Source organism: Leptinotarsa decemlineata, unplaced genomic scaffold, assembly GCF_025532065.1.
Source record: "Leptinotarsa decemlineata unplaced genomic scaffold, Ldec_3_MD MMD2_P_RNA_scaffold_10, whole genome shotgun sequence".
Taxonomy (NCBI): domain Eukaryota; kingdom Metazoa; phylum Arthropoda; class Insecta; order Coleoptera; family Chrysomelidae; genus Leptinotarsa; species Leptinotarsa decemlineata.
In genome coordinates, this window is record NW_027412524.1 from 430,222 (window position 1) to 574,400 (window position 144,179).

Genomic DNA, 144,179 nt, shown 5'->3' on the forward strand with positions numbered 1-144,179 from the left:
TCAATATTTTCGAAGTGCAGATATACATAAAGTTTATTTTATTTTCTATGAAGAAACCGAAAAAGCGATAAAAAATATAGGTTGCCATTTAAAAAGACACAGTTGGGATCCGCCCAGAAAAAATCGAACACCCTGTGTGACCGCCAATATTTTTATTTTGTCGAGCTCGAGCAATAAGGTAATATTATAGAAAATTAGATTCCTATCTGCTTCCTATATAGAGATATGGAACACCGCGCCACTGTTGCAGGACCCTGTATATAAAGATATATAGATAAAGATATTATTAAGTGTGTACGATATAAATCAAAAAGAGGAAATTTGTGGACAGAACACTCAAAAAAGGGGCAAACCGCCGACACGTGGCTATTGGACTCATCAGCGCGGTGCAGCCAATTGCAAAGATGGACAACAACTGATTACCAAAAATGAAAAATTTCACATATGCACGGTGTCACCAACTGGAGCTAACCGCACATTTGTGGTTTCAATTAGAAGACCTAGCATTCCCAGGCATCATCTAATATCACCACGTAGGCAGCTATAGCTACCTGCGTAACTATATATATATATATATATATATATATATATATATATATATATATATATATATATATATATATATATATATATCTTCTCAAGATCTCTGACATTTCCTTTCACAAAAAAAACCTAGATCTCCTTTACAAACTTTTTTGGCAAAACTCATACCCACACAGTTCCTAAAAAAATTATTGTACAGCACTTTATCCATAGACAATTTAAATACAAACAATTTCAGATTATCAAATAATAACAATATCAACGATACTTTAACCAATGTGAATAATCATTCACATGTTTCATTGAATGCAGAAACTGCAGGTCCCACTGAGTTGAGTCGAATTTTCAATTTTTATGCATCTCTTCCATACATTAAAGATATCAACCCAGGATTATCCAGAATCCTGAAGTCTGCCAATAACAATATCAAAATTGCAAACAAAAATGTTTTAACAATCGATAGGATTTTTTCAAAATTAAAAGACAAAACTCCCTATAACAACTGTTCGGATGTAGTTTACTGTATACCATGTAGAAACTGTGACAAAGAATATATAGGACAGACATCTAGATTATTAAAAGATCGAATCACAGCACACAAAAATAACAGTAGGTTACACCCGGAAAGATGTGCTTTGAGTGAACATGTCTCTAAACAAGGACACTGTATGGATTATAATTCAATTAAAATTTTATCAACCAAAAAAAACACTAACAAGAGGCTTTTCCTAGAAATGGTACATATAGCACACTCACAAAACTCCATGAATAAAAAAACTGACTTAAATCACCTAAGTGAAATTTACTCTTATTTAATTTATATGGATAATCACAAAACAAGAAATCATCAAATCTCATCTAATGGTATTCTTCTCACAGATTAAATCGTCCATATACAATACATCATCATCCTTTCTCATTACTACTGTTTAATATAAAATCCATTAGGATAAGTTTTACTCAAAAATTTTTCCAGATATTGTTTAAATAAAAAATTACTTGATTTTAAAATGTAATGGAATCTAAACATGCGATGTCTACAGCCAAACATTGCCCGAAAATCAATTTGCAACAATGTTAAGGTTTTATGCCACAGATCAAACAATTTTGTTGATGTCGAATGTCAATTCGTTTTGAACCCCGTAATTGGCGTATACAGCGCTACAGCGCATGCTGATTTGGATTACATGTCAAATCCCATTTTTTTGAAGCATGCACGTGGTTTCCTCTTCAAGGAACAGGTGGTTTTTTAAATTTGATAATACAATGATATATCATTAAATCTACTATATATTGTTTGTCTGTAACGTCATGAAGTCCGCATCAAATGGGATTTTTTTTGTTCATCTCTTCAAGCAACTTTTGATATCTCCATTAGGTTGTGCTTCAAAAATGATGCCAAATGACATGCATATGACCGATCAAGTGATTTTTCTTCCCTGTCCAATTTGACATTTTTTCCAAAAAATGTTCAGAAAAGCAGTTATTGCACGAAATTTCGAAAATCGGTAAGGAGAAAAGATGATTGTTTTTTCATTTTTACCCATATACCAATTTTTAGCTCTCTAGTACAAATTTAGTTTTTTTACAGTTTTTCGAAAATTTGACATTTGCCGATTTCTCAAATTCAGCCAAACCTCAACAAAGTTAGTGCTTTATGCCTAATTTATCTTTCCTACGCATTTTTATTACCAAGTGCAATTCTAAATACAACTTATTTCGCAAAAATTTAAAACACCAGAAAAAATGATGCAAAGTTGATACAGTTTTTAAAAACAGATAAATATTTCACTTTATTTCTACTTTTTGCGAAATACCTTGATACATAAGCATAATTAAAAAACATTATCAATGAAAAGTTGATAATTTATTCTTTACTACACTTTTCAAACAGTTAAACTTTGATTTACTAATTACGAAAAATTACAACGAAATTAAACTAAGAGTACTGTGAAAACAATTGAACTGAACTGAATAAGCAAAATATTTTATTGTCATATGACATTTTTTGAATAACTCAAAATAGTGTTTATCAGTTTTAGATTTAAAATAGTTTATTCGTTGTCTGGTGTGTTGTTGAAAATGCAGAATCTTCAAAAGAAAATTGAAATCGTTTTAATATGCGGCGAGAATACCGGTCACCAACAAGTAGCTGATATTTTCAATGCCAGACATCCTGCAAGAAATATTCATCAGTCAACAGTAAGTAGGATAATAGCTAAGTTTAAATCTACTGGCTCGGTTGAGAGTAATTTTAGAAAAGCACATCAGCCTTCTAGACATACTGAAGAAGTGGAATTTGAAATATGTTTGGATGTCGTAGAACATAAAAAAACAAGTATTCCAGATATTGCAGATAGAACAGATGTTAACCGACGTATTTTACACAAAAATAAATTCACGCCTTATAAACCGAAAGAAAGGGACTTCAATATGCGCTTATATTTTTCTTTTTGGTTTCAAGGGGAAAAAGAAGAAAATTGTCATTTTCCTTATCAAATTTTATGGACAGATGAAGCGACCTTCTCTTCAAATGGCGTTGTGAGCTCGCAAAACTGCAGGTGGTGGGCAAAAGAAAACCCACACTTCGTAATCGAATTTCGAGATCAATATTCGTTCAAGAAGAATGTATGGTGTGGCATATTAAACGATCAAATTATAGGACCATACTTTTTTAGACATACTTTAAATTCTGCGGACTACCTACACTTTGTGAATACTGTCTGGAGTTTCGGATAATATGCCCCTTCAAATAAGAAATGTTGTGTGGTATCAGTGTGATGGTGCACCTATTCATACTACAAGAGTGGTTAAAGAGCGTCTTTTGGAAATATTTAGGGGCAAAGTAATCAGTCGCAATATGGAACACTTCTGGCCGCCTAGATCTCCTGATATAACCCCACTAAATTTCTTCTTGTGGGGTTACTTAAAACAGAAGGTGTATAAGCAAAGACCTTTTCGAGATATAAACCATTTAGAGGCAGTTATTTGAAAATGTGTTGTAAGCACGAAACCCCGTAGTATAAAGAATGCAGTTAAAGATGTTTTAAAAAGGACAATTGATTGCATTGAACGTGGTGGAAGGCACACCAAAATGTGACTTTTTATTTTGTATTTCTATTGGTATTTACATGGTTTAGGCATGTTTCGATTCAATTAAGTGTTCTTAATTTGGATTATAACTTCATTTTAAAAGATGTTCGTTAGAATTTTTTACGGTTTAGTTTTCCAGGCAACAAAATCTAAATTGATTTCAGTAGATGAACAAGGCGGATTCTGGACCAAAATCCCATGTATTTTCTCATGGAGCTGAACTTTCTGCAATTTTTGGTTCAAACAGGAGTGGGGGAAACGTGTGACGTCATCGACGCAGGATGGAACGAGTTTCGTAGCGATTCAAACATTCACGGCCCCCTTAGTACTCCACATCACCGCTCAGGCCCTCTTGCAACTCTTCCTCACCCCTCGGCCCCCTTGGGATTCCGCATCAGCGCTCAGACCTCCTTGTCACGTGATTTTAATTAAAAAAAGTTTATAGTTATGAGATTCGAACCTGGGTCGTCCGCGCCGTAGACATTGTCCTTAGCCTCTACACCATCGTAAGATATTGAAGTTAACTGCGAATGTTGGGTATTAATAGCGTTAGTTCTGTCGGGACCGAAATTGACTCATTCATTATACTTGACAGCATTTTTATTTTTGATTTCCGTAGAATGTAATCGTCATTATCATATTGAAGATAGGAAAATATACTTAGATTTGGAAAATAATTATTATTTCATGTAAAAATGTGTATGTGTGTGTGAGAGCGAGAGGCGCGTGTGACGTAATCGATGCAAAGAGAGATGGAGATCGAGGTTTTACCGGTTGCTAGTGCAAGCAGGTGTTGCCAGTTGTACAATAAATCAATGTTTATGGAGTAACGTAGCGTTGCCGGTTTGAAAATTAAGTTATAGAACACACAGAGTCATCTGTGAGTCACTAGCTGAACTATCTATTGGTTGAAGAAGGACACTGTAAACACTAGACTCATAAGACTATACTTGGATTTGAGAAATAATTAATATTTCATGTAAAGATGTGTATGTGTGTGTAAGAGCGAGAGGCGCGTGTGACGTAATCGATGCACAAATTTACGTGGCTTTCCGTATATTGAGAGATTCATTTGAATAATTTATCGTACAGAATTGTTTCATGTCCTGTTATCAGTAACCGCACAAAAATAAGCGCTCGATTCATCGATACAAAAATATATGGAAACAACAAAAGTTATAGAACACACAGAGTCATCTATGAGTCACTAGCTAAACTATCTATTGGTTGAAGAAGGACACTGTAAACACTAGACTCATAAGACGGCATCTGTCAAATGTGAATACATGCCAGCATGGCAGGTTCGGCGTTGCCAGTTGTAAAATAAATCATTGTTTATGGGGCAATGTGGCGTTGCCGGTTTGGGAATTAATCGTGAACTACTCGACGAAAATTGGAAGCGCGAAAATGATATCTTGATAATAATGAATCAGATTTAATAAAAAACATTACAGATTAATGAGGCTGTATCATTTCAAAGTGTGATCCCTCAATCTTACAAGGTATCTCAAAATACATCATTGAAAACAAACATGGCGTCGAAGTGTACAGGGTGCGTCAAAATACATCATTTAAGAAAAAACATAACAGTTCCACGAGGCTGTGAGTTTTCAACGTGCGATCCTTCAATGTGTACAAGGTATCTCAAAATACATCATTGAAAAACGAATATGACGTCGAAGTGTACAGGGTGCGTCAAAATATATCATTTAAGGAAAAAAATGTCGATTTGAAATATGATATTAATGTGTATACAGGGCGTTTCAAAATACATCATTTAAGGAAAAACATGTCGATTCGATGGAAGTCTAGCGTTCCAACATGTCGGAAGCCTCGTATCTTTGTTAACCAAGTTAACATCATCAGGAGAAAGAGGAGATCCAAAAGTGTCGAGAGGTTGAGCTTTGTGGACTCAACGTGAGGGCGCGAATGGGGGAGCGAAGTATTCGACAACGACATTTCAAAATACGGTGTTTTCCATGAGTTTTTGAACGTTTTTCGTGCGTTTACGACCGTTTTCCGTGCGTTCATTCGTTATCGTTTCATCGTTATTGTCGTAACGGTTTTTCGTGTTTCAATATGACAGTCATTTATCATTTAACGCATTTCGCTAACCAAGTTAGCATCATCAGGAAATGACTAAAGTCCATGCTTTGTCATATGAAGATTCATTTTGCGAATTTTCAGACTCTTGAACGGAACCTTGTGGAACACCCAACCTAACTTCTGTTGTTACAGAGTAGTGTAGGTCAGCCAATCAGAATGGAGACATCAAATATTGCTCGATTGATTGTGCTAGATGAAATTGAACTGGAGAACATTAAAAGTTTTAAAGTGGCGTAGTCAGCGTGGGAGGTGGTGGCGTGTGTGAGGATTTGTGGAAATAAATGAGTTATTACAAAAAATAATAGCGCAACTGTCAGAAGGGCACTGAGTTGTATATTCACTAATAATGATCGGATCGTCGTACACAGCACGTCAAATGAAAGGATAAGAAATGGAGAAAGAATTGCAAATTCAACAAACTTGTAATTAAAAAATGTTGGGTTATGAACAACTATAAGTTTATTCCAATTGCAGAAGCTTGATTCAAAACGCAGAATTTATTGACAAAGAAAATGAAAAAATCATTGGATACTGAAACATATGATATATTTGGATTCCTTAGGGTGAGAAGATTTCGAATCCATCAAAAAACGACCATTTCCGGTTTCCACTTTCGGTCCTCCGATTTCGATGACTTCAACATCAATGGATTCGTTTAGATGTCATGAAACATAATTAATCATTTGTCGAAGCCAAAAGGGCCTTATAACCTATTTTCATTATACTAGCAGCAACAGACCGATGTGGGTACTCATTTCAAATAATTTCATTTGTAGATTATGAAAAGTATGATACACAGTGCCCAATGTGAAACAGCATAGAAAGAATTGCACATTTAAAGAAAATCATTGAACATATTTGAAATTAAAAGTTGTTGGGTTATGAACAACTACGAGTGTAATGTAATTGCACGTACATCATGTCAAATGGAAGAAGAAAAATTGCAGAATTCATCAACAACGAAAAAACAAATATGGTGCAACATGTCAGAAGGGCACTAACCCACATCTTCATTGATGATAACTGAATTTCAACGTGCAGCACATCAAATGAAAGGAAAACGAATGCAGAATTCATCGACAGAGAAAAAGCAAATCTGACGCAACATGTCAGAAGGGCACAAAGCCACATTTTCGTTAATAATTGTCGAATCGACACGTACAGCACGCCAAATGAAAGGAAAAGAAATGCAAAATTTTTCGATAGAGGAAAAACAAATATGGCGCAGTATGTCAGAGTGACACCAAACAACATCTTTGTTAATGATAGTTGGATCTCAACGTACAGTACATCAAATGAAAGGGAAACGAATGCAGAATTCATCGTCAGAAAAAAAAACCGAGACGATGCCAAGAGGGCACAAAGTCGCATCATCACATGTAGTACTTCAAATAAAATGGGAAAAAAAAGCAGAATTCATGTGTTTGTCGCGCTATTCAAATCCAAGGTGACATGGATCAATGTCAACGCTGAATAGGCATCTAACAAAGACTCTTTGATTTGCTTTTGTTTCATTTCAGAATATGTCATCACTAATTTTTTATATTCATACCCAAGGTAACATTGATCACTGTCAATGTCGAATCTACATCCGGAGATACGCAGTTCTCAAAGCGACGAAACGAAGGCTCTTTGTTTCATTTTGAAATATGTCATCACTTATTTTACTATAAATACGTCATGCATGGCGAAATGAGTTAATTGCATCCGTTGAAAGTGATACCAGTGACAAGTGTACCGATTCTATTAGAAAGTAAGTGTTTTAGGTTTGACTTTTTCCTCAGATGAATTTATTCAAATGTAATTCAATTGAAAATTGGTGAGAATTGTTGAATCATTTGATTTCCAAAATTTTTCTCGATATATATATATATATATATGTTGGATGATTTCAGTCAAATGTTTTACATGTCTTGGTTTGTTTGAGATGGTATTCACATATATTGTGAATCAAAACATAAAGCTCCCATTTTGTATTTTTCACAGATGGATTTACAAAAGTTGAATGCAATTTCAGTCGTGAAGAGAAAGCCAAGTATCAAAGTAGCAGATTTGCCTGTGGAGATGCCGCAGAGGATATTCACTGCCAGAATCGTGAAAGGAAAATTTGGTGAGGCGGTCTTGTTAGATTTGGGAAATAAAGTATCATTTCTGCCCCACCGAGTGACGGAGGCGTATCGTCCTCACTTAGAAGAATTTTCATCAGGAAAATACGCTATTGTGTTCAAAGGGTTGATGGACATTGAAAAACCGAATCGTGTCGTTTCATTTGAAATTGTACGAAATCAAGGTTAGTACTGTATCCAATTTTTTCTCCATTTGATATGCAAAGAGTTTGTGGTTGTATACAGTATTTTTCTTTCGGCTTTAAAATTCTCATTCATAGATATGATCTGCATAAAGTAGTGTTTTCAATATTTTTTGTTCATTTAGTACGTGCAGAATATGTGTTTAAAATTCATTATTTTGAATGAAACTTGATTTTTTTATTATAACTGTAGCTCGCTCATTTTTCGCAATCACTTCATGAAAGACATAACCCTCTCTGTTGACAAAAGTATTTTTTTAGTGTATGTTTGTACTGAAAATCGAATTTATTTCAGAATGATACATCATCAACGTGTACAGTATCAGTCAGAGTCATCTCAACAACAACATTCAAAACCGTCATAGCAACATTTCCAGAACGAGTTTCAAATCTCAGCAGTTTCCATTTTTGTCAGTCTATAGTTGCACATTATGAGGCTAGAATTTGTCGATATTCAGTGATTTGTTGGAAAAACTGCACCTATTCAATATATATACAACCATAGTGAATTTGGAAGACTTTGAAGATTCATCGTGGTGTGTTCCAAAATTCAAGTAAAACACGCCATTCTGTATGGGTCACTCCAAAGGAAATTTGTTCAGCTGCAGTCTCAATAACGTTGATATTTTATATGAATGGCTTTATAATATACTACCAAAATAAATAAAATACATATCACACACATCTTTTTTTGAAAATGAAAACTTATCTTATACAGGGAAAGTTGTCAAAAATATGCAATAACAAAAAATTATATACCAGATTTTATAGAGATGAAGAAACATCATATTGAAAGATACTAGGTTGACAAAAACAGGACATTTTAGAAATAAAGAAAATAAGTTTGTCTGTCATTTTAAATTCTGATTCGTTGGGTCGATATAACAAAAAGTGGCATTTTATATCTTGAATTTTATTCAGGACATTATCATAGATGATTGACATTTGACATTAAATTTCAAGTGTGATATTTGGAAATTCATTTCGTATTGTAGTTTTTTCGAAATTCCCATTCAAAATAGCATCCTCTGATATAGATACCGGACGAGTCTATTATGTGTAGATAAACTGAGTTTCAATTGTTCGGAGTTCTGAGTTCTTGTACATATAAACATAACAAAGTAACGATACAGACAAATATGAAAAATCGTCATAAAATAATTCAAATCCATTCAAGTGAATTCATGAATTGGAAGATATTTTAACCTCAACTTCGATATTCTGAAACAAAAACACACAGTATTCACAATTCCATCTTTCGTTATTCCAAGTTCATAGTCATCAAAATTGATACGATTTCAATATATATAGGAATATAAAACTATCTTCAAATACAGTTGCATGAATGCACATCAAGCATTTTGTCGTAGTAAGGTGACCGGGGCAAAGTTACAACTTCAGCATAATATGAATGTTTATAAATATTAGGGAAGATCAAGATCATCAACAGGTATTAAGAAATTCATTCGGTGTCCAAAGCTTTCGGAATACAATGCAAATAATTTTCTTTATGACTATTCGTTCGATATTAAATATTATTACCTCAAAATATATCGAAATCATAACACGTTTGCGATTCATTTTTTCAGTTACATTTGAAAAGTGAGTTTCAGTTTGCAGAAATAATAGCCCACACATGTTGGAAATTTTGCCATAGTGTGGTGAAAATCGTATTGAAAATTCTACGAAATATAAGCGCATACATACAGAGTGAATCAATATTTGAAATACGTCGTTTGGAACCCCCCATAACCCTTCTCTATCGAATTTTGGCAGAAATAATGCTGAGTCGTATTGTAGAGTTAACGTTCGAAATTGGGGAAATTGAAGTATTCAACAGTTTTGCGTCCGACGGTTTTGCGTGCGTTTTCGAACAGTTTACGTGCCTTTATTCGTTATCGTTTCGTCGTTATGGTCGTTTTTTTTCCTATTTCAATATGACAGTCATTTAACACTTAACGCGTTTCGCTTACCAAGTAAACATCATCAGGAGATGACTAAAGTCCACGCTTTGTCGTATGAAGGTTCGTTTTGCGAATTTTCAGACTCCTGAACCGAACCTTGAGGAACAATCAGCCTAACTTCTGGTACAGAGTGGTGTCGTAAGCCAATCAGACTGGAGAAATCAAATATCAGTAGAATGATGGTTTTAGATGAAATTGAACTGAGGAATGTGGGTCGAATAATAATAATAATAGTGATAAAACATCAAAACACAACTTGTGTTACAGAGTGGTGTCGGTCAGCCAATCAGAATGGAGGAATCAAATATCGGTCTAATAATTGTGTTAGGTGATATTGAACTGGGGAATGTGGGTCGAAAAATAATAATAATAAAGATAAAATATTAAAACTTTGAAAGTGACGTAGTCAGCGTAGGAGGTGGTGGCGTGGTAGAAAATGTGTGAGGATTTGTGGAAATGAATGAGTTATTAGAAAAAAAAATGGAGCAACTGTCAGAATGGCACTAAGTTGTATATTCGCTGATAATAATCGAATCTTCGCTTACAGCACGTCAAATGAAAGGACAAAAAATCCAGAATTCATTGACGAGAGAATAAAAAGATGGCGCAACATGTCAGAAAGACATTAAGTCACAATTTCACTCATGATATTTGGATCTTAACGTGCAGCACATCAAATGAAAGAGAAACGAATGCAGAATGTTATCGACGAAGAAAAAACAAAGATGACGCAACATGTCAGAAAGGAACGAAGCCACATCTCCGTTAATGACAATTGAATCTCAACGTGCAGTACATTGACTGAAAAAGAAAAAACAATGCAGAATTCATCAACAGAGAAAAAAAAACAAAGACAACGTAACATGTCAGAAGGGCAATGAGCCGTATTTCCGTTAATAAATATTTGTTCTCAACGTACAGCACATCAAATGAAATGGAAACGAATGCAGAATTCATCGACAGAGAAAAAACAAAGATGGCGCAACATGTCAGAAGTACACTAACCTGCTTCTTCGTTAATAAAAGTCCCATCGTCACGTGCAGCATATCAAAAAAAAAACAAAAGAGGCAACCAAAAGGGTACTGAACCATATTTTCGTCAATAATAGTCGGATCGTCGCATTTGACATGATTCATTCACTCAAAACTGAAATATTTAGAAGATACCAAAGGAGATCTCACGGTGACTATAAGTTCTGGTATGCTTTGTTAGGTATCGAATGATGCGTGCAATTTCGTTAATTCCAGCGACATGATTATTCCAAGACATATTGGTGTCCATTTGAACCTCAAAAAACTTATCGAAGCAGAAGGTGGAACCCCAAAAAATAGGAGATATAGTACACCAAGTCAGTGAAGAGCGGCATTTTTCTGCAGAAAAATGTTTGAATTTCTTCAAATTTTCCATATATCTGTAACAGAAAGACTAAACTCAGCTGCGGAACGCTTCTATCTACTAAAGTTGAGTATGTGTCGGTAGTGTGTAATGAAGGTTTCCATTAAATTCACTGGTTGCGCCCTCTGGAGGATGTTTGTTGCGATACACCATAGATGACAATATTTTTTGTTCATCATTTCGAATCCATTGAATACAAGGGGTCTGGAAATAGAAAAAAACAACGTTTTAACGCTTTGTAGACGTGTTTGATGCTCCATGACCAACACCCCTTATCCATATTATCATTATTATCCCGATTGTATGACCACCAAACATTCAATATTATCGGGATTGAAGGGAGCTGATAGGTTAGGTGGAGTACCAAGGGGGCCGATAGGTTAGGTGGAGTACCAAGGGGGCCGAGGGGCGGAGTTCCACGCTTAAATCTCTACGTAACTCGTTCCATCCAGCGGCCCCCTTGGTACTCCACCCAACCTATCGGCCACCTTGCTACTCCACCTAACCTATCAGCTCCCTTCAATCCCAATAATATTGAATGTTTGGTGGTCATACAATCGGGATAAAAATGAAAATATGGATAACGGGTGTTGGTCATAGAGCATCAAACACGTCTACAAAGCGTTAAAACGTTGTTTTTTTCTATTTCCAAACCCCTTGTATTCAACGGATTCGAAATGATAAACAATAAAGATTGTCATCTATGGTGTATCGCAACAAACATCCTCCAGAAGGCGCAACCAGTGAATTTAATGAAAACCTTCGTTACACACTACCGACACATACTTAACTTTAGTAGATAGAAGCGTTCCGCAGCTGAGTTTTGTCTTTCTGTTACAGATATTTGGAAAATTTGAAGAAATTCAAACATTTTTCTGCAGAAAAATGCCGCTCTTCACTGACTTGGTGTACTATATCTCCTATTTTTTGGTGTTCCACCTTCTGCTTCGATAAGTTTTTTGAGGTTCAAATGGACACCAATATGTCTTGGAATAATCATGTCGCTGGAATTAACGAAATTGCACGCATCATTCGATACCTAACAAAGCATACCAGAACTTATAGTCACCGTGAGATCTCCTTTGGTATCTTCTAAATATTTCAGTTTTGAGTGAATGATTCATGTCAAATGCGACGATCCGACTATTATTGACGAAAATATGGTTCAGTGCCCTTTTGGTTGCCTCTTTTGTTTTTTCTTTGATATGCTGCACGTGACGAGGCGACTTTTATTAACGAAGAAGCAGGTTAGTGCACTTCTGACATGTTGCGCCATCTTTGTTTTTTTTCTGTCGATGAATTCTGCATTCGTTTCCATTTCATTTGATGTGCTGTACGTTGAGAACAACTCATTATTAACGAAAATACGGCTCATTGCCTTTCTGACATGTTACGTTGTCTTTGTTTTTTTTTCTCTGTCGATGAATTCTGCATTTTTTTTCTTTTTCAGTCAATGTTGCACGTTGAGATTCAATTGTCATTAACGGAGATGTGGCTTCGTTCCTTTCTGACATGTTGCGTCATCTTTGTTTTTTCTTCGTCGATAACATTCTGCATTCGTTTCTCTTTCACGCAAAACCGTCGCACGCAAAACTGTTGAATACTTCACTTTCCCCAATTTCGAACGTTAACTCTACAATACGACTCAGCATTATTTCTGCCAAAATTCGATAGAGAAGGGTTATGGGGGGTTCCAAACGACGTATTTCAAATATTGATCCACTCTGTATGTATGCGCTTATATTTCGTAGAATTTTCAATACGATTTTCACCACACTATGGCAAAATTTCCAACATGTGTGGGCTATTATTTCTGCAAACTGAAACTAACTTTTCAAATGTAACTGAAAAAATGAATCGCGAACGTGTTATGATTTCGATATATTTTGAGGTAATAATATTTAATATCGAACGAATAGTCATAAAGAAAATTATTTGCATTGTATTCCGAAAGCTTTGGACACCGAATGAATTTCTTAATACCTGTTGATGATCTTGATCTTCCCTAATATTTATAAACATTCATATTATGCTGAAGTTGTAACTTTGCCCCGGTCACCTTACTACGACAAAATGCTTGATGTGCATTCATGCAACTGTATTTGAAGATAGTTTTATATTCCTATATATATTGAAATCGTATCAATTTTGATGACTATGAACTTGGAATAACGAAAGATGGAATTGTGAATACTGTGTGTTTTTGTTTCAGAATATCGAAGTTGAGGTTAAAATATCTTCCAATTCATGAATTCACTTGAATGGATTTGAATTATTTTATGACGATTTTTCATATTTGTCTGTATCGTTACTTTGTTATGTTTATATGTACAAGAACTCAGAACTCCGAACAATTGAAACTCAGTTTATCTACACATAATAGACTCGTCCGGTATCTATATCAGAGGATGCTATTTTGAATGGGAATTTCGAAAAAACTACAATACGGAATGAATTTCCAAATATCACACTTGAAATTTAATGTCAAATGTCAATCAACTATGATAATGTCCTGAATAAAATCCAAGATATAAAATGCCACTTTTTGTTATATCGACCCAACGAATCAGAATTTAAAATGACAGACAAACTTATTTTCTTTATTTCTAAAATGTCCTGTTTTTGTCAACCTAGTATCTTTCAATATGATGTTTCTTCATCTCTATAAAATCTGGTATATAATTTTTTGTTATTGCATATTTTTGACAACTTTCCCTGTATAAGATAAGTTTTCATTTTCAAAAAAAGGTGTGTGTGATATGTATTTTATTTATTTTGGTAGTATATTATAAAGCCATTTATATAAAATATCAACGTTATTGACACTGCAGCTGAACAAATTTCCTTTGGAATGACCCATACAGAACGGCGTGTTTTTCTTGAATTTTGGAACACACCACGATGAATCTTCAAAGTCTTCCAAATTCACTATGGTTGTATATATATTGAATAGGTGCAGTTTGTCCAACAAATCACTGAATATCGACAAATTCTAGCCTCATAATGTGCAACTATCGACTGACAAAAATGGAAACTGCTGAGATTTGAAACTCGTTCTGGAAAGGTTGCTATGACGGTTTTGATTGTTGTTGTTGAGATGACTCTGACTGATACTGCACACGTTAATAATGTATCATTCTGAAATAAATTCGATTTTCAGTACAAACATACACTAAAAAAATACTTTTGTCAACAGAGAGGGTAATGTCTTTCATGAAGTGATTGCGAAAAATGAGCGAGCTACAGTTATAATAAAAAAATCAAGTTTCATTCAAAATAATGAATTTTAAACACACATTCTGCACGTACTAAATGAACAAAAAATATTGAAAACACTACTTTATGCAGATCATATCTATGAATGAGAATTTCAAAGCCGAAAGAAAAATACTGTATACAACCACAAACTCTTTGCATATCAAATAGAGAAAAAATTGGAAACAGTACTAACCTTAATTTCGTACAATTTCAAATGAAACGACACGATTCGGTTTTCCAATGTCCATCAACCCTTTGAACACAATAGCGTATTTTCCTGATGAAAATTCTTCTAAGTGAGGACGATACGCCTCCGTCACTCGGTGGGGCAGAAATGATACTTTATTTCCCAAATCTAACAAGACCGCCTCACCAAATTTTCCTTTCACGATTTTGGCAGTCAATATCCTCTGCGGCATCTCCACAGGCAAATCTGCTACTTTGATACTTGGCTTTCTCTTCACGACTGAAATTGCATTCAACTTTTGTAAATCCATCTGTGAAAAATAAAAAATGAAAGCTTTATGTTTTGATTCACAATATATGCGAATACTATCTCAAACAAACCTCGACATGTAAAACATTTGACTGAAATCATCCAACATATATATATCGAGAAAAATTTTGGAAATCAAATGATTCAACAATTCTCACCAATTTTCAATTGAATTACATTTGAATAAATTCATCTGAGGAAAAAGTCAAACCTAAAACACTTACACATAGAATCGGTACACTTGTCACTGGTATCACTTTCAACGGATGCAACTAACTCATTTCGCCATGCATGACGTATTTATAGTAAAATAAGTGATGACATATTATAAAATGGAACTAAGAGCTTTTGTTTCGTCGCTTTGAGAACTGCGTATCTCCGGATGTAGATTCGACATTGACAGTGATCAATGTTACCTTGGGTATGAATATAAAAATTAGTGATGACATATTCTGAAATCAAACAAAAGAAAATCAAAGAGTCTTTGTTAGATGCCTATTCAGCGTTGACATTGATCCATGTCACTTTGGATTTGAATAGCGCAACAAACACATGAATTCTGCTTTTTTTCCCCATTTTATTTGAAGTACTACATATGATGATGCGACTATTATCAGTGAAGATACAACTTTGTGCCCTCTTGGCATCGTTTCGGTTTTTTTTTTTCTGTTGATGAATTCTGCATTCGTTTTCCTCCATTTGATGTGCTGCATGTTGAGATTCAATTATCATTAATGAAGATGTGGGTTAGTGCCCTTCTGACATATTGCACCATATTTGTTTTTTCGTTGTTGATGAATTCTGCAATTTTTCTTCTTTCATTTGACATGATGTACGTGGCGATCCGAAGTTTTTTCAATGATTCTCTTTGCAATTCTTCCTATGCTGTTCCACATTAGGCGCTCGATATTATATTTTTCATAGTCTACACATTAAATCATTTGAAATGAGTACCCACATCGACCTGTTGCAACTAGTATAGCGAAAATAGGTTATGAGGTCCTTTTGGCTTCGTGAAATGATCAACTATGTTTTTTGGCTTCGACAAATGATTAATTATGTTTCATGACATCTAAACGAATCCATTGATGTTGAAGTCATCGAAATCGGAGGACCGGAAGTGGAAACCGGAAGTGATCGTTTTTTGATGCTTTCGAAATCTTCTCACCCTAAGGAATCCAAATATATCATATGTTTCAGTATCCAATGATTTTTTCATTTTCTTTGTCAATGAATTCAGCGTTTTGAATCAAGCTTCTGCAATTGGAATAAACTTATAGTTGTTCATAACCCAACATTTTTCAATTACAAGTTTGTTGAATTTGCAATTTTTCCTCCATTTCTTATCCTTTCATTTGACGTGCTGTGTGCGACGATCCGATCATTATTGGTGAATATACAACTCAGTGCACTATTATTTTTTGGATTAACTCATTTATTTCCACAAATCCTCACACACGCCACCACCTCCCACGCTGACTACGTCACTTTCAAGCTTTTAATGTTTTATCACTATTATTATTATTATTCGACCCTCATTCTCCAGTTCAATTTCATCTAGCACAATCAATCGAGCAATATTTAATGTCTCCATTCTGATTGGCTGACCTACACTACTCTGTAACAACAGAAGTTAGGTTGGGTGTTCCACAAGGTTCCGTTCAAGAGTCTGAAAATTCGCAAAATGAATCTTCATATGACAAAGCATGGACTTTAGTCATTTCCTGATGATGCTAACTTGGTTAGCGAAACGCGTTAAATGATAAATGACTGTCATATTGAAACACGAAAAACCGTTACGACAATAACGATGAAACGATAACGAATGAACGCACGGAAAACGGTCGAAAACGCACAAAAAACGATCGAAAACGCACGAAAAATGATCGTAAACGCACGAAAAACGATCGTAAACGCACGTTGGAAAACAACGTATTTTGAAATGTCATTGTCGAATACTTCGCTTCCCCATTCGCGCTCTCACGTTGAGTCCACAAAGCTCAACCTCTCGACACTTTTGGATCTTCTCTTCCTCCTGATGATGCTAACTTGGTTAACAAAGATACGAGACTTCCGACATGTTGAAACGCTAGACTTCTGTTGAATCGACATGTTTTTTTTCTTAAATGATGTATTTTGAAACGCCCTGTATACACATTAATATCATATTTCAAATCGACATGTTTTTTTCCTTAAATGATATATTTTGACGCACCCTGTACACTTCGACGTCATATTTGTTTTTCAATGATGTATTTTGAGATACCTTGTGTACATTGAAGGATCGCACGTTGAAAACTTACAGCCTCGTGGAACTGTTATGCTTTTTCTTAAATGATTTATTTTGACGCACCCTGTACACTTCGACGCCATGTTTGTTTTCAATGATGTATTTTGAGATACCTTGTAAGATTGAGGGATCACACTTTGAAACGATACAGCCTCATTAATCTGTAATGTTTTTTATTAAATCTGATTCATTATTATTAATATATCATTTTCGCGCTTCCAATTTTCGTCGAGTAGTTCACGATTAATTCCCAAACCGGCAACGCCACATTGCCCCATAAACAATGATTTATTGTACAACTGGCAACGCCGAACCTGCCATGCTGGCATGTTTTCACATTTGACAGATGCCGTTTCTTGAGTCTAGTGTTCACAGTGTCCTTCTTCAACCAATAGATAGTTCAGCTAGTGACTCATAGATGACTCTGTGTGTTCTATAACTTTTGTTGTTTCCATATATTTTTGTATCGATGAATCGAGCGCTTATTTTTGTGCGGTTACTGATAACAGGACATGAAACAACTCTGTACGATAAATTATTCAAATGAATCTCTCAATATACGGAAAGCCACGTAAATTTGTGCATCGATTACGTCACACGCGCCTCTCGCTCTTACACACACATACACATCTTTACATGAAATATTAATTATTTCCCAAATCCAAGTATAGTCTTATGAGTCTAGTGTTTACAGTGTCCTTCTTCAACCAATAGACAGTTCAGCTAGTGACTCACAGATGACTCTGTGTGTTCTATAACTTAATTTTCAAACCGGCAACGCTACATTACTGCATAAACATTGATTTATTGTACAACTGGCAACACCTGCTTGCACTAGCAACCGGTAAAACCTCGATCTCCATCTCTCTTTGCATCGATTATGTCACACGCGCCTCTCGCTCTTTCACACACATACACATCTTTACATGAAATAATAATTATTTTCCAAATCTAAGTATATTTTCCTATCTTCAATATGATAATGACGATTACATTCTACGGAAATCAAAAATAAAAATGCTGTCAAGTATAATGAATGAGTCAATTTCGGTCCCGACAGAACTAACGCTATTAATACCCAACATTCGCAGTTAACTTCAATATCTTACGATGGTGTAGAGGCTAAGGACAATGTCTACGGCGCGGACGACCCAGGTTCGAATCTCATAACTATAAACTTTTTTTAATTAAAATCACGTGACAAGGAGGTCTGAGCGCTGATGCGGAATCCCAAGGGGGCCGAGGGGTGAGGAAGAGTCGCAAGAGGGCCTGAGCGGTGATGTGGAGTACTGAGGGGGCCGTGAATTCTTGAATCGCTACAAAACTCGTTCCATCCTGCGTCGATGACGTCACACGTTTCCCCCACTCCTGTTTGAACCAAAAATTGCAGAAAGTTTAGCTCCATAAGAAAATACATGGGATTTTGGTCCAGAATCCGCCTTGTTCATCTACTGGTTTCTGAAGTAATTTTGTTCATTCATACCTCATAAAAGATATTTAGTAAATGTGAAATTACTTTCGTTTGATTCCTTCCCTTAGTTTAATTGCGTTGTAATGTTTCGTAATTAGTAAATCAAAGTTTAACTGTTTGAAAAGTGCAGTAAAGAATAAATTATGGACTTCTCATTGATATTGTTTTTCAATTATGTTTATGTATCAAGCTATTTCGTAAAAAGTAGGAATGAAGTGGAATATTCATCTGTTTTTAAAAACTGTATCAACTTTGCATCATTTTTGGCATCATTTTTTCTGGTGTTTCAAATTTTTGCGAAATAAGTTGTATTTAGAATTGCAATTGGTAAATGAAAATGCATTGGAAAGATAAGTTAGGCATAAAGCACTAACTTTGTTGAGGTTTGGCTAAATTTGAGAAATCGGCAAATGTCAAATTTTCGAAAAACTGTAAAAAAACTAAATTTGTACTAGAGAGCTAAAAATTGGTATATGAGTGGAAAATGAAAAAACAATCATCTTTTCTCTTTACCGATTTTCGAAATTTCGAGCAATAACTGCTTTTCTGAAAATGTTTTGGAAAAAATGTCAAATTTGACAGGGAAGAAAAATCACTTGATCGGTCATATGCATGTCATTTGGCATCATTTTTAAAGCACAACCTAATGGAGGTATCGAAAGTTGCTTGAAGAGATGAAAAAAAAAATCCCATTTGATGCGGACTTTATGTGTGACACTGTATATAAATATATATATATATATATATATATATATATATATATATATATATATATATATATATATATATATATATATATATATATATATATATATATACCAGAAAAAAATTACGGTCTCTCGACGCGCATTTCGCTAACAAAGTTAGCGTCTTCAGGAGATCATTATGACTAAGTCATAGATTGACTTCTCAGAGAAATATATTTTCATGTGTCGGCCAAAGGTCTTTCACATCCACGGTACGGCGAATAGCAGTCAAAGTATTACGTGTACATCACACTATAAGTAAGAAATGCTGCTGACATCCACACATTGTTTTGATAAGACACGAAGCATCACGAAAGACACAAGTTCCGCGAAAATCCTTCTTTCTTATTTCTAAAGCCTTCAGCCAAGTGGCCGGTTGAGCAACCGAGACATAGTGGCCCTAGCACAGTTCTCAGATTTCTGTAAAGATCGTCGACAGCCTGAGCATGATGAACTGCATAGCCCCCAAGCACAATCTAAGTTTGAAGAGCCCTCGTGAGTTCAAAGAATTTTGTTGCTCTTAGCCCAGACGGGCTAAATTTACTAAGCACCCACCCTTATTTCGCCATAGTTTTCAACTCATGGCTAGAGAGAAAGCAATCATTTTTTCAATATATTTTCAATAACTTGTGATGCAGTTTGGAATCTTTAGTGTAGTAATGAATATTACTGCAGTTTCATCCCAACACCAAACCATTATTTTCAACACCTCGACACGTGCTTCAATCACTAAGTGATCATCTTCAAGAGGAAGATTAAACTCTTGATGATGATCGGTTGTGTGGAGGATGAAACACCAGTGTTTATATGAAAACTTGAAGAACCATTCTGAAATTATATTTAGAAAAATAACTGGAATTTATTTCCAATAGGAACATGAAATATAACAATATAATAATAACTAAACGTAATTCAACTCGATGCCGACTAACAGACTATGCTTTTTTTTGTGATTAGTGTGAAGTTATTCATAATTTTTTATCCACAACTTCTGATGTAGAAACAACTTATGGTGGAATAGAACTACATTATTGTGCAGTGTTGCTAAGTCTCTAAGAGTTCAACTTGCATAAGAACTCCAATATAAAAAAAAATTGCTGAATAATTTCAATTCAGTGAGTTCATCAATTCTAACTAGAGTAAAAAAATCAATTTCTTGAAAATTCCGTGAAAATTGAAATAACTGATGATACTATGATTGGTGGGTCCATTATTCATAAGTGTTTCAAGCTGTTTTTTTCTCGACATCCAGTGCAAAATAATAATCAATATATACATAGTTGGAAAAAAAACAATGTTTTGAAAACACAAATTTGTAGAGAACAATTTCTCATCGGAAACCGTCAGCTCTGGCGAGGTGACAAGAGATCTATATGTTGATCGAAAGAAGCATATCTCGTATAGGCAAAATATTCAAGCTACTCTATTATGTCTTGAATGGAAGCATATTCACAAATTTACTTTTTTGATTTTTTCCTAAAGAATCAGACTAAAAACAAATTGAAAGAACTGTATTGAAATTCAGTCACAAGATTTGTGTGTTTTTTCATTCGGAACTTGCATCCTGATTTGTTTCAGTTTTCACTGTAGAAGTTACCTTGTATCATATAATCATATATCATATAGTCTATGAAATAGCATTAATTGAATTTATATTTCACTTTTTTGTTATGTTACAAATGGACAAATGATCAGTAGGTTGACGAAATTGGTTGATTGGGAAAAGTTTAATATATGTCATTTCCATCCATTTACCCACTTCTGCAAAACTTTTCATAAATAAAATTGTTCTCCTTTTTGGGTAATATCAAGATGATATACCAAATTACAATAGACATTTTATAGCTGTTTATCTGAGTAATAAAAATCCTGAACAAATAAACATCAATAGGTATTTTTGAACGTACTTTTGATATGGTACTCAATTCAGTTGTTACTGATAAGATTTTTCATGGAATCTGTTGCTGATAAATATTATTTTGTTATCGAAATTTCGCCTATTTATTAGTGTCTGAGTATTCTGTTAACATGCCATACCTTTTTTTAATTTCAGGTAAGAGAATGTATTCAGTTTGTTTGATATTATGATTTATTCGAATGTGTTTTTCAAAATCAACTGTTGAAAGGAAGTATAACTGTTGTTTTTTCCGTTGGGTATCTGCCAAACGTGCCTACAAAGTCGTAGGTCTGCATGAGAGGAAAGGGGCAACCTTGAGCATGTCGTAATGAACCTCTCCGGATTATTATTCATTGGTCGGATCGACCAAACGAAATTAATTTCTGCTTTTCTTTCAAGTCGAAAACATTGCACATGTGCCTGATGGTGTTACTTCAATCTTTCTGCGCGGCATTAGCTGGGTTGATTGTTTTTTTTTTCCGTTGGGTACCTGCCACACGTACCTACAAAGTCGTAGGTCTGCATAGTTTTTCTTGTGGAACACCCTATATTCCTTTATATTTTTAGACACTATAGACAAAATGAAGGTGAGTTACTATTATATTTCCCGTTTCTGAGAAATTTTTAGAAATTTAAAAACAAAGATCATAATTTGAAAATTGTTTCCATCCTGTAACATGCAACGAGCTACTCGTGATCGAATGTACTGCTCAGCTCAAAGGTTGAAGTTAACCACATGAAATTTTTAATGTAATATTATTCAGAGTGGCAAAAAAAATGCCTCAAAATTTGGACACAGATTCAATTAAATAACTTCTTGAAGTTGAATGGAAAACCCTGTATTTTGTGGCGTAAGTTGACGCAGAATAAGAATCTCTTTGAAACTATATTAGGGTTTCCTATACCTATCTCTTTTGCTATTTACACAAAAGGCATTTTTATATTCTACTTATGAGTAATTTTTTTCATCTCAAAAAGGGAACACCCTGTATTGTAATGGAAAGCAAAGAAGCATTTCTGATGTTATTTCATCGAAAAATTAAGAATCTTATAGAGTTTATTATTTTAATAAATGCTCAAAATGTTGTCCATTATTAGACGAAGTATTTCTTGAAATGAATGCTGAACTCTGGATAACATATTTTGCGATATGGAACGAAACGCTCTTCTTATCCATACTTTCATATCCTGAGGTGTCGTTGGCAGTGTATCGTGAACAATACTTTGATATATCCCCATAAAAAATAGTCGGGTCTTGAAAGGTCCAGAGACCTGGCTGGCCAGTTCTGTGGACCTCCTCGTCCTATCCATCTATTTGGATATTACTTATGATGCACGGGTGGAATTTGTAATTTTCAATAATTCTTTGGATACTCTGCTTATTCCAGTTGTTTCACATATTTTTCGTTGACTTTTGTGAGGGTTCAATTAGAGATAACATCACTTAATATTCATTTTCCTCATTTCCAGTAACCGTTTTTGCTGTTCTTGCATATTATAAGATAACTGCCCGTTCTTCGGAAAAGCTGCAACAACTTTTTCAATGAACGCATGTTAGGATGAATCCTGTTAGGATACTTTTGGGCATATACTCTAGGCGCTAATAAACAGTTTTCTTCACACTCACCGATTATCAAAATCATATGAATTCGTTCTTCCTGGGGATAAGTTCTCATTTCACAATATTTCATAATGACAATAATTTTAAATTGTTAAAACAATGATAATGGTTTGATTAACAAGTTGTGTCACTGTCAATTACTTTTTGTTTCATAATAATGATTAACGTCATCTAGGCCAGAGACTAGTATTATTGAAAAAATAGTAGAATAGGTTTAACAGGATATCGTAAATGTATGTTTTTATTGGCCCCATATTGTAATTTTGGTATTTATTTCACTATGAAGTCTAAGGACAAGCGAATTTAACATATTTTGCCTCAATGATTAAGACACATACATCTTCTTATTTTGAAGAATGCTTTTTAATATTTCAGAAATGGCAATAAATTTGAGTGTCATGTCATGTCAAAGTGGTATATCAAGATTTTGCACTCCGTTAAAAATAAATTTGCTCCGATTCCCGAGTCCGTGTTTCTCCAATTTTCTATTGATAGTCAAAAATGCAAATCCCATCAGCAAACAACACACATCTTTTGTGTGAGATTCACTGATGCTGTAAAAACCTTTGAAGAAATGTGTTGAACATTGTATAGAGGACGGAGAAGCAATGAAAATGTACTACACCTGAATTTGTGACAGCCTGGCCACGGGACATTCGCCGATGCGAATATTCGCGGGGTGCGAAAGGCGAAGCGTCTAGCGACTGATATAAACGCAGAGCAATGTACTTATGAAGCCAGCGCAACGGCGACCGGTGAAGCGACCGGTGAAATGTACCGAGCGAACCGCGTAGCCGACTTGCGACGCAACTGGCGAGCAAAACAAAGGCATGAATCAGTACGGAACGAGCCACGGTGTCGAGCGGCAGTCGCGGCGAATAGTGAAGTGATCAAATGAGTTTAGTTGTTTTCGTCAAGAAAAATGAACACCGAGACTGTTATTGCTGTTATTTCCATAAATTTAAACATGTAGTAAAGAGCTTGTGGGAAGAAATAAAAATAAATATAATTTAGTTCTTGCAATAAATAACATAATTCATTTCATGAAATATCAATATACAGGGTAACATTTAATTAGCTGACAATATTTTGGGCAGATAGTTCCAAATTAATTTAGTAATAAAAAATCAGTTTGCGACCATTACTTTCTTGAAAAAAGTTATTCATACAGATGGATATCATAAGTAATTCTCCAAAATATGATCAGCTAATCAAATATTTACTTTATACATAGGTATTTATCTATATTTATCATCTATATTACGTAATATAGATTAATATAGATGGGTATGCATAGATAGGTAAGTACATACCTTAATGTCAAAAACAAATTTTCAGCGGTACTTGAAATTCTATTTACATTAACTTTTTCTCCAATTCTGGTTAAATATTCATAAAAATATATTTGAAGGTTTCAATACTCATTCCGGTATACTCAAAAAATGTTTCTCGTACTCCCTGTTGAATTCTCCAGGCCGTAAGGCCTGCTGTAGAGAAACATTTTCAGGATAGAATTCTCAAAGATGAAAAGTATACTTTATCTAGCAGTCATGATGTGCAGACCAAGAATCCACACCAAACGAAAGAACCCCTCCACAGAGGAACTATTTTCTACAACTGAAAACAATGCAAGTATAAAATATAAGCTTTGTTAATCTTGTAATAGGAAATTCAAAACTTCAAAAGGTTTGAGAATCCACTCTTCAAAAATTCATAAATCTGAGTCAACAACTTTTTCCCCTTTCATCCAAACCTGTGCACTGAGTCCGAATGTTGAATCCAAATCTGGTGCAAGTTTTACCAAAGCTATCAATGACAGACTTTCTCTATACAAACTCCATTCTCACATATTGAAGAGAATTTCCAAGTGCCGAAGAAGCTTTGAGCAAAGCTACTGATAAATGCATTCAGAGCAATCAGTTACATCACTGGGAATATTTACTTTGTTTTGCTTACAGATGCTTTTGTCTTCCACCACATAAAGGAAATCGTAAAAAGTATTTCACTTCACTCATCGAAAATAACATTCCAATACTTGTCCAGAAAGGTTCATTCACAAATTTTAGAGTCGATCTAAAAATAAAACAAATTTCTCAAAATCTGTAATAAATAAAAGTTTCGGATGGCGATCTAATCCGTATTTTGACTTCAACAGAGAGTTTTGCAGATTTCGATGAACTTACCTCAACTGAACTTCAAGCTAAACATCCTGCTGACGTCTGTCAAAAACCTATACCTGACACAAACTGTACTCCACTCCAAATTGATGAGAAACAAGTCTTGAAAGCAATCAGATCATTTCGTAGTGGTTCAGCAGAAGACTTTACAAGACTTGACATCAAAAAGTTCTGGTTGTAAAGGTGAAAAGCGTCTGTCTTCTTTGACTTCCCTATGTAACTTTTTGCTGAGCGGTCGACTAAATCCCGATATTTGTCCTATTTTGTATGGTGCCTATTTGATAGCATTAAAAAAAAAAGATGGTGGCATTCGCCCCATTGCTATTGGTACCATTTTCCGTCGCCATGTGGCGAAATTATCATGTATTGATATTCCTCGCCTTTTTCCAGTCATCAACCAATGTTATCGAAATTCATAATTGTTGAACTTTGGAAAAAATACTATCTTATCTCAAAGAGGGGTTCAACAAGGCGATCCTCTAAGTCCTGCTCTTTTCTGCATCACTTTGAATAAACTGACAAAATCTATCAACACCAATTTCAATTGTTGGTACCCAGATGATGGTTCAATTGGTGGTTATATAGATTCTGTTCTCCAGGAATTTGAAAAAATAATTTATCTCTCTATTGAGGTTGGACTTGCTTACAAATCCTTTCAAAATGATTTCTCCACAAATTGAAATTGTTCCCAAAACACACCTCTCTCTGTACACTCTTTATCACGTTCACTCACACAGTCTCTAATTCTATTGTCATCTCGTCCCAATAGTCTTCCTTCCTATATAGGATATAGATATTTTCTATTGAAATACTGTTTGGAATTCGATTCCACCTTACGTCAATCTTTACAAAAAATTACCAATAATGAATTCGAAGATATCAAGCTACTCTGGAGACAAGCTACTCTCCCAGTTAACTCTGGTGATTTAGGTATTCGATTAGCCTCGTCTCTCTTACTGCCAGCATTTCTTTTCTCTTATAACAGTTCTCGTCATTTGATCAAATCCATTCTTTCCAAATCTTTGTCTGAAATTTCTGATGCGTATTACTTGAATGGTAAAAATAAATGGTTATCTCAAACAAAAAATACTCTTTCCGAAAATAAAAAGTGTCAGAAATCCTGGAATCATCCAATGATCAATTTGGTTCATAATCAACTTCTTGAGTCAGCTGAACGTTTCGATATTCAAATGGCTAGACTCAAAGCTGTTATATCCAAAGAATCTGGTGCCTGGCTGAATGCTTTTCCCGTGGCTTCTTTGAGTACCCTCTTGACATCTTTTAGAATTTCGAAAAGTCTTTTCGGTTGGGTTATTCAATTTGTTTCAGTAATGAATGCAGATGTGGATCCACTGTAGAAGAAAATGGTTACCATGGCCTCAGTTGTAAATTTAGTTCTGGCAGATTTTCAAGACATCATTCCATTAATGATCTTATAAAAAGAGCTCTAAGCACCGCAGAGGTTCCTTCAGTTCTTGAATCCCTTGGTGATGTCGAGATGATGGAAAGCCTCCAGACGGGATGAGTCTAATTCCTTGGAAATTTGGGAAAAGTCTGGTTTGGGACATGACCTGCGTAGATACAGTTGCAGGTTGACACCTTGCTGCTACGTCTAATTCCAGTAGTGCAGCTGCTATGATTGCAGAAAAATCGAAATTTTGTAAATACTCCACTTTGCTAAGTTCCACTGTTTCTTTCCTGTTGCAATTGTTGCAACACCTTTGGTGTTTTTGGATCTCATGCTCCTGAATTGTTTGAAGAAATTGGTAGAAGAATGATGAATTCCACCGATGACAACCGAGTCTATTCATTTTTAATTCAAAGAATCAGTATCACCATTCAAAGGGATAATGCCACATCGATATTGGGTACTCTTCCGTCTATTCAAAAATTATATGAAATATTCCTGAACCCACAAATCAAAATTTTCTATGAACAACGCAAGACGGAGTAAGCAGATTGATTGATCATTTCCCGATTTTCTCAGAAATAAACAAATTCTAGAAATATCATTCTCTCACAAATTCGAAAAAACTACCATGAATCTATCTAATTCAGTTTCAAGCAACTTAACTTCAAATTCCTCATTCCATTGATCCAATGATGGGGGGAATCATCGCGTCCATATGTATGTGGGCCCGGAAAAGAGTTAAATTATTCAATGAGCGTAAAATGACCAGCGCCATTGTCCTAGCTCAATTAGCTTGATTAGGCGAGAGCCCCGATGCTTTCTCCGATGATCAAGATAAGAATGGTCGGCATCTGTATTAATCGTATAATTGTCACCGCTAATTGGCTATCGATAATAAATGGGGTCAGAACCTCGCGACACGTGAAGACAGTCACGTAGGCATGCGCGTGTTCAAATTATTGCGTCATATTTGCGCTATAAAAACAAAGAAAATTAAGGAAGTTCAGTTTGGGCCATCGCGTGGAAACTCTCTCCGTCAGTGAAAGTGTTAATAATAGTGAAAATGTAATAAGTTCACTTTGAGTCATCAAGTGGAAACCATCGGTGGAAGTCTACGCGAAAATAATAATAGTGAAATGTAATCAGATCAAAGTGAATTTCCGATTAGTACCACTGATACAATCCGAAGTAAATAACGAGAAATATAAATTATCCAGCACGTCTGTTGATTTGAAAATGAACCGATTTATAAATCACGGAAAATAAATGCAAAAACCGACCAGTCTCCGGTGCCCAAGAAACGCAAATAGGTAATGAGTCTGAATTCAAAGAAGTAAAAGGTATAGCGATTTATTATCGAACCAGAAAGATGAAGCATTATATTTTGAATTTATCTTCACGTGAGTAAAATCCAGAGTGGATAACAGAACTTTTTTCTCGATAATCAAGGGGTAATGAATTTGAATTTCGGCAATAACAATCTCAGAAGCTTAACAAAGGATTAATCATCTCCATCTCAAAAATCTGTTCAAAAAATGTCTGTTTGTTCATCGTTCATCTGCGTCTTTACTAATTATCAAATGTATATTATGTTTTCGTTTATCAGATGATTTAAGATTATATCTTTATAAGTTGCTGAATATTTGTGCTCATGGTTTTGTGTATTATGCCTATACTATGTTTTTTTGTGAAACGATTTATAGGATGGTTATTTGGTTTTGGCCATGTTAATGGTGTTATGTTCGTACTATGATTTTTTGTGAAGATTTATAGGTTGGTTATTGGGTCATGTCCGTATTAATTGTACTATGTGTTAGTTACTAGTTGCGTTTGATTTTGTTGGTAATCGAGAACAAGTAATCAGAGCCCTGATACACTAATAACGATGGTATCTAGCGATTTATGCATATTATATTAGCATGATTCTTGCGATAAAGTTGTGTAGTTATACACTGATATTGATATGTCTAGGCGTTGATAACTTATTTGTATCATGGTCTCTGATGATTACCTTGATATTTTAAAAATTTTGACAAGTGTATTGAATACTTGAAAATGACCGGTCAACCTGTCAAAATATTTCTTTTATTCATATAGAGTTGTGTTGGAGAACAATGATTATATATTGGTACCATTTCTGCCTTGAGTTATCAGATTTAAGTAAAATGGCGTACTTATTATTTGTAGTAAAATTTGTCGAAGCTAATATTAGAGTAAACATTTTTCATTTTGGCAGATAATTATTTCGACAGTACACGTTTAGATAATAACGAAACACCTACTGTCCTTTGTCTCAGTTATTTTGTCATTGTAGTTTTAAGTTTTATTCTTATTAAATAAATGTTCAAAATGTATGTTGACTCGTCATTCAGTTGGTTTATAACAAACATCTAGTCAACCAAAACAATTTTGTACCTGTTTGGGAACAGCCGCTCGATTCCAAACAGGAATTTTATTATTATGACATACTTAAGGCGTTTAGGATTTTTCCCAAACATCTTCTTCGATATACAGCTCCCTTACCGTAGAGAGGGTAAATACGCGAGCTCCGAGAGTGTGAAGTACGGCTGGTTTGGGCCATTGCATAAAATCAGGACGACGAGGTGGCTCATTCTCCGCCAAGGTTAGGTGCCTGAGACACCAAGCCATAGGTGAACAGCCACTCACAAAAGAAAACAGCAGTAGCGAACAGCTACAACAGCTACAACACAGTTAGTTCAGTGATACATTCCTCAGTCAAAACCTTCGGGCTTAATGGGTTGAAAAATATTGGCAACACCTGTTTCATGAACAGTGTAATCCAATGTTTATTAAATACAAGATGGTTACTGGTATATTTAAGAAAAGGATGAGTACATGAGAGATATTAATACTAATATTTCTAGTATGAAGGGTGCTTTAATCAAAGCTTTCGCAGAAGTTATCGAGGAATTGTGGTCAGGAGATTCATCTGATAGAGCAGTGAACACAGTCTCCTTAAAAATTCAGATTCAGAGTTTTGCCTCTCGATTCATGGGTCATGCGCATCAAGATGCCCAGGAGTTCTTTCGTTATCTTTTAGAAGGTGTACATGATGACGTTCATAGAATTAATGAGAAACCTGAACCGACCATAACAGAGATTAACGGAATATTGAGCGACAGCGGAAAAGCACAAGAGTCGTGGCTGATTTATTTGAGTACATATAACTAATCTAATCTATGATTGTAGATAATTTCGTTGTCAATAAAAATTTCCGATAAACTGCACACATTGTGGACACTCATGTGTAACTTTCGACCTTTTCTGGGATTTGTCACTCCGCATACCACAAAGAACTGGCCAATTGAGTTCATCACAATGCTTGAATTTCTTCACGAGAGAGGAACTTTTGGATGGACAAGAAAAAAACGACGTGTTCGAGTTGCAAGGAAAGAAGAAAATGCACAAAGTCTCTATCAATCCATAAGTTTCCCTGACTTTTAGTTATTTCATTTCAAAAGATTCTCTAGATCGAAAAGATTTAGAGGCAAGTTGAATGTTGCCATCGAATTTCCTCTAGATGGATTTATTAACAATTATACAGCAGACAATATGTGTCCTTGCTGTTATAATCTATAGGCACTTTCGAAGCACAGTAGGTCTACCTACAGCGGACATTATACAGCATTCTGCAGACATCTCTACACTGGCCGTGGAACGAATACAATAATTCACACGTGTCACCAATTTCACCAAAATCGCTTGTGAGTGGAGATGCATCCTCTTTCATGAAAATAAGGAACGAGTTCGCATCTTTGAGCATTTTGAAAAGTTTTTCTTGAACTGTTAATTTTAATGTTATTATGAATTTTGCCTATATTATTATGTATATATCATAAATTTGAGTTTTTACATTTGCCTGCATAGATACACCTTATTTCCAAAAATATAAACGCTTTTTAGGCTTTTCATTACAATACAGCGTGTTTCATTTCAAAGATAAAAAAATTACTCATAAGTAAAATATAAAACGCCTTTTTTGTAAAAAGCAGAAGAGATAGGTATAGGTAGAGTTGATATAATTTTGAAGAGAATCTACTTCTGCATCAATTTACGCCACTAAATACGGAATGTTCTATTCAACTTTGAGAAGTTATTACATTAAATGTTTGTCCAAATTTTGAGGCAATTCTTTTCGCCACTCTGAATAGTATTGCATCAAAAATTCCATGTGGAAGTTAACTTTAATCTTTGAGCTATGCAGTACATTCAATCACGACCAGCTCGTTACACGTTACAGGGTGAAAACTATTATGGTCTGTATTTTTAAATTTTTCAAAATTTCTCAGAAACGGTCAGTTTTAAGTATGGTAAATATAATAGTAAGTCACCTTTATTTTGTCTATAATATCTAAAAATATAAAAAAATAAAGGGTGCTCCATTAGAAAAAATATAACTTTGGTATTTAACTTTTTTGGGAGTCACCCTACATATGTCAAAATAATTTTGGAATATGCTCCTCATGGACCCACATATGACTATATACATATATTCTGCTAAAATGTTTATAATGAGAGGCGCATACATGTATGTTATATCTCACTTTGGAAATATAAGTTTTTGAAAAATTTTATTTTGAAAAAGGAAACAGTACTGTGTTCCCTTGAGCTACAGAATACAAAATATTATATAAGTGACAAACGTGTACTTGAATGCAATTCTAATAACTTGAATGTGAGTATAATAACTTGTAACTTGTAACTAAATATTTTCGTCATGCATGACGGTATTTATAGTAAAATAATTGTTTACATAAGCTGAACTTAAAACAAAAAAATAAAGAGTCTTTGAAGAACTAACTGCGTATTAGCAAGTGTGAGCCATAATAAACCCTTGTGGGTTGCGGTTGAGAGTCGAATAGACCCACTCATTTCAGACCTAACCTAACCCAGCAGGTGTTGATTCTGCAGCATCAGCATTGACATTCGATCTTGTTCACTCTATGTCACCTTGGCTATCAATGGAGAAGTACAATAAACAACATATAACAACTCCCTTCTTATTGAAAAAGTTGGTGCCATGCAAAAACTCTTTATGACTGGGAATGAAATGGAAAATTACGGGATGTATCCACATCTTGTTGAGGTCGATCTCTTCTTCCTTGGGAATTTCGTCTCTGAGACTGGGTCTTCGTCTTGGGAAAATACTGGCTAGGGTTTTCAGCGGCCTGAAAGTATAGGTGGTGGCGACGGAGGTTGGCTTGCTTGAATCTTCAATAACTAGGTTTCTTCTGCATATTTTTCTTCACTTACAGAGAATGTACAATATTATCAATACAATAATGAGTGTGATAGTCAGATAGGTAAACCATGAGATGTGTTTGGTTACATGAGGTTGATTTATCATATCGTCAAGAATTTTGGAATAAGAATTCAATTTATGCTTGGCGACATCCAAATCTTCGACTTTTAAGTCACTTAGTTTCAGCGGCTTCAGCTTCGGGAGGCTCGATTTGTCCAATCGCATTACAATTATCTTATGGAAGTAGAACTGGATGTGATCTATACGAAACATTTGACAATTTTAAAAATCTGGAATCCGCTTGAATTTTCGTGATTCCGATAAATGCACTGAATGCACTATACAATCGGATTCGAAAATCAATATGGAATTTTTGTTCATTAATTCCGTTTTCTGGTTCTTTTCGAGATAGTTCACAGTCACTGTAATGGTTCGGAAAGTATTATAAGCCATAAATTTGTTTCAAACACTGATGTCTGTACTTGGTACGAACATCAAAGAATCATCGTCTATCGATGACAAAATATGATACAATCTTGTTCATTTTGGGAATAAAAGTTTTTGGCTACTACTAGGAAGCCAAAAACTTTCTTTCCCAAAAATTAATCACTCCTGAAAATATAACCCTTTCAATATAAATCTTGTTCTGTTAAATTTGCTCTAATTTTGAAGAAAATGGAAGGGATTGATTTGAAAATCCTCCCTTTGCCATCAATGAGACCTCTTTTGTATAGAAGTAAACACAAGTAACTTCACTCTCCGCCATAGTGTGGTGGGATGGGATGGGGAATCTTGAGATTCCCCACCTCAAATTTTATGCGCGGCCAACCTACAGCGCAATGACTGAATCAGAGGCGTTTACCAAGCGAGCCAAATTGAGGCATGGAAAATTATTACAGAGTGAGTCGATGCAAGTGATGGTTTTGTATTTGTGAAAAATTTGTGTCTAGTTTCGAAATGAACAAGTGTCGAGTTGTGTGTTGCTGTAATTTGTAATGTAGTGTCGGCAATAATTTTTTTCGATTTCCAACTGACGAAAAAAAGTATGTTTTTTCTAGTATTCATTATGTAAGGCTGAAGGAATGAACATATAACAAAAATCATAAAATAAATTGTTATAGACCATAACAGTGGAGGCATTAATATTCAAAAATGTTTTATGAAATTAATTTAATGAAATTTAACTTTACGAATAGTATATGCCTCACAAGTTATAATATAAAATGACAAAATAATGGGATGTTTGAAGGTGGTTAACAATGTTTCGTGAGGTGGTTGACAATGTTTCGTGGTGTATTTCATCAGTTCGGACTTTCATTGTCTAATATAATATAAATTGATTTGAAATCCCTAGAAAAAAATTTAAAAGATTAACTGAAAATAACAATTTTATTAAACAAAAAACTGAAATTACAAATGAAAAATAACATACAAGTAACAACCAAAAAATGAAAAAATGAAATATTAATGAAAGCTTAAAATTAAAATATTAAAAAATATTATTAACAAAAAATGAAAAATATAAATTGAAAATTGGAAGATTCCAAACCAAGTTACGTCACGTCGTTTCGATTGTTAGTATCCACAATCGTCTTCGGATGATAACTGATTTGGAATCTTTTAATTTTCAATTTTTATTTTTCATTTTCTGTTTTAATAATATTTCTTCAATTTCAATTTTCAGCCTCGGGGCTAGTACTAGAGTGTCGCCAATATTTAGCTAAAGCCTCGGTAGGTAATAACATCATCCTGAGGTGGGTAAAAGGGCACGACAGCAGTAAAGGTAATCTTATTGCCGACTCTTTAGCCATGGAAGCGGCTAGACTAAGAATTTTAGGACCCAGTGGCACCTACGGCCTGATGACTTCGATAATGGTGGAACTAGCCAAATGCTCAATGCTCAACCTATGCTCAATCCTTAAAGAGATGGGATGGAATCAAAGGATGCAATCTTACGAGGATAACCTTGGGCGACCCTGGGAAGCTGGCGCCGAAAAAATATCTGGCGATGACCAGGAAAAATCTACGATTTCTGACTGGCCACTGTAAACTAAGGAAACACCTCATAATATGGGGCTAGTGGACACACGTCTACGCAGGATGTGTGAACAGGAAGATGAGACTGTCAGGCATGTCCTATGCGAGTGCCCGGAGTTATCGTCAATAAGAGAGTGTGTGTTCGGCGAGTGGCCTACACCTTGGCCTATACCTTGGCCTATACCTTGGCCTTGGCCAATATAAAGGAGATGTCTCTCAGTGACCTGTCCACCTAGGAAGGTGGAGGAAAGCACACGATGGACGATAACCTAGGAGGACAACTCCTCGGGAGGATGTACAATGGGTCACATGTGGCCTAAGTGCTGTGGGCACCAGTTATCACCCGAAGACGGTTGTGGATACTAACAATCGAAACGTCGTGACGTAACTTGGTTTGGAATCTTTTAATTTTTATTTTTCATTTTTTCTTAATATTTTTTATTTTTCAGCTTGTATTAATATTTCAATTTTTTATTTTATGGTTGTTGCTTGTATGTTATATCTTTGTAATTTCAGTTTTTTGTTTAATGAAATTGTTATTTTCGGTAGTTTTTTTTCAGGGATTTCAAATCAATTTATATTATATTAGACAATGGAAGACCGAACTGATGAAATACAAAACAATAGGAGTTCCACTGGAAATCCATTATAGAAAATATTTGTTGAACCACATCAAGTTTTTGATTTGGCTAGTATGTATCTGTAGAAAAAGAATTACTTCCATTGAAATCTCTGCAAAACCAAAGTATCAAATGTATATTCAATAAAAGCTTTTTTGGTGCCTACTTTCCATTTACATGTTACATATAATCTAGTATGAATAGCAAATATGTCTATTCTTACATTCTGTCATCAATAACAAAAAGCATTAGAATTTCATTCGATTGACACACTTCATAATTAGCAAACTAGGCAACCCAAAACTGAAAAATCTGTATTTTATACTGAAGTTTATATTTAAAACAACCAACCCAATAATATAAACAAGTTATTCCTGAAAAACGATTCGAAACCAAGCTAAATAAACGTTTGCTAAACTACATATTTTTTGTCTGTCATCAAATTCTGATTCAATTTATTCAATTACATTTGTTTCGATGAAATGAGCATCAAATCACAACTATTCTACAATATAGCAACGATTAGAATAGTTGGTTTTGAGGAATTATAGAACAAGAAAGCGGCTTCTATAGCAGAATATATCTTGGTAATCATGGCAAAAGGTATACATTTGAACTGGAAACAGCCTGTTGCATACTTTTTAACAATTGATCCCCATCAATACTGGGTATAAAAAGTATTGTGATTGAAGCTGTTAGCAATTATCAAAAATTGGATTGAGACTTAGGGGTATCATTTCAGATTTAGGTTCTAATTTTCATAAACTTGCCAGAAAAGATTTGAAGTGACTGTAGAGCAGCCATATTCCTTTGTTTCTGAGCATTTTTTACTTTTTTAATACTCTTCATCTGCTGAAATGTAGCCGAAACCATTTTTTCGACGATTTTTTGAAATTTGATAAATATACATCGAACAAAATGATTATAGAACTCTAGTCACTCCCGATGGCAACAGCTTGGGCTATGTTTGTGGATATCTTTTGGGAAAATATACAAATTTTTCCACGGCGGCTAGTACCACACTGGATGAAACAAATTTATATAGTTATTTCGAAACATACGGTAATACAGAAACCAGATTTGTCTACTATTTTGTCTACCGCCCACTTCGAGAATTAATTATTTTCTAGCGACCGCCGTTTTTTTTTGCTTTACTACATCTTAAGAATCACAATCCAGTCATTATTTTCATAATTGAATTATGTGTGTCATGTGAAAATAAGACTTTTTGATGAGGGTAATGTAAAACACCATTTTGTAATATTAGGAAAACTTTCATTCATGTTATCAAAACAAACATTTCCATTTGAATTTTAAAATTAATTTAATGTGAAGGATGAATTTGGTGACTTTTAATTCGTTTGTTGATATCAGTCTCGAATTTCACCGCGTTCGATAATTTACAACCGATTTCTCTTTTTAGTTAGCAACGTTGCCACATCACTAAATCCACGTTCACACAAATACGATGATGGGAATGCTATCAAAAATCGTTGAACGATGGACCATAATCCAGGGTACAATTGCGTGATTGGCTTTTGTAGCCAAAATTCTTGGTATCCATTTTTTAATTTTATTTTCATTTCCTCGTTCGTTAACAGTTCTATGAGTTTTTCTTCCAGCTGGATTGACATTTCAAAAAGGATCCAACACCTATTCCGGTATTTCTAATTTTTAAATGTTCTGGAATCGTTCTGTGAAATCAATGTGGACGTTCTCCAAAAGTTGGCAATGAACAAGCAAGTCGTCCTTGTTGAAGGATACTGCTGACAAATTAGGAAAATTGCAAAACTCACGTCTGCCGATATTATTCTTGTATAAAAGCAATTTGGCTACAAAAGCAGCAATGACATTTTTTGTTTTAATCAAATTCAAGTCGTCACCTTGAAGTTGGAGATTGTATCATCAAATAATTTATACAGGTCTGTCAAGTGCGCAATATCATTCTGTGAAGTGATGAGGTTGTCGTGCAATTGTTTGTTTTTGTTTTCAAAAAGAAAGAGTCAGATAGATTGTGAAATTGAGTCAGACAGTAACCTCTTGATAACCAACGCACTTCTGTGTGAACTAGCATATTGTATAGTTTGACAACTATCACACAGGAAATAGTTACTATCTAGTTCCCTAGATGGTGTTACACGAGGAAACGCGCTTTAAGTATAAAGGAGCGATAAAGTTTATGTTAAAAGCAAAAAAACATTTTCAAATTAGCCATCGTCCCCCTTAACCGCTTTAACGCCCCCCCAATCTGCTCTGTGCCCTTCACTGCCCTATAGGTCTCCAGCACCCACAAGGGGGCATTATCATCCACTTTAAGAAAGACCAGTCTAGAGACAGAATTTTTTAATCATTTTAATAATTGATTGCATAGGCAACCAGCTCAATACAATGTTTTCAAAAATTAACATTTCTCACCTTGTTTATAAACAAATTCAAAAACTCTCAATATCTTATGAACGATCAAACTGAATTGAATAATTCAAAATTATTGAATCTGTTCATTTACCGGTAAAAATAGTTGGGTATATTTACTTTCGAATTTTTTTTTGATATAGTTAATGAATTTAGGTTGGAAAATAATATGGTTGTAATTTGGAGGTAACTTTTAGTTCATGCTTGGATAGCTATTGTAAAGCGAAACACGTGTCGCGGGTTTTGTAAAAACCTCTATAGTGAAAATCATACAAAAAACTGTATTTATTAGTTTCAATACTTTGAAATTTGACAATAGAAATTTGAAAACAAATGTTAAAAAAAACTCATCATTCTGAAAAACCTTTAGAATAGATTAGCATAAATTTGTGACCTAAATTGTATAATCTTACTTTACGAAATATACGTTTATTTCACCACCTTCTCTAATTTTTATCAATTCCTAAACAGTTATATAATAGCAATGATGAAGTCAGATAGAGGTTCAGGTAAATTTTTTAGAGGTAGTCTCAATTATAGTTACCTGTAGTATAAATATTAATGTAAGAACAACTGGAAGTATAAATCACTTGAAAAAGCTAATGTCTAAGCGAAACGCTATACTGTGAGATATTTTTTCAAATGAAGTTTGTGGAAATCAAATCGTGAGGTGTAGTTTTTGAAATGTAGTGTCTGCATTATGCCATTAAAACTGGGAGGTCTAGTTGGATTCCCTTTGGAATTTACCATCTTCACATTTTTTAAAAAAATTACAGGCAGTGTTGAGTGCAGTCAACACTTCTGGATTTTCAAAACTCAAAACCCGATTACACGGTTTCTTCCAATGATATTTGGTACTAATCAAAGCATCAAACATCTCGTCCACTGTATTCACAAAGAATGCTGTTATGGAAACCAGCTGGCCCGTACGCGATGCTGTTTTGATTGTCGAGTACACACAATGGCTAAGTAATTGCACAGCCAATTTAACACTCATCTTTTGAAAATTGTTCGGATTCAAATGAGTGATCGTTAATTTAATTAAGGCTTTGCCTGTGGAACTCTGATTATCCAATTCATAAACTTTTTTATATCTGAAAATCTGATAAACTTGCCATACAGTAGAAAATCATGGGCAATAAAATTTTTTCACATTTTAATAAATGAAAAGCATCAAAAAAAGCATAATATTTTTGAGTATCCAAAAAAAAGGACCTTTCAGCTGATACCCCTAACATATCATAAAACTGTTTATTCCTAGTCGAAAGGTCACATGTCATTCCCATTGGTTCCAATCCAGACTCCATCACTTTTATCAAAGTTTCTGTCAAAATATCTTTTGAATTATTGACACTCACGCCATCATCTCACATAAAATATGCAATAGGCAATTTCCAAGCTGAATAAATGCCTCTTATCGTTACTGCCAATGCCTGATTTGCAGGTACAGTCATTCTTCCAAATTAACGAAGATTTTGGAAACCCTCAATGATGTCTAACTTTTCGTTGTATTCACGATTTCTGTTGATGGCCATTTCATCAAACAATATGATACATTTTCTTTGACAAGGCAATATTGTGTCAGCTTTCAAAGCCAACCGTGAAAAAATCTTTTTGTTGAATCCGGTTTGCAGATATAGTTTTTAACTCAGCTTTTCACAGTTGACACAGATGGTAACACGAGACCTTTTCTACTGAGGTACCTGTAAGTTGAAGGCCCTTCATAATAGGAGAGTGCAATTCTTTTTTCGGAAAGTAACCAAGATGACCTTTTTTTGTGTCTTAGTTGTATATTGACCGATGCTTTGGAAAACTGGGAAATATTATTTCTTACAAATATTGTGGCCGAGGATTGAGCCTTCGATAATTGTTTTTTCACATTGAAAAGTTTTGTTGGAAGATTATTATTTTGCTTTTAGGAATATTTCAGTTGCTCTTTCAAACATGCAATTTATTCCTGATCTGATGGATGTTGTATCTCAAGCGACATGCCGATGAAACTTTTGAATAAATCACACAGCAAAATTTCAACATCAACACTTTATTTCTCTACCAGACTTCGACCTTTCACAAGAATGACGAATGACATTTTTCCACCAACATAATCAATGTTGCCAACCTTAGCCTAAGAAATATTCAATATGCTACATATTCCTCTCACAAATCTAACCGCACAGGGGGTTTGATTTGTCTTTTTTGGCGCTCGTTAATATTCAATCTTATACCCTTAGGACTAATAGTTTTTACAGGAGTTGATTTTGAAGATGTTACATTTTCTTCAAGAAACCCTTATTAGTCATATCATTATTTTCTATACTACTACTATCAGTCAGTAACATTTCACTTTCACTCGATTTCACCACTTTGTTTTCACCTAGAGAAAGATTGCCTAAATCTTCCTCTGACTTATGTGCTACAGGTAAAGATTCCTCCGATGAAAGATGAACAACGTTTTCATCCAATTCACCCCATCCAGGCAGGGGTACATCGTGAAGGGCGGTACTGATGTCTGAGGACATTCTTGCCGCCATACCAACAACACCCATTCAGTTATGACCCGTTTGTCCTTCTGACAAACATCAGTTAAAAGGGTAAGGGAGCAGGTCTCCAATCCTGAACGAAACCAAGATGATCGTCAGGTAAAGATTCATCAACAACTTTACGAAGGACAAGAACATCTGTATCAGATTCGCATCTATCCCTCAAAAATCTGATTCAGGTGTCTCTTCCACACTAAATTTCAATTTTTCAATACACATGAATGGATTATATCTCGGGTACTTCATCAATAGTAGCTTCCGCCCAGATTTTCTTATTTGCATTTCTATAGTCCCTATAGTCCCTATTACCTTCTACGAATGATTCTTCTCTATTTCCTCTATAATGAGTAACATTCTTATCAAATCTCTCATTACAGTTAGACTTTAATAAATCCAATCTATTTCTCGTTTTTATGCTTGAATACCTAGCTCGCTCGTGTCACTTCAGTACTACAATGAACCATATTTCGATAATGAAATAGGTATCGAAGTTTCCAAGAAACTTTTTATTGATTTCATCTTTCAAACCTTTTTGCAATGCTATTTTGAGAGATTTCACAAAATTATCAGCAAATCCATTCGTAGATGGGTAATAGGGTGGAGAAGTATTATTTCAATTCTGTTCAAAGATAGAAATTTAGAAGAATATTCAGAACAAAATGGGGAACCATTATCGGTTACTACTACCGGTAGACCAAATCTACCAAAACACTCTCTGAATCTCTCAATAGTTGGAGTAGAGTTAGTTGAGTTCAATATAAAAACCTCTGGCTACTTAAGAGTAAGTGTCCACAATTATTAGAATCATTTTGCCCTGAAATGGGCCAAGAAAATCAGAATGAACTCTTCATAAAAATATGATGACCGATTACAAGTTATTAACGCTGCTTTAGCTGGCTCTGCTCTAGATGAAGCGCAAATCCTACAATTTTTCACAAAAGTTTCTATATCTCTATCTAAAAAAGGCCACCAAAAATAATCCCTGGCACTAGCCTTCATTTTGCTAATACCTTGATGAGTCATATGCAACGTAATTTTGTTGGTATTACCTATCGATACCCCCACATAACTAGACCATTATCAATTGATAACTCCTCTTTACGGCTATAAAAAGGTTTCATCAATTCATCAGATTATTAGGAAACCCATACCTAACATAATCATAAAGTCTTCCCACAACTGGGTCACGTCAAATCTCAGAGCGTACTACATTTACATCAATCGAATAGTAAGGGCATAATTTTTTGTTGGAATTTCAATTATGTCCATATTTATTCTTTCAAATGAGGTTTTTGGGGTTTCAGTTGTAACTGGTTATAACCAAAGGATTGTTCAAATTTTTTCTACAAATTTCGATTTTTTGACAAATGTTGCAGCTTTTTATAAAGTGTTGGACGTCTTTATTGAGTCCTTCTTTTTTGGTCTTGAATTATTTCAAGGTCTGAATCTTCGTTTGTGGGTTCTTACCCACTTTCATCTTAGTACCTTTTCGGATTGTTTTCAAGTTGAAAATAAGGCATGCTTTCGAAAGATCAATTTTGATTCGTGAAAGTACCGTCTCTGTTGATTTTTCCGGGTTTGTATATGACTTTGTAATCATATTTCTTGAGTTTTAGGCGCCTTCCAGCAAGTCTGCTGCCAGGGTCTCTTATTGAAAATAACCAAGTGATCTGAAGAAATTAACTTTAAACGTTCACGCCAGTCTCGGATATCCTACACAGTAGGTTGAATGGACTGACGCCTATCAGAAAACAACTACTCCTCTGGCTAACACCACGAACGGCATTGGATTATATCCGACATGCGTCAGTGCAGGAATCTTTACAGAAAATTTCCTACATATGCAATTGGCAATACAACTGAAAGAGTCGACTCCCAATTTTGGAACGGGCACACTTGCAGACCGGTTTTGGGCTCATTAGCCACTCGTCAGTGCAAGATAGTGGCCATCATTGACCTAAAGTCAATGATATTCCATATTTGAAAATCGGAATACTTTCAGAGTATTTCATTCCTCTTCCTAAGTTGGAGGGAACAACAAAATGCCACTCCATCTAGTGGACGAGGTACTAACCAACTACATATCCGAAATTCCACTAATAAAAATCGGAATTCTTTCTGAGTATTTCATTCCTTTTCCTTTGCATATGCAGAAAATTTTCTGTGAAGATTCCTGCACTGACGCCTGTCGGATATAATCCAACATCCTTCGTGGTATTAGCCAGAGGAGTAGTTGTTTTCTGATAGGCGTCAGTCCATTCAACCTCCTACACAGTAGGTAGAGATTGGCTAGAAGGTTTAAAGTTTATTTCTTTAGATTTGTTTACAGCCAGTCTTCAAGCATAGCCCACTGACTAATAAGAAAAAAAATGCTCAAAATAGATTTTGTGGAGCGTATGCAATGTGTAAATATTTTTCAGGTGTCTGTTGTTAATAGAAAAGTGTATTTCATCAGTTCGGACTTCCATTATAATATAATATAAATTGATTTGAAATCCTTGAAAGATTCTGTAAAAAAATTTATAAGATTAACGGAAAAATGAAAAGTTTTATTAAACAAAAAACTGGAATTACAAAGAAATGACACACAAGCAACAACCAAAAAAATGAAAAAAATTAATAGTAATACAAGCTGAAAATTAAAAAATATTATTAACAAGAAACGAAAATTGAAAATTAAAAGATTCCAAACCAAGTTACGTCACGACGTTTCGATTGTTAGTATCCACAATCGTTTTTGGGTGACAACTGAACTCATTCCTCAGAGATCTGACTATTTATAGGTCATGCGAGTGCTTCCTCATACCCTCTTCCCTCTCTCCGCTTCATTGGTTTTAGCGGGAGATGACTGTTTGGCGGGAGTTGGTCGTTATCCGCTTGATTAGAAGTTTCCATATGTTACGTATCTGTACGCTAACTTGGCTAAATGCGTTGTTAGACAACATATACGCGGCTTCTTTGAATTTTCTCCTAAACCAGTGTTCCTCCTTGTGGATGATTTCAGCTTGAGCCCGCTCACTTGATATTATGGTGATGAGTCAAAACATGCTCTGCTATTCCGGATTTGCTGGTTTCTCCTCGCTGTGTGTGTTTCTTGTGCTCAGCAATGCGAACTTTTAATGACCTCTTAGTTTCACCGATGTATGATTCTCTGTATTTTTGTTTATTAAAAATTATTATTTTTCGGTTAATCTTTTGAATTTTTTTTTAATTTTTTACATATTCTTTCAGGGATTTCAAATCAATATATAGAAACTCCATAGAAAATAGAGAAAATGATATATTTTTAGAGAAATTGTCTCAAAATGTAAAACGCTTCATCGAATGAAAGAGAAAAAAGCAAAATCACAATTACCAATTGACCAATTTGTAACACACAAATACTTTCAGTAATATATTTTCAATATATTAATAAAACTGCAGGTTTTTCCGGGTTTTCATGCGACATAAATCAATGAAGTCGTCCCGGAACGCCAATTAATTTTTATTGTTGTTTTTATTATATTGTTATCGTTGTTTTAATAAAATGTTCTTCTATGTTATATATAAATATAATATGAAATTATTCATTGCTTTGACAAAAAGAACACTTTTCAAACAGGCCGAGTGTAAACATCCTTACATATTTCAACTGAAACAACACTGGTAACACCACCGTTGTCAGGTTGAATGAATACTATTCTGTTACGATTCTATTTCAAAGGAGATGTGGAATCATCTTTCAAAATATCAAGTTCCATTGTAATCCATTCGCTCCTCTACTATAAAGTATGAAGATAGTCTCTGTGACATGTTTTTCGAAATGACTGATACATGTTTCGCAATAACTGCCAGCCTGACAAACTATTTGATTTTATGTTTGGTATTTCTGGATCAGGGTATCAGGTGGTTCCAAGATCATGAAATGAGCTGGAGCCTGCAGGTTCCGCGGATCTGAACTCAATTAGCAAAGTTTAATACAAGAACTGTATACAGCTCTTCGAACATATCAGCTGATTTTCTATTGCTCTATTCAGGTGAGATTTGAAAGACTTCTTTCCGGATTCCCAAAGTCCACCAGAATTGTGAGTTTTTGGAAGTTTATATTGAATTTGATGTACTCCTCAAGAGCGACAGATTCAATAATAGAAGACAGATACCTTGAAGCACCAATGAAATTTGACCCGGAATCACAGTAAATATCTGAGTACCTTCCCTTTCGGGTAATCATGGACCGCAATGCAGCGGGATATTCGATATTACTTTTTCAATAGTTCGCTTCGGAGAAAATATACAATAGCGTTGAAGGAGCAAATTCTGTAGATGTAAAAAATGAGAATGCGTGTATTCAACAACGAATTGGGCGAAACGATGATCACTGGAAAGCGTCGAATTCACAAGCCCACCCTAATAATACCTACGGAATCGACAAATAGTGTGGGTTTTCTGAATAATTTGAGTAGATGTTGGGGTAAACATCGCCCGAAGTTGGGTCTGTTTGATCAAGAGGTTCAAAGAAGAGTTCATTTCGGATGAAGTAGCGGTCTCACCAGGAGGGTTTACGTAATACTTTGATTTGCCCAAAAATCTAAGTATGTAAACAATTGATCGTTGAATTTCTGCCTAAGACAGTCTTTTGACTTTCAAATTTTATTTCGGAAAATTCAATCATTCCTAGGGACCAATCACCATAACTCGCCGAACATGACTCATTATGTATTGAATTATCTGGTGACAGACTTCGAGAAGCTGGATCAGATGGATTATTTCCAAATTTTATGTGATACCAATGAGCGGGAGTGACTTTATCCAAGAAAGGGCGACAGATGAATCAACTCAAATATGAACTCAGTGCATCAACATCTGCAAACAAATAGTCCTTATTCTTGCTCTCACAGAAACCAAGTTAGTGCTTCAACAAACCCCGTCAATTTTCTATATCTGATTTCCACTCTCGATTTAGACGTGATTTTGGAATATGAATTTTTATCTGAAGCGATTTTTCCTATCAACGAGAGGAAATGCTGGAACCTCAAAACTTTCATTTATTGTGGTTTAAAATAATATCACAGAAGATCACTGAATTCATATGCTGCGTTTACCGACCACCAAACGATACACAATATAGCGTATACACCATTGACTTTCTGCAAATCAATTAATCCAGTGCTGAAATATCCTCAATATCCACGATATCGAATGGTTACAATTTTTGAATATCAACGACGAGCAAGTTCGTGAAACTAAGACTTTTGCAATAAGCAGCGGACTTACTTAGATTATAAGTAAGCCAACCAGGATTCCTGCCCGTGATGGAGAATACGCTAGTCTTCTGAATCTATACCTAACAACCTATCTAGAAATTTACAGCCGCCGTAGGAATGGGGATATGGGGGATATTTCGACTAAAACTAATTTCATAGTTGAGTGAATTACCGATGAATGTGGGACACAATCTAAGCCACGGAAAGTTTGGCAATACAGATCTGGTGAATGGGAGGATCTTCAAGATCATTTCTGAAATTTCCCCTGGGTAGATGTTTGTTTCATCCCTAATGATACATCAAATTTTGCTTTTGAAGTTATCCTATCATCCATAGATGCATATATTCCTTTTTCAATGAAACGATCCTCTACGGAAAACCTTGGTTCAACAACGATTGCGAACAAGCTACCTCTAGAAATCTCGTCTCGAAAACCGAACGAGGTTTTAATGCTCGCACCAGCTGCAAACTTAGAATAAATGCAAGCAAATAACTTCACGATCAGATAATTAGGAATAAACTGCTTGCAACGGGTCTAGATTCTTCTGGTCGGTAGCTAAAGCACAATTCCACCACTATAACAATTGGATGGTTCAATTGCAACAGCAGTTATAGAAAAAATCAACTAGCTGATTCATTTGCATCCCATTTCACAGTCAATTTTCTGGGAACGACGCCACTCACTATTCCCAAACGAGAATCCACAATGCCGGAAATTACTTTTCGACGTCTCGTAAGGCGAATTTTCCAATTAACCAGCCGGTTTTTTATCAGTGATATAAAAAAATCATACAGAAAGCCTCATATTCTCAAGTAATTGGAAAGCTTTAACATTTCGAGCAATCAAATATGACTTTTGGAATTCGGAAACAAAAACAAACAGGCGACCTTCTATCGTCACCAATATTTGGAATGATGCCATCGAGGAACATGGAAAGTCAAGAGCTGTTCTTAAGCCTTTAACCGTGTGTGGCATGAGGGTTTGCTGGCCAAACTTCGATGCTATAACATGTCGAATCATTTATGTGTATGGCTCTCCAGCTTCCTGAAGGAACGTTTCCTTGATATCTCTCGAATACTTTTACTGTCAACGCTGTTGTTTCTCAGGGATCCGTATTGTCTCCAACCCTCTTTTTTGTATATAAATAACTTCCATGTAGATTCCAGGACATCGACTGCGGATGCACATCTTCACCGGCAGCAGGAGATTGCATATCTTAATGAGGATCGAATTGAAGTGGAAGTAACCACGTTCAATTCAATGACACGAAAACCCAACATCGGTTTTCTCCAAAAAGATCAATGACTCCGAACCGGATATAATGATGTCAGGACAGACAATTCCCCTTTCTGTTTCTATGGGCACCAATATGTTTTGGACAATCAAGTTGCTGGAATTGCAATGATTGCTCCTCAAAAGCTTGGAACAGTGTTCCGAACTAGAAAACTGTTCATACCTCAGAAACTTTTGATGCTTCATAAAGGTCAAATCAGACCTTCTTTGAAGTATTGTTTTCATGTATGTAGCTCCACTCCTATGCATATTCTAGAGCTGCTGGATTCCATTCAGAACAAAGCCATCCACCTGATTGGAGACATGAACATCACTTGTAATATAGAAAAAAGGTTGGAGATTTGTCACTATTTCATAGATACTTTCACGGAAGGTTTTTAAGTGATTTGGCTCTTTTTGGAATCAAATGTGCTAAATCTGATATATATATATATATATATATATATATATATATATATATATATATATATATATATATATATATATATATATATATATATATATATATATATATATACATATATATATATATATATATATATATAAATCAAAAATGAAACAATTAGTGGACATAACACTCCAAAAAGGGGGGCAAACCGCGGACACGTGTTTCTGGCTATTGGCCTCATCAGCGCGGTGCAGCCAAGTGTAAAGGTGGGCAACACTTGTTTGCCGAAAGCAGGAAACAACACATATGCACGGAGTCAACAACAGGAGCCAACCGCACATTTGTGGTTCCAGTTAGAATACCTAGAATTCCCAGGCTACATCTAACATGACCACGTAGGCAGCTATAGCTACCTGCGTGACATCCGGGTCCAAGATATAAATACATACAAAGATTTTATCGAGTGTGTATGATGTACAAATCAAAAATGAAACAATTAGTGGACATAACACTCCAAAAAGGGGGGCAAACCGCGGACACGTGTTTCTGGCTATTGGCCTCATCAGCGCGGTGCAGCCAAGTGTAAAGGTGGGCAACACTTGTTTGCCGAAAGCAGGAAACAACACATATGCACGGAGTCAACAACAGGAGCCAACCGCACATTTGTGGTTCCAGTTAGAAGACCTAGAATTCCCAGGCTACATCTAACATGACCACGTAGGCAGCTATAGCTACCTGCGTGACATCCGGGTCCAAGATATAAATACATACAAAGATTTTATCGAGTGTGTATGATGTACAAATCAAAAATGAAACATGTCACGCAGGTAGCTATAGCTGCCTACGTGGTCATGTTAGATGTAGCCTGGGAATTCTAGGTCTTCTAACTGGAACCACAAATGTGCGGTTGGCTCCTGTTGTTGACTCCGTGCATATGTGTTGTTTTCCTGCTTTCGGCAAACAAGTGTTGCCCACCTTTACACTTGGCTGCACCGCGCTGATGAGGCCAATAGCCAGAAACACGTGTCCGCGGTTTGCCCCCCTTTTTGGAGTGTTATGTCCACTAATTGTTTCATTTTTGAAAGCCATTGTTCGAGAAAAAAAATCTTTTTAGTCTCGAGAATTTTCAAATTGAGAATTTGAAATCTTGAAAGTAAAAATACCAGAAACCTTCCAGAATTCGAATTGCGTCAATCACAACAGGATTATCCACTGTACTATTCATAATATATCATCTTGGAATGGAACCGAATGTATCACCTCCCAAAATCATATTAACGGGCTGTGAAATATTGAAAAGAGGATCTGCCATCTCTAAATTCTAGAATTTCTAGAATTTATCTTTCGAAATGTCGACAACGGTATGCCTTTTTTCAAAGAGGGCATCAAAGGTGAATTTTGAAGCAGATTGTTTCGAACCCAAACAATCAGAACACCATTTGTTTTCTTTTTAAGAATAAATCGTTCATTCGGAGATAAGGATAGAAACTTCTGACAATGAATGATATGTTCAGCTATGCCGGACAAATGTTTGGATAACGAGGTCCAAGGTAAAACTGAGTTGTGGTTTATTTATTGGTTTTATAGTAAAGGAAATTACTTGATTGAATTGAGGATTGATATTTCCAATTCCAAGACATAAACTACAAATTTACTAGATATGAAAGTGAATTGACCAACTACTGGGGATGACTCTAGCAATTAGACATTTGCCACTTTCAGCCGATACATTGACGAGGGTTGTGGAGAGAAAACTTGTATGAGTGAGAGGATTAGTGGCAGATTGTTCTAATGAGGAAGAGGGTAAAGATATATCGTTTGCATAAATTTGACTTTGTTTGGGTTTATCAAAGTGCAGTAAGTTATGATGCCTCAAAGAGGCTTTTTTGTGTGCCCTAAGGGGAATCAAAGCTGCATTTCGAGATAGAATAATCACAACTACATTTGTTCTTATATAAGGGCGAATCATTCATTCAAAGATCAGGAAGAACTTCTGACAGTGAATCATATTTCCCCGATACTTATTCCATCTTTTCCTGCATCAATTCTCTCTCCCAGTCGCCAAAGTCTCTCCGAAACACTTACCAACGACGCGCCACCTTGAAGTGTTCTCGTACCGGCCTTTTCTCTCTACTGTGCTCTACGCGCGGTAGCTTCTGATTGGTCTACTGGATGACGGTAAAAGTGGATGAGTAGTGGGGACGACTACGTCACACCTACCTCGAGTTGGGTATTCTACCAGATTCAGATCGGAAGTCGTAAAATCGCCAGAATGAATCGCCATAAGAAAAAGCATGGGACTTACAGCTAGCTATATTACTTCACGGTGTTATATTCACATTCATCAATTGTATTATTGTCTACAGAAACTGATGAAAGAAGTTTAGATTGATTTGACAGCAATAGTAACACCACAATACTAAAAAATACAAAAAAGTTTGATATTCTCTGATTTAAACGGAAATGTCTATGAACTCACATGTAAAATCATATCAATTGCGGAATTCACTACAATAATACATGACTTTGATAGGCAGTTTACCTACTCTAAGGTTAGTTTTGAATTGTTCAGTCATTTTCGTATCTTCTAGAATTGGGGATTTTAAAGGTGATGCAAACTAATTTCACAATGGGTGAAAAACAACAAATATTTGAAAGTTTGAGGCTACGTTTTCTGAGTATGACATTTGAATTATCACTAAATATTATGGAACAATTTTTTTCTGTTGTCCTTTTGAATGTTGAATAGAAAATGTGAAATTATATCTATGGTGCCACAAAATTTAAATGACATGATTTGTAAATTTTTTTTTCATCTTACAAAATACATATTTTTGAATTTTACAATTCAAAGTATGCCTTCAGGTAAATTTAACTCAAACGAATTTTTTTTTGTTTTTCAATTTCAGTGCTTTTGCCATGTGTCAAATCCTACACAATTACTGATGTGGATCCAATTTTACCAACAGAAATTATTTTAAACGACCATACTTTCTGTCGAACGATTCCTTACAAAACACCATTGTTGATTACATGTCCGCCTGATACGTTTCTGAATAAAAACACATCAACATGTGATTTCATACAGAATAAAGAAGTAAAATCGGATAGTAACACATTAGGTAACACATGTCAATCGGGTGGTGGAACGGTCCAGATAGCGGACAATTGTAGGTGAGTAATAACTTACAAATTTCAGGAAACGTATCAAGTATTAAAATTCAGAATTTTTCACAAGCACAAGTATAAATATTCGAAACAAGTGACCTTTTTACAAGTTTTTTTGTATATATATTAATTCGGGTCAAATCTTGAAACTTCATTTTGGAGCGGTTAACCTTTGCCAATTGAGCTAGAATTCTGCATATGTTTGGATGATAATGCATGTTAGGAATCACACGTTAAAAGGTAAGACCTCGTTAGTCCTTAGCTCGCACAAGTTTCTCAACTTTTGGGAGTTGTCGTTCATATGGGGGCGACAGCTGATTAACGGAAAAACAGATTTAAACAGATTCTCTGAGTGACGCCATTTTACATCCAATATGGTGGACCGCCCAAGATAACACAGCAGTTTATTAAGCATTGTAATATGTAATGCACAAGTGAAGAATACGAAAAATAACATGACTCTAAATGCAACAGGGCGTACTACCACTCAACATAGTATTATTTTATGCCCTTCCAGGGTTTGCCGAAAAAAATACGAAAAACAACATGACATCACTATAAATTCAATATGGCGGAAAACCCGAAATAGCGTACTATAAAAATATGGGTATGGATTTGCTAAAAACGATCCGAACAAATATACCGTCTCTCAATACAAAATGGCGGACAACTCGAAATAACGTACTGATTTTTCATACATCGATTTTACGATTGACAATAAAATAATCAAAAGACACTATGGGCACTATGGGTTTGTTGAAAATTTCTTTTCATCGAATTCAAATCAACACCGAAGTGGGCGCCACCCAGCTTTGCAAAAATACAAAAAAATACAAGGACCCAACCATTGATAAAGCTGGGAAAATAAATTTGTCGAATTGATGAGAACAAACTCTGCGGAGTTTTTTGTGTATATTTAATTTATATAGTTCGAACAAATTCCAAGAATCACTTGGAGTCTCAAGTTACTTCCCCAGTTAACTCAGTTATTCGATTAGTTTCGTCCCTCTCACTGCCAACTTTTATTTCCTCTTATTACAGTTCTCGTCATTTGATCAACTCCATTCTTTCCAAATCTTTGTCTGAAATATCTATTACCTATTGGATAGGGAAAATAAATGGTTACTTCGAACGAAAAACACCCTTCCTGAAAATAGAACGTATCAGAAAGCCTGGGATTATCCAATGATAGATTTGGTTCATATTCAACTTCTTGAATTAGCTGAATGTTTCGATATTTAAATGGCTGGACTCAAAGCTTTGCCTGGTGCCTGGCTAAATGCTCTTTCCCTGGTTACCACGGCATAAGTTGTAAATTTAGTTCTGGCAGATTTTCAAGATATCATTCCATTAATGATCTTACAAAGAGAGCTTTAGCCACTGTAGCTCATAAATCCCTTGGTGTCTGTTAAGATGATGGAAAGCGTTCAGACGAGATAAGTCTCATTCCATGAAAATTTGGGAAACCTCTGGTTTGGAACTTCACCTACATAGACACAGTTGCAAGTTCACACCTCGCCGCAACGTCTGATTCCAGCAGTGCAACTGCTATTTTTATCGATTCTTAAGTTTTTCCGAATTATAGTAATTAATTTCAAAAAATTCTCTCCAACGGAAAGAAAAGGCAAATTGAATGTTACCATCGAATTTCCACTAGATGGATTAGATATGACCGATTATGCAGCAGATAATATGACTTTTTATCGTTATAATCTATATGCACTTTCGAATCATAATGGCTCTACATACAACGGACTTTCCACAGCATACTGCAAACATCACTACACTAGCACGAATACAATGGTTCACACGTGTCACCAATTTGCATGATCTACACATCCATGTTAAGAGTTATTCATTTTCAAATTGATTACTTTTTTCCTTCCTTTGGAAGATTCCCTCATCCTTTATTTGTATCAAGATGGAGTAGTAGAAAGCCAAAAACTTTCTTTCCCAAAAATTAATCACTCCTAAAAATATAACCCCTTCAATTTTCTGTTATATTTAGGGGTTCTATTAATGGTTTAGAGTGTTTGTATCTTTGGCAATCATAGCAGATTTTTACAAAAATGTTTCTACGTCATTATACAGTCCCTTCCAATTGTAATACCTTTTGATGTTGTTACATTCTATTGATACCTGCGTGACCTCCTGTATGTAGAATGTGGAAATCATTTAAAATTAATTGTCTAGTTGTTGAATCGTTAATGATTTGGCAGTTATTTATGAATGTAATTTTTGTTTTCGACTTCATGAAGATTTTTGAAATATATTTACTTATATCTGCAGATGAATTTTTATTTTTATCGATTATTATTTCTGGAATATTTTCTTGCTCGGACAATTTTTGACAGTCTTTTAACATCTCTCGAAGATATAATTCTGAGCAAGAATCTGTCTCATTTAAATATAAAAAGTATGGTTTTTTATATACGGGGGTTGTGTTTTCTTTGAGTTGAATTGAATGTTTATATAAATGTTAGTTACTGAAAGTATATCACTGGTCCGTATTTACAAATTGATTTAAAAACTTCTTCCACTCGTTGAACGTATGAGATATTCATATCCTTGTAAGAAATGATTTTGAACAATTTAGCGTCAGCAATTTTCGGTGAAAAATTCATAATTTCTACTGGTTCTTCTCGGGCGTTCAGAATTTTTACAGGAATCTCATTTCCGTTTACCGGTTTTGAAGTAGATCCAGCAACAAAGAACTGGCTATTTCTTGTGGAAATACTATGCATTCGAAATTTTTGTTTATCTTGAAGTACTTAATTATTTTACAGTGCGGGAGAATAGTAGTATTTTTACTGAAGTTGGACTCTATTGGAACTGTTAATTTATTCCCATGTACTGTGAAAGAAAATTGAAAATTTTCATTATCTATGATTGCCGAGTATTTTTTTGAAAATCTCTATACCTAAAATTCCTTGTAAGATAGTGTCAAATGATTCTATTATAAAAAATTTAATAATATTAATACTAGGTCTCTATTTATATGTGAACTCATTTTTACCGACTTGTCAAGGTAAGTATAATGACCCAAGCGTATTTGTTGACCCTGAAATTCCTTCGATTTTTATTGTGTCTGAATAATCCATTGTAGACAAGTGTCTGTTTACATGTTTGTGGAAAAGTGCGCTAATCGATGCACCTGAGTCGAGAAGTAAATAAATTTCCTGATTATTGTAATTGAATCTAATATAGTTTAATCCGTGTATATTAAAATTAGTATAATTTTTCAGACTATTGGCTTCGAAAAAATATTTGCTCTTGTGAGCTGTTTGGTTTGATTCCTCGTTTTCTACACTGTTTACTAAAAATATATTTTGTCTTCTGTTGTCTCTCATAGTATTTTGATTTTGTTGAGGATGGTGATTTGGTGAGTTTTGAGAGAAACGATTTCTATTCATAGAGTTGTTCATAGAGTAACAGACATGTTAACACAATTAAATCTCCCTCGGAATTTGTTGTTTTGGATGTACCTTGTATTGTTATGTCTGTTCGAATTGTTACGATACCTATTTTGCTCCCTATACCTATTGTTAAAATTTTCAAAATGATGGTTTTGTTTATTTCGAATGTGAAACATAGTCGTTGGTTGATGGTTATCTTGTGTGAACTCGTCTTTTGCTCCATAATATGCATCTGTCAGTGTGTTGTAATTGCGAGCTTTTATAATAATTCCAAGATCTATATTTTGTATACCTTTTGAGAAAACGTCAATTACTAGTTTTTCATTCTCTTTCCTGAAAATTTCAATGGAATCTGTGTTGTCACTTACCTGAGCTAAAGTAAGATCTGACATTAGTGTTTCTATTGATCTTCCGTATTCATCGATACTTGAGTTACCTTGTTTTATATTTTGTAATTTAGCCGAAAGTGTTGGAGCTGATTGCTTTGGCAAAAAGTTAGTTTTCAAATCTTATAATTAATTTGCGTGGGTGGTATAATTGTTTTTCATTCGAATTTTATCTCTGTGAGACATGCAAGCTTAAAGAACATAATTTACTAAAGACTGTTTGCCTAACGTATCCAACGTAGGTTCATATTAATCAATTCCCTCTATTGTGCCATTTAATTTTGGCAGTAAGTTAGCTGCTGTTTTGAAATCGAATTTGTCTTCACTCATGATTATCTCTTTGATTATATCTATATCTATATTAGTGCTAATACCTATTTTTCTAACTGAACTGATCCTATCATCCAAAATATTCTTTTGTCTAGTTGATACTCTTTCTAACCTATGTAATTGAGTGATTTCGTCCTTAGTTGGCCCACTACTATTAAACTTATGAACTGATTCATTAATAAGTGAATTAACATTTTCTAACCTCTGACACCGTCTTTGTGAAGATTGTCTTCAACTTTCACCAGTTATTCTTCAGCTCCTGTGAATTCCTTCAGAATATCTTTGCTATTCATGGGCCCTGGATACTACCGTATTCTGATATTCTCCTTTTCAGTTGAAATTAATACCTCACGAGACCTTCGGAGTTCGCTTAACGCGATTTGTCGTTCCATTGATTTTTTCATACCATCTCGCATTTCCCTCCATATAAAATAAATAATAACAATTGCAATGAATATTGAAATTGGAATTATTATTCTCTCGGTGTGTATGAATTCGTTGGAACTGGATTGATTTGCATTATTTGATACTGTGCCAGTAGTTTGTATCTGCAGTCTTTCCTCGTTTGTAACTTTTGATCCACACATTTTTAACTATTTGATTTTTTCTCTTCACACTAGTCGGACTGGACTGGCAGAATCGCCATGAAATGTTGGTTCTTTCAGGTAGTTCAATTGAAACCAGTCATTACCAAGAGTTTCGTTTTATTCGTATTCAAGTTGACATCTTACATCGGAGAGTACATGCACACTAATAAACTCGTCATAATCGGGGTTATACAAAATTGGTTGCTCATCACTTATTATATAATTGTTATATATTTGAACTGCAAACAGTTCAATGTACTGAAAAGGTTGCAGTGATACATAATTAGGATTAGCGTGAAGTTATCCACAGATTTCTGGCCACACATGCTGACGTAGAGAAAAATAAAAATATGTGGTTGGGATACGAAATTATTAGCACCCGTACTAAAATCTGTGGCTGGAAATACTTATTCACTATAGGTTGAACGTGGAATTATTAAAACTATTTGGTGTTTAACTTTTTAATTGAATCTTGAGTAGATTGACGCGTTGATAATCGTTTTCTTATCAACAATACAGATTTAGGGAAAAATTAAATTGGAAATATTAGACTTACTTTCCAATACCCCATATAGAAATAATATCCGATGATATGCGCCCATCAAAATCACACAATTTCCATAGTTTCTTGAGTAGATTAACTTGGTGATAACAGATTTCTTGTCATCCGAACAGATTTCGAAAAAGAAATTGTTGAAACAATCAGACTCATTTTTTGAGATTCCTTGTATTCATGGAAATCACACAACTCCTATAGAATCTTGGGTAGATCAACACAGTGAAAACCGTTTTCTTGTCACCCATACAGATTTCGAAAATAAAATTGTTGAAACGATCAGACTAATCTTTTTGAAACCCCTTGTAGAATTGAAACCAGATGATGTGCGTGCATGAAAATCGAACAAGTCTTATGGAATCTTGGGTAGATTGACGTATTGATAACAATTTTCTTGTCACCCGAACTGATTTGGAAAACAAAAATATTGAAACAATCAGACTCATTTTTTGAGATTCTTTGTAGAATTGAAACCAGAAGATGTGCGTTCAGGAAAATCACACAACTCTCATAGAATCTTGGATAGATAACACGGTGAAAACCGTTTTCTTGTCACCCATACAGATTTCGAGAATAAAATTTATGAAACGATCAGACTAATCTTTTTGAAACCCCTTGTAGAATTGAAACCAGATGATGTGCATGCATAAAAATCGAAAAAATCATATGAAATCTCGGGTAGATTGACGTAGTGATAACAATTTTTATGTCACCCAAACAGATTGCTGAAACAAAAATGTTGAAAAAATCAGATTCATTTTTTGAGATTCCTTGTAGAATTGGAATCAGAAGATGTGCGTCCATGAAAATTACATAACTCTCATAGAATCTTAGGTGAATCGATATGGTGAGAACAGTTTTCTTGTCACCCATACAGATTTTGAGAAAAAAATTGTTGCAACAATCAGACTCATTTTTTGAGATTCCTTGTAGAATTGGAACCAGAAGATGTGCGTTAATGAAAATTACACAACTGATATAGAATCATGGGTAAATCGATATAGTGAAAACCGTTTTTTTGTCACCCATACAGATTTCCAGAAAAAAATTGTTGCAACAATCAGAGTCACTTTCTAAAACACCTTGTAGAATTGGAACCGTATTATGTGCGTTCATGAAAATCACACAACTCTTATAGAATCTCAGGTAAATTGATACAGTGAAAACCATTTTCTTGTCACCCATACAGATTTTCAGAAAAAAATATTGAAATAATCAGACTCACTTTTAAAAACACCTTGTAGATTTGGAACCGGATTATGTGCGTTCATGAAAATTACACAACTCTTATAGAATCTTGGGTAGATCGATATGGTGAGAACCATTTTTTTGTCACCCATACAGATTTCCAGAAAAAAATATTGAAACAATCAGACCCACTTTTAAAAACACCCTGTAGAATTGGAACCGGACGATGTGCGTTCATGAAAATTACACAACTCTTATAGAATCTCAGGTGGATCGATATAATGGAAAACGTTTTCTTGTCACCCATACAGATTTTGAGGAAAAAATTGTTGCAACAATCAGATTCATTTTATGAGATTCCTTGTAGAATTGGAACCAGACAATGTGCGTTCATAAAAATCAAACAACTCTGATAGAAACTTGAGTACATCAATATAATGTAAACCTTTTTCTTGTCACCTATACAGATTTCGAGAAAAAAATTGTTGCAACAATCAGACTCACTTTTTAAGCCCCTTGTAGAATTGAAACCAGATGATATGCGTGCATAAAAATCGAACAAGTCTCATAGGATCTCGGATAGATTGACGTAGTGATATCAGTTATCTTGTCACCCATACAGATTTCCAAGAAAAAATGTTGTAACAATCAGACACATTTTTTCAGATTCCTTTGAGAATTGTAACCAGAAGATGTGCATTCATAAAAATTACAGAACTCTTGTAGAATCTTTGGTAGATCGATATAGAGAACACCGTTTTCTTGTCACCCATACAGAATTCCAGAAAAAAATATTGAAACAATCAAATTCAAAAATTGTTGCCACAATCACACTCATTTATTGAGATTCCTTGTAGAATTGGAACCAGAAGATGTGCTTGTTTGAAGGTGATTGACAATGTTTCGTGATGAGTTTCACTAGTTCGGACTTCCATTGTCTACTATATAAAATGATTTGAAATCCCTGAAACAAGTAAAAAAGAATAATTAAAAAAGAATAGTTGAAAATAACAATTATATTAAGCAACAATAAACCTGAAATGAAATGATAGTGAAATAACCTACAAGTAAAAATATAATAATTGAATAAATAAAATTAAAGGAATGAAAAAAGAAAATAATAAAAAATAAAAAGTGTAGAGATTCCAAGTCACGTTAGTTCACGACGTTTCGATTGTTGGTATCTACAATCGTCTTCGGGTGATGTCAGTCAGTCACCTATCACAGACTTAACCTATGCGAAATGAACATAGAATGAACAGCTGAAATATTCATAAATAAGCAATTAAACGTGAAATGGAAATACGATAAAATGAAATAATCAAGATAAAAATGAAAATACCCACACATTGAAGATTAATGGAAATGAATGCAAAAATGAGCAAAAAACTGAAAAATAATATAAAAAATACAAAGAAATATAAATAAATGTGAAAAATATATAAAAAAATTCAAAAAGATTTCAAATCTGGTTACTTCACGATGTTTCGTCTTCGGGTGATGACTGATCATTCGAGCGCTTTCAGCTGTGTCCTCTCACCTCACTTCGCTCTTCGTTTGGCGAGAGTTGACCGTTTGGTGGTAGTTGACCGTCTTCCGCTTGATTACGGGTTTCCATATGTTGTGTATCTCTACGCTAGCTTGACTGAGTGCTTCATTGGACAACATATATGCAGCTTCTTTGAACTTCCTCTCAAACCACCCTGTGGATGATCTTAGCTTGGAACCACTTGATGTTATGTTGATAACTCCAAACATGCTCTGCTATTTCCGATTTGCTGGTTTCTCCTCGTGATGTCTTTCTCTTGTGTTTGACAATACCGACTCTCAATGACCTTCAGTTTCACTGATATAGAATTTTCCTCAGTCATAGGGTATTCGGTAAATGGAAATCCTGGAAACGCAATCCGCGTTTAGTGGCCTGGTTTCCGTGAGGCTACTATGATAGTGTTTCCGGATCTGAGGCAGGTTCTTATGATGTATTTGGACTCGATTCTTCTTATATTTTTCAACAATCCTCTGACATAGGGAAGTGGAAGCACTGGTTGTGACGGCTCTCTTCCTTGCGAGGCTCTTGCTGTCTTCCATCTGAATGTTTTACCATCACTCTGGAGTAACTATTTCGTTGAAGATCTTTTCTGATGATGCCTGGTTCCTTCTCGAGACCTTCTTTTGTATTACAGAGCCTGAAATACGATCCACTAGAGTCATGAGGAATCAAAATAAGAAACATCAAGTGGTCTCAAGTTGTGATCATCCACAGGGAGGAACACTAGTTAGGAAGAAGTTCAAAGAAGCTGAATTTTTGTTGTCCAACTACGCATTCAACTAAGCTAGCTTAGATATACGCAACATATGGAAGTCTTGATATGACGAGAATCTATCACGCACTTCCTCTATGTCGTTAAGCCTCCTTCAAGGTTGAGAAGTTTGAATAAAGTAAAGAACGTTTGGTACCCGCACCGATCAAAGCTTTTTTGTTTTTATTAATCGGACATTTTTATACTCAAGAAATGCAATTAAACAAATTGACTTCATCAATACAAAAAATACAGACAAATTATGAATCAGAAGGTAATTAGATATATAGGGAATAAAGGGGCAAAAAATTGACTTGATGATACCGAGTGGAAGAACAGTACGTATTCGTGGCGACGGAATCTGAAAACTGGATGCCTTACGGGAACAGCAGCTTCTTCAATGGAAAATGGCGATCGAATAGGAACGGCTAATTCCATTGGATGGGCTGATATCCGGACCGCAAATAGGAAGAGTGGATGAATTCTTGAATCTCCATTTATATCTTACAGAACCCGCACTGACTAGAGTCAGTGACCGATTGCGATGCATCAAACAAAAAACACTAGCACTGAAAATCTTCGCAATTTTGATATATCCGGCTCGAAGAACCAATGTTTAACTCACGATCGGTGTACCGACTGAAATTAATGATTATATTTTATTCCAAAACCAACAATTTCGCATGATAATTGTGAGTTACTTTATAGGACGGATAGTCATAAGGAAATAATTAGGCGGAGTCAAGGCTGTACAAAATTAAGAGTGGCAGGAGGAACCGAGCGTTTGGCTGGGCCTGCTCTTTTCATAGATTATAAATGGGTATTTGAAAAAACCCACTACCACACTATAGAAAATGCATTAGTACCGTTTTATGACATACAGTTAGGAGACCCAGACCGTATACTTTCAAGAAAAATATTGAAATTTCACAAGACAAAAATGTTTCCCTTATCGTTTGAATGGCTGTTAAGGCCCGCCTCAACTCGCCTACACGGAAGGTTAATGAACTGACAACTATCAGAAAGCAAGTACCAAGACGACGAATGCGTTAGTTTATATCCGACAGGTGTCATCAGGATTCTTCAGAAGTAATTCCTGCATATGCTGTGAGCGATACACTGCCGGAATCGATTTTCAATTATTGAAACGGGCACACTTGCAGACCGGTTTCGAGATATGTGATCTCTCGTCCGTGCAAGTTAGTGTCCATCATCAACATGAAGTCAATGATTTCCCATATTTGGAAAATCGAGTTTTTTTCATATTTTTCATCGCCCCATTTGCCCATAGTTCCTCGTGTAAGGAAACAACTTCACATATGGTAAGGGGGCATACTTGAAGACTGTAAATCAAATCATCTAAGAAGCAATTTGTTCAAGCCAGTCTGAACTCACGTACAATGTAGGTTAATGGACTGACATCTATCAGGAAACAACTCCTTCTCTGGCTAATACCACGAATGGCGTTAAATTATATTCGAAAGGTGTCAGTGCAGAATCATTCACAGAAGTAATTACAGCCAATCTTCAAGTATGCTCTTTTACTATATGTGAAGTTTTTTATTTGGGGAAATCATCAACTTCATGTTGATGATGAACACTACCTTGCACTGACGAGAGGCCAAATAGCCCTAAATCAAGTGTACTCGTTTTAATAATTGAAAATTGATTCCGGCAGTTGTACCGCCAACAGCATATTCAGAAATTACTTCTCTTAAAAATCCTCACTGACACCTGTCAGCTATAATTCAACGCCCTTCGTGGTATCAGCCAGGGTAGTTATTGTTTTCTGATAGGTGTCAGTGTCAGTACAGTGTATGTGAGTTGAGACTGGCCTGAACGAATTGATCTTCAAAATTATTTGATTTCCAGCTAGTCTTCAAGTATGCCCCCTTACTATATGTGAAACAGGATACTGAAAGAGATAAAGAGAAGATATATTGCCAGAAGTAGAGATATGCCGCTTGTGAGTATATTATTTAACCTACGTTACGGCAAGGTATAATATGATGTCTTGTTCCACAGAATTGTTGTGGAATTGGCAGCGGTGGTAGTGCGCCCGACTCACGATCGGAAGACCGTGGATTCGATTCCTGCCTCGAGCAGATATTTTTCTCGAGAGAATTCATCTGGTTGAAGCTGGGATGATTCTGCAACCATGTTAGGAATCACACGTTAAAAGGCAAGACCTCGTTATTCCTTAGCTCGCACAAGTTTCTCAACTTCTGAGAGTTGTCGTTCGTACGGGAGCGACAGCTGATTAACGGAAAAACAGATTTTAAACAGATTATTTTTTAAACAGAGGTAGTAGATATGTATTTTCGTTCTGGATTAAGTAATCAGAATGAAAGAAACGGTCAGCTTAAGCTAACCCAAGCAGTGTGTGTTTGACAGTTCATAGTTAAAAGAAAAATAACGTGGTTGTTTAAAGGGGTCTAACAAACACAGTTCAGCGTTAAAAAAAACATAGTGCAGTAACTCAAACTCATACAGGTGTCTCAAAATACGTCGTTCAAAAAAACATGGTGGTTTAATTTAAATTGCAAGAAATTCGTTTCAGAGAGGTTTGAACACAGGTCGACTGGTTGTTGAGCGAAATCCTATTCGCTAATCTATGAAACCTACATTACGGCAAGGGGGGCCTATAGTATGATGTCTATTCTGAGTTGATAGTTTCGAATATTCTTCAATGAGATTACCAAGATTTGGTAACAATTTTTTTTGATTCAAAGTAATTTTGAAGTGTACCCTGTATATCGTATTTCAGAAATCTTATATTTGATATAATAACACATCTTGTATGATTTAAAGTAATTTGAAAAGAATACTTCTCATAATTTTAATATTAGCTCTGTTTGATTATTTTTGTTATCTGAAATTGGTGCGATGAATGATTGAATTATTAACAGGGACGCGCCGTCCATATGGGCAAGGTCGTGCGGCGCACGACGGCGCCAAGGCGTTAAAGGCGCCCTTTGAGTTGGTAAAATTGAATAAATATTCAATCCAAAACTAAGGATTTTTTGAAACTTTACAAAAAATCAACATAAAAAATGTTTCTACCAATACCGATGGTGAAATTTTATTACTCACCAATGCTGACCGGTGGTGAAATTTGAAATTAATGCTATTTAAACTACCTACTTACTTGTCTTCTCTAGAAGTGTAGGCGCCGCGCATTCCCGGCAAGAGTTTTCTTGTTTAAACTTGTAAAACGTTATCGGAAAGGCGAAGTGGCGAAGGAAGGCTTCAGTGAGATGCTGGTAGATGCCAAAGAATTGGCAACTGCCTTGGACGTAGATGCGAAATTCAAAAGTGCAGAAACCTTACGGCCACGAAGAATAAAAAAACAATTTTCCTATGAAAGTGAAGATCAGCCAATTGAAAACCAAGAATTAAAATTCAAAGTCAACTGTTTTTTTGGAATGCTAGATATTACTCTTCCATCTGTAAATGAGAGATTTGAGCTGTTGTACTCCCATGCCAATGTTTTCAAATTTTTGTGGAATACTGAGGATTTCGGCAAGTATTCTGATGAAGATCAATTTAATTTTTTGTAAAAAACTTGAAGAAGCGTTAACTGACAAATATCGAAACGAGAGAGACATAGACGGAACGGAACTTTTAACCGAATTACAATTTCTACAAATTTGCGACGGAAAGGTAACATCTGTAGTAGAAACACTTAATTACATTGCAAAAAATAACTTGGCCCACTCATTCCCAAACATTACTATTGCGTTACGTATATTATTAACTATACCGATTTCTGTAGCTTCAGCCTAGAGATCATTTTCTGAACTTAAACTAATTAAGAATTACTTAAGATCTAGAATGGGTCAGGAGCGGCTAGAAAATCTTGCTATTATTTCTATAGAATCTGAGTTGTTAAAGGAGCTGAATATTGAAAATCTAATTAATGAATTTGCCAAAGGTAAAGCAAGAAAAGTTCAATTTCTATAAGAAATTTCCGTTGGTTTTCATCATAATAAGTGTATTTGTTTAGAAAAGAATCGCAATCTAAATATGTTTTATTTGATCTTCAGTTTTTTAATAATTTTAAGTAATGTTTTATAACTTTAACATAGTTTTTATTCTGTTCTGTTTTATTGTGCAATATAGCCAATATAGTGTTCAATATATTATTTTTTATAAGTGTACTGTGTACTTATTGTTTTCTTCAAAAAAAATCTAGGTAGATGTAGAAAAAAATTTCATAGTTTTCCACGCTGAAATGTGAAGGAGTGATTGATTATAATATTTCTACCCTGATAATTTTGATAAAGGCGCTTATCAATATTTCGCACGACGGCGCCGAAGTTACTTGGCGCGTCCCTGATTATTAATATGTTGCATCATCCATATGAGGCGAAGAATCTCAGTACTTTCAATGAACATAGGATTTGAAATTTGCAAGAGGTACTGTAATGTAATATGAACAGTACATATAGAAGGAAAATTCATTCAGAGATCAAAACTTCCTCAATATTTATCAGAGTAACCTGTGCTGTTCTCAAATAAATGAAAGGTGAGTTTTTATTGCTATATACATGTTTTTTATTGGTTCATTCATTCCCCCGCCTCCTCATTAACGCCAACAGCACAACCACCGCTCCACAAAAAAAGAAAACTTTAAAATATATGTTTTTTGTTTCTATTTTATTTCAGATGGATCTGAAATCATTGTATGTGTTATCTATCTATATCTCTTGTAGAAATAAATATATCAAAATCAGTTATCAAATTATAAGATTTTTTGGTGGGTAATAGTCAGAAAACCTTAATAGCTAATGGTATGAACAGGGTTGGTGAAATAGTTTTTCTAGAATGAAAGAAAAACTTAATTTTCATGCCAAAGAGCATAAACCACACATATCACTCTTCTCAGAGGGAAAGTAGGCAATCATTTTCAGAGGAAACAAGGACGTTGGCAAACCTTTACCTGCTACATCGTTTGAAATTATTGAATTGTGAAGGCGAGTTACTTTTTTAGGTGATAAATTATGGATGAATTTAGGAAAAAATTAATCTAAAATTGATGAAACGTTGGAATTCAACTGAAAAACATGCAATCAAAGCAATGAATCAACATATCATAGTTACTAATAAAGCTTTGAAAAAATAAGTAGGTGAGAAAAGTAGAATCATAACTAAAATTGGTCAATTGAAACGATTGAGATATTTACTTATGATAAAAAATAAAAATGTATGTATGTGAGGTTTGCTGAATATATGTTCATTTCTGTTTTGATATCAGAGTGTTATCTTCATGTGGAACATATCACATTTAGTTTGTTCAAAAAAATCATTACCAAAATTCTTGGTAGGCTATGTTGAAATATAAAAAATGTAAATTACAAATTTTTAAAGATGTTGATAATTGAATAGAACTGGCCGATACTTGATGAAAATCCAAATTGAAAAACTAATAAATACAGTTTATTGTATGATTTTCACTATAAAAGGGTTTTACAAAAACCGCGACACGTGTTTCACCATACAAAAGCTTCTTTGTATAGCTTTGTATAGCCATTGTATAGCGAAACACGTGTCGCAGTTTTTGTAAAACCTTTTTATAGTGAAAATCATACAAAAAACTGTATTCATTAGTTTTTTTTTAAAGATGTTGATATGATTATGTTTGTTGAAAAAGCAATTAAAGGTGGGATTTGGGTTGGTAGAAATCCATTTTCAGAGGCTAACATGCCCAACATGGTACATGCACTATGATCCATCAAAGCCTAGCAAACACGTAAAGATCTAAACAACTAATATGGAGCTATGGGGTTTTTTATATTCAGATTCCTATGAATCTGAGACTCTATAGTCTCTATAGACTCTATAGTCTCTCATGTGTTCTGAAACTCGTGTTTCAAGATACCGTCCGGTTGTGATAGCTTCCACAGTTCAATTTGTACACCATATTGGATTGTGGTGTTTTTGTTTTTTGTTTCGAGAAAAAATTCTTTCCAAATATATTTTCATTCGAAGAGGCCACTTAATTTTTTTCGGTACTGAGTAGCATTCCAAATTTATCAGATAAATTTTCTACATATGGAATTTTGTGATATTTGGGTTTCACCCCTGTATTTTGGGAGAAGAAACTTTTTTTCTAATAAGGAATTACCTAGAAAAATAATTCTCTTTGAGCCCTTATTAGAAAAAGGAATTACCTAGAAACTAATAATTTTCCTAGAGCCCTTATTGGAAAAATAATTGAAGAAAAAACTTTTTCCTCCTAAAATATAGGGGTGAAACCCAAATATCACAAAATTCCATTTGTAGAAATTTCATTTAATACACTTGGAATGGTACTCAGTACCGAACATATTAAAGTGGCCTTCTCATATGAAAATACAGTTGGAAAGCATTTTTTCTCGAAACAAAAACACTACAAAAAATACAATCCAATATAGTGTACAAATTGAACTGTGGAAGCTGTCACAAATGCTATGTTGGTCAAACCGGACGGTATCTCAAAACACGAGTTTCAGCTAACATGAGAGACTCGAAACATCGGCAAGAAAACAATTTTTAAGAATAAATTGATCCTCTTACCCAACCCACCTTTTTTTACTAAACTAGTTAACAGTCAAAAAGAACAAAATAAATTTTGAAGATTATGTTGTTTGTCTGAAAGAGTTTAAAAACAAAAATATATCACAAACAATATATCATATGCCTATGCCCACAACGTGATCAGTATACAATATCGAATATTGCTCTAAGTCTAAATAACACAAATTCGTTTGATACACTTCCATGGGGACATTATACCTACTCTGAAAGGGTATTGTTTTTTTCTGAATTTTCAGATGAAATCATTACGCCAACTGAGTATAAAAACGATTTGAGAAAACGTTTCCTGTGAAGCTGATTTTCTCTGTGAATAACCTTTATCTTGAAATGTACACAACTGAATAACATATAATCCATTATAACATTGAAATCAACAGTTCAAAAATAACTTTTCAAAACGCTCAAAGGTGCGAACTCGTTTCCTCCTTTTCATGAAAGGGGATGTATGCATTTCCACTCACAAACAATTTTGGTGAAATTGGTGATACGTGTGAATCATTGTATTCGTGTCACGTGCCAGTATAAGGATGTCTGCAGAATGCTGTATAATGTCCGCTGTATGGAGACCCATTGTGATTCGAATCACCCATTCGAATTCTAATCTATCTAGAGGAAATTCCATGGCAACATTTAACTTGCCTCTAAATCTTTCTGTCAGGGAAAATATTTCAAAATGAATAACCAAAATAAGGGGAAACTTATGAGAAGATACGTAAATTAGAAATGGCATACCAAATGTCGAAAAGCTGAGGATGAATATGGTGAACATATTTCTTAAGATATTGAATATCTTCTCAAAAATTCATAATTCAGCTCAAAACTACGTAATCGAAGATCAATATAAATACTACGTATGGACGAATATAGGATCGATGATGTCACATCACCCAAAAAGTGGGTACTAACTAACAATCGAAAGGTCGTGAAGTAACTTGGCAGATATTGATCTGCCAATATCCTCTCTTCCATAAAACAAAATGTAGGGTGTCTCCAGAGGCTCCAATAAATTCAAAACATTGCCAGAACACTTCGTCGCACGACCATCGACAAACTTAAATCAGTCCGTTGACCAGGGCGTAATAATGACCAGATTCAACGCCAGAACCACAGTGAACAATATGACTGCATGAAGATAATAATAGATTGATCTGTTAGAATGGTCTGCTAGATTGAAGTGTTCATCTATTTCGAATCTTCGTAAGAGTTTGGTGCTTCCGTCATAGGTTGAGTCATGTTTGAAGTTCATCAGTGTTATTGTTAGATTGACTGGTTCTCAGCTATACTCATTTCCTCATAACAGTCAGTTAGTTTGTCGCATGTTCGGCAATACAGTCGATTATCACCTATTAAAATATCCATTTTCAGATGATTTAACAATAAGCTTTGAATAGATTGGTTATTATTCATATTAGGAAACGCTAGTTGAAGTTCCAGAAATTCACATACGTGTTTGCTACCTCTTGAACATTTAGTACACAGTAAACAGGTGAGTATTTTTCCAGCAAAATATTCACAAATACAAGACGAGATAGACTGTACGGAATCATTCAATCCAGAGCAATCAGGAGTATTGATTCTGCTATTTTTTTGCTCACGAAGAGTATTCAACAAGAACCCCAAGAATTCAGAAACTTCCCCTTGTTGTCCTTACGAGTATCTAGTGGACTTCAAAGACTCCAGGAAATCGGTTGGTGAGAAAGATGATACATCCTTACGAAACTGCAGCTGCATGAACAGGTGTTTGAATTTGGTTCATCGTTAAAACCTCGTTCTTGAATTTCTTCGTCATGAACAACACTTGTAAAATGCTATGCATGTAGCAATTGTTTCCTAATTCATCTAAATTCTCTTCTCAACATTTTCAGGACATCCCTCTAGTGATTCGTAAGAAAGAATATGTTTCACAGAATGTGCATAAGAACGATTTCTTGAACTGCAATTCATCCTTCCAAGTGATGAAGATTCGTAGAGGGATCGATTCGGCTCTTGCTTCATGAAGCTCTTCCACTGGAAGGGAACCAGAACTAAGAGCACTGCAACTCATATTTGGGGGGGCAAGAATGACCTGAGTCTATTGACCGCACTGAAAAAGAAGAAGGTGGATCAAGCATTTGCGAATTAACTTTGATAAGAGACTGATAAATATCCACATATCTCAGCTCGTTTCGAAATGAGGGCAATGCATGATCTCATCAAAATTATGTGAAAGAGGAATAGATCCAAGGACCAAAGCAGCATTACCACGTTGAATAACAATACTTATTCTTTCTATCAAAAAAAGAGGTAGAACGGTAATCTTTCGTTGCTTCATTCGAGTTCATAAAGGAATAACAGAGACTCCTGGCGATAAACACCAAAAGTTTCAACCGCTACTGGATGGAACAGGTAGTTGTTATTAAAATTTTAGTATTTATTTCGTTTCAATTTTTCACCAGACAAATGCTGCGATTCCAGCAGACTTCGAACATTCGGCTAGATGGGAAGCCGCGATCGTGTCAACGCAAGTGAAGTCCCATACCATAGGTTTACCGTATTTCCGTTTACCATCTGGTCGTTTCCCATCATCTCGACTGGTATCTAGGGTTTAAGAATTGCAGGAACATCCGCTGAGACCATAGCTCCTTTCAATATGTCGTTCGCCTGGTGATGTCGATATGTACGCCCTGCACTTCTCCTGCAACTCAAATCATGTCTACCTTTCTCATCAACTATACTACCGCAAACACAAGTATGAGGCACACAAATAGATAAACTGCTATTCTGAAAGATTCATCGTCAAATAGTGTTCCAAGAGATGCAACAGGTAAAGCATTCCGATTCCTTGATCATTGCTGCTTCCAAATGAGCCTTATCGTATATTCTTGAAGATTTCAGAAGTTTATCATTCATTATGTTCAGAAGAGGTCGGTCTCATGCACTTTGTATGCCAAAGTGATTCACCTTCAGCATAAAAAACGACTTTGATATTGATAAATATGAAAGGAAGAATGGAATCGATAAGATCAGAAACACTATTGACTAACGACAGAAAATCTGATAAAGCTAAGGAAGAAGTCGAACGTAGTCGTCGTGTTAGGGAGTAAATTATCAAATTCGTCAAGCTCTAACTCACTTGACCAAGTGGGGGATAGGGCGTACATGAGTTTTGGAATCGCCAAACAATTTTTCAAAAGAGCAACGTGTTAAAGAAGTTCATTCAATCTGGTGATCAGCAATTTAAGTGATTCCCGTTTTTCTCGAAGATGTTCTGAAAGTGAATCTTTATAAAGAGAAGCACCCAGAAGACTTCATTTAGACTTTTCCAAAATTCTTATACCAGGAGCTAATTTCAAAATGATGGATTCGGAAATATTATTCAGTTCAAGTCCAAGATATTCTGAAAAATCAATAATTTTTTTTAAATCGTTTGAAACAATGTTTTCATCGCCAGCGATTGAGCAATCGTCCAAATACCAACAATTAAATTCGGATGATAAGCTTCTAGTGAGTTCGTTGATGGTCAACAAAAAAGAACAGTTCCTAAGGAATCACCTTGTTGAACACCTCTCTCAGACAGAATCAGATATTCACCAAAACTCAGAAAGCTGATTTATAACACTGACTTAAGAAGGGATATAATCCTGGAAACGAATCTTTTACCTTACGGAGCATGACGTTTTCATCAATCATGTTGAAGGCATTTTTAAAGTCTATTTTCAGGAAAATTTTTGAATCGAGATATGGATGAAGATTAATATATCTACGAGCAGCATGAGCAACAGCTTCACATCCACCTGCAGTACCGAAACCAAATTGTAGTGGACGTAGCGTCGATTCTACCTCTACCTCGTAATTATATGCTGGTAGAAAAGAAATAACATCAAACACAGTATACTGATTTCATCGATATATTTTCATGTTTTTTATATAATCAAAATGTTTTGTGTTATGGGGTGGTGGGGAGAAGACGAAAAAGAAAAAGTAGAATATCCTATTTCCTAAACAAGTATAAACTTATATTAAAAAAATTAAAAAATCATTTTGGTTCCATTATATATTTATTCATCATCATTCATATACAAAAAAAATTCATTTGCTAGAGCGCATGTGTGCCTACTATGATAAAAATACATAGGGTCTTGCTTTTCCAGTTCAGAATGTCCATCAAATTCATAAACCGTACAATTACCAGATTTCTTGATGAAGTTGGATTTTTTCTTTACTTTTTAAGTAGCAGATTACAGACGTTTCTGGGCTTCCCCCACCACTATGACGTATTAACTGCTTTTTTTGTTGTTGTTTAGTAACATCAAGGCGATGTGACCTTGAAGGGTCTGGTGAAGGGATCGTTCAGAATTTTTTTTATATGAATTTTCGGGTGTGTGTGTGTGTGTGTGTGTGTGTGTGAGACATAGTAACGTAATTACATCTGATTGGGGTGTAAGTGTGTGTGTGTGTGTGTGGGAATGCACGGTACAGGGTTTCATCATGTGCTTGTTTATGCACAAACATACGTCTGCATACTTCGAAGATCCTTCAAGTAATGAATGTTCCATCGGTGTGAGCCCACCAAGTTAGTAGTGGTGTGACGTCACAGCAACATTCGTTCAGCAGTAAGAGAGCAAGATGTTCACTCCACGACGTGTGGTTGAGTAATGCGTATTCATCGGTGTGCCCTCACCTCTCTCAATACAGTGAAGGCTGTGACGTAACGCATCGCTCTAGCCTCGGTATCGATGGTGACACGCAGGTGGCCGAGGACTGTCTGCCTAACGTCTACCCTCTACGAGAGCGCAACGACCACTGCCTGTTCGTATCGACATCTGTTATCGCATCCAGTTGGGTGGTGGGCTTGGCTGTGACGTCAGGCATCTCTAGTTGGTAGCAGCTAGCAATATGAACCTTTCACGATTTCATGGTGGGGGTGACTCGCACTGTTTAATATAAAAAAAATGCCTAGCACACGTTGAAATCAGTAGACGAATATATCTGCAGCAGTTAGCAATTGGTAGAGTGTTATTCAGTTTGTAATAGAAGGAAGACGGTGAGTGTATTTGTCTGTTGGAAATTGTTTATATTTTCATACATATTTTCATCATGTCCGTTTCAAAAGTAGATTTGAATAAAATTTATAATTTGATTGTACAGGAGGTTGAAATACTACTTGCAAAAGGCCTTATCATCATTGCCAATTGATGAAGTGTACATAATTAAAAATATGTCAACTTATTCTACACGATTTGGTAAATCAATTTTATTAACTTTGGAAGATGAGAGCAATGATAAATTATTTAAAACATGGCTACCAAAACGTATTTCGTTGCAATTCAGTGATGATGATATAACTTGTATCAATTCATCAGGTAGTAAATATAGGATGACGTATTTTGGACAGAGCCCACAAAGTTTTGCTGGCATGAAAACGCGTCTCTAGTCAAATGCAATATGATTGAATAATAATTGTAATTATTCATAGTGAATTTCTTTAGGTCATAGCCCACAAAGTTTTGCTGGTATGAAAACGTGAACTCTAGTCAAATTTATTAAGATTGAATAAAAATAGTAATTATAGTGAATTTCTTTTCGTTTCAATAATATTAGATGATAATTATATTCGATTTCAGTTCCACCATTCAAAGATGTGGATGCAGTATGCAAGTCAAGATTGGAGTGAAATGTTGAACCGATGATTTTAAATCATCGGTTCAACATTTGTCGTCTAAATTGAAGGTGTTCGGTGACAGAGCCGAACATGCGAGCGTTTATGATATGAGTGTATGCTATGATGAAAAACAAATTGAATTATGTCTTCGTGGTGCTGAGAACTATCGGAGTGGTTCAGAAGTTTGTAACAAATTTTTTGATAGTGAATTGGAACTGTGGCAACTTTGTGAGGTTATGATTGAACTGAACCTGAGAAGATTCCTGTATAGCCTCCAACCATACTTGCCAGAATGGATTATTCATTACTTTGAATTGAATGATGAAAAACGAGAAGAAATTGAAGATTGTCGCGAAAATGATGACTATGAGGAAGAAGTTATTTTAGATAGTCTGTATGTTCCTGTAAATCATAAATAATGACGAATAAAAAAATTTGTATTATTTTCATGTTTTATTTATTTAAATTCCATTATATACAATAGAAAATGATTACAAAACAATAAATATGATATATATGAATTAGGAAAAATTACAATACATGATATAAGTCAGTTACAAATGAAAGGAAAAAAAAAACGTGAAACAGTACATGATAGAGTGAGAAAATTAAATAGTATCAATGATTCAAAGAGTGTCAATATCTGCTGTGAACTGAACCATCCAATGCATTGTATGTTAAAACTGTATCATGCAAAATTAATGCATATACTTTAGTGCTGTCTGGAAACTTGGTCTTCCTTGTCTCAAACTCAATCTTTATATCAATAGTTGATGATTTTGTTGTATTCGGTTGATGGGAACAATCGATGACGAATAGTGGATTCTCTCTGAATTGTCCAATGTCCATCAGAAGTTCACTCATATCTTTATCATGATAACTTCGCTGAAAACTCTCAAAAGCATAATAAGCGGGAGCATCAAGTTTTTTATCGAAATTTAAATATCAACGCTCATATGGTAAACTTCAGAATTCAAGTATACTCGAATACTATTGATATCAGCAGTTGTGAATTTTGTAATATCCTGTGTTCTATCTTCAGATGTGGTAGTACTTTGGAATGCGATGATGACAGAATGAGGAGTTTTCAGAGCGTTAGTTGTTTTGATGGCCCATATGTCTGAAGTCCCACGTAATGATGGTAGTTCATAGAAGTTCCACATACGATAAGCCAACTTGATTTTGGCATTCAGGCCGCTTTTGTTTATTCTACTCAAAAGTTTGAGCTTGTGTTTATCATCTGGTACAATGTATCTTATTTTCCATTCGATTTCATTTATTTCCAAATCAGCATCAACCTCACCTATATATGAGTTTTTGAATGATCGAGCGATAATCAAAATCAATTCCTGTTTAGCATTCAAGATACTTCTGTTGTAATCTTCAGCAAAACTCATCAAATATTTCAGTGGTAGTTTTCCACTAAAAACATGACTGTTTGTATCCAAGATATCTTTTTTCAATGGTGAAAGTCCCCAGCCAGATGTCAATAATGTGTTAACATGTGATTCTCCAAATGATATCATGGTTTTCATTGTAGATGTTATCCCAGGTTTTCTAACAACAGCCACTTGTTCAACACACATTTCGTAACGACTTTCATCAAAGAGAAATGCAATTGCATTATTTGAGAGATAGCATGTTTTCGCTACATCTTTGGGGGTGAATTTACCGTCTATGTAAATGAAGCTTTCGGCAATATCTAGTATAACATCTTCATTATTGATTGTAATTCTAATTTCATCCGAATTCCTGAATAGCGGTGATCCGTAGGGCTTATATGTGTGCTCATGTAAACTTATGAGAGAATGATTGAGCACTGGTTCATCGAATATATTCAACGTTTCACTGTTTGTTTCGAGCACCATTCTTATTTTCTCACTTTCAATCGATTTCAAAAATTTAGGATCACTCACAGACAGAGCGTTATGTGCTAACTGTTTAGCATACACTTTTGGAATGAGCTTCTTTTTATGCACAATTTTCTTTTTGATAGTGCAGCTCGTTTTGGTTTGGGATTGTTCAATACGATTTTGTCTATTGTAAATGAAACCCATAACAATAGTTATTCGATTTTCTTCAATTCCAAAATAATGAAAATCTCTTCTTCACTTACAAAATCGATAAGGTTATTTCTTTCATCCAAAATACGAACTGTAATGATGTGAATCAATTGATGAGATTCTGGACTGATAGGCATATATATAATACTGTGTGTTTCTTTAGTAAGATTGTAGCCAGGTTCAACATCAATATCGAATGAGAAAAGAATGTGGGATTCTTCACCATTTATATATGAACCAGATATTATATTGCAATCTAAGTGGATAAGTCTCACAGTTGTAATGTTTATTGGTAATGAGGTTTCATGTATCTGATTAGGTGAAAATATGTCATGAGCGAACCCCATCATTTCTGCTATAGAATTTGGATGTGTCAGATCAATTTCATATTTGGATCGCATTCCACATTTGAATGTATTATTATTGGCGTGTATATGGAAAATATCATCTTCAACGACATCATTTGATTTTTCATCATGAAACAATCTGAACATGATATGTTTCTGTGTGACGGCATTGATCTCTTCTATTTCGTAAGCACCACATGGAATTTCAATTGTAAACTTTTGGGGTATTGATGAGTTGTCATTACTGATTCTGAAACTCACTGAATAATTAGTTTCAGTTATATTATTGATTGTATTGCATCCATAGAATCCCAAAAGTCCTAATCCATAACGACTGTTCCCATCCAATCCAATTGGTGGAAAAAAATCCACACTCAAGGCACTTGTTCCGACAGCTTGTAGCTTGTAGCTTGAACTTCCGTGACATGACTGATGAATATTTTGAAACATATTTCAATTTATTGTTGTACATAGCAACAGCACGTTTGAGACAATTTACACTTTTTGGAAGGTGTTGTATTGTAATAAGTATCATTTTTATTGATACCAATATTCACATCCTCTATATTACAAATACAACACATAGATTTTCGAGGTATAGGACCATCATCAACATCCGAATCTGAATTTTGATCGAGGTGGTGTTCATAACAATATCTATGTTTCATTATATCGATGTCATCTTGTAGATGCTCAGGTAACTTTTACCAAACATATGCGATCTCATGTGCAACACATGCATATTTGCAAGCATCACTTAATCCATTTTTTAAGGTACCTTATTTTGAAAACATTCTAAGTGAAAACACCATTCCTTTGATAGCCTCCCGATCCAGTTTCGGTGTTGTATCCATTTCATTTGAAAAATTATTCAGAGAGAAATTGTAAGCACAAGTGACCACAGAGAATTGTATTAAATTTCTGTTGACGATCATAGTTATATTTGATTTTTACATTCGAACATTTTCGAAAAATTCGAGTCAATTTCAATGGATCTCCAAAACTATCGAAATATGCGACTTCTTTCCCACATTTTTTATATGCCACCCAATGTGTTCCTGGTCCACTTATTCCATCTAAATTAACAATAGCTGTCTCGTTTTGTTTTGGACCTGAAGAGGGTAATCTGTTACGCATAATTTCATTTTTTGTGCATAATAACTGAGATCGAGATCAGTAAGAGGCGTCTGAAGTAGGGGTTCAATTAGTTTTTTGTTTTTTTTGTGGCTTTGTATGATTTTAAATATAGTCCTATACCTTTACGGTATGGTTTGGGATATATTCCACTTCCGCGTTTGCCCAATGCTACAGCCTCCATGGTTTTATTGTGACGATTGGCTTCCATTAAAGCCGTTCTGCTGGCTTTTGTTGAATTCACGGCCTTGGTAATACCAGCAGCGGCTCCCACTGAACTCCCTAGTGCGGATAGTCCAGCAAAAATTGGTATCAATGTTAAAAGTCCACCGATCTTGGGAACAAGAATTATGAGTGGTGTGCGGATTTTTTTCTTTCCACCGGCAGCTTTGAGGTACTTACGTGCTGCCTGCAATGCGACAGTGATAGCCTCTTTGCTATTATTCGTCACAAATTGATCCCCACCAGCTTTCTTCAATAAATTTCGCACTTTATGGACTATCCCAACACCAAATGCAACTTTTCTATTTTTATTTTTCTTCGTTTGTTTCCTCTTACTTTTTTTCTTATTGCTGCTACAACCCATGCCCATATGTCATTTCGTTTTCATAATGTTGATGACAAGTAATGCAGCTGCTCTTTCCCCAATACTCGCGTCCTTCGATTTAACCCTATCCCAAGCGCTGTATTCAAGTTCTTTGTCGGCTAAATGTCTTGCTGCAAGATCAGATGGATGCTTAGAATATTGAATATCGTGTTTTTTGCATTCAATATCTAATTTATTGATTCCAGGATCGTTGCGAGCTAAACGGAGTTTCAGTTGTGTACCCGGTCCACAGTATTGATAACCTCCTGATAGATGTAATTCGAAAGGAAGTGTGTTTATTAAATCATTATCAAAACCACAACCTCTTTTAATTTTATGATCACTTTCAATACGTCCGTATTGTTTGATGGTACACATTGAAATTAAGAAGCTAATAACATTCATATAGTCTCCAACCACGGCACGATGCGCATTGTAAAACAGAAAGAAAAGTTTGCTATGGATAATCTTGATGAGAAATTCAGGTGTGGATTGAATGGACAAAGGGTATTCAGTCATGGTTCACTACTTCCATCATCAGTTCGAGGACTCATTATAGGACCTTCAAATTGTGGAAAGACGAATGCAATGATATCGCTATTAACACATTCACAAGAACTAAGATTTAGAAAAGTGTATCTATATTCAAAATCACTCAATCAACCTAAATATCAGTACTTGCGAAATGTTTTGGAACCTATAAAAGGATTAGGTTTTTATACATTCAGCAATAATGCAGAAATAGTGGAACCCTCCGATGCTAAGCCTAATTCTGTTTTCATTTTCGATGATGTGATATGTGAAAAGCAGGATATTATTAGATCATATTCCGGTATGGGACGTCATAAGGATGTTGATTGTTTTTATCTCGCACAGACATATTCACGGGTACCCAAACAATTAGTGCGTGACAATACCAATTTCATTATAATGTTCAAACAAGATGAGACGAATTTACATCATATTTATTCAGATCATGTATCACCCGATGTAACATTCAAACAATTCCAGTTGATGTGTTAATGCTGGGAGGACCAATATGGATGTCTAGACATTGATAAGGACAGAAAAATAGATGATATATCCATGATCTTGTTATTCAAACTTATTCGATCACCGAATATTGTAGAGGTCACTTCATCGGCGAATTGAGGTATAATTTAAAAAGAGCAATATGGATACAAAAAAATGATTCTGAAAATGAAAACAGTGAAATGAATTTGAAACGTCAACTAGTAGAGACAACAGAAGCTGTCAGGCAGAAATTCAACTCTATCAAGAATGATAATATTGAAAATCGTACGACACTTGAAAAATTGTATGAGCCCATAACGAAACCATCGAATGTTTTATCATCAAACGCTACTTCGAAATCATCAATGTTATCGTCAAACCATGGAAATGTTTAATCTACTTCAAATTATCCCATGAGTACTCCAATAGGAAAAAAACAATCTTTTGGTAGTGTATTATCTATTATTAGTGACACGAGCACACTTCAAGACGATATGAGAACAACTCTATTCGAAACACCAGCATCGTCCCACATCGATTCCTCAGATCAAGAATCCTCACCTAATGTGAATGAAAGTCGTGATGATATTTTGGCGAAACATTTGAATAATGTAAAATCTAGAAATCCAGCATATGATGGAACCTTTGGTGTACGTATGGATCCTATTACACGAAAGCTGAAAATTGAAAGTCTAGTGGTTCAAAGATGGAAACATTTCAAGATGCTGATAAAGTGAAAAAATATGAATGCGCAGGTAGTCCAGACTTGAATGATATGATCTTTTTGAAGAATCCACAAGATGTTGATAATGAAGAAACTCGTCAAGTATATTTCAAAATAATGAAAATAAAGAATGCTCCATATAAACAATATCATCTGAAGAATAGTTTTAAAAACACAAATTCTAAAAAAATTCGTGAAGTTATCAAACCTCTATTAGACTCACGACAATATCCAATAAGAAGTAGAAGTAAAATTGGTGGAGCACTCAAACGAAAGAAAATGGAGAAAACATATAATTCTGAACCTGTGAGATATGTGTACTGGAATTCACCGAAAGAGTTAGTTGCTCGTCTATGACTATTGATAGCTTCAAAGTCAGCTGGGCCTACTGGACATGACAATGAAATAATTTCAATAATTGAAGAATTACGTGAAGAAGGTATAATATATTGATATATCCACAAGTAATGATCACTATCATATCATCATTCAATGCAGTAACATTATCAACTTTTCCCTTTAATCATTTTGAAATAGACTGACTAATGAAATAAGTGATGTCAAACGACAAGTTGTTAATGAATAACATAGACCTGCAAGACGTAATTTTCGTAGGAGAATAACCACAATCAAAGTTTTTGCAGATCTATGGCAAATAGATCTAGCTGAACTACAACCTTATGCAAAAAGTAATAAAGGATAACGATATATACTTGTAGTGATAAAAGTTAATACAGTTGAAGACAAAACAAGTAGTACAATAACTAATGCAATGAAACATGCACTAAAGAAAGCCAAATTTTCCTCCAAACATATACAAAGCGATCAAGGAAAAGAATTTTATAATAGAAGCTTCTCATCTCTCATGCGAGAATATAATATCAATCATTATTCAACATTCAGCACAAAGAAGGCAGCTATAGCGGAAAGAGTGATTCGTACAATAAAGGCATGGCTCTACAAGGAATTTCCGATGAGAGGTCACCACAAATGGCTTGATATTCTTCCAATTATAACTAGTAGATATAACAATGAAGTTCATCGTATAATAGGTATGGCAGCCATCAATGTTGATTCAACAACAAAATTGAAATTCAAAGGTATCAAAGGAATTGGAGGAAAACAAAGTAAACCCAAATTCCAATTGAATGATATTAATCCAGTCATTTAAGCTTAAATTAGGTAAGACTCTCGGAATTCGAGATACCCAGCTGTAAGTCTGTGAATACTTGTATATTAACACCCCAAAAGTTGTCTCAAAACCTACATATGGTAGGGTATAAGCAACTATTAAATTTCAAGGTCAAAGGTCACAAAAACCGGTTTTTTGCGCTTTTTTCGGAAATATCTCATTCATCATGAATATTGTAGAATACAAAATTCTCTACAAATTTTGTTTGAAAAAATTTTTTATACAGTGAACCGTTTTCGAGATAGAGGGCGGAGAGCGCGCGGTCACAGCATCACTTCAGGTCAACCGGTGCCTCCGGTCGAAAACGCGCCATATATAGTTGATGAACTATCGATAAATCAATGATTATAAATAATTGTCAATTTTTATTATTAACTATTATATTATATTTTATCATTTTCTTCATGCATTAAATCTATATCTATTCAATAATACTGATAACCGTTTACTAAAATTAAAAAATAATTAAGAGAAAAACTTAAATCATAATATAATTACATTCCCATTTACACTAATGACATTTTAAATAGAAAATAATTTAGTGCCTCTTTAAAATCTGTAATCACCGACTTATCATTTAATGAAATAAAGTTTAAACGCTCCGAAAAAGTAATGCCGCTTTCCAGTGTTAACAAATCTATAAAAATAAATGATTGTAAAGTTGCAGTGGATCCATTATTACTCTTCCAAAGAATTACTGTCAGCAAACAATTTGAAAGTAATCTTGAAGAATATCTTCAATATGAATTGAGTCCGTATCCAACAGCTGTATTTGATAATGATGGCATGAGAAAAAACAACAAAATCGTCATTGTATGACAACATGAGCCCAATTGATTTCGTTCTCAATGAAAATAATGTGACGTTCATTATTGATGACGGATTTCTTCTTCATCATGTTGTATGGAGCAGAGAAGATACTTTTTCTATTATTTTTGATAAATACATGAATTATTTACAAAGGCATTACAGTTCCAAAATAATTGTTGTATTTGACGGATATTCAGACTACACTAAGAACGTAAGCAGAGAAGACCTGCTGCACTTTCAAAAACGTATGAAATTTGTTTCGATGAAACAATGGTTGTACCAGTTACTCAAGAAAAATTCTTATCAAATCGAAACAACAAAGATAAGTTCATCAATATGTTAATTGAAAAATTACAAGCTGCAAATATTAGTATTAAAAAAGCCAGAGATGATGCGGATGTTCTTATTGTTGAAACTGCAATTGAAGAATCAAAGTCTAAAAAAACTGCAGTTATAATAGGACAAGATATTGATTTACTTGTCATTTTAATTGGGCGTTGGGAAAGGTAATGTAAAAACGAAGATATACTCGACTAAAGTTTTGATAATTATCCTCATTCTAAACAACATATTTTATTTCTGCACGCATTAAGTGGCTGTGACACAACTTCTGCGCTTTTTGAAAAGGGAAAAAATCATTTTTAAAAGTTTTTGAGAAACTGACAAATTTGGATGAACTAGCTGCAGCATTTGAGGAAGAAAATTGTTCGGCCCAGAGATTATTAGAGAGTGGAACTCAAACCTTATTGGCAGTCTATAATGCTCCGAAATCTGTGGAAAGTCTCGATCATCTTCGTTATATGCATTACGTCAAGTCTACAAAACTTAATAAACCTGTGCAGCTTTCAAATATTCCACCAACAAGTGCAGCTGCTCATCAACATTTCAACCGTGTATATTATCAAGTTCAAACTTGGTTAGGACATGATTTGGAACCCCAGGTATGGGGTTGAGCAATGCGAAACGATTTTCTGGAGCCTACCATGACAATTTTACCACCTGCTCCAGAAGATTTGCTGAATACAATTTTCTGCAACTGCAAGAGTGGTTGTGGTTTGCGATGCGGATGCAAGGAAGCGGGCTTGCAATGCTCTTTAGCTTGTGGCCAATGTAATGGGCAAGCTTGTCTCAATGTTCTACCATATCAGAGCGACATTAACGAAGATGGAAACTTTGACCCCGAAATCATGAAAGAACTTGGGACAATGTCGTTGAAGACGATAATGAAGACCAGTTTGAAATTTACCAGCAGCCAGAAGACGACGATGAAGAAGAAGAAGGTGATTAAAATTATAAATTGTAGTTTTTGTATCCTTTATTTCATTTCTTTACTTTCAATAAAAATAAATGTATTCGATGATATTTTTTGATAAAAAGATTAATTCATAATTTATTTGTTTTTTTTTTCATCATGTAAGAAGTTATAAATAATAATAATTAGGTTAAAATTCAAATATAATTCCTATATTTTCATTAACAATTCTGCAGTTACATGGGCAGGTAAGTGTTGTTAAATAAATTAATACTGGATAAAAAGTGGATAAGTTAGGAAAAAAATGATAAAATATAATATAATAGTTAATAAAGATTGACAAATATTTATAATAATTGATTTATCGATAGTTCATCAACTATATATGGCGCGTTTTCGACCGGAGGCACCAGTTTACCTGAAGTGATGCTGTGACCGCGTGCTCTCCGCCCACTATCTCGAAAACGGTTCACCGTATAAAAAATTTTCTTCAAAAAAATTTGTAGAGAATTTTGTATTCTACAATATTGATAATAAATACAAATAGCAAAAAACCCATAGGAAATGAGATATTTCCAAAAAAAAGCGCAAAAAAACCGATTTTTGTGAACTTTGACCTTGAAATTCAATAGTTGCTTACACCCTACCATATGTAGGTTCTGAGACAACTTTTGGGGTGTTGATATACAAGTATTTACAGACTTACAGCTGAGTATCTCGAATTCCGAGGTGAACTTACTATAATGACTGGACTATATTGTACGTATAAGCAAGTACAAAAATATTTTTGAAAAGTCTTACACTGCGAACTTTACCATGGGTGCTCTTCAAGATTAATGAAATTAATAAAACCACCCCCACGACCTACAATCTTGAAGATTTGAATGAACAACCGATTAGAGGATGTTTTTACGAAGAAGAGTTATTACGGACCAAAAATCCTGACGTATATCTGATTGAGAAGGTGTTGAAAAAAAGTAAAAATGAAGTATATGTGAAGTGGTTAGGCCTTCCTAGCGAACAAAATTCTTGGATTGATGAATCAAATATGGTTTGAATGTATCTACTATTGTATTTATGAATGAAGTAATGTTGAAGTTCATTATTGTTTTCATTTCAATTATAAGTATATGAATTGATAAATCTCCCAGCGGTAAACGTTGCCCCAGCCATTCGCAACGTTCTGTGTATACCAAACCAAATTAATTGAATACTCCATTCCCGCTTATATTTTTCAACTCACGATATTGAAAACACATTATCATTCCCAAAACTGATCGCCGTCACTTTGAAATGCACTCTCCAACTCTTTTCGCCAATTATATCTCACTGATAATGCCGTCTCATAAAGTTGAGTCGACTCCTTAAGCTCTGCCTGAGCTTGCATTCTCGAACGTTGATTGAATTGATTATCTTTAACAATTTTTGAACGGAGTTCATCTGCATCCGTACACATTTCAGCCAATTCAACCTTCGCTAATGCAATCTTAGCATCTAATGCTTGAAGAGTTTCCTTATTAGCATTAATAGCCCGCTCACTCTTTTTAAGTTCAGCAATAGCCATCTGCGCCTTTACAAGGCGGCATTTTGCTTTCTTTTTCATTTCTCCAAACCGATCTAGAGGACTGAAAGAAGATAGCGATTCAGCCGTCAAATCACCCTTTATTTCTTTAGGTGAACCTTTTGGTTTCCTCTTCGATCTGTCACTTTTCGTCGTGGGGTTTTTCTCTCGCACAACACTTTTCGATTGTTTTTTTTTCTCTGAAGTCAGTGACAATCGATGAAGATGCATTAGTAACCTTCCTCTTGATTGTTCTAGATTTCTTATCGACACCAAGAGGAAGGGTAGTGAAGGGTGTTTGAGTGGTGATGATTGCGAAACGATTTGATTTTCAATAACAATTTGCTCATTTGGTTCCGGCACATTTGCAAAGTTAACAAAGTCGTTACTATCAAAATCATTAATCGAATCTTGACTCGAAAATGTAATACTGGAATATTTTCAAAATCAGTATGATCGATATCAACAAGTGGTGAACCATCTTCAGCAATCAACAACGGCATAGAGCTCATGATAATGATTATTCAGGTCTGAGGAATGATATGTGATAGCAATACAATGTGAATAGGAAAGGTGATGATGTTACTGATACTTCACCTTTTATAGAAGAAAATAAACTAACCCATGCGCTCTTCTATCAACTAGCCCACTCTTTCATTGACTAGCACATGCGCTCTTGTATGCACTGTTCCATCAACTAGCCCACTCTTTCATAGACTAGCACATGCACTCTTTCACTAAACTGTTCATGCATGTGACGATCTTTGTCATTCAAGAGGAACACTTTGTTGCATGCATTTCAAAATGTGAGAAAATAACACAAATAGATTTAAAATAATATATTTATTAATAACAGAAGACAATGACAATAATAAAACAGAAAAATTAAAAGTGTTGATGTGTCTCTGTCGTTGTAGAATGTTCTTTGATTTTTTTTTTTGGGTAATTGTTACCTTCAACAATCTGAAAAATATAAAAATTATAATGGAGAACTTTATACAAGAAGTAAAGAAATAAGCTATCAAAAAAGGAATAACTGCGAATATATTCGAATTTTTTATCCATTTCTGAAGACGAAGGCAGATTTTGGCCTCCGAAACGTGAAAGATAAGTATTATTTCTTAATAATTTTTTAGATAGGCAAAATTGTTGGATACGACAAGTTACTGATGAATAGAAGATTTTTCTTTGTGAAAAATACTTTGATTTTTACGCAGTAACTCATCGGGGTAAACTAAATAGTTGTATACACTTGTATAAAGTTCTCCATTATAATTTTTATATTTTTCAGATTGTGGAAGGTAACAATTACCCAAAAAAGTCGATGAAAAAACTGATTTTTTTCTCCACAAAAAATGACTTTCGTTGAATATTGTTGATCATGTGTCAGACAGCAACATTGAAGAAAATGAATTCTCCTATTGGGTTGAGTTAACCCACCTTCTCATACAGATCCCTGTACTTCTACATGAAGTGCATACATGATTCTAACAATTCGTTGTGTATGTATCACAACGCAAACAACGTAGTAGCGGAACTGGAATAGCAGCACAGGTAGCACAAATATTTCTACAAATACCCATATTATTGGATATTATAGGTTCTGAACACTTCAGGCACTGTAACTGTTGCTGACGATATTCTATTTTTGGCCGCTTCGGTGGATGAGATGGAGGCGACAGCTGAATCCGCGACACACAATCATTGCACATACCAGTGCAAGGATTAATTGTTTCCTTAGGTCTACTCATTTGACAAAAGTAGCGCACAATAGCCTCACTATCATCATTGGGTAAACACCCACTTTTGGTTTTTCATCCCACTCTTTTGGAAACGGTATTTTACTAATTCGTTTAGAAATAATAATAGATGACTTATAGAAACTCTGACTGCTCTCTCTTACAACGACAATCTCTATTTATACAAATTAACATCATGTGAAAGTATAGTGGGGAAACTTATCCTTCTCTCCCACTCAAAACGAGTCAAGTGGTAGGTGAGAGTCGTACCACTTCCACTTCCTATTCAATCATATAAGTCGACTTACCCTCCTGAAGTTCATTCTTCCACTCTACAACTGTGAGCAAACAAGTGTGAGCAAACAACAAGATGAATTCTGAAAAAAAAGCTGCTGCATTAAATAACATATCTGCTATTGATGAAAATAATTGTATAGACGAGTCAGATGATGAGGATGTCAACATTCCACTAGAGGAAGTGATAGCTGAAGAAGAGGATATTGGAGTCAATGAAGATGTGATAGATGAAGTTGAAAATGAGGCCAATGAAGATGATGACGTGGTGGAGTTTGAGGGGGTTGTGGATGGAGAAGAAGACGATGAAGGGATTGTAGCTGATTCATCTGAAGGTGATGGTGCTTTGAGGATCGGTCTGCAAATGCTCAATATCAGTGAGATATTAGAAGATCCATTGGACTTATATTGTGCAATGGATGCATACGTGTTGATCGGCACAATTGATGGAGGTAACAAGAAAATATGTTGGTGCTGTTTTCGTTTTTATTCACACAGAAATAACAATGGAGGATGGTATCATCATGTCAACACCCACAAAACCGTCTCTATTATGGAAATGGGGCAGAATTGGTGTGATGCTTGCGAGAAGCCCCTAACAAACTTCACCCGAGTGTCGTCATGCATTATATGTAATAATATCAAACCTGTGGCACAATAATGATGGACCTACTGGTCAAAAAAAACAACTGCCTTTTTCAGGGCTACATAATTCACACAAACAGTAGTAGTAGAATTCCCAGATTATGTGACAAATGACTACTTTGACTAAAAAAGTCGAAGTTAGAATTTTGTTAATCATTGAATATCTGTGCATATGATGAGTACTTCTTTGACTGGAAAGTCGAAATTGGGAATTTGATAGTCATTGGATATCTATGCATAAATGAAAGTTGAAGTTGGAATTTTGTCAATCATTGAATGCATATAATGATGAGTACTACAGAGTGGGATGATGGTACTTTCACATGCATTTTGTTTGTTTGAGACTATAATGTTGACATAATGTTAACAATGGTATGAACCTGTTTGAAAGTATAATGATAGCACTGAAAAAAGCTGTTTTTTTGTTTCAGTCTTCAATTGTAGCCCTGAAAAGGGCTGTTTTTTATTAATCCATGCAATGATATGGACTAACGCTCCTCATCAACAGAAACAAGAATGATGGTGTCGTCATCTGAATCATCTGAATCAGATAATATACTAATGATATCGTCCTCATAATCATCTGAATCAGATGATATACTCATGATGTCGTCGTCATAATCATCTGAATCAGATGATATACTAATCACATCGTCCGCATAATCATCTAGATTGTTGTCGTCAACAGCCATCTCAAACTCTACATCTACTTTCGCCCGCATACCTTGTTCTACTCGTTCTGGGAAATCATCAGGAAGATCATAGATTCGCTGCAAAAATTGAGCGAAGTTTGTACTGAAATGATCGGAGGTTGAATCTATTTCACTCTGAGCGATTATTATGAGAGATTCTGAGTGATTATTATGAAAAAGGAGGAAATGATTAGAAATCATCATCTGAATTGAGGACTTCATCATCAATCAGATTGGGGGATGGTGGAGGACTATCTTCGATGAGGATTGGGGATGGTGGAGGACGTCTATCCTCAGACTCATCGTCAGCGTCATTGCCAGCATCATCGTCGTCATCATCATCATCATTGCTGTCCCCAGGCAATAGGTTCTCCCAATCGGGATCCCGCCAATCTTTTGGGTCCGGATATTCATTGTCTGAAAGGTGCGTCTCATCCTGCCGGTAACAAATTGCACCTGAAGTCTATAATCGTATATTATGTTATCATACGCAATCCTGTGAGGTGCTGTCGTCGAGTGGACTAAGGGCTGATGAATCGGCATCCAAAATGGTTTCTGAGGCTCCTGAACGCTATATGGTTCACTAGTTGAGTCAGGTTCCATATTGGAGGTGAGTGATCAACTGAATATTCCAACAGATAATTCCTACTTTTATACTTTTGAAAGGGAGTGTGGGGGGAGTGGAGAGGAGTGGGGATTAAGTGTGAATGAATTGCAAAATGACATAAGACATATTCAATGAAAGAGATACTTGAATGGATAAAATACAAATGAAATATACTTGTGGATTTCATTATGAAACATGTCTTTTCTATTTTTAATTTTCTTCGCAAGAGATTATTCACAAGAGATTAGAGAACACAAAAATTGATGTGAGGTATTTGTCTAGAAGTACTTGGAATTGAAATAAAAAAAGAAAATAATAATGAGACGAAGTGAAGAAAAATGCTCCAACCATCGCATTGTTCAATGTGTACCAAACCAAAACAATGTACACCCTTTATTTCACTTCTTTTTTATGATGTTAGCGCCAGTGGTGTCAATGGCGACACCGTCCAATGGGGCGAACTGGGAGATGGCACCCTCGGTGTTTCCACTGCTGCCACTGATTCCACTGCTGGCGTTGGTGGTGCGGGCAGCATGGGGGGTCGCAAGCTGTTGCGAGCAGTCGACCAACACCCGCATAGGGATTAGTTCTATTGCAAGCACTCCTGTACTTGTCAATAACACTAACCTTTGCGGATTGCCGCTTGACTCGCTTCTCGACAGACTCTTCAAACAAGCAAGGGCTGCTTGCTCGTCGCACACCCCTCGAAGTTTCCGCTTCCTCCTCAACGGCTGCTTCAACCCTGCCTCCTTCCTCGAATAAGTCAGAACTGACTGGTCGCACCACAGCACCGTCCTCCTGCATTATCGACGCCACGGCATCGGTCAATTGCTGAGTGTATCCTTCCATTCTGAAAATGATAAAAATAAAAAGTAAGTAGATATAAAAAATTAGAGTACATTGTTAACCTACTCAAACTTGGCTCTTTGGCAACCACTGCTGCTGGTTGAGTGTGGCTGGACTGCTCTGGATGACTGGAGTTGTCGTACTGATTGTTGAGAAGCGTGCTCCTCGGGGTATCAACATCGTTGGGAGTGGAGGGAATGAGGTGGGTGCATGCGCAATGGTGGGAATGGGGTGGGGCGAGCAATGGTGGGAAGTGGGCGGGGCGAGTAATGGTGGAACGAAAGCGGGCCACGTGGAGCGACGGTTGCGCTACGCGCGGACCCGCCACCTCGATTCGCTACGCCACAATTCACCATGTAGGTTCAATTAATACGTCATCTGTTGGTTTTGGTTCTAATACTCTGACATTTGGGTTTATGCCATTCCTGGATACCATAGTATTGGTCCACCTCTTGAATTACCATTATGTTTTTTCTCCAAAACTACAACTCTCTGCTCCAAAGCGTCATATTTTTCCACTGTAGATGCTGTTACATCGGAAATTTTAATTTCTACATCGCTTTTAAGACTATCATATTTACGTGCAAGAGTTATCCGAGCCTCTGCAATTTTATCATCGAATGCTTGACGTGCATCGCGAGCAATATTACCTATTGTGGATTGTATTGCATCTTGTAGGGCTAGAAGTATGATCTCCTTTGCTCCATTAATTTCATCCTCAAGATATGATACAGTTACACAATCACTTTTGTCAATTGGTTCGCTTGTATTTCTCAATATTTTTTTTGCATGTCATAATGACCATCTTTTGTTAATTTAAATCAATTCCCGGGAGGACCCCGAATGACATTACCACCCCACTTTCTTCTTCTACCAAACTTATCTATCATTTTAGACATTGTGCACCCTACGAGGATTCTTATCAAAGTGATATTTCTTCCATTTACATTATGCTATATACTTTGCAGTAATTGGTTAGGAAAATAGAAATAAAAAAAATATTTTTTTAATCATTTTATATTCATCAAAGTAATACATATATATACACAATACATATACATACACTATACATTAATATCACATTGAAGTTTTATTTATGAATACCTACAAGAATATCAATATTGGATTTTCCAGAATTGAATAGAATTTCAATTATTGATCTCGGCAGACAATAAATTGATTAGTCGATCCAGTGGACTCTCCTGAGTGTGTGATTCTTGAATAATATTAGTTATCCACCAAATGTTATCATTCGGATCGTTTTGATAAAATTCAATATCATTATGACCCCAAGGAAGAGTGTGGGTAGTATTCGGAATGATAAATCGTTTATCGTCGTGATATGATAAAGCAACTTCATTCTTCAATTCGGTATACATATCATGCAACACGCTTCTAAATGAATTCATCTTTCTGAATATCATACCACCATATTTCACGATTTTTTGGTAATCTTCGCATTCTTTACAACCGAGCGTTTCACCCCTTTAGCTTTTTTGAATTCAGCATCAACAGATTTCACATAATACTCTTTTGCACCTGAACCATAAAAGCTCATGATTGGATCATTCGGAAATTCGTCTTTGAAGTTACCCAAGATTGAACTTGTTACTGGAATATTGAATTGGTTAACTATACTGTAATTAGATGTATCAAACCTACTCACGTTAGTTTTCATGAATTCATAAAAGTGAGTGAGTCGGTATCTGTGTACAGTAAAGAGACATTTTCACCAAAGTGTTGTTTGATGCATCCATAGAAAAAGTCGTACATGACTGTTTTTGATAATTCTAATATAGAAAATCCTAAATATAATGGTTTATCATAATGGACTCCAACTTCACCCAATTGAATGGTAACGAAATTTTCTGTGACAATTAAACAATTTTTGAAATTTGGTCTGGATATGAGAGTGCTGGCACCTATATTTTTTTTTATATTTTTCCAATGTGTAACGAGTCTAACATCAATTCTGTTATCTACATTCTCCATTGTCTTTCCATATACCTCATTATTCATTAGTTTATAGAAATCTTTAAAAGATTTGTTGTTAGACCTATTACGCATTTCAATATTAGGATCTATATAGGGTTTCATTCAACGTGATTGTTTGAATTTCAATACTCTATGTGTATTCATTACAATCAAATCATTTTTGATAGCTTGCTGTAAATTTCTATAATGAACAATATATTTCTTTTATCATTCAAATAAGGAATTAATTTGGGAATTTTCGATTGTGTACGAGGTGGTATTGATTTTTCAAGTGAAAATGGAAGATCAGAATGTTCATCATGCAACTCTTGTGGATAATGAATGTCCACTTCAAGCACATACCCATACGGACTATCAGAACTCACATTCATCACATCAAGGTTAAGAATTTCATTAGGTGTCAACCATGTAAATTCACTTGTTGGTAGAGGTTGTGACATGCTATAACCGTATAGATTCGTTGCATCTGAATATGTAATGAATGTGGAAGGTTCATTGGGATTATAATTTGGTAAAAATTTATTATTTGCTATATGTTTCCTCTCACTACACTGACTAATTCCACCTCGTATACCTTTTTGAAAAAAGTGAATCATATCAATGTCAGTTAGTAATTCCAATTCTATATTCATATACTTCAACAAAGCATCCTGAGATAATCCAGGTGCAGTGTAATAATGTGCTGGATCTAAGTTATAATTCTCCAAACTTGTGGTGCGAAAGTTTTCAAAAATATCACATAATAGCAATACATCCGACTTCAAATACAAATCAGAGTATTCACCCAAATTTTGACACTCGAATAAATTTCCACACATGTCTAGCCCTATCATAATCATTTTCTGATATATGTCATCAAACTGATTTTTTGTTGGAAGTGATCGATAATTCAATTCGTCAATGTCATCAACGAAGCTATATGGAAATACACCTTTCTGCCTCATCAAATTGAATTTCTCAATTTGTGGGAAATGTTCATGCATCTCCAAACATTGATCAGAGGTCAAGTTACCACCCAACTTCTCTAACGAATTAGTCATAAATTTATAACTATCGATAAATCTCATTTTGAGATATTTCTTCTAAACCTTACCATCTTTATCGATATAGGTGTGTGTGAAGAGATGCTTAGTGAAAGATATGTATTTCTCTTTTGTTTGTGGGATGACATCAACTTTCTTTTTATTCATATACAATTCTTTCATGAATAAATGGCAATCATAGCCGCTTAAATTGTGGAAAATGATAGGTACAAAGTTAGGGATTTTGAAATTCAAATTACATTCGGAATGAGCGGCATGTGATCTTTTCTTTCCTGTAACATGACAATGATCTCTAACTTTGACTTCACCATCAATAAATGGTTTATTACATATATCATAAGTTCCGGCTGCAGCAAATTGTTCCTCTTCTTCGAGGGTTTGTGCATCCATTGATATAGGGTATCTGGGATGATTTTCATATATCTTTTTCAAATCATCTTCAATGCCACTCACAAATTTCTGAGCTGAATCTACACCCCTAAATGTAACAAATTTTGACAAATCATCATTATATGAACATTTCATCAGATAAGCAAATGAATATGGAGCATGTTTGAATGTTTTAATCGTGAATGAACTTTCTGGATTTGGCTCATTCACGTGAATCGGTTCAAGTACTGATTCATAATCAGCATATACTACAAATGGTACCCTCATTTGTCTCTCAAAATTTTGAAACATCAATTTATTTTCCGCAACCATCCGACCATATTTATTGATCTTAAAATTGGTGGTTGGTGTTGTTGTACTAACGATATTACAATTATTCATCTTATGACGTAAAAGCAATCTCTCGCTGGAGAAATATATCAAACATCCGTCACAAAAATATTTTTTGTGATCATGAGCTGATAGTTGACTAGAAACTAATCTTGAAAAATCTTTGATATAACAATAGTGACTATTACCGGAGTCATCAGTTATAAGCAATAAATTGACATGTCTCCGGAGTCTTCTCTGTGAGTATCGCAATGGACCAATCGCATGATACTTCACTTTACCCTTATCAAATTCACTCTCTAAACCGTAAACATCAATTGAAATATCATTCCTATCTTCAAATCTTTCAATACTCTTATTATTAACTTTAACCGGAAAATCCATACCTGTGACATCTAAAACATTGAAAAAATGTGGATATGACGTAACTTCGGACACTCTACCATTTGCAGGATGTAATGCTGATGTTATAGCCCAAGCAAAACAGTGTTGATCTTCGTTACGAACATTCACGACAGCTTTCCTCCATTCAATGCATTCAGGCAGCTTCACATATGAACGTCGTCCCAGTAAACTGTATTTATTAATTCAAACAAGACTCAACCTCTAACGGAAGCAAGAAACTCTTTGGAAGGTTCGAAATAGATGAATATTTCAACCCAGCAGACCACTATCATAATATTCATGCAGTCATTGTTCATTGTGGTTCTGGCGTTGAATTTGGTCATTATTACGCCTTGGTCAAAGAAGAAACGGACTGGTTTAAGTTTGACGATAATCGTGTCACGAAGTGTTCTGGTGATGCATTGAATTTATTGGAGCCTCTGGAGACACCCTACATTTTGTTTTATAAAAGAGAGGACATTGTTAGATCGAAATTTTCAGACGATGTGGTGCTGCAGGTTTTTCCAGGTTTTCCTGCAGCTGAAAAAGCAAATGCGCCACTGGGATCAATGAAGTCGCCCCGGAGCGCCAATAAATTTTTATTGTTGTTTTTATTTTATTTTTATCGTTGTTTTAATAATTACAAAAAAATAAATATTACTACTCAGTCTCGTTGGAATTTACAAAAAAATTAATACCTGAGTCGCGTTCCTGCACCTTGATGCTTTTACGGATCCTGATGGCCGATTCCAGTAATTTAATGACCTTCTGCCTAATCTCATTGGAAAATGACATGTAGTCACTGGATACAATCGAACTCTCAACCCTGTACGTAGCAATGCGGCAATTGAATGCATTCGTTATAATTTGAACACCTACAGACAATTAAACACATGCATTATTTTTATGACTCATGGTTCTTCGGTGAGAGTTCACTTGCATCATAGGAATTTTCACATTACAGCAATTGCAAGTATTCATTGGTGTTGCATTGTCTACTCTCCTCCGTTTCACTGAAGGCCCTCCTTGGCAACACTGGAGCTGATGCCGACGAAGATTATCACTACAAGTGAAAGATTTACCACAGTCACAGAAATACATTTTGTATAATAATTCTCACTAACTCACTTGATGTAAACTGACATAACCAACACTCGTCCGTTTCTTAAATACAGTCTGATCGGGCCCTTCAAGACGTCATAGCCAACCCCACCTCTCAACTACATGCGCCAAGCCCACCTCCCAACTGAATGCGATAACAGATGTCGATACGAACAGGCAGTAGTCGTTGCGCTCTCGTAGAGGGTGAACGTTAGGCAGACAGTCCTCGGCCACCTGCGTGTCACCATAGATAGCGGGGCTAGAGCGATGCGTTACGTCACAGCCTTCACCGCATCGGAAGAGGTGAGGGCAGACCAATGAATACGCATTACTCAGCCACACGTCGTGGAGTGAACATCATGCTCTCTTACCGTTGGACGGATGCTGCTGTGACGTCACACCACTACTAACTTGGTGGGATCACACCGATGGAACATTTATTACTTGAAGGATCTTCAAAGTATGCAGACGTATGTTTGTACATAGACAAGCACATGATGAAACCCTGTACCGTGCATTCTCACACACACACACCCACCAATCAAATGTAATAATTACGTCACTATGTCACACACACACACACACACCCAAAAATCTCATAATCTCATATGAAAAAAAAATTCTGAACGATCCCTGCACCAGACCCTTCAAAGTCACATCGCCCTGATATTACTAAACAACAACAAAAAAAGCAAGTATTACGTCATACTGGTGGGGGGAGGCCCAGAACCGGCTGTAATCTGCTACTTTTTTACACACACAATGTCTGCACCTTGGGAAGATATTGTATAATATATTCAAATTGATGTAGAGGGGTGTATCCTTCATTCCAATCTATGTAGTGGTGGTTTTTCATCAACCAAGTTGCTTGTTTTTTCAGATTGTATGGTAGATTGTTGAAGGGAAATGGTGGATTGATTCAGTAATGACTGATACGGTGATGATTATTGTAACAGGCTAATTCTTTCACTATAAATTTTTCATTTTCCACTAACTTACACTCATTGTCGCACTATTCATTCAATGGATTATAATAAAATTCTCCTTCATGTAATAATAGGCAATAAGTATGCAGACACATTATTTCTTGTAAATGTTGATGTATTTAAACTACAGATCCGCTCCGAATGATTACTGTTTGATAGGCATAGTCGAAATTAATAATTGGAGCTTTGTTTTTGAATTCTTTCGGGTTGAATATTGGCTGATTCGTTTGGATGTGATAATAGCTTTCTTGGAAATCAGCAAACATATGGAATTGAATCCAAATCCAAACTGAAATTTCGATAGGGTGATCTGTCACTATTCAAAAATACTGGTATATATGTCCAGTTAAAATGACTGAATTTACTCATATCTTTCAGCATCTGACCTTTACAAGCATCTTCAAAAGCCATAAGGACTTTCTAAGGGGGACTGTCGAGGACTTTCTAAGTGGGTTGAAGTTTTTACAACCTAGTGTGGCGAGTAAAATCATTCAGAGAGAAAATGGTTTAGACTTTCGAGGCTGAAGTTTTCAGTGTCACTGTTTTTGAAAGCCGTGAATTTTTGGAATTTCTTCCTGACATTTCGCTGAAGCGAGTGGCTAGCTTCTTCAGAGGTTTAACCATCATGGCTTGCTGTCCGATGACTAGCTTTTAGGCTTCGTAAAGCGTATTTATGTCTTGTCAGGTAATCAATTGTATTGGTACCTGTACTTGTACCTGCACTTGTACCTGTACTTGAACCTGGAACATTAACAATCTTGCTACCTGTTGTCATTCTGTTCGTTATTTTCGAATTCGTAAAAATGGAGTCCATATTCGATTGAGGTTTACCGCTACTTCTTTTCTGTTGAAATTCTCTGTGTGTTTGTTGATTTCAGTTGCCTCCCGTACCAGTCGGCTATAGTATTCCTGGTTGGGGGCAATTAGTTCTGTGTTTTCAAACAAAATTCTGTGGTCTCCTTCACTCAGTGCGTGTTCTGCCACAGCTGACTTGTCTGTTTGACCTAGTCTGCAGTTCCTTTTATGCTCTTTTAGTCTTGTCCCATGGATCGTTTGGTGGTTCCGATATATACCTTTCCACAAGTGCACGGAGTGCGATAGACCCCTGCTTCTGATAATGGGTCTCTTTTGTCTTTAGCCGACCTGAGGCTTTGTTGTAATCTTCCTCGTTAGTTGGTTTGAAGACTGTTTCGATGTCGTGCAGAAGCAGCAATCAGGAATCTACCGGATGAAGAAGGGGAAGAGATCAGGATTGTGACAGCAAACATCCTGAGCAAGGCATGACCTGAACATCTAAAAAGAGATTTCTAAAAGAGAGATTGCAGCCTCAAAGAGCGTGAACTCTGATGAGAGCATCACGATACTTCCAGCAAACAAAGGAAATGCCACGGTGATTCTGAAAAGGAAAGAATATAACAATAAAATTGAAGAACTACTAGACCCGGCAAACTATCGCAAAATTCAACGGGACCCAATGCAATCTAAGTTAAGGAACGTGAACAAAATCATTAGATCTTCCTCACTGTCGGAAACCACACAGAAAGCCAGTCTTAAAACTGAAGCTGTTCCACCTAGGCTCTACGAGCTTTCGAAAATACACAAAACCAACATGCCAGTGAGACCAATAGTCAGTACCCCGGATTTTACTACCTACCACTTAGCGAGACATCTGGCCTCGCTCCTACAACCTCATGTGGAAAAGACCAACTCCTACGTCAAGGACTCGACAGACTTCTTTGGGAAAATTAGGGGCCTAACGCTGTAGCAAACGGATATTCTGGTCCAATATCCCACTGGAAGACCCTATGAGGGGGTTAGCCCACGTGTTCCTGAATGACGTCGTCGAACTCTTTTGAGCATGTCTCACAGGAAGTTATTTTCAATGGAGGGGAAAATTCTATGAGCAACTAAATGGCATTGCGATAAGGAGTCCACTCAGCTCACTGATAGCAAATTATTTCATGGAATGGTTTGAAGGAAAAGCGATATACATTTTTCAATTGAAGCCGAAGCTACGTTACGTAAATGACACCTTCGTCATCTGGAAACATGGAAGAGATGCCCTGAACCGTTTCCTTAACCACTTGAACGCCTAACACCCTAGCATGAAATTGAACATGGAGATTGAGCAGGACCTATGGATAGCTTTCCCAGATGTACTAGTAGAACGATGTGGTACCTAACTCACAAAGTGTATCGAAAGCCCACACATACAGATAGATACTTGCACGCACTATCGAACCACCATCCTAGCCAAAAGAGAGGAGTCATTTCCACTCTAACGGAACGGGCTCGGAGAATATGTGAACCAAAACATCTGGAGAGCGAACTGAAATACCTTGAAGTGACCTTGAGATCGAATGGATACAGTGCCTCCGAGATCAGGAAGGCCATGAAATCGAAGAGCATCATGGTTCAAAAAGTGAAAAAGGATTAGATGGTTGAGCGCGCATACCTACCGTTTATCCCTAGGGTCACGGACAGAATTGGGAAACTATTGGATAAACACGACATCGAAACCGTCTTCAAACCCATGAGGAAGATACAACAAAGCCTCAGGTCGGCCAAAGACAAAAGAGACCCATTATCAGCAGCAGGGATCGCATACCGTGCACTTGTGGAAAGGTATATATCGGAACCACCAAACGATCCATGGGAACAAGACTGAAAGATCATAAAAGGAAATGCAGACTAGGTCAAGCAGACAAGTCAGCTGTGGCAGAACACGGGCTTAGTGTAGGAGACCACATAATTTTGTTTGAAAACACAGAACTAATTGCTCCCAAGCAGGGAAACTATAGCTGACTGGTACGAGAGGCAATAGAGATCCACAAACACACGGAGAGTTTCAGCAGAAAAGAAGAAATGGTGAACCTTAATCGAATATGGACCCCATTTTGAGGAATCGAGAATAACGAACAGAATGACAATAGGCAGCAAGATTGTTAATGTTCCAGGTTCAAGTACAGGTACAAGTGCGGGTACGAGTACAGGTACAAAACCTGGTACCAATACAACTGATTACCTGACAAGGCATAAATACGCTTTACGAAGCCTGAAAGTTAGTCATCGGACAGCAAGCCATGATGGTTAAACCTTTGAAGAAGCTAGTCACTCGCGCCAACGAAGCGTCAGGAAGAAATTCCAAAAATCCACGGCTTTCAAAATCGAAAAACAGTGACACCATTCAGACTATCAACTCCCAACTTCCAAATTCAATTGGTGATTATGTACTATAACGAATTATTTTATTCAAGCCCAATTGTTTGTTAATACTCGGTGTTATATGGAGTAATTTCCAGCACAGTTTGGTTTTGAATTTTTTGTTTTTCCCTACTATCTATATTATCTGTTGTGATAACAGCACCAATGTCTTTTTTTTTCTGGAATGAGACTAATTCTTGTCTCATTTCCATTTATAATTCTTCTATATCTTTGAGAACCTCCGACCACAATTTTAATAGTATGCATACTTTGAAATTTTCTCTTTTATCGATTGGGAGTTATCATTATCTTTTGGAAACCATCCTGCATTTTTCGTTAGTTAACTTTCATTTTCGTTTAATGAAGTAATTTTCAACATAAAAACTAGGCCAACGTTCCGAACAGAATACGACAGCATTCAATTCGAACCTTAGTTCTCGGAAAAAATGAACTATGTCATCATTGATGATTCAGAAGGAGACACTTTGATACAATGAACTCAACTCGCTAACAAATCTACCTATCGCCTAGGAAGGTGAAATGATACTTGAACTAAGAATGTCTCCAACTATTCCTATTGAGATTTTATTACACTGTCCGATAGTAAGTGGCAGATTGTATCGGAACTTCAAAAAGCCAGTAAGGAAGAATTACAAAAGACATGTTGTAGTCAAAAATTTACATGACCGTTTACAGGCCAATTTAGCTATTATGAATCAATTTGCAAAAGAAAACAGGACTGAAGTGAAAAAAAAAAACAGTAAATTACTGCTGCTATGAAATATATATTAGGACAAATGACAACTCCATCAAAAAACTTGTAAACTGATATGGGGAAAGAATTTTACAACAAATACTTTCAAAATCTGATGCAGGAATATGATATAAACCATTAATAGTACTATTTCAAATTCAAAAGCTAGAATTTGTGAAGGTGTAATCAAATCTTCAAAATAATCATTATGAAAGTATTTGAACTATCAGGAATCTTACAAATGAATCAGTATTTTTCCTAAAATTTTAAAAAATACAACAACGCTGAATATTCTACAACTGCGGTGAAGATACTTAGTGAAATAAATGATGGAAATGATAGAAATAATCAATAATGATAATTGATTAGCATATAAGATTTCGCGTAACAACCTGCTGACCTGAGTTCGAACCACTATGTAACAACTTTTTCTCGACATAGGTTGAAACGCTATAATGTTTTTATTGAACGACGTATTTTGAGACACCCTGCATGCGTTTCTCATTGGGATCACACATTGAAACGCTGCGGCATCGTTAAACCACCATGTTTTTACTTGAAAGACACCGCCGTAAACTCCACCGTGTTTTTTTCTCTTCGAACACTGAACCCATAAAACAACCATAATTTTTCCATTGAACACTGAACTGTCGAACACGTACTGCTTGAGTTAGCTTGAGATCACTTGATTCAAAACAAAAATTACCCCCCTACTACCTCTGTGGAACAAGACAACATACTATAGGCCGGAGCGGCTCAGATAATATTACATTAACTAATGTCTTCGGAGCGGCATATCTATTGCCAAATATTTATTAAGCACTCAGTGCAGATTGACAGACATCAAGCCCTGAACTTTCCAAAATATGTTCCATTCAAAGTTTATGAAATGAAATCTTTAAATTCTTAATTCTTCTACTGAAGCTGTGTAGCGCTACAAACTTCTACTGAAGCGCTACAAAGAATTTAGCGCTGTTTCCTCTCCACAGAGGAAATTTCTTGAAATTCTTATTGAATAATATTGGTTACTATTGATTTCAAATTACAAACTATACTGACTTGAATTTTTTCTTGGTGAATTGTAAATAAGCATAGAATGAAAAAATGTATTCATTGATTCTCTCTCTCGAATACTCGAATCTTTTAGACCTTGAAATATTTATCGTTACAGAAAACAACGTATGTTCACCACTTGTACCAAATATATTATACCGTCTTTGATTATCGAATATGAAGACGCACCTTGTATACTTTACTGAATGGTTACGTTGCCACCATGTTTTTTTTCTTCAATCTGATTTTTCGTTCATCACTCTGAATCGCCGATAACAGCCAGAATAAATGTGAATCAATAATAGCATTGATTCACATTCATCCAACATCTCACGTTGATGTTGAGGCTAAGCACTGTTGCCACTTGTAATTATCGAATTGTAACATATTTTTTCCTCAAAATTCAGTCAAACGATAATGTGTAACATAATCGATAATTGTAACATAATGTCTTAGTCTTGGAATGTTTCAACTTTGCAGGTTTTATTCTTACTGTACAAATGTAAAAAAATTAAATTATTTTATTTCATTCAATCAGTATCGACACTTCTTGGCAACAATCTATGTAAATATTACCGTACTTGGAAGACCGGCAAACGTCTCTGTCCCTTATTTCACTGAGCGGGGAATTCACTCAACTTCACAGGGTTCGGGCCAGTTCGGGGTTTCCCAGGGAAACTTTCCCGTGTTATTCGCTGATTTCTCGATTTATATGGCGATTTGCCGATTGCCGATGTTCATTTTACCTTCCGCTGTGGTTTATTTGTTTTTAGTGCGTTCAATAGTTCAATGACAAAAGGGACGAAATTAAGGATCAAGTATGTAGGGCAGAAATAAAAATTGCTGCGCTATTAGCGGAACACAACTTGCCGATGAGATTTTGTGATCATTTGATTCCTTTTAAAAGACGCGTTTCCGGATTCAAAAATTGCGCAAGGCATGCGGATAGGAATAATGAAGGAGACAGGAGTTATAAAACATGTTTTGGCGAATTCACATTTTGTTGAACTAGTTAAAGAACTGAAAGTGAAAAAAATTAGCATTTTGATAGATGAATCCACAGACATAGGTGTAGTGAAAAATATGTGTCTGTGTACGGTACTTTGGTAACAAAAACGAAATAACCACGAATTTTTTCAATTTGGACCAATGTTTTTCAAATGAAAATCCAGCTGAAACAGAAACAGGTGCAACAGAAGTAATTTATAACAGTATTGAAAGTTTATTCAAATAAATTCGCAGATTCAAATCTGCAAAAATGCCTTTTAAAAATATAATAGGTTTCGGCTCTAAGGTTGGTTCCAAAAATTCAATAGTGAGTAAGTAGGTTGAAAGTAAATTTCCCTGGTATTATAGTACAAAAATGCATTTGTCATTCATTACATCTATGTACAGGCCTCACATCTATGTGAGGCCTGTAAAGTTTTGCCTCGCCACTGTGAGGATCTGGCCAGAAATATATATGGCTATTTTAAAAATAGCTCCACGCGGCAAGCTAAATTTCCTGATTTTCAGACATTTTGTAATGTGGAGGGAGCTCCACAAAATTTTGCATCCATCACAAACCAGATGACTCTCATTACTAATGGTGGTCAAAAGGATTATTGAACAATGGAATCCTCTTCAACTATATTTTGTACGAGAATGGACCGAGCATTGGTTACAAGCATTCGAAATTATTGCCAACAGACTGAATGAAGTGGAAATTAAAGTTTTTTTCTTTTTTCTTCAATGGGTTTACCCAAATTTGTTAAATTGAAGGAATATTTTCAAAGTAAATCTGTTATAATAACATAGGTTTGTGATGTACTTTGCAGCACTTATAAAGGACATTTTATCAAGTTATTTAAGACCATCATATATTCAAAAAACCCAATTATCTCAAAAAATCCTTGCAATGATAATCAGTTAATTCACTTAAAACAAACATATCTTGGGGTTCGCATATTGAAAAACATCAGTTAATTGAATCAAAAAGAGCAAGAAAATTTTTACATCCGGTGTGGCCAATTTTTAATTACGCCCCCAAATGAAATAAGAAAACGGTTCGATTTTAATGATAATATTTTATCAAAAATGTTGATATTCGAAAAAGATTCGACGTCAATTTTTCCAATAATGAACTTACTACATAGAATTGTAAACCCAGATAACTTCGAACTTATGCAAGAAATCAATAATCAGTGGCGACTGTATTGCCAGTCGGAGTTAAATGCAGATGTCAATAATGAAACAGTTATTGACAAATATTGGTACAAAATTTCCCAAATTCGTGATGGATCTAATATGTTCATGTTTGAAGAATAGGGAAATTTTGTATTGGATTTACTAGTAATTTTCCATTCAAATGCCGCCTGCGAGAGGATATTTTCGAAGGTGAATTTAATTAAAACAAATATGAGAAATCGAATGTACAGTGATACTGTGAATTCACTATTATTGGCCTCTTAAAGCGTAAACGGCGAATGCTACAATTGTAATGTTACAGAGGATATGATTAGTTCAATAACCTCGTATAAACACGAGTGCGGCGTTTTTTTCCAAAACAATAAAACAAAGAAAATTGTAACATAATTTTAAAGAGAAATCGATAATTTTGGCAGCTCTGCACGATGATTTCTTCATCAGCTAGTGGCAACACTGAGGCTAAGGACAAAGCCTACCGTTCGCTGGTGGCAGTCGCCGAATGTAGTCGTTTAAATCTGATAGCAACGAAAAAGTGACCTTGTATTTTATTTACAAATATTTTTGTGATCTTTCTTAGTGAATCCAATTTCCACCACACTTCGAAATAATTCGGATAAGTCGTGGGAATTGATAAATCCTTCCCGTTAGGGGAATTATTTATTTTTTTCCAAAAGTGTTGAAAAAACTTTTCAAACAACTTTTTGACTAAGTCAAAAATTCACTGCATTTTCAACTGGTTTTTCGAAAGGGACATTTTCAGCATTTTCCTACGGAAAGTGTAAATTGAATAGAAGTCAGTAGCAGATTACAGCCGGTTCTGGGCCTTCCCCCACCACTATGACGTATTAATTGCTTTTTTTGTTGTTGTTTAGTAACATCAATGCGATGTGACCTTGAAGTGTCTGGTACATGCATAACGAGTTTTTTTTTCATATGAGATTTTGTGTGTGTGTGTGACATTTGATTGGTGTGTGTGAGAATGCACGGTACAGGGTTTCATCATGTGTTTGTCTATGTACAAACATACGTCTGCATACTTCGAAGATCCTTCAAGTAATGAATGTTTCATCGGTGTGAGCCCACCAAGTTAGTAGTGGTGTGACGTCACATCAGCAACCGTGACAGCAGCAACCGTTGTAAGAGAGCAAGATGTTCACTCCACGACGTGTGGCTGAGTAATGCGTAATTATCGGTATGCCCTTCACGGTTTCATGGTAGGGGTGACTCGCACTGTTCAATATGAAAGGATTGCCTGGCACACTATGAAATCAGTAGACGAATATATCTGCAGCAATTTGCAATTGGTAGAGTGTTATTCAGTTCGTAATAGAAGGAAGACGACGGTGAATGTATTTGTCTGTTGGAAATTGTTTATATTTTCATACATATTTCCATCATGTCCGTTTCAAAAGTAGACTTACATAAAATCAATAATTTGATTATACAGGAGATTGAAATACTGAAGCAAAAGGCCTTATCATCATTGCCAATTGATGAAGTGTACATAATCAAAAATATGTCAACTTATTTTACACGGTTTGGTAAATCAATTTTATCAACTTTGGAAGATATAAGCAATGATAAATTATTCAAAACAAGGCTACCAAAACGTATTTCGTTGCAATTCAGTGATGACGATATAACTTGTATCAACTCATAGGGTGGTAAATATACGAAGACGTATTTAGGACAGAGCCCAAAGTTTTGCTGGCATGAAAACGCGATCTCTAGTCAATCAATATGATTGAATAATAATAGTAATTATTTATAGTAGATTTTTTTAGGCCATAGCACACAAAGTTTGGCTGGCATGAAAATGCGATCTCTAGTCAAATTCAATATGATTGAATAATAATATTAATTATAGTGAATTTCTTTTTTTTGTTTTAATAATATTCATAAATTAGATGAAAATTATATGGAAATATAAACATTATTAACTCAGTTGAATACACTCACTTTATAACTACAAGTAAAATGGGAAGTATTATATCATGGAAACGACTTGGGGGTTGCTTATTGTTTTTTATTCGATTTCAGTTCCACCATTCAAAGATGTGGATGCAGTATGCAAGTCGAAATTGGATCGATGCTGTAGATCTCAGATCATCGGTTCAACATTTGTCGTCTAAATTGAAGGTATTGGGTGATGGAGCCGAACATGTGAGCATTTATGATATGAGTGTATGCTATGATGGAAAACAAATCGAATCATGTCTTCGTGATGCTGAGAACTATCGGAGTGGTGCAGAAGTTTGTAACAAATTTTTGGATAATGAATTGGAATTGAGTCAACTTTTTGAGGTTATGATTGAACTGAACCTGAGAAGATTCCTGTATAGTCTCCAACCATACTTGCCAGAATGAATTATTCATCACTTTGAATTGAATGATGAAAATCGAGAGGATATTGAAGATGGTCGCGAAAATGATGACTATGAGGAAGAAGTTATTTTAGATAGTCTGTATATTCCTGTTAATCATAAATAATATCAAACAAAAAACTTCGTATTATTTTCATGTTTTATTTATTTAAATCCCATTATATACAATTGAAAATGATTACAAAATAATGAATATGATATATATGAATTAGGAAAAAAATACAATACATGATATAAGACGTTTACTAATAAAAAAAAGATCATAAAATAGTACATGATAGAGTGTGAAAATGATTTAAAAAGTGTCAATATCTGCTATGAACTGCACCATCCAATGCATTGTATGTTAAAACTGTATCATGCAGAAATATTGCATATACTTTTGTGTTGTCTGGAGAAACTTGGTCTTCCTCGTCTCAAACTCAATCTTTATATCAATAGTTGATGATTTTGTTGCATTCGGTTGATGGGAACAATCGATGATGAATAGTAGATTCTCTCTAAATTGTCCAATGTCCATCAGAGGTTCACTCATATCTTTCTCACTCTCTCAAAAGCATAATAAGCAGGAGCATCAAGTTTTTTATCGAAATTCAAATTCCAACGCTCATATGGATAAACTTCAGAATTCAAGTATACTCGAATACTATTGATATCGGCAGTTGTGAATTTTGTAATATCCTGTGTTCAATCTTCAGATGTGGTAGTACTCTGAAATGCGATGATGACAAAACAAGGAGTTTCCAGAGCGTTAGTTGTTTTGATGACCCATATGTCTGAAGAAGTAGTTCATAGAGGTCCCACATGCGATAAAGCCAACTTGATATTGTTTATTCCACTCAAAAGTTTGAGCTTGTGTTTATCATCTGGTACAATATGTTATATTTTCCATTCGATTTTATTTATTTCTTAATCAGCATCAATCTCACCTATATATGATTTTATGAATGATCTAGCGATAATCAAAATCAACTCCTGTTTAGCATTCAAGATACTTTTGTTGCAAAATCCATCAAAAATTTCAGTGGTGGTTTTTCACTAAATACATGACTGTATCTAAGATATCTTGTTTCAATTGTGAAAGTCCCCAGCCAGATGTCAATAATGTGTTAGCATGTGATTGTCCAAATGATATCATGGTTTTCATTGTAGATGTTATCCCGGGTTTTCTAACAACAGCTACTTGTTCACCACCCATTCCGTAACGAATTTCATCAGAGAGGAATGCAATTGCATTATTCGAGAGATAGCATCTTTTCGCTTCGTCTTTGAGGGTGAATTTACCATCTATGTAAATGAAGCTCTCGGCAATATCTAGTATAACATCTCGATTATTGATTGCAATTCTAATATCATCCGAATTCCTGAATAGCGGTGATCCATAGGGCTTATATGTGTGCTCATGTAAACTAATGAGAAAATGATCAAGCACTGGTTCATCGAATATATTCAACTTTCCACTGTTTGTTACGACACCATTGGTATTTTCTCACTTCCAATCCAATCGATTTCAGAAATTTAAGATCACTCACAGACAGAGCGTTATGTGCAAACTGTTTAGCATACACTTGTGGAATGAGCGTCTTTTTATGTACACTTTTCTTTCTAATGGTGTAGCTCGTTTTGGTTTGGGATTGTTCAATACGATTTTGTCTATTATAAAGAAAACCCATAACAATAGTTATTCGATTTTCTTCAATTCCAAAATAATGAAAATCTCTTCTTCACTTACAAAATCGATAAGGTTATTTTTTTCATCCAAAATACGCACTGTGATGTTGTGAATCAATTGACGACCTTCTGGACTGACAGGCATATATATAATATTGTGTGGTTCTTTAGTAAGATTGTATATTGAGGTTCAACATCAATATCGAATGAGGAGAGAATGTGTAATTCTTCACCATTTATATACGAACCAGATATTATATTGCAATTCAAGCGAATAAGTCTCACAGTTGTAATGTTTATTGGTAATGGGGATTGATGTCTCTGATTTGGTGAAAATATACGATGAGCGAACCCCATCATTTCTGCTTTAGAATTTGGATGTGTCAGATCAATTTCATATTTGGATCGCATTTCACATTGAATGTATTATTATTAGTGTGTAGATAGAAAATATCATCTGCAACGATATCAATTGGTTTTTTATCATGAAACAATCTGAACATGATATGTTTCTGTATGACGGCATTGATCTCTTCTATTTCGAAAGCACCACATGGACTTTCAATTGTTAACTTTTGGAGTATCGATGAGTTGTCATTACTAATCTTGAAACTCACTAAATTATTAGCTTCGGTTATATTATTGATTGTATTGCATCCATAGAATCCCAAAAGTCCTAATCCATCACAGTTGTTCCTATCCAATTCAACTGGTGGAAAAAAATCGGCACTCAAGACACTTGTCTAGACAGCTTGTAGCTCGAACGTTCGTGACATGACTGATGAATATTTTGAAACACATTTCATTTATTGTTGTGCACAGAAACAGCACATTTGAGACAATTCACACTTTTTGAAGGTGTTGTATTGTAATAAATATCATTTTTATTTATACCGATATTCACATCCTTTTATTACAAATACAACACATAGATTTTCGAGGTATAGGACCATCATTAACATCCGAATCTGACATCGATATAATGTTTCATTATATCGATGTCATCCTGTAGATGTTTGGGTAACTTTTCCCTAACATATGCAATCTCATGTGCAACACATGCAAGTATCACTTCCTTCTGCATATTTGCAAGCATTACTTTATCCATTTTTTTCAAGGTACCATATTTTGAAAACGTTCTAAGTGAAAACCCCATTCCCTTGATAGCCCCCCGATCCAGTTTTGGTGTTGTATCCATTTTTATTTGAAAAATTATTCAGAGAGAAACTGTTAGCACAAGTGACCACAGAGAACTGTATTAAATTTCTGTTGACGATCATAGTTATATTTGATTTTTACATTCGAACATTTTCGAAAAATTCGAGTCAATTCCAATGGATCTCCAAAACTGTCGAAATATGTGACTTCTTTCCCACATTTTTTATATTCCACCCAAAGTGTTTCTGGTCCACTCATTTCATCTAAATTAACAATAGCTGTTTCGTTTCTTTTTGAACCTGAATAGGGTAATCTGTCACGCATAAAAACGCCACGAAAATGTGGAATTTTCATTTTTTGTGCATAATAACTGAGATCGAGATCGGCGAGAGGCCTATGAGGTAGGGGTTCGATTAGTTTTTTGTGGCTTTGTATGGTTTTAAATATAGTCCTAAACCTTTACGGTACGGTTTGAGGTATATTCCACTTCCGCGTTTACCCAATGCTACAGCCTCCATGGTTTTATTGTGGCGATTGGCTTCCATTAAAGCCGCTCTGCTGGCTTTTGCTGAATTCACGGCCCTGGTAATACCAGCAGCGGCTCCCGCTAAACTCCCTAGTGCGGTTAGACCAGCAAAAATTGGAATGAATGGCAAAAGTCCACCGATCTTGGGAACAGGAATTATACGGGGTGTGCGGATTTTCTTCTTTCCACCGGCAGCTTCGAGGTACTTACGTGCCGCCTGCAATGCCACAGTGATAGCTTTTTTACTATTATTCGTCACAAATTGATCCCCACCAGCTTTCTTCAATACATTTCGCACTTTATGGACTATCCCAGCATCAAATGCAACTTTTCTAATTTTAGTTTTCTTCGTTTGTTTCTTCTTGCTCTTTTCTTATTGGCGCTACAACCCATGCCTGTATGTCTTTTTGCTTTCATAATGTTGGTGACAAGTAATGCAGCTGCTCGTTCCCCAATACTCGCGTCCTTCGATTTAACCCTATCCCAAGCGCTGTATTCAATTTCTTTGTCGGCTAAATGTCTTGCTGCAAGGTCGGATGGATGCTTAGAATATTGAATATCGTGTTTTTTGCATTCAATATATCTAATTCATTGATTCCAGGATCGTTGCGAGCTAAACGTTGTTTCAGTTTTGTACCCGGTCCACAGTATTGATAACCTCCGGGTATATGTAATTCGAAAGGAAGTTTGTTCATTAAATCATTAACAAAACCACAACCTCTTTCAATTTTACGACCATCTGTATCGTTTGATGGTACACATTGAAAGGAATAAGCTGATAACATTTGGAGACTATAGTCTGCAACCACGGTACGATGCGCATTGTAAAACAGAAATAAAAGTTTGCTGGAGATAATTAGATGAGAAATTTGGATGTGGATTGAATAGACAAAGAGAGTATTCAGACATAGTCCACTACTTCCATCATCAGTTCGAGGACTCATTATAGGACCTTCAAATTGTGGAAAAAAGAATGCAATGATATCGCTATCAATACATCCAAAAGGACTGAGATTCAGAAATGTATATCTCTATTCGAAATCACTCAATCAACCTCAATATTAGTTGCGGAATGTTTTGGAATCTATAACAGGATTAGATTTTTATACACTGAGCAATAATGCAGAAATAGTGGAACCGTCTAATGCTAAGCCCAATTCTGTTTTCAGAATATTATTAGATAATATTTCTGTATGGGACGTCATAAGGATGTTCATTGTTTTTATCTCGCACAGACATATTCACGGGTGCCCAAACAGTTAGTTCGTAACAATACCAATTCAATCATAATGTTCAAACAAGATGGGACGAATTCACACCACACCACCGGATTATAACAAATGTATTCAAATTTATTCGATCAATGAATATTGTAGAGGTCACTTCAGCGAATTGAGGTATAATTTAAAAAAGCAATATGAATAAAAAAAATGATTCTGAAGATAAAAACAATGAAATGAATTTGAAACGTCAGCTAGTTGAGACAACAGAAGCTGTCAGGCAGAAATTCAACTCTATCAAGAATGATAATATTGAAAATCGTACGGCACTCGAAAAATTGTATGAGCCCATAACGGAACCATTCAATGTTTTATCATCAAACGCTACTTCGAAATCATCAGTGTTATCGCCAAACCATGAAAATGTTCAATCTACTTCAAATTATCCCATGAGTACTCCAATAAGAAAAAACAATCTTCTATGAATAGTGACACGGAATGTCTCCAAGACGATATGACAACAACTCAATTCGAAACACCATCATCGTCCCAAATCGATTCCTCGGATCTTGACTCCTCACCTAATATGAATGAAATGAAGGTGTTTTGGCAAAACATTTGAATAATGTAAAAACTAGAAATTCAGCATATGATGGAACATTTGGTGTAAGTATGGATTCTATTACTCAAAAGCTGAAAATGGGAAGTCTAGTGAAACATTTCAAAAATGGAAACATTCCATTTTGGGATGCTAATAAAGTAAAAAATATGATTGCGCAGGTACTCCAGACTTGCATGATATGATCTTTTTGAAGAATCCGCAAGATGTTGATAATGAAGAATATCGTCAAGAATATTCCAAAATATTGAAAATAACGAATGCACCATATAAACAATATCATTTGAAGAATGGTTATCAAACCTCTATTAGACTCACCACAATACCCAATAAGAAGTAGAGGTAAAATTGGTGGAGCACTCAAACGAGTGAAAATGGAGAAAACATATGATTCTCAACCTGTGAATTATTCGTACTGGAATTCAGCGAAAAATTAGTTGCTCGCTTACGACTATTGGTGGCTTCAAGCTCAGCTGGGCATACTGGACATGACAATGAAATAATTTCAATAATTGAAGAATACGTGAAGAAGGTATAATATATTAACATATTCACAAGTAATGATCACTCTCACATCATCATTCACTGCAGTAACATTATCACCTTTTCTCATTAATCGTATTGAAATAGAATGACTAATGAAATAAGTGATGTCAAACAACAAGTTGTCAATGAATTACATAGTCCTACAAGACGTAACTTTCGCAGAAGAATAACCACCATTAAAGGTTTTGCAGATCTATGGCATCTACAACCTTACGCAAAAAATAATAAAGGATACCGATATATTCTTATAGTGATTGATTGTTACTCAAAATATCTGTGGACTGTAGTAGTTAAAGATAAAACAGGTAGTACAATAACCAATGAAATGAAACATGTACTGAAGGAAACCAAATTTTCCCCCAAATATATACAAAGCGATCAAGGGAGAGAATTTTTCAATAGAAGCTTCTCATCTCTCATGCGAGAATATAATATCAATCATCATTCAATATTTAGCACAAAGAAGGCGGCTATAGCAAAAAGAGTGATTCGTACAATGAAGGCATGGAAGGAATTTTCGATGAGAGGTCACCATCACAAATGGCTTGATATTCTTCCAATTATAACTAGTAGATATAACAATAAAGTTCATCGTACAATAGGTATGGCACCCATCAATGTTGATTCAAGAACAAAATTGAAATTCAAAGGTATCAAAGGAATTGGAGAAAAACAAAGTAAACCCAAATTCCGATTGAATGATAATGTACGTATAAGCAAGTACAAAAATATTTTTGAAAAGTCTTACAGTGCGAATTTCACCATGGAGCTCTTCAAGATAGTTAAAATCAATAAAATGTTTTTACGAAGAAGAGTTATTGCGAACCAAAAATCCTGATGTATATCTGATTGAGAAGGTGTTGAAGACATTACCATTCCCAAAACTAATCGCTATCACTTTGAAATGCACTCTCCAACTCTTTTCGCCAAATATCCTGATAATGCCGTCTCAAGCTCTGCCTGAGCTCGCCTTCTCGAACGTTGATTGAATTGGTTATCTTTCAGAATTTTTGAACGGAGTTCATCTGCATCTTTACACATTTTAACCAATCCAACATCTGCTAATGTAATCTTGGCATCTAATGCTTGAAGAGTTTCCTTACTGACATTAATATCTCGCTCACTCTTACTCTCGTGTTCAGCAATGGCCATCTGTGCCTTTACAAGGCAGCATGTTGCTTCCTTTTTTATATCCCCAAACCGATGCAGTGGACTGAAAGAAGATAGCGATTCAGCTTTCAAATCACCCTTCATTTCTTCAGGTACACCTTTGTCTTCCTCTTCGATCTGTCACTTTTCGTTGTGAGTTTTTTTCTCGTACACCACTTTTCGATTGTTTCTTTTCTTTGAACTCAGTGACAATCGATGAAGATGCATACTGATGCATACTGATGGATATTGATGCATCTTCATCCTCTAGAACAATCAAGAGGAAAGTTACTGACCTTCCTCTTGATTGTTCTAGATTTCTTATCAACACCAAGAGGAAGGGTAGATGAAGGGTATTTGGGTGGTGATAGTTGCGAAACGATTGGATTTTCGACAACAATTTGCTGAATTGGTTCCGGCACATCTGCAAGGTTAATGAAGCCGTTAATATCAAAATCATTTATCGACTCTTGACTCGACAAATGTAATACTGGAATATTTTCAAAATTAGTGTTATCGATATCAACAAGTGGTGAAACATCTTTTCAGCAATCAATAGCGGCACAGAGCTCATAATAATGATTATTTAGGTCTCAGGAATGAATATGAATATGATAGCAATCGAATGTGAATGGAAAGGTGATGATGTTACTGATACTTTACCTTCTATAGAAGAAAACAAACTAGCGCATGCACTCTTCCATCAACTAGCGCATGCGCTCTTCCACTAAACTGTTCACGCATGTGACGATCTTTGTCATTTAAGAGGAACACTTTGTTGCATGCATTTTTTAAATGTGAGAAAATAATACAAATGGATTCAAAATAATAGATAACACAATGACGGTAATAAAAATCAAAAGTGTTAATGTGTCTCTGTTGATATGGAATGTTCTTTGATTCTCCTCCTCAATATTTGTTGTTCATGTGTCAGACAATAACATTGAAAAAAATAATGAATGAATTATCCTATTAGGGTAGAGTTGACCAACCTTCTCACATAGATCCCAAGTACTTCTACATGTAGTGCATACATGATTCCAACAATCCAACAGCGGAGCTGAAACAGCAGCACAGGTAGTACAAATATTTCTACAAATACCCATATTATTGAATATCATAGGTTCGGAACACTTCAGGCACTGTGACTGTTGCTGACGATATTCTGATTTTGTTCGCTTCAGTGGATGAGACGGAGGTGACAGCTGAATCCGCGAAACACAATCATTGCACATTCCAGTGCATGGAATAATGGTTTCCTTAGGTCCAGTAATTTGGCAAAAGTAGCACACAATAGCGCCCGCAATCATCATTGGGTAGACGCACACTTTTGGTTTTTCATTCCACTCTTTTGGAAACGGCATTTTACTAATTTGATTAGAAATATTAAGAGATGAGATGATACCGACATTCTCTATTTATACAAATTAACATCATATGAAAGTATAGTGGGAGAACGTCTCCTTCTCACAAACATGACTTCATCATACCAACTTATGTTTTGAGATGCTATATCCTTCTCTCCCACTCAAAACGAGTCAAGTGATGAGTGGGAGTCGTACCACTATCACTACATATACAACCGTATAAGTCGACTTGCGATCCTGAAGTTCATTCATTCACTCTGCAACTGTGAGAAAACGTTAAGATGAATACTGAAAAAATGGTTGCTGCATTAAATAGAAATCTGCTGTTGATGCATATAATTGGATAGGCGAGTCAGATGATGAGGATGCCAACATTCCGCTAGAGGAAGTGATAGTTGAAGAAGATGTTGGATTCGATGGAGACGAGATAGATCTTGGAGTCGACGAAGATGAAAACGAGGCTAACGAAAGCGAAGAAGACGATGTGACATGATGAAGCTTGAGAGGGTCGTGGATGGAGAAGACTGTGATGAAGGGGTTGTAGCTGCTTCATCTGAAGGTGATGGTGGTTTGAGAATCGCTCTCCTGCTGGGGTTACAACTGGGGTCCGGTCGTGAAATCAACTTCCTGAGTTGTTAACATGCTGGCGATAGCTACTCAACTGCATATTACATTGAGGAACTCCTTCATTCATACTCTTCAAGTGAAGGGGGTGGTAGTGGGGGATAGGTGGGTGTTATGCAATGTTGTATTTAAAATACGAATATTCGTATGAGGAACAAATGAACACATAATTTCACTACGACAATGAATAGACAAAAAGTATGAGTATATATTTTAAAATCGCGGATGATGCTTGTCGAAAATTTAAATTTTTTTTCGATACACGAATTAAATTGATTCGCGGCCGCCTTTTTAATTACCCGCGAAATAAATGGTGAATCCACGGTTATATATGCGGAATAATTCAATTATCTGATCATATAATTTAAATCGTGGATAATCGCATTATCCGCGATTTCAAAATGTATACTCATACTTTTTGTCGATTCATTGTCGTGATGAAATTATGTGTTCATTTTTCCATCATACAAAAATTATTATTTTAAATACAACATTGCATAAATTGCATAACCACCACCTATCCCCCACTACCGCCCCCTCCACTTGAATAGTATAAATGTAAGAGTTCCTCAATGTAATATGCAGTTAATTAGCTATCGATTGCATGTCAACAAATCAGAAAGCTGATTCCACGACCGGACCCTAGTTGGAACCCCAGCTGGAACCCCAGTCGAAACCTAGAGCTTCTGACTACAGGATCCTGCCATTCGAATTGAGTGACGATGACGATTCGGACTTGGACATAAAAGTCATAAATGACTGTTTTAGATAATTCTAATATAGAAAATCCCAAATATAATGGTTTATCGTAATGGACTTTAACTTTGCTTAATTGGAGGCAACGAAATTATTTGTGAAAATCGAACAATTTTTGAAATTTGCTTTGGATATGAGTGTGCTGGCTCCTATATTTTTCTTAATATTTCCCCAATGTGTAACGAGGCTAACATCAATTCGCTTATCTACATTCTCCATTGTCTTTCCATATACCGCATTATTCATTAGTTTATAGAAATCTTTTACAGATTCGTTGTTAGACCTATTACGCATTTCATAACCACTCAAATTATGGAAAATAATAGGTACAAAATTGGGGATTTTGAAATTCAAATTACATTTCGAATGAGCGGCATGTGATCTTCTTCCCTGTGACATGACAGTGATCTATAACTTTGACTTCTCCATCAATAAATGGTTCATTACACATACCACAATTTTTGGCTGCAGCAAATTGTTCCTCTTCTTCGAAGGTTTGTGCATCCATTAGTAAAGGGTTTCTGAGATGATTTCGATATATCTTTTTCAAATCATCTTTAATGCTACTCACAAATCTCTGAGCAGCATCTACGCCCCTATATGTAACAAATTTTGACAAATCATCATTATATGAACATTTCATCAAATAAGCAAATGAATAAGGGACATATTTAAATGTTTTATGAACTTTTAGGATTTGGCTCATTTACGTGAATCGGTTCACGTACTGATTCGAAATCACCATATTCTACAAATGTCATCCTCATTTGTCTATCAAAAATTTCAAACAATAATTTATTTTCCGCAACCATCCTACCATATTTATTGATCTTGAAATTGGTATTTGGAGTTGTAGTACTAACGAGATTACAATCATTCATCTCATGACGTAAAAGCAACCTCTTGCAAGATATAATGCTGATGTTATAGCCCAGGCAAAACAGTGTTGATCCTCATTACGAACATTCACGACAGCTTTCCTCCATTAAATACATTCGGACAGCTTCGTGTCCCTCAAATCTTGAGTTTGAAGAATATAATTCCCAAAAACTTCCATATTCACCTTGATGCTTTTATGGATCCTGATGGCCGATTCCAGTAATTCAATGACCTTCTGCCTGATCTCATTAAAAAATGACATGTAGTCAGTGGATACAATCGAACACCCACCCTGTATGTAGTAATGTGGCAATTGAATACATTCGTTATAATTTGAACACCTTCAGACCATTGAGCACATGTATTATTTTTATGACTCATGGTTCTTCGGTGAGAATTCACTTGGGTCATAGGAATTGTCACATTACAACAATTGAATGCATACATAGGTGTTGCATTACCCACTCTCATCCGTTTCACTGAAGGCCCTCCTTGGCAACTCTGGATCTGAAGCCGACGAAGATTATCACTCCGAGTGAAAGTTCACCACAGTCACAGGAATACATTTTCTATGATACGTTCTCACTAACTCACTTGATGGAAACTGACATAACCAACATTCGTTCGCTTCTTAAATACAGTCCGATCGGTTCCGTCAAGACGTCATAGCCACCACCTCTCAGCCACATGCGCCAACCCAACCAACCTCTCAGCTATATGCGTTAACAGATATCGGTACGAACAGACAGTGGTCGTTGCGTCATCGTAGAGGACAGACGTTAACACAGTCCTCGCCGCCTGCGGGTTACCATCGACAGCGAGGGTAGAGCGATGCTTTACGTCATAGTCATCGTCGCATCGAGAGAGGTAAGGACACAACGATGAATACGCATTGCTCAGCCACACGCCGTGGAGGGAACATCTCTCTCTCTCTCTCTCTCTCCTACCGTTGAACGGTTGCTGCTGCTGTGACGTCACACCACTACTAATTTGGTGGGCTCACACCGATGAAACATTCGTTACTTGGAGGATCTTTGAAGTATGCAGACGTATGTTTGTACATAGACACGCACATGATAAACCCTGTACCGTGCATTCACATACCATTCACACACCAACCAAATGTAATTACATTATGTCACACACACAAAATCTCATACGAAAAAAAATCTGAATGATCCATGCACCAGACACTTCAAGGTCACATCGCCTTGATTTTACTAAACAATAAAAAAGCAATTATCACGTCATAGTGGTGGGGAAAGGCCCAGAAACGGCTGTAATCTACTACTGACATAATCGTTAGATTCAGAAACGAGACGTAATTAAACTTATTCGGTCGCGTTAATCAACTTTTCGAATCATTTTTCTGCAATTTTGTCGTATAATATCCCGTTCGAAACGAAAACGCGAAAACGCTCTGATTTTGAGCTAAAACACATTATTTTATTTTCACACTTGAAATACCGGAGTTTTTACTTTTAGGTAACCGGAAACTGACACTGTTTTCACTACATGGCGTACTGCCTTGAAGTATATCTTACGCAGTTCTGCGCAAGACTGACCTGTATTCGCGGATGTTGGTGAATTTATACGGTTTTGGAAACAGGTGAAATTCAATTACATCTGCCTGGGCGAGTCACAAACGGCAGCTGTTACATGGAGCTCTTTTGACCCCATTGATATTACTTCAAACATTACCGACTAAAATTAATATTCCTTAATTATTTCGGCTCGCGGCTATTGTCAGATTGATTTTGTCGCCTTGTCCAATCACATCTGTTCTGTTCGATGAACTAAGATTCTTTCGACCTTCGCAAGTTCATTTGTTGTTTACATTTAAAGTTTGTCCTACTTTCCGACAGTTTTTCGCCAGGATATTTTCTCGAAAGACTTATCTGAATTTTCGCCTGTTACACCAGACCTACAACGAAAAGGGTCAAATATGACTACAAGAGCACGGACTGGTCTAAGTCCACGAACAATCTCACCGTTATCAACTTGTGAGCAATTCATTCAGAATATTCGAAGATCTAGAGATGGCTCTGCAAGGAAGGTCGTGGTGAAAGCGTATAATAGAGTTACCTACATGAAGTGAAGGAAAAAACTGGAAAGACTTAACGTGCACGACCACTCTTTGTAGGGGATGGCCAAAAGACTGAATGGTATGAGGCCATATCAACCATAGAGAAAGGTGACGTGCATGCGGTGACGGACCACATGCGGATAGTGCCCATCCATAAATCTTGAAAACGAAAAAAATCTTATCGATAACTATCGCCCAATCTTGCTACTCAGTGCGGTGGCGAATGTCATTGGATGTATTCTCTCGAGAAGACTTTTTCACCTGGAAGATAGGATGAAACTTGACCCTGAACAGCAATTTGGGTTCCGACGAGGTCGAAATACGACTCCCAATTTATTCGGGTTTTTCACGGGGTGAAGGAAATCTTCAACCCTAGAAAGAATACAGTGATCCCGTTGGACATCCAGAAATCTCTTGATAGAGAGATTTGTCTCCAAGATGTGGTCAGCAGGCATGTCCTTACTTGTGATTAGGATTCGTAAATTCTACCTAAGCAACCGAACTTTTCTTGTAGAAATGGACCAAAGCACTTCTACGGATTATCCAAGTAAAAAAGGTGTCTCGCAGGGGTTCTCCCTACCACCGCATTTGTACTCATATGTACACGCACGCCTTCCCGATGTTTCCGGGAAAGAATGTCGGTATATACGCTGATGACATTGCAATATACGCGCATTACCGCCAACGTGCGACTTTGAAGAGGGTCAGGAACAGGCTTGTTCATATAATTTTCAACTAATAGAAAGCTGCTATAAAAAAATATTGTAATAACAATATAATCCGATTTCAAATTAGTTATTTGTGAGTGAATAATTTTTTGTTTTTCTTCAAGATATTGAATTTATGATTGATTATAAATTCATTTCAGGAATTACCTTTTATGTGGTCCATCTGGATCGTACGTGATGAACTGTCCAGGACTTTTACTTTTCAACGAAGCAATCGGTGTTTGTGATTTTCCACAGAACTCTCAATGCTGCGAATTCATGGAGAAGAATTCTGAGAAATATTTCCAGGATTTATGAAAATGAATTAGTTGGAAAATGTGCTAGTGTAGGTTATCAATATACAATTCGAATGTGAATATTTTTGTATTTCATTCATTATAAATGTAGTATAATGATTCAATATTGTTTTTTTACTATGACAACTTATCACGAAAAAAATTTCGTAAAATATGGAACTGAAAACATATAAATCACACATTAAACACAAAACGTACGAAATTACACAAATTTCCTTCAGTTAAGTGATTTTCATCTCGAATCATTACGAATATTGAAAAAACTTCGTACCAGAGTGAAATTGTGCATTTCTCACATTATCAACAGAATTATTCAGCGAATAACCCAAACTCGACACAAATAACAGAAAATTTCCCATTTTTTTCAATTCTATGATACTATCGAATTCATTGAGGATATTATAGACACTTGAAAATAGATCACGTATTTCTCACAAAATTGACACAATTTCATTTATTTTTCCCATAAATCTTGATCTTACGAAATTTCACAGATTTTTTTCAGTTTTGTGAAATTCATCACAAATCACAAATATTGTAGAAACGTTGTGAAACAGTGAAATTGTGCATTTCTCACATTATTAACAAAATTTTTCACTGAATAACCCACACTCAAATAATGTAAATAACAAAAAGTTTCCCAAATTCATCTGATACTCTGGCTCGAATTCATTTCGAATATTGTAAAAACCCAAATAAATCACGTATTTCTCACATAAGTCACACAGTTTCACTATTCTTCACACAAATCATACATTAAACACAAAACTTACGAAATTTCCCCTTTTTTTAAATTTGTGATATTCATCTCGAAGTGTTAAACATATTAGAGAAACGTTGTACAAAAGTAAAATTGTGTTTTTTTTTCACATAATTAACAAAATTATATACTGAATAACTCAGACTCATAACACAAATAAAAAACCCAAATTTATCTGACAGTCTACTCGAATTCATTTCGAATATTGTAGAAAGACAAATAAATCACGTATTTTTCACATAACTCACACAATTCCACTATTCTTCACATAAATCACACATCAAACGTAAAACTCACGAAATTTCATAAACGTCCTTCAGTTTTGGAATATTCATCTCAAATTATTACAAATATTGAAGAAACGTTGTACGAGAAAGGAATTGTGCGTTTCTCACATTAATATTGTTATTATCATTCGGTGAATAATATTGTTATTATTCACCGAATAACCCAAATGACACAAATGAAAAATTTCACAAATTTATCTGATAGACTACTCGAATATTGTAGAAACATGAATAAATCACGTATTTCTCTCATAATTCACAAAAATTCACTTTTCATCACATAAATTACACGTTAGTAATATAGCTATAGAAGTTCTCTGCCATTTCTTATGAAAAAATACGTGCTAATTTGAGCAGGTTCAGTCTGACGATTTTTGGACCTCAGGCCTAGTGTACAGGAAGGGACGAAGGTCCGCGCCTCGTCTCTGCCAGACGTTCATTCTGTGTGAATTGAGCCTTAGACTTCCATAGGCAATCAGAAGCTACCGCGCATACAACCAGTAGGTGAGCAAGCTTGGACCGGGCTCAAAATCCCCTGTATTTTCTTTCAGGAGCCAAACTTTTTGCAATTTTCCAGACATCCAAGCGGAACCTTGTGGAACACCCAACTTGAGGTAGGTTTCGAAGAGTAAGAGAGAGAACGTGTGACGTAATCAATGCAGGATGGAATGTGTATCGGAGAGATTCAAAGAGCGTGGCCCCCCTTTGGACTCCGCCCCAACCCTAGACTCTCTTGGGACTCCGCCACCCCTAGGCTCTCTTGGGACTCCACCTCACCTCTCGTGTCCCCTTGTCACGTTAATATTATGTTAATATTATCAGCGGTTATTGTGTCGAGACCGAAATCAACTCATTTTCTATACTCGACCTCATTTTTTTTTATTTCTCCTGTGCGAAGGACAGCTTCGGTGTTGCCGATTGTAAAATAAATCGTTGTTTATGGGGCGATGTAGCATTTGAAGCGTTGCCGGTTTCAAGATTAGGTCTGAGCGGTTAGGAGTACGACTCGATAAAAATTGTATGATAATGAGAAGGCGACGACTAAGAGGGTATTACGTTTTAAAGTGCATTCCAACATGTCAGAAGGATAATAAGTCGTATCTTTGTTAACTCACCTAGCATCATCAGGAGAAGGAGGAGTTGGCACCAAAAGTGTCGAGGAGTTACGTATTGTGGAGTTAACGTTCGACAATGAGATTTCAAATTACGTTGTTTTGCATACATTCCGACCGTTTTGCCTGCGTATCGACCGTTTTGCGTGAGTTTCGACCATTTTGCGTGCGTTTATCGTTATCGTTTCATCATCATTGTCATTTTTTCGTTTTCGTTTTGGTTTCGATTTCCGTTTTTGTTAAGGGTATTGTCGGGAAACAAAACTGATTTCGAATTTCGCAGGCTCCAGTATAAGAACCGCCCATTCAGAGCGAACATCAAAAGAACATGGAAAAACGTTGAAATCTTTTGCAAGACTCATTAGTATTCGCTAATTTTAAGTAGGGAAACGATAGATTTTATGGAAAATGGCCTTTCAGTCATTTGGATAGGGAAATCGAGCTTTCTTCAGAAAAGCATCGATAGAGATTTTAGGAGCTTTCGATTGACACCTCGATCACGTTTCTAGTGCTCGTGGTTCAATTTTCATCAGAGTTCAAGTTTTGAAAAATTTTACTTCAATCACATTTTTCAGCCAGAACGACTGAGAATATCGATACACGGCATGGAATTTTTTGTCTCAGGTCACCGAGTTTCATAAGGAATCGAGGAAAACGAAAATTTAGAATTTTCGCATTTTCCGAAGGTAGCCGAGCAAGGCCGAAGTCTGATTTCGTTTATTGTACGACGCACATTGAAGGAGCGAGACGATGCATGAATAAAATGCAGACTAGGGCAAAACACGCGCGAGCGCAGCTTGCAGAAAATACACTAATGCCAACTCGCGAGACCACAAGCTTCGGTTAATCAAACTTCCCGACAGACAAGTTTAGCCGCCTGAGTGCGACTCCGACGAACTGACGCGGAACCCCCAGGAATCTGTTTACACAGTAAACAGTATTTCGAGAACTCCGGTAGAACCAGCCAGTCTGAGGCTAGGTTCTACTCAACGTAACTATTTCACACACGAGGACATCAGTACCTCTCCCTAGGTCGCAGAGAGACAAACCCTAGGCATTGGTGGTTTTTCCGCAAGTCGAGTAGCTAGAGAACTCGAAATGTCACAAAGAACAGAGTCCTCGAATCGCACACACTGTGAAATAGTATAATTTTTCTAAATCGCTAGGGCTCTAACACTCCGAACACCATAAGGATGGATCGGAAACCTTCGCGAGGGAACGTCATGAGACGTTAATAAGGAACAGTGAAACTGGACATCATCTCCGAGGAGATATCCAATGCAGTACTGTGTCCTGCGCAAAGCCCTTATGGGGGTTCGCTCTGTAGCGAACCCCCATTAGGGCTTTGCGCAATGATTCATATGGGAGTACGATCTCCTATTGTCCCCCGCAGGGGAAAATGCGTTTACCCTTCGTCGTTGCGGCCGACTGGCCTCCCAGACCTAAGCCCCAAGGATTTCAGGACTCAGTTCCTGTCTGGGTACGACGGGAGGTTGATATGTCTCAATTTTCTCTTGATTCGGGAATTGGGTTGTGTTAAGGGACTGACCCCGCCATGAAGCCACCCCCAAGCCTCTCTTGGCTCCAGGGTGGCCCCCTGGCCTACCACCACCCCCTAATTCTTCCGCTAAGGTGCCAGTTACAAGCTGGAATGGGACACGAGGCGCGCTTGTGCGCAAAGTGTCCTTTTCCTCCCAGGGAGGGGAAGGAAGGGAAAGGTTTCCCCTTGGCAGCATTTGTCGCCTGGCGACAGACGACCTGCACTGCATCATTCCCTAATTCTCTTTCGCCGCCATTTTCGAAACTTTCCCTGTTTCGAAAATTCTGTCCCTTGTAGCATAAATTTCTTATCGGGTTTGTAGTGGCTTCGACATTTCGCTATTTATTGTAGTCACAAGTACACCCTGTGAATATTTACCTTCGGTGATTCTACTACGTAAGTAGGCAACACCTCCTGAATGTTTTTAGTCAAAACATTGCATTTGCATTTGGGAAAAACCATCAAGTCTAGAGGCAGACAACCCGCCGGTTGTCGCCACCGGTTAAAATTTTCAAAATGCGCCGGTTGTTCCGCATACGATGCGAAACGCTGTTGGCTCGTTGTCGGGGACGATCTCGACATAGGAGATCGCGTTCGGATTTGGCGAAGGTCCACCTGGAGTTCGCTTCGCGTACTGGATTTCACTACTTCCTGTAGATGACATCCAGCTTCTTGATTGCTACTGCTGCTGATGTTCCCTCGCGAAAGTTCCCTGGTCTATTCTCATAGTATTCGGTGTGTTTAGCCCTGAAACGGTTAATACAAGTTAACCTTTTCGCGGCGTGTTTTCGCGACTTTAGGACTATGTCGTTTGTGACATATCGAGTTCTCTAGCTACTCGGCTCACTGAAAAACCACCAATGCCCAGGGTTTGTCGCTCTGCGAGCAGGGAGAGGTATTGATGTCCTCATACGCAAAATGACTACGATGAGTAGAAACTAGCCTCAGACTGACTGATTCTACTGAAGTTCTTGGAATATTTTTTCTCGTGAAAACAGATTTCTGGGGGGTCCGCGTCTGTTCGTGGGAGTCGCACTTAGACGGCTAACCGTATCTGACGGGAAAATGATTAGACCGAAACTGGTGGTCTCCCAATGTGGCACGGGTGTATTTTCTGCAAGCTGCGCTCGCGCGTGTTTTGCCCTAGTCTGCATTTCGATTTCAAAGTTTCCCTAAAATGGCTCTGACTATTTAGTCAGAGGGTAGGATTCACGGAAATCTAATATTTTGAAGTTCACCCTTGGATCACAAAACTAATTTCCTATCCAAGTACAGGGTGAACTGAGCTAGTGATTTGGGAACAAGGAACCTAACGATTGATCTCACCCTTGGATGAGGGCCGCTCGCAGGATAAGGTAGAAAGGTATCGTAGTCCTGGAAGGTCCCAACGGTTAGGTCGAGTCGTTCGCCCGAAGGACGACTCCCCCAAATTTGATCTCGATATACCGCTGCTTCGTTGGCACCGTTAGTAGGAGATTTTAGCCTCCCCCCATCACTATGACGTCACGTGGGGTGACGTCATAGTCATCACTTACTTGTACAAAGTACACATTGAAGAAGAGATTGCATACACGGTAAAATGCACGGTACAGGATTTATCATGTCAACCGTTCAACGGTAGGAGAGTGAGATGTGCACTCCACGGCGCGTGGCTAAGTAATGCGTATTCATTGATGTGTCCTTACCTCTCTCGATGCGGCCCCCACCACTTAACACCCCACCACTACACACCCCATCCTTCAACGCCACCACTGGACACCCCAACCACCGGAAACCCCCACCCTTCGACCTAACCACTCGACCCTGATGACTTCATCTGGGTGTTGACCTCAGTCCCCACCACTTAACCTTGATACCCCCTCCCTTCAATCCATGATATCACTTCCCCACCACTTGGCCTTGATCTTAAAAGATGACACATGGCGTTGATTTATGTGTTAGAGCATATGGGCTTGAAGATGGACTTTGTTGACTCTGAGATGATATAAATCAAATTCAACCAACTTCAATAATGATATGTGATTTGAGCCGGTTCTAAGCCTCACCCCACCACTATGACGTATTATTTGCTTTTTTTGTTGTTGTTTAGTGAAGTCAAGGCGTTGTGACATTGAAGTGTCTGGTGCATGGATCTTTCAAAATTGTTTTCCCGGTTCTAATCCTCCCCCCGCCACTATGACGTATAAATTGCTTCTTTTTTTTTCGTTTAGTGAAGTCAAGGCGATGTGACCTTGAAGTGTCTGGTGCATGTATCGTTCAGAATTGTTTTCATATGAGGTTTTGTGTGTGTGTTTGTGTGTATGTGTGAATGCACGGTACAGGTTCTCATCATGTGCTTGTCTATGTACAAACATACGTCTGCATACTTCGGAGATCCTCCAAGTAATGAATGCTCCATCGGTGTGAGATCACCAAGTTAGTAGTGGTGTGACGTCACAGCAGCAGCAACCGTTCAACGGTAAGCGAGCGAGATGTTCACTCCACGACGTGTTGTTGAGTAATGCGTATTCATCGGTCTGCCCACACCTCTCTCGATGTGGTGAAGGCTGTGACGTTACGCATCGCTCTATCCCCAGCAGCAAACGTTCAACGGTAGGAGAGCTAGATGTGCATTCCACGGCGTTTGGCTGAGTAATGCGTATTCATCGATGTGCCCTTTTCCTCAATGTGGCGATGGCTATGACGTAACGCATGGCTCTACCTCACTCTTAACGGTGACGCGCAGGCGGCGTGGACTGTGGTATTTAAGAAGCGGGCAAGTGTTGGTTATGTCAGTTTTCATCGAGTGAGTTAGTGAGAATATATCATAGAAAATTTATTCTTGTGAATGTGGTAAATCTTTTACTCGTAGTGACAACCTTCGTCGTCATCAGCTCCAGAGTTGTCAAGGAGGTCCATCACTGAAACGAGTGAGATTAGATGACGCTGCAACACCTATGTACACATGTAATTGTTGTAATGTGATGATTCCATTGACTCAAGTGAATTCTCACAATAGAAGTCTGCAACATAAGAATAATGCATGTGTACAATTGAGTGATGGTGTTCAAATTATAAAGAGTGCCTTCAAGCGTCGGATTGCTACATACAGGGTGCAGAGTTCCATTGTTTCCACCGATTATATGTTATTATTTAATGAAATCAGGCAGAAAGTTATAGAATTATTGGAATCAGCCATCAGGGTTCACAAAATCATCAAAGTGAATATGGAAGTATTTGGGAGTTATATTCTGAAAACACAAGACCTGAAGGAAACCAAATCATTTAACTCTCAGAATAGAACAGTTGATCAATCTACTGATTTGAATTCCTTATTTGATGGATTTCGAAATGGGATTATCGCTCAAACTACAGAATTCCGGGAACGTGATTCAGGTAAGCATTTCTACCAAGTTTTAATTGGATGAATCAGTAATTTTGATCTGTATTTGAGGTTGGACTTGTGAAAAAATCATGTTTCTGGAGGTGAACATCAATGAATACAGCCCGCTCAGTGGATGCTCATATGTGAAGCTGCCTGAATGTATCGAGCGTAGAAAGGCCGTAGTTAATGTCCGTAATGAAGATCAGCATTGTTTTGCATGGGCTATCACTTCAGCACTACATCCTGCAATCGATAGAACGTCAGAAGTTTCATCATATTCCACATTTCAATACAGTCATAAAAGTACAGGTAGAATTTTCTGGTAAATTTGGACGATATTGTGAAATTTGAAGACAAGAATGATATTTCAGTTAATGTGTACGGTTTAGAAAGTAAATTCGAGAAGGGTAAAATAATGTATGAACCATCACGTTACTCTCAGAGAAGACTTAGGAGACATGTCAATTTGTTACTTATCACAGATGATTTCTGTAATAGTCATTATTGTTGGATCAAAGATCTTTCAAGATTAGTTTCAAGCCAATTATCGGCTCATGAACATAAGAAATATTTTTGTGATGACTGTTTATAATATTTTTCTGATGAACAATTACTATTAGGTCATAAGATAAATGATTGTAATCACTTGAGTACTACAACACCATCAACCAATTTCAAAGTCAATAAATATGGGAAAATGGTGCCTGAAAATATACCAACTTTTGAAAACTTTGAGAAACAAATGAGGGTACCATTTGTAGTGTATGCCGATTTTTGAATCAGTACTCAAGCCGATTCAAACCACTAAGCCAAATCCTGAATACTCGTACTCGATCAAGACGTTCAAACATGAGCCTTATTCATTTGCTTATGGGTAAATGCACAACTTTGCTTCGATTTAACCATCTTCGTATCTCTCATAGTTTCCAAGATTTCAATGGTGAGGATCAAACTCGATGAGATTTTGATCTAATAACTTGAACATAGTTCGATGTGGTTATCGTCTTTCGGATTATGAGTTTAAATATATTTTTGATGTCCTAACACTGTTTCTATCGTATTTGTCATATCTATTTTTTCTCAATTCGTGAAAACCATTTTTCGCCAAAAATTCAATGATTTGTACAAAAACAAAATGTCATTGAGTGTAATAAATTTAGTAATGATAAATTTAGACAAATTTGAAAAAAAATTAAAACCAACGCCTTTTATGATGGGAATTAATTTTTTTAAATATCTCCAATTTTTCGAAAAAGAATAATAACTTATGATACAACATTGCAAAGGTGAAATCTGACTCTATTCAAAACGGAAATAATACAATGTAGCGCCCATAAGAAAAAATAAAGCTGATGATAGTGGCCGGAAGACGAAACGTCGGATAGCAAATTTGATGAGACCGTTATGTAGCAGGTAGAAAGTGGCAATGTGACAATGCAATTTATTGTCGAATCCTTCAAAAAATCAAGCCAGTAAATAATAAAAACCATTTTCCGATATTTCTGTTTTTTCTTCCGGATATCTCCGGATATACTAGGAATTTCAGATCTTTCTCGAAGGCATACTGTTAGTTAGGTAAATGCGGAACTTTACCTCGATTTAACCATCTGCGTATATCTCATAGTTTCTGAGATTTCAAAGAACTGTTCACGTTTCGATTGAGCCAAAAAAATATATGATATCGAGAAGTTACTAAATATATCGGTTATCCTTGAAAAATATAGTCAACATGTTAACTAGGAAACAATCAAAGAGAACCTTGACATGAACAGATTTGTTAAAATTTTCGAGAATTCGAACATAAACGTCGCATTCAAAACTATTCGTACACTTTTAACAGACTGATTGAAATATAATAACTCAATGATATAATAACAAGTTTCACATATTTGTTGCATACATAGTGGAGTCTCGTATCGCTCTATATGCCTCAGAAAATGACAGGAAGAATGATGAAATACTTGAAATTGTTGGGATCAATGAATTACCAGACTTTTGAACCTCTCTTATAAGGAAGATGTTTTTCCTCAATCAGTCAAAAGGGTAGGGGAGCTGGCCTCCAAACCTGAATGAAATTAAGATGGATGTTTTTCCTTCTTGTTGGAAGATTGCTCACGTTCAGTCTATTCCCAAAAAGAATGGGAGAAAAATAATTTCCAACTAAATACTTTCATAGAATCATTGAAATATATAAAAAAAAATACTTTTTTCTTTGAGTAATTCTATGCAAAGGAGTACCTTTCACATGCAAATTCGATGAAAAAAAGCGCATCTCAAAACAGCTACTACTTAATCACTGAAAATATGGTGATCAGTTTCAAAGAAAAAGTAAATCTACGCGAAGAAGTAACTTTCATATGCTAATTAGATGAAAAACCCTTCTCGAAACAGATACTTCCATATAATAATTGAATTATTTTGAAAGAAAAAGTACTGCAGAAGCAAATATAAAGATTGAATCATATAAAACATATTTTGCTACTCAATTTGTAAAAAGTTGAAACTTTTCTTCCCAAAATTAACCTCACATATAAAATGTGATTCATTCAATTGAACATGAAAAGTAAGTGAAGTATTTTGTACTTACAATGAGCTAACTACTGACTGAATTTTATCGTTTGACTTGATTGCTTTACTACGTTGCTTGGCTGTGTCACTTTGAACTCATTCAATGGACTAATGCAGTTGAATTATGCTTTGCGACATCCTCGTGTTTAGAGGAGGGGCTTAACGTTTTATCCCAAACATTTTGATTGGCATTGAAAGTTTAAAGTCGTGTGACGTCAAAAGCATACACCGCTCAACGTCGTCCATACTTACGTGTTTTATGATGCTTTTCAAAGTAGCTTGGTTGATTTACTAAAAATTTCAATGACTCAAAAATGTATATCGCTGGTACTGTTGATGATTTGTTCATTTTGAAGATTCTTCTACATGAGTCTTTGACCTTCATAACAAAAAGTATTCTGATTACCCTTTTTTTTTGGCAGAGACTTCAATATTATATCCTGCCTAGAAAATTATCATTTTTCTGATCAATAATTCACTTACAAACGAATTCGAAATATTATACTTTTCTGTAATCATTGACCTATAGTTTCATACCTATTCAAAAGACTTCCATTCTATCGATTTGTATTGAATGTAATATAAAAATTTGTCGATTTCAAAATAATTTCGCAAAAATGCCGAAATCAAGACCCTCTACTGTCAAACGAACAACTTCACAATCTAAACTATCGATCATAAGAAACTATTATTCATCATTCATACACCATATACATAGAGTAATTAAAGTCATATGTTTTATGTATAATTCAATGTTTTATTCTTAATATGGTCGATAACTGTACATTTGTAGAGTTGCTGTCTATTCTATGAGGTAAGTTCTTGTTCGGAAAGATTGCAACACTACAGAGTGCCCCACATGTGAACAATAATGAAAATGTGAATTATAACATATGAATGAAAGTACAATAAACATGAATATGAAATCTATTATCTTTTGACGTCACACGACTTTAAACTTTCAATGACGATCAAAAGTGTTTGGGATGAAACACATCCTCCTCCAAACACGAGGATGTCGCAAAGCATAATTCAACTGCACTAGTCCATTGAATGAGTTCAAAGTGACATAGCCAAGCAACGTAGTAAGCAATCTAGTCAAACGATAAAGTTCAGTTAGTAGTTAGCCCATTACAAGTACAAACTACTTTACTTACTTATCATGTTCAATTGAATGGATCACATTTTATATGTGAGGTTAATTTTGGGAAGAAAAGTTTCAACTTTTTACAAATTGAGTAGCAAAATATTTTTTATATGATTCAATCTTTATATTTGCTTCTACAGTACTTTTTCTTTCAAAATAATTCAATTATTATATGGGAAGCACCTGTTTCGAGAAGGTTTTTTCATCTGAATAGCATGTGAAAGATACTTCTTCCCGTAGATTTACTTTTTTTTTAAACTGATCACCATATTTTCAGTGATTGAGTAGTAGCTGTTTTGAAATGCACTTTTTTCATTGAATTTGCATGTGAAAGGTACTCCTTTGCATAGAATTACTCAAAGAAAAAAGTATTTTTTTATATATTTCAATGATTCTATGAAAGTATTTATATGAAATTATTTTTCTCTCATTCTTTCTGGGAATAGACTGAACGCGAGCAATCTTCCAACAAGAACGAAAAACATTTTCCTTATAAGAGTGGTTCAAAAGTCTGGTAATTCATTGATCCCAACAATTTCAAGTATTCCATCTTTCTTCCTGTCATTTTCTAAGGCATATAGAGCGATACGAGACTTTTCTTTGTATGCAACAAGTATGTGAAACTTGTCATTATATTATTGAGTTATTGTATTTCAATCAGTCTGTTAAAGTGTACGAATAGTTTTGAAAGCGACGTTTATGTTCGAATTCTCGAAAATTTTAACAAATCTGTTCATGTCAAGGCTCTCTTTTAACACGTTGACTATATTTTTTAAGGATAACCGATAAATTTAGTAACTTCTCGATATCATATATTTTTTCGCTCAAGCGAAACGTGAACAGTTCATTGAAATCTCGGAAACTATGAGAGATACGCAGATGGTTAAATCGAGGTGAAGTTCCGCATTTACCTAACTAACGTTTTGTTATTGTACAAATCATTGAATTTTCGCGAAAAATGGTTTTCAGGAATGAAGGAAAAATTGATATGACATAAATTTATTACAAATACGATAGAAACAGTGTTAGGAGATCGGAAATATATTTAAATTCATATCCCGAAAGACGATAGCTACATCGAACTATGTTCAAGTTATTAGATCAAAATCTCATCGAGTTCGATAATCACCATTGAAATCTCGGAAACTATGAGAGATACGAAGATGGTTAAATCGAAGCAAAGTTCCGCATTTACCTAACTAACAGAATGCCTTTGACAAAGATCTGAAATTCCCAGTATACCTGGAGATATCCGGAAGAAAAAACAGAAATATCGGAAAATGGTTTTATTTTTACCGTCTCGACAATAAATTGCATTGTCACATTGCCACTTCTTTCCTGCTACATAACGGTCTCATCAAATTTGCTATCCGACGTTTCGTCTTCCGGCCACTATCATCAGCTTTATTTTCTCTTATGGGCGCTACATTGGATTCTTTCTGTTTTGAATAGAACCAGATTTCACCTTTGCAATGTTTTATCATAAGTTATCATTCTTTTTCGAAAAATTGGAGATATTGAAAAAAATTAATTCTTATCATAATAGGCGTTGGCTTCGATGTTTTTAAATTTGACTTTAAATTTATTGCACTCAATGACATTTTGTTATTGTACAAGTCATTGAATTTTTGAAGAAAAATGGCTTTCACGAATGAAGAAAAAAAGATATATCACAAATTTATAACAAATACGATAGAAACAGTGTTAGGACATCGGAAATATATTCAAACTCATATCCCGAAAGACGACAACCACATCGAACTATATTCCAGTTATTGGATCAAAATCTCGTCGAGTTTGGTACATTTGAAACGCCGAGGAAAAATAGCATCAAATTTACGTGTGGAAGTTACTTCTTTGCATAGAATTACTCAAAGAAAAAGTGTTTTTTTTATATAATTCAATGATTATATGAAAGTATTTGTTTGGAAATTATTTTTCTTTCATATTCAATATTTATATCAGAGTGGCTGTTTTCAGACATTTTCTTTTTCATCCAATTTGTGTGTGAAACTTACTTCTTTGCGTAGAGTTACTTTATTGAAATTGATTGCTTCCTTTCTTTTTTCTAATACTTTTCAACTCATTTTCAGAACCAAGTCTTTATCGAAGAATGCATCACCAGATCCATCAACCTCAAATAATCAGCGGCAGTTGGATGAAGTAGACTATAGGCGGGTGGTTGTTCACCAGAACATAATCATCCAGGAAGCTACGGCCCCATAATATAAGGTCCTTCCTCAAAGATTTCGTCCAAATCGGTTGTTGAATGACGAGGTGGAATCGCAGTTGCGTTCCACACTAGCACCGCCAATTCCAACTCCAGTCTTTTTAGATTTGGTACTGGACTTGGATGACGGATATTCGAAGGTTGTGCTACCCCCACCGGAGATTATTGAAATTAGCTCGGATGATGAGGATGAGAGTTCCAAAAAAAGAAAAAGGGTTGGTGAAGACGTTATGAAGAAGACGGAGTAACCACCTAGAAGAATGAGGAACGAGCGTGCAGCACCCCAATTATAGTCACCTCCAAAGGTTGAAAATCCATTGCCTTCAACTTCAATGCATCCAGTGTCACAAACTGTAATCGGGAATGCGAATGGTTTGAAAGAAACAGTTTCTGAGGCGCGTCGACGCTTCGATGAATCGAAGGCGAGAGAGAGAATGTCAATTGATAGACTGGCGATCATCAAAGAGCAATTATCTCCAGTTGAAGAGGAAATTGAAAGAGAAGGTGATCTGCAACGTGAGATAATTGCTTTTTTTATAGAAAAATATGAGTCCAGTCTTCGGGACTTCGGGGATGAGTTATGTAGGCATTTCATGAAAAAAAATTAAATGACAATAAAATGTTACAACTCATATTATATTCTTTTTTCAGTACCGATAACCATTCCTTAATGAAACAATGATATGGGAGTATATATATATATATATATATATATATATATATATATATATATATATATATATATATATATATATATATATATATATATATATTAACTCGAAGATTCTCACGGATAAAGTATGATGAGCTGTTGTCTGGTTTTTTCAACCAGACATCACCAGAAGATGGCAAATGAGACTTTGCCGAAACGTTGTGAAAATAATCCTTATGGGGAGAAAATACACAGAACACGGAGCGAAACCCGAGAAAACAGCTCATCATATAATATATATATATATATATATATATATATATATATATATATATATATTATATATATATATATACACGGATGTCCCACATTTTATGTGACAGGCAATATCTGGTTTGTTGAAGGAGATACACAAAAATGTTTCATACAAAAGTTTTAGGAGTTCATGAGAGCTATATTTTGATATAATTTTTAAATATACAGGGTGTTTGGTGTAGGTGCTACAGACCAAAATTCCATTTTTTGAAATAGAACGCCCTATATATCATTACATATTCAGATGCTACGTTGAATTCTGATATCATTTCATGTTTGGTTTTTGAAATTTGGTTACGGCGTTGTTGAGTATGCACTTTTCCTTAAATATAAAGTTTCAAAAAAACTTATTTACTCGTACACGAATCCAGTCTATATCTTTTATTAAATTGAACTAGACTACTACTGAATACAAACCATTATTCTCACCTCTACGATACGATATCGATATCAGTTGAATATAATATTGAAATTCTTGAGAATGTGACTAACTTGAGGGTGAATTGCTTTATATTGCACAATTCCATCAAATAGCTTATGCTTGTTGATGCCATAGTAACAACTGTTGTTGAATTGTATCTACTTGTCAGTTCGATTCAGTGATTCTTTGCAAAACAGTAACTGTGTTCTTTGTGCGAAAACTCCAGTATGCCTTTCGCGTTTAGTCCAAGTGATTGCATTGATATGTTATTAATTTTTGGGGAATGTCAGAAAAACTGCCGTCAAGCACAACGTCTATACCAAGAACGTTTTCCGAACAGACCCATTCCGTGACGAATGACTTTTTCGAGAGTTGTAGAAAAATTGCGAACTGGGTCATTTCCTTCTACTATAAAGCATTGTCATCATACGAGATCTGTTAGAACTGAAAATTTAGAGATCAATGTGTTGGCTTATATTATTATTCATCCACATGTTTCTATCCGTACTCTTGCAGAAGAAGTCGGTGTGAGTAAATCTAATGTACAGAGAATTCTGAAAGAAAATAAATACCACCCATTCAAAATTCAGTTGGTACAAGGTTTGAAACCCACGGACTTTGAACGACGACTTGAATTTATTGCTTGTATTCAGGTAATATTACATGAAAGTCCTAACATATTCAGTCAAATTTTGTGGAGCGATGAATCGCGATTCCACAATAATGGAGTTGTGAATCGACATAACAGTCACTATTGGTCTCAAATAAATCCCCACTGGGTCCGCGAAAGTAATTTTCAAACTACTTGGTGTATTAATGTATGGTGTGGATTGTTCAATGGCCGCATCATAGGACCTTACTTTTCCAATGAAAATCTCAATGGATTGCGATATTTACATTTTCTAGAAAATGATTTGATCCAGTTGATGGAAGATATTCCCATAGCAGAACGACAAGGAATTTGGTGGCAACAAGATGGTGCTCCTCCTCACAATTCACAGGTTGTTACTGAATATCTGGATAGAACGTACCCAAATAGATGGATTGGTAATAAGGGTCCAATTCGGTGGCCGGCTCGTTCCCCAGATTTATCACCGCTTGATTTTTTCCTATGGGGTTATTAAAAAAATATTGTTTTCACTACTCCCCCTTTGAATGTGGATGATCTGCGTGCAGTGATATTACGCCTGATATTATAAGAGCGACTTGTACGAGCCCACACAGCACCAGATATTCATGGAATATTCCCTGTATATCATAAAACGAACGTATATATTCCAAATATTCATAGAATATTCTTGGAATATATACATGCCTTTAGAATATTCATTGAATATGCTTGAATGAATATGGCAGGATTATTCCCGAAAGAATGTGCATAGAGTGTCTATAAATGGATTATTCTCCCTTGAATATTCTAAGAATATTGTCGATCGAATATACCATATGGTATATTCTTAGAATATATCCCCACGGTATATTTTGGAATATTCTATACAATGGAATTTTGAATTATCTTATAATATAATAACGTATTCAAATAATTCAATATTATTAAAAACAAAAATATTTGAAAATCTTAATGGAATGCATAACCTAATGTATATAACCTGATAGTGTTAACCAGTTTTTGAACTCAACGCGAAGATTCTGGATGAATTGCTCCAACAGCAACTGTTGGAAACGACAAAAAATTTTGAATGGGCCAATAAATGAACCAATTGCATCAATAAATTGGTTAATTCTCATCCTATTTGTCTTTTTGTATTTGAAATTATTTAATTACAAAGCGAAAAATCCTGGAAACAGAGAAATGGGGAAGTGAAGAATTGGAGTAAACGTTTCTCATTGGTCAATTGAAGTGTAGCGCGCGACAGTCGAATAAGCTCTGTGAAAGCGGCTGTCCTTAATGCTTGGTACCTTTGCGTTAAATTCGACATTTGATTCAACATGGCGGTTGACGTGGCAGGTTCGCGTGTGTAATGCATGGTGTGTTGGTGTTATTATCAAAGTATAATTCTGTCACGTTCAGTGTACCATTTATAATTTGGGGTTGTCCAATTTGCAGGACAGCGAATAGTTTGATTTTGGATCTTCAAACAGGAGAGTTGCATATATTCAGTCTTTAAGAAAAGTAAGTAAAATGCAATAGTATCGATAGTAAAGTCATGGTGATTAACCTACTATACCTCATTTTAGGTTCGAGGAGAGTTGGTGTGTGGGATTTGTTGGTTTGACTAAGTACATGTTTGAACTAGAGTGATTTCAGTTGTGTATCTTCAATAGAGAAAAGTAAGTGAATGACACATTCTTTTGTATCATTTGTTTTCATAATTTTTATCACTCGTTTTCAAGATAGTATCAATTTGCCCAAAAAGAAACAGAGTGGTACCTGGTACGGCAGGTGCCCCAAGGAACTGAAAACGTAATGAGTACTTTTCAACAAGACAATGCAAGTTGCTCTCCAAGTCATAAAATGGTAAATTTTCGTTATGTGGGCACCCGGCGATTTTGAAAAAAATTTTGACTGTACTTACGTATTTTGATGCGTAGATTACGAATCCGAAAGAAAAAAGCGGCGCTCTCCCTTATTTAAAAAGTTACGGCCCTTCAAAGTTCAGAAAAGGGCAACTTTTCAGCCTTCTTTTTCACTAAATAAACTATTTAAAAACACAGGCATTTATTCACTAGGTCACCTTTACACCTTATTCCTCCTTCTTTAACACTTTTCACTTCAATAATCAACATTTTTCTTATAAAAATGTTAAAAAATGTACGGAGCTGCTTTTTGGTTACATATCACCGTATTTTACGTTTTTAAGGTTAATGATATGGTTGGTACGACTGATGCAGTCCATATTCCTGAAGTAATTCAAATGTTTTTTACCTTCATTCTTTAGATCGTAAATTGGTTTTTGGTGGTGTATTACGAATTTGAAATAGTAGGCGACGGCAAATACCAACCGCTTTTTTCTGAAATGTCACTAGTAACTAACCTAAAAATAGAATAATGTCACCAGGAGAAGCATTCGTTTTTAAATTGAGTTTTTTATAAGAAAAATGTTGATTATTGAAGTGAAAAGTGTTAAAGAAGGAGGAATAAAGTGTAAAGGTGACCTAGTGAATAAATGCTTGTCTTTTTAAATAGTTTATTTAGTGAAAAAGAAGGCTGAAAATTTGCCCTTTTCTGAACTTTGAAGGGCCGTAACTTTTTAAATAAGGGAGAGCGCCGCTTTTTTCTTTCGGATTCGTAATCTACGCATCAAAATACGTAAGTACAGTCAAAAAATTTTTCAAAATCGTCGGGTGTCCACATAACGAAAATTTACCCCACTTTCAAATAGTGATAATGAACGTTAATGTACATTTTGTTCCAGGTATGACTATTGAAACACTGGCTGATGCATTGTTGGACAAATATAAGGAAAACTATTCTGGTGAGCAAAGTTTGGATAACTTTGAGTAAGTGAAATTCATTGAAGAATCCATCATACCACTCATCTTAAATACTTCATTTGTGGGTTTATTTTTGTAAGTGAGAAACCTAACCTAACCTATTTCTTGATGTAATACATTTTTTTTTTCAATGAAATGATATATTTATTATTTTTTAATTGGTGCTGATGAATTCACAGAGTTGTTATTTTAGTATATTTTTTAGTATACATTTGTTTGAGAGTAGGAACATCCTAATTTGAATACATTTCTAATATTTGTAATATGACAGTATTCAGGAATATTCTATTCAGTGAATAAATATTTTGAATTAGATTTTTTATTTTTAATATTGGTTGAAACGTCAAATATTTCAGTGTATATTGTTTTTAAAATATATTTGTTTATGAATATTATGTGTTTTATTACTTGTGTGAATCTTGCATCAAAATGCAATATATACATGCCTAATAGCGTTTACTCGTCACATTCTTGGAATATTCCAAATATTCCTAGAATATTCATAAAATATATTTAAAGAATATTCTCTGGTGTTTCCCTATTGTATATTCCTACAATAAACTAAGAATATCCTGAATATTTTATGAATATTCCTCGGGTTCTATTCCTGGAATATTCTTAATAGAATATACCTTACATATTCTAAGAATATTATAAGATATTCCAAGAATATTCCCAAGGAATATTCTTAAAATATATCAAAGGTTCGCCAGGAGCACTTCCAGAGAATATTCTCCAGAAGATATATATATATATATATATATCCATGGCATATTCATAGCATAATACAATACCCTTAAATGTATATTCATGAAATATACCTGGAATATCTATTGCTATGTGGGAGAGAAGTGATTCGACGTTTCGAAGCCTGTATAATATCTAATGGGCATCACTTTGAACAATTTTTATGACTTATTTCTAGGTACTACCATTCTTATGAAATGATTTATCAAGTTATATTATTTACATTGTTATTAATTAAAGATTTGTTTTCGAATACACCTCTTTCAATTTAGCAATTGTTTCATATTCAACATGATTCCTGACTGAATTCCACAACTCAAAATTGAAACCATTACTTCGAATACCCAAAATTTTGACTAATTTTCATGTGATCTGATGCAGAGAGAATAATTGTATGAGATATTTTTAAAAATAATAGTCGTTCTCAAGACTTTACATTTTAAGCAATAACTCAACAACGCCGTAACCGAATTTCAAAAACCAAACATCAAATGATATCAGAATTTAACGTAGCATCTGAATATGTAATGATACACAGGGAGTTCTATTTTAAAAAATGGAATTTTGGTCTGTAGCACCTACACCAAACACCCTGTATATTTCAAAATTATATTAAAATATAGCTCTCATGAACTCCTAAAACTCTTGTATGAAACATTTTTGTGTATCTCCTTCAACAAACCAGATTTTACCTGTCACATAAAATGTGGGACACCCGGTATATATACATGTATATATATATATATATATATATATATATATATATATATATATATATATATATATATATATATATATATATATATAGAAACAGAAGTTAATATCGGACATAGCACTCAAGAAAGTGGCAAACCATAGACACGTGTTTCGGGCTTTTGGCCCATCATCAGTATAGTGCAGCCAAGTGTAAGGATGGGCAACACTTGGTTACCAACAGATAGAAATACAAATGCACGGAGCCACCAGCAGGAGCCAACCGCACATTTGTGGTTTCAGTTGATAGATCTTGTGTTTACAAGAAAACTATCAAAATCACCACGGAGGCAGCTATAGCTACCTGCGTGACATCCGGGTCCAGGAAATTATACGAATATGAAAGTTATTGAGTGTCTTGATATAGAAACAGAAGTTAATATCGGACATAGCACTCAAGAAAGTGGCAAACCATAGACACGTGTTTCGGGCTTTTGGCCCATCATCAGTATGGTGCAGCCAAGTGTAAGGATGGGCAACACTTGGTTACCAACAGATAGAAATACAAATGCACGGAGCCACCAGCAGGAGCCAACCGCACATTGGCGGTAGATTCGGATACATTTCATTGAACTTTCTACATGTTCTGCTGATAATTTTGTCACACTGTCCAAAAATAATAAACAAATTCATAAGAACTTCGTTTGAATAGTTTTGTTCCATCGTTTTGAAGGTATTTGCAACTTCTGAAGTGACGAAAATGTCGATATTATTAGGAGAATGCCACAACGCTACTGTCAAATAGTAATCATGGCCTGCTTACCAAATACCGAATGGAAATACCATTCTGAAGGGACATTTTCACAAATAAATGTTCATAAGTCCGAAACTTGACTAGTTAGGTATAGGTATGATATACATAGAAAGAAAGCAAATTTCAGCAGCTTTCCGAATTTCCAATAATATACAGGGTGTTCTATTTAAAATAATCAAATTTCAGCAACTTTTTCAAGCAAACGAAAAAACTGTATTTTTTTACCACCCTGTATTGAAGTAACGGAGATTAGGCTGACGTGTGGGAAGTGTCCAAGTATCACCTAACTCCAAACCAAATTTCGATATCATAGTACTTCTTAACTAAAAGATATCGGCATTTTTAGAAGTCATGATTTTCGAAGAAAAAAATTGAAATTAATTTTTATTTCGAAAACGGTAACAGATAGGTATAGGGAAATATCAAGAAAAGTTGTCGGGCAATTATTGGAGATTCCAAAAATAATATTATATACAGAGTGTTCCAATTGAAAAATCAAAGTTGCTACTGCTTTCTAATAGAAGCGGCAACACCGCATTGTCGAAAATATTTAGTTGGCTAGAGAATGTCCGAATATGCCCTCCATTAAATTTTCAAAGTGATCCGTTGTCTGGTTCACCAGAAACGTCTAATGTGCCATCCACCGTGAATTAGCCTGTATATACAGGGTGTTTCAGAATTCGACGGACAAACTTATACCACGTCATTCCTCTTGCAAAATGATGAAAAATGAGGTAGGACATGTGTGTCCGGAAATGAGCCGTTTCAGAAATACAGGGCGTTGAAGTTGCAAAATAAAAAGACCCTTCTCGACGTAGCTCCCGGACTAAAAGGAATAAATTAATGAAACTTAGCAAATCGAGCTAGAATGTGCTTCCTCCAGTGGTATGTTTGCTTCAGTATCAGTAGCCAGTGGCGTTCCAGCGGGGTAATAGCTTATATTTCCCCCTTATTTTTTACGCCACTGACTTTATATCCACAACCGTCTTTTTTTTTTAATTCCTTGATCAATTTTACGTAAAAACAAATGAACATTCACTATGAAAAAACCAGTAGTTTTCGAGAAAAATTGAGTTGAACTGATACGTGCATTCTTATATGGGAATAATCGATTAAAATAATCGAAATTCCGAAACCAAAATTATTTGAACTCTTTATGATTTTACCATTAATTTAGCGTTGCAAGTGATGGTAATTATTGTGGGTTTTCTATCATCGTACCATTTTTGTTATGTTTAGCATATTGTAATGACAAATCATAACTCTTGAGGCTTATTTTCGTGCTTGTCAATAGATTTCGTTGTTGAAATGTTTTCATTGTTCTCAGATCTTCGAGTGACTTTGTGATCTGAAAAAAAGTGACCCAAATAAAATTTGCGATCATTCGGAATCTCGACTGAGTTAGGCTCCAATAATCCTAAAATAACACCATTATTCTGGATTTTGGGAAAATTATTTTTTGTTCACAATTATCCTGTCTTTCCCATTCGTGAAATCACACTTCTCTTTGTAGAATCGTAAATATCTTGAAGAATATTCATTAATAAGAAAATGAAAAACATTCTCAAAGTATACAGTGTTTTCAAATTTTCACAGATGAAGCCGAAAAACAAAATTTTACCAGTAGACTCTAATTATACGCCTGAAAAAAAGGAATGTATTTGGAAGAAGTCAATTTATTTGAAATAACCATCTGATAAGATCTTCGCTAACTCTAGTCAGTAAATGAAGTTTTTTAAATAAATGAAGAAATGGAAGTTGTCTATTTACAGCTAATTACATAACTCTTAGTTGGATGTCGGTACTCATAATTCATCTTTGAGTAGAAATATCATGTTCAAAATATACCTTCTCTACACATATTTTAGATAATGTGATAAGAAACAATACTGTTGAAATTCTAGAACAGTGAGTCATAAAACACGAATTTCTTTTTGAAATTTACATTGAAAATTCAAATGTGCTTTTGAATAATAATGAGAACATCTGATGAATAATCAATAGGGTAATTGTTCGAAATTTTTTCCGTCAACACTTATACACGATCTGCAACGGCGCAACATAGAAAATCGCACTTTTTCAAATGATTCTAAATTTTCGGCAATCGTTATCGATGCAGCTTGAATGCGGGCGACTAATTCTTCTTGACTTTTTGGTTCTGTTTCATAAACCAGTGACTTCATATGACCCCAAAGAAAATAGTCAACAGGATTCAAATCTGGTGATCTGGCAGGCCATTTGTGGGGTCCACCTCGACCAATCCAATTGTCACCGAATTTCCGATTTAGGTACTCTCTAGCAGCTAACGAAAAATGAACAGAAGCACCGTCGTGCTGAAACCACATTCCATTCCGGATATTCAGAGGAACATCTTCTAACAATTCAGGCAATACTTCTCCCAAGAAAGTGCTATAATTGTCCCCATTCAAATTATCTGGTAAAAGATAAGGACCAACTAAACGGTTTTCTACTATTCCTGCCCAAACATTCAATGAAAATTTTGTTTGATGGCCATGAGGATGAATAGCAAAAGGATTTTCCTCGGCCCAAATATGGCTATTGCGAGAATTGAAAATACCTTCCCTTGTGAATTTTGCCTCATCAGTGTATAACACTTACTTGATAAATTCCGGATTATTTCTCCACATACTTAAAAACCATCGAGAAAATTCAATTCGATCTGGATAGTCCTCTGGTTTCAGTGCCTGAACTTTTCTCAGTCGATATGGGTATAACTGCTGTTCATGCAAAGTCCTCCAAACATATGATGAAGACACATGCAGCACTCTAGCTATAGATCTACTACTTTCAGACGGATGTTCAGCAGCATAGTTCAATATCTCCTCTTCTGTGATATAATTTCTTACAGTTCTCTGTATACCTGCATTCCTTCTGGTAATTAAAAAACTTCCTGTTTCCCTGAGTCTTCTGTCCACGTTTTCGAACGTTTTCAAATTAGGAATTCTATTTCTTCCAGGAAAATTTTCACGATACATTCTTTGTGCCAACCTTCCATTTCGTCCCGATTTTCCATAAATAAGGTGCATGTCCGCTAACTCTTCGAATGTAAAATTCATTTTTATTATACGAAATATACAATCAAACACTTTCTGACAGCTACGTTAACTTGGAAGTGTCATACGAATCTCATTTCATTTCCACAACCCCCTAACAAATTTATTGTTGTCAATGAATAAAGTAATCCTCATTGCTTAGGTGGATCAAAGATTGTTATAAGTCACGTGAATGTATTCTGAAACTATTCAACCAGTGGCTGAAGAACTCGAGAATATCGGTACAGTTATCTAACAAAACTATAATAGATATGCCCAGGAAACATTGTAGATGGCTAAGGTTGAAACAAGTAATGGTATTTTGGTTAATCGATAAAAACTTGGATTTTTACCCAGTGAGAGAAAATAATTCGATGAAACATTCTGAGTTCAGTTTTGCCAACTATTCGTAATTGTCTTTGAAAATCGTTTGGATGGAACATTTTATTAAAAAATAAATCTCGAGGTGAAGCCATTCAGTAGGTCTGCGGGCTCACAACATATCTGCAAAAAAAGTTGGTAAAATGGTAGAAAATCCGCAATATGTTGCCGAAGTGAATAATTTTTCAAGCACACAATGAATGGTAGAATGATGAAAGAGTTCAAATAATTTCGATTTATTAATATTCCCATATGAGAATGCACCTATCAGTTCAACTCAATTTTTCTCGAAAACTACTGGTTTTTTCATAGTGAATGTTCATTTAGTTTTTACGTAAAATTGATCAAGGAATTCAAAAAAAATACGGTTGTGGATATAAAGTCAGTGGCGTAAAAAATAAGGGGGAGAATATAAGCTATTACCCCGCTGGAACGCCACTGGCTACTGATACTGAAGCAAACATACCACTGGAGGGAAGCACATTCTAGCTCGTAATCGATTTGCTGAGTTTCATTAATTTATTCCTTTTAGTCCGGGAGCTACGACGAAAAGGGTCTTTTTATTTTGCAACTTCAACGCCCTGTATTTCTGAAACAGCTCATTTCCGGACACACATGTCCTACCTCATTTTTCATCATTTTGCAAGAGGAATGATGTGGTATAAGTTTGTCCGTCGAATTCTGAAACACCCTGTATATAAATAGATTGGTGACTCAGAATATTTTATACTGGGTAAGATGAATCAATAGAGTATCTGCTGATGTGTAGTGTAGGGTAAACTGAAAAGTTAACCCCGAAAAGTTACTACATAATATAAACTAATGGAAAGTCCAATTAGTCAGCAACTTGTCGTATCCATAAATTTTGCCTACAAAATTGAAAACTTGAATATTTAATACTTAGCTTTCTTGAGTGGTTAACGTTTCGAAAAAACAGTTATTTTCCGTTTCAAAGGCTAACGTTTCGGAAAACAGTTATTTTCCGTCTTCAAAACCTTTTTCGCTATTCAAATCTCACCTCAAAATTCACATATTTCTCAATTTCTTTTGACACAAGTTTGCTGTTTTGCTTTACTCGGTGGAGACCAATACAGTTTTTTTTAATTATTGAAGAATATTTTTTGAAAAATGGACTCATCTGTATTGAACAACCAACATAGTCAAACCAGCCCTGATTTCTCGTACGTTGCTTGGAATATCACCAAATTAAACTTTGCTTCTTTCTAGAAAATAATGAAATATCGAACACAGCCCTACTACTCTATACATCAGAGTGAGATGAAGAGGTAACCATTAAAGATCACAATTTAGACCATATAGAAGAAGGTGTAAAGAAAATTTCAGTTATGAAATATCTCTCATTTCGTACATATATTGTAGAAACGTTGTACAAGAGGTGAAATAGTTCATTCCTCACATCAATAACGAAATTATTCACCGAATAACAAAGAAAAAATTTCCCAAAGTTATCTGATAGTCTAATCGAATTAATTTCTAATATTGTAGAAACTATAATAAATCACATATTTCTCATATACTCACACAATTTCACTATTCTTCACATAATCCAAATCAAACGCGTAACTCATGAAATTTGACACATTTCCTTCAGTTTTGTAATAATCATCTCGAATTGTTTTGGAGAAACGTAAATACAAGAGTGAAATTGTGCATTTCTCACATTATTGACAAAAATATACACGGACTAAATACAAAATATTCCCAAATTTTCTGGTAGTCTACTCGAATTTATTTTGAATATTGTAAAAACACAAACAAAACACGTATTTCCCATATAAATTACACATTTATACATTTTTGACAGGAAATATTCACTGACTGAATGAAAAATATCCCCAAATTTATCTGGTAGTCTACGCTAATTCATTTCTAATATTGCCGGGAGACAAATAAGTGACTACTCCTCACATGAATCACACAAATTCACTATTCTTCACATCAAACCGAATTTCATGAAATCTCACAAATTCCCTTCAATTTTGAAATACCCCTGCTCTTGAAATATTCCCCATTTTGTTACATATATTCAAGAAATGTACAAGAGAGAAATTGCGCATTTCTCATAACTCAAGAAATTTCACAATTTCACAGTTTTGTGTTATTCTCGAATTGTTACAAATTTTGGAGGAACGTTATACGATAGTGAAAATGTGCATTTCACATTATTGACAAAATAATTCACTGACTAACCTGGACTCAAACAAAAATAAAACACAACTTCACGTATTTCTCACATAACTCACACAATTTTCAGTCATTTCTCACATATATCACACAATGAACTGACGATATTTCATTAATTTCTTTCAGTTTCAAATATTCCTCTCAGATTGTTACAAATTCTTAAGAAAAGTTGTACAAGAGTGAAATTGTGCATTTCTTACATTATGAACAAAATTATTCAACGAATATCCCAAAACACGAAATTTCACAAAATTCCTTCAGCTTTGTGCGATGTTCATCTCGAGTTGTTACAAATTTTGTAGAAAGGTTGTACAAGAGTGAAACTGTACATTTCTCACATCAGTAACGAGATCATTCACCGAATAACCCAGACTCGATACATTTATCTGATACTCTATTATCGTAGAAAGACGTAAGAAGAAATCACGTACTCCTCGCATAAACCACACAAATTCACTATTATTCACATAAATCACAGATCAATCCCCACCTTTCAATTCATACAATTTGAATTATTTACATACTTAACTTACAAAATTTCACAAATGTTTGAGTTTTGTGATATTCATCTAAAATTATTACCTATTTTTTTGTTACAAGAGTTAAATTGTTTATTTCTCACATTACCAAAAATGTTTACACTAACAAAGACAAAAAACAAAGTAAATTCTGATGACTACTTGATTTCATTTCAAATATAGAAACAAAAAAAAGTCCGTATTTCTCCATAACCCACACAGTTCACGATTCTCCATAGGAATCACATTTGAACACGAAACTTGCGAAATTTCACAAATTCACTTCAGTTTGTGATATTCGCATCTCGAATTGATATAAATTTTGTAGAAACGTTGTACAAGAGGTGAAATAGTTCATTTCTCATATCAGTAACGAAATTATTCACAGAATAACAAAGAAAAACTATCCAAAGTTATCTGATAGTCTAATCGAATTGATTTGTAATATTGTAGAAACACCAATAAATCACGTATTTCTCACATAACACACAATTTCACTATTCTTCACATAAATCCCAATTCAGAGGCATAACTCAAGGAAATTTACACATTTCCTTCAGTTTGTGATATTCATCTTGAATTGTGAAAAGAGTGGAATTGTGCACTTTTCTCAAAATCAAATAAAACGAATAGATGAAATTAACCAAATTTATCAGATGGTCTACGCCAATTTATTTCTAATACAGTGGGAATACAAATAAATCATGTATTCCATTTGTGTCATTTGAGTCAGAATAACCCAGACTCAAATGACGCAAATTACAATTAACTGATTGTATTCATGAGTTTATCCCGAGAAATGACGAAATTCATAAATGAACCACGTATTTCTCACGAATTTCACAAAATTTCATTTATTTTTTACATGAATCAGTCATTGAATTGAAAATTTAAATGATACTCTAATATCGTATAAAGGCGTAAGAAGAAATCACGTACTCCTCACATAAAACACACCAATTCATACAATTTGAAATATTTTTCATTTAAATCACATACTAAACATACAAAACTTCACAAATGTTTTGAAGTTTTGTTATATTGATCTCGAATTATCACAAATTTCTTTTGAAACGTTGTACAAGAATGAAATTGTATATTTCTCACATTATTAACAAAATTTTTTAACGATTAAAAAACACAAAAAACAAAATATATTCTGATGACTACTCGAGTTCACTTCAAATATTATAGAAATAGAAAAAAAAGTTACGTATTTGTCACATAACCCACACAAGTTCACGATTCTCCATATGAATCACACGTTTAACACACAAACTTGTGAAATTTCACAAATTTCCTTCAGTTTTGTGATATTCATCTCGAATTGTTTACAAATTTTGGAGAAACGTAAATAAGAGTGAAATTGTGCATTCATCACATTATTGACAAAATATTTACTGACTACCCAGGACTCAAACTAAAATAAAAATATTTCCAAATATCTGGTAGTTTACTCGAATGTATTTCGAATATTATAAAAATACAAACAATTCACGTATTTCTCACATAAATCCCACATTAAACACAACCTACTTGCTGTTGCAAATTTTGGAGAAACATTGTACATTGTGCACCTCTCAAATAAACGAATAGTTATCTATTGGGAAATTTTATAATTATAATTAATATTAGAGAAACGTTGAACGATTTGTACATTTCTCAAATAAAGTGAATAGTTATTAATAGGGAAATTTTATTAATTATATTATTATTAGAGAAACGTTGAACGATTTGTGCATTTCTCACATTAATAACAAAATTATTTTCTGACTATCCCACACTGAAATAACACAAATAAAAAAATTCCCATCTGATAGTCTACTCGAATTCATTTCGAATATTGTAAAAACACAAAAAAAATCACGCATTCCTTATAAATCATACAATAAACACAAACCTACTTGCTGTTGCAAATTTTGGAAAATCATTGTACAAGAGTTCCCAAATATCTGTAGTTTATTCGAATTTATTTCGAATATTATGAAAATACAAACAAATAACGTATTTCTCACATAAATCACACATTAAACACAAAGCCTATTTGTTGTTGCAAATTTTGGAGAAACATTGTACAAGAGAGTGAAATTGTGCATTTCTCAAATAAAACGAATAGTTATCTATTGGGAAATTTTATAATTTCCCAAATTTATGTGATGGTCTACGCGAATTCATTTCTAATATTGTCAGGAGACAAATTAAAACATATTCCTCACATGAATCACACAAATTCACTATTCTTCACATCA

General features: G+C 35.4%; 1 protein-coding gene and 1 long non-coding RNA gene across 3 annotated transcripts; both read left to right on the forward strand.

The window, feature by feature from the left end:
- The first annotated feature begins 21,579 nt into the window (after window positions 1–21,579).
- Window positions 21,580–115,771, forward strand: LOC141487501 (uncharacterized). The gene is made up of 3 exons (XM_074186589.1): window positions 21,580–21,724; window positions 49,484–49,748; window positions 115,512–115,771. Exons 1-3 carry the CDS (start codon window positions 21,700–21,702, stop codon window positions 115,666–115,668), a joined length of 447 nt encoding a protein of 148 aa, XP_074042690.1. The 5' UTR covers window positions 21,580–21,699; the 3' UTR covers window positions 115,669–115,771.
- A 5,130-nt stretch (window positions 115,772–120,901) lies between these two features.
- On the forward strand, window positions 120,902–129,307 carry LOC141487508 (uncharacterized). Of its 2 annotated transcripts, XR_012468420.1 has the most exons (3): window positions 120,902–122,741; window positions 122,800–123,039; window positions 128,539–129,307. It is a non-coding gene; the product is annotated as an uncharacterized lncRNA (long non-coding RNA). The 2 variants fall into 2 exon arrangements; XR_012468419.1 differs by having other exon boundaries at window positions 120,902–123,039.
- Window positions 129,308–144,179: the final 14,872 nt, after the last annotated feature.

Coding starts and splice junctions, on each gene's coding strand:
- LOC141487501 (XM_074186589.1), top strand. CDS start 21,700: ATGCCATACCTTTTTTTAATTTCAG. Junction 21,725..49,483: donor ATACCTTTTTTTAATTTCAG/GTAAGAGAATGT, acceptor TTTCAATTTCAG/TGCTTTTGCCATGTGTCAAA. Junction 49,749..115,511: donor CAGATAGCGGACAATTGTAG/GTGAGTAATAAC, acceptor AATTCATTTCAG/GAATTACCTTTTATGTGGTC.